This window comes from Talpa occidentalis, unplaced genomic scaffold (genome assembly GCF_014898055.3).
Source record: "Talpa occidentalis isolate TD23 unplaced genomic scaffold, MPIMG_talOcc4v2.1 talOcc4.17, whole genome shotgun sequence".
NCBI classification, from domain to species: Eukaryota; Metazoa; Chordata; class Mammalia; order Eulipotyphla; family Talpidae; genus Talpa; species Talpa occidentalis.
In genome coordinates this window covers 39,192,807-39,314,086 of record NW_023601754.1, presented here as the reverse complement: position 1 = coordinate 39,314,086, position 121,280 = coordinate 39,192,807, and the positions used below count along the sequence as shown (strand labels likewise).

At 46.2% G+C, this 121,280-nt stretch overlaps 7 protein-coding genes across 22 annotated transcripts in view; 3 read left to right on the top strand and 4 right to left on the bottom strand.

The window, feature by feature from the left end:
* Positions 1–6,948: 6,948 nt before the first annotated feature.
* Positions 6,949–47,476, bottom strand: ZNF461 (zinc finger protein 461). Of its 4 annotated transcripts, none has more exons than XM_054697114.1 (5): positions 47,390–47,476; positions 17,315–17,396; positions 14,489–14,615; positions 13,337–13,432; positions 6,949–9,895 (listed from the first exon to the last, which is right to left on the bottom strand). In XM_054697114.1, the coding sequence occupies exons 2-5, from the start codon at positions 17,321–17,323 to the stop codon at positions 8,508–8,510; spliced, it is 1,620 nt and encodes a 539-aa protein (XP_054553089.1). In that variant the 5' UTR covers positions 17,324–17,396; positions 47,390–47,476; the 3' UTR covers positions 6,949–8,507. The 4 variants fall into 4 exon arrangements, with proteins under 4 accessions (XP_054553089.1, XP_054553087.1, XP_037373825.1 ...); XM_054697112.1 differs by lacking the exon at positions 47,390–47,476 and adding an exon at positions 20,028–20,213 and having other exon boundaries at positions 17,315–17,399; XM_037517928.2 differs by lacking the exon at positions 47,390–47,476 and adding an exon at positions 20,028–20,213.
* ZNF567 (zinc finger protein 567) lies at positions 28,906–42,307 on the top strand. 6 transcript variants are annotated; one of them, XM_054697104.1, is made up of 6 exons: positions 29,718–29,922; positions 31,724–31,754; positions 31,843–31,915; positions 36,901–37,027; positions 37,533–37,619; positions 39,972–42,307. In XM_054697104.1, exons 3-6 carry the CDS (start codon positions 31,907–31,909, stop codon positions 41,672–41,674), a joined length of 1,926 nt encoding a protein of 641 aa, XP_054553079.1. In that variant the 5' UTR covers positions 29,718–29,922; positions 31,724–31,754; positions 31,843–31,906; the 3' UTR covers positions 41,675–42,307. The 6 variants fall into 6 exon arrangements, with proteins under 6 accessions (XP_054553081.1, XP_037373800.1, XP_054553079.1 ...); XM_054697106.1 differs by lacking the exons at positions 29,718–29,922; positions 31,724–31,754 and adding an exon at positions 28,906–28,924; XM_037517903.1 differs by lacking the exons at positions 29,718–29,922; positions 31,724–31,754 and adding an exon at positions 29,285–29,316.
* A 2,333-nt stretch (positions 47,477–49,809) lies between the features above and the next one.
* On the bottom strand, positions 49,810–71,637 carry ZNF146 (zinc finger protein 146). Of its 3 annotated transcripts, none has more exons than XM_037517983.2 (3): positions 71,347–71,637; positions 60,397–60,487; positions 49,810–52,225 (listed from the first exon to the last, which is right to left on the bottom strand). In XM_037517983.2, the coding sequence occupies exon 3, from the start codon at positions 52,096–52,098 to the stop codon at positions 51,220–51,222; it is 879 nt and encodes a 292-aa protein (XP_037373880.1). In that variant the 5' UTR covers positions 52,099–52,225; positions 60,397–60,487; positions 71,347–71,637; the 3' UTR covers positions 49,810–51,219. The 3 variants fall into 3 exon arrangements, with proteins under 3 accessions (XP_037373880.1, XP_037373879.1, XP_037373881.1); XM_037517982.2 differs by lacking the exon at positions 71,347–71,637 and adding an exon at positions 71,171–71,324; XM_037517984.2 differs by lacking the exon at positions 71,347–71,637 and adding an exon at positions 70,800–71,016.
* Positions 71,280–82,878, top strand: ZNF565 (zinc finger protein 565). Its single transcript, XM_037517942.2, has 5 exons — positions 71,280–71,739; positions 75,354–75,427; positions 78,106–78,232; positions 78,902–78,997; positions 81,573–82,878. The coding sequence occupies exons 2-5, from the start codon at positions 75,419–75,421 to the stop codon at positions 82,832–82,834; spliced, it is 1,494 nt and encodes a 497-aa protein (XP_037373839.1). The 5' UTR covers positions 71,280–71,739; positions 75,354–75,418; the 3' UTR covers positions 82,835–82,878.
* A 17,098-nt stretch (positions 82,879–99,976) lies between these two features.
* Positions 99,977–101,630, top strand: LOC119250253 (cytochrome c oxidase subunit 7A1, mitochondrial). Its single transcript, XM_037518031.2, has 4 exons — positions 99,977–100,046; positions 100,703–100,789; positions 100,913–100,997; positions 101,476–101,630. Exons 1-4 carry the CDS (start codon positions 100,032–100,034, stop codon positions 101,529–101,531), a joined length of 243 nt encoding a protein of 80 aa, XP_037373928.1. The 5' UTR covers positions 99,977–100,031; the 3' UTR covers positions 101,532–101,630.
* A 237-nt stretch (positions 101,631–101,867) lies between these two features.
* On the bottom strand, positions 101,868–109,040 carry CAPNS1 (calpain small subunit 1). 4 transcript variants are annotated; one of them, XM_037517985.2, is made up of 10 exons: positions 108,774–109,040; positions 107,828–107,861; positions 107,480–107,569; positions 107,259–107,316; positions 107,096–107,160; positions 105,255–105,323; positions 105,078–105,156; positions 104,852–104,968; positions 103,237–103,295; positions 101,868–103,072 (listed from the first exon to the last, which is right to left on the bottom strand). In XM_037517985.2, the coding sequence occupies exons 1-10, from the start codon at positions 109,025–109,027 to the stop codon at positions 103,046–103,048; spliced, it is 852 nt and encodes a 283-aa protein (XP_037373882.1). In that variant the 5' UTR covers positions 109,028–109,040; the 3' UTR covers positions 101,868–103,045. The 4 variants fall into 4 exon arrangements, with proteins under 4 accessions (XP_037373882.1, XP_037373883.1, XP_037373884.1 ...); XM_037517986.2 differs by lacking the exon at positions 108,774–109,040 and adding an exon at positions 108,573–108,622 and having other exon boundaries at positions 101,870–103,072; XM_037517987.2 differs by lacking the exon at positions 108,774–109,040 and adding an exon at positions 108,435–108,469 and having other exon boundaries at positions 101,871–103,072.
* Positions 109,041–119,809: 10,769 nt separating this feature from the next.
* The window catches only part of TBCB (tubulin folding cofactor B), a 7,386-nt gene continuing 5,915 nt past the window's right edge, over positions 119,810–121,280 (bottom strand). For all 3 annotated transcript variants that reach the window (XM_037518004.2, XM_037518003.2, XM_054697135.1), the window contains exons 5-6: positions 120,266–120,338; positions 119,810–120,108 (exon numbers count right to left, since the gene is read on the bottom strand). In XM_037518004.2, coding sequence (XP_037373901.1) covers positions 119,994–120,108; positions 120,266–120,338 — 188 coding nt within the window. In that variant the 3' untranslated portion in view covers positions 119,810–119,993. The remainder of the gene's footprint in view (positions 120,109–120,265; positions 120,339–121,280) is intronic.

The window sequence follows — 121,280 nt, the reverse complement described above, 5'->3', positions numbered from 1 at the left end:
TGAGGTTCCATGAAGTAAGATGCAGAGAGAAATGAAGACGTGAAATACAATGGCGTGGGTCTCCCTGGTGGCTCAGGAGGTTAAGACGCAACCTATGAGGCTGTCCATAGCTACTGCAGCATGAGTTCGATCCCTGGCCAGGGAGCTACCCACATGGCAGCAGACCTCTCCTGACTCACCCGCTGCTCCCCTCAGCAAAGTACTTTGGTCAATCTGCCTGTTCTGTTAACCTACTCTGTCTCTGGTGAAATCTCACACCCCCCCACCCCATACCTCTGGCCTGTACTACAGCTCTTGTATGCATAAATAAATAAATCTTTAAAAAAAAAAAAGAAATATAATGGTGCTAAGCACAGCTCTGTTCTACAAGGTACTTTTTTTTTTTTAATAGAGGCATGTTTATTTATTTATTTGTTTGTTTGGTTTGTTTATACATGCACTGGGTACAGTCAGAAGCGCGGGAGGGTGAGAGAATTCACCAGAGCCAGAGCAGGGAGCAGAGCAGGCAGAAGGACCAAAGCACACTGCTGAGGGGAGCAGCGGGTGGCAGGAGAGGTCTGCACGCCATGTGGGACCCTCCTCTGGTGGCCGGGGAGCAGCCGGGGATCGAACCGGTGCCACAGAGGCCGCGGGCAGCTTCGCAACCCAGCGTTCAACCGCTGTGCCACCGGGGAGGCCCTCTACAAAGTACTTTTGAGTGCATATCCATGTAAGCTTTCATTTGAATGCAAAGACTGTGGGGGCCTCCATGATGGTGCAGGTGTTAAAGTCTCATCCCTATCAAGCTATCACCACGCACTGCAGCATGAGTTTGATCCCTACCCAGGGAGCTACCCACATGGTGCAGCAGACCTTTCCTGTCTCACCTGCTGCTCCCCTCAGCAGTGTATTTCAGTAGATCCACCTGTTCTGTACCCCACTCTGTCTCACCCCCCTGCACCCCTGGCCTATACCCCAGTTCTTCTACGCAAAAAAAAGAAACGTACTTCAAATATGACCTAGCAATCCCACTTACAGATGTTTATCCTAGAGAAAGAAAACTTGCACTCACACAAAACACACACATATGCCTAGAGCAACATTAATTATAATCACTGAAAATTGGAAACAACCCAAAGATTCTTTAGAGTATAAATGGATATACTATGGTATATTCACACAATGGAATACTATACAACCATAAAAAATAAACTATTGATACATGCAACAATATGAACTTCAAATACATTATGCTAGGGGAAAAAAAATCCAGTCTCAAAAAGGTACATACTGGGCCTCCCTGATGGCACAGGTGGTTGAGTGTCACACTGTGAAGCTGTCCGCAGCCTCTGCAGACCTGGTTCGATCCTGTCTCGCCTGCTGCTCCCCTCAGCAATGTATTTCGTCAGTCTGCCTATTCTGTTCCCTGCTCTGTCTCTGGTGAATCCTCTCACCCTCCCACGCATCTGGCCTGTACCCCAGTTCTTGTATAAATAAATAAATCTTTAAAAACAAAAAGCTACATACTATATTACTTTATATGACATTCTGGAAAAGCTAAGACAGACTACATCAGTGGTTGGACAGACTATATTAGTGGTTGCTGAGGTCAGAGGTAGATGCAAAATGAAAAGGGGATGCATGAGGGAATTATTTGAGATTTTGAAATTATTTTGTACTCTATTTGTGGTCATAAATACAAAAATCTGGGCATGTGTAAAAATCAGAACCACATAAACAAAAACAGTGAATTGGAGTAGTGACATCAACAAGATGGTAGAGCAGGAGCTTCACTCTTGTTCTCTCATAAACATTAATTTGAACAACCATCCTCACGTGAAAATACCTTCGCCAGAGTTAATAAATCCAAGTAAGAGATTACAGAAATAAAAGATCTGTTGAAGATGGTAGCAACAACAATGAATTTCTCACTCTATGCCACCCCTTGCCCAAGTCCTTACAGTGAAGCAGAGATACCCCCTGCAATGGGGAAGCAGAACGAAGCAAGCATCCCGCTTTGCCACAAGCCCTCTATTATAAGGCTCCGCAGAATTAAGGCCAACCTACAGGCCCAGATGCCAGGCCCTCCCCAGTGCCAGGTCATTCCTGAGAACCCAGGTTCCAGATCCTTCGGTGTGAGTGAAGATCTAAGCCTACCTCTGGAGACCCAGACAACAGGCTCCAGGGCCACTCCAGCACCATGCCGGGCCCAGCAGACCAGGTACCAGGCTGGCGCCCATGTGCCTAACAAGGCACTGATGATTCTTCTCAAGATCTACCTCTTCTAACCCTCTCTGTTTTCAGACCTACAACTAAACTCAAGTTCCAGCAGGCCCAAAATGTCAGGTACAAGTGTGACACCGAAGGAGCTATGCTACACACCAAAAGAAGTGCAAGCTTTTTTGAATATAGGCAAAAATCTGTGAAATATGTTTGGAAATGAATCTTAAAGTGTGGGACTACGATGGCAGGAATGTAAAGTTGGATTGGACAGAGTTTATTGATATGTCAACTGTACATTTAATAAGGTAGTGAGTTTTACTACACTTGCTGCTCCTGATGTGGTTTCAATCTTGAACAAATCCGTATGTTAGTAAAGACCACCAGAAGTGTGTGCTTTCAGACCAGCCATGCACTTTACTGCCCTTCTTCAGAGGCTGGATTTTTGTTTGTTTGTTTTTTCTTGCGCAGAAGAACTGGGGTGTAGGCCAGAGGTGCAGGGGTGGGAGGTGAGAGGATTCACCAGAGACAAAGTGGGGAGCAGAACAGGCAGATTGACTGAAATATACTGCTGAGGGGAGCAGCGGGCGTGACAGGAGAGGTCTGCTGTGCCTAGTGGGTAGCTCCCCAGCCCGGGATTGAACTCAGACCACCACAGTGATAGCGCTGAGACTTAACTCCTAGGTCACCAGGGAGACCCCCATTAGAAGCTGTATGGGTTCTCCAAAGAAAGTAAACCACTAGGGTTTACAAACACACACACACATATGTATATGTGTACACACATGCATGTATATATTTACAGTGTATACAATTATTAAAATATGCTGTAATATGCACACATATAACTATATATACATATATAAACGCACTCACATGGGTGGACGGATGGAAAGGTAGATACAGAAACATATGTACATACATGCATAGAGACACACATAGAGATTGATTTACTTTTAGAAGCAAGTGCCCAGTCTGCCAGTAGCTGAGTAGAGTTCCCAACATGTCATCATTCCCTGGAGAGACATGACTATGTCTTCCCGGCATGCAATGCTTCCACCAAAACTACCTGTGGATCTCAGAATGCCTTATGCATCATCATGGTTGTCCAGGTCACATTTGCCTCTGGTCAGACTAATTTCATAGTAAATCAATTACAGCAATGAACCTCTTCTCATGCTAGTCACACAGTCTTGCTATGCTCTTTATCACCCTGGAACAGCTGTCTTGGTAGAATGTTAGGATGGTCTTTTGAAGCCTCAGTTGCAGTGCTGGTGAGGTTAGTGATAGCCGGTAGGGCTGTGGCAGCCTCTCCTAGGATGCTGTATATGCTCTAAAGGCAACAGCCAATATATGCCGCTGTTTCTCCCAGGGCGCAAGGATCAAGGGGAGTGTTTCCCCTCCTGATGAACCCCTAGCCAAAATTTTGATTAGGTTCTGCTGGACTGAAGACCTTACTTCCAGGGGCCTCCCTGGTGGTACAGGGGTTAAAGACAGCACTGTCAAGCTAGCTCCAGCCACTGCAGCATGAGTTCGATCCCTGGCCAGGGAGGTGACCCACGCTGTTCTGCTCCCCACCTCTGTCTCTGGTGAATCCTCTCACACCCCACACCTCTGGCCTATACCCCAGTTCTTGCATACATAAATAAATCTTTAAAAAAAAATCCAAGCGAGTTTCTTCTCTGATCTCTGAGCTTATTTTGAGAACTGCTTGGACCCCTGCCTTCCTCTCCCCAGAAAAATCTCATTATTTCAGTAATAAATCTTTCCACTCCTACTTGTGCATATGTGGTGACATCAGTCTTACCATCCAAACCATATTTTGGGGGTTTAAGGGTCTATTCCATATCTACAGGGAGGCTGCAAGAACTGGCGTACCAAGCAGATGTCTATGATGGCCACCAGCCCTAGGCATCTCCATCCTCATGCTTTGCCTGCTAAGTAGATCTTTGACCTTTGGCAAGTGTGTCCCAAGTTGCTGCCTGCTAGAAAGCTCGCTGCTTACACTGCGCTGCTCTTTGCTGTAGAGTCTATGCTTTGATTTTGTTGCTTTGTGCTACATTTTCTGAGTCCTACCAAATCTCTGTTAGAGCTTTAAGTGACCTCAGAGGTTTTGATCATCAGCAATTATACGAATATGAGATGGAGGCCCTTCTAAAAGCAGCCCTGGTCATGTGTCACAGCACAAACCTCCCTCTCTCAGATTGACTCATATCTCAGTTGCAGCCTAAGTCATTGCTGAGACTGATCTCAGGGGGAATGACTCGTACCTTGTGCATTTCAGCCAGGCCAGGCCCTGACTCCATTCTCAAGTGCGCTAAATACGCTGAGTAATATTTAGGCCTTTAGGTGATTCTGTGAAGAACAGTCACCATGTGGCATAAGGGCTCTACTCTTTTTTTTTTTTTTTAATGTTTTTTGTTTGTTTGTTTGTTTTTTAAGATTTATTTACACATGGACCAGGTACAGTCAGAAGTGCGGGAGGGTGAGAGAATTCACCAGAGCCAGAGCGGGGAGCAGAACAGGCAGACTGACGAAGTACACCGCTGAGGGGAGCAGCAGGCACAGCAGGAGAGGTCTGCACGCCATGTGGGACCCTCGCAGGTGGCTGGGGATCGACCTGGCGCTGCAGAGGCTGTGGGCAGCTTTGTAGCCCAGCGCTCAACTGCTATGCCACCGGGGAGGCCCAGGTCTCTACTCTTAAATCCCTGAGGCCCACTGAGACCCTCCACAATACCTTTGCTGGTGCTGCTGCCTACACCTCTGTGTGCCAAAAAGATTCTGATCCTCAGGGATATCAGGGAAAAAACACCCATAAAACCCTGCAGCACAGTCCCCTATGATAAGTGGTCCTGAGTATTTTATCCCCATGACTATTAAGACAATATCATCCTGGGCCTCCCCGGTGGCGCAGCGGTTGAGCACTGGGTTGCGAAGCTGCCCGAGGCCTCTGCGGCGCCGGTTCGATCCCGGGCTGCTCCCCGGCCACCGGAGGAGGGTCCCACATGGTGCGCAGACCTCTCCTGCGGCCCGCTGCTCCCCTCAGCAGTGTACTTCGGTCCTTCTGCCTGCTCTGCTCCCCGCTCTGGCTCTGGTGAATTCTCTCACCCTCCCGCGCTTCTGACTGTGCCCAGTGCATGTGTAGACAAAACAAACAAACAAACCAGCAAACAAATAAATAAAGCATGCCTCTATTAAAAAAAAAAAAAAAAAAAAAAGACAATATCATCCTATAAGAAAAGTGTAAAATAAAAAAGACTTACGTTTGACTGAGGGGCACGGTTTCCAACATCCATAAAGCAGGGTAGAGAAATCAGCATCCAGAGTTGCTAAAGTACATTACAATATGTTCCCTGAAGTGTTCACTTTTATTTATTTATTTTTTTTTTTAGAGGCATGTTTTATTTATTTATTTATTTATTTGTGTGTTTTGTTTATACATGCACTGGGTACAGTCAGAAGCACGGGAGGGTGAGAGGATTCACCAGAGCCGGAGTGGGGAGCAGAGCAGGCAGAAGGACCGAAGTACACTGCTGAGGGAAGCAGCGGGCGGCAGGAGAGGTCTGCGCGCCATGTGGGACCCTCCTCTGGTGGCCGGGGAGCAGCCGGGGATCGAACCGGCGCCGCAGAGGCCGCAGGCAGCTTCACAACCCAGCGCTCAACTGCTGCGCCACCGGGGAGGCCCTGAAGTGTTCACTTTTAATAAAAAATTATACATGAGAAAACAAAGAAACATTAAAGTATGAGCCATACACAAGGGGGAAAGCAGGCAACAGAAATTGCGAGAGGGCCCAAGTGTCACATTTCACAGACAAGGACAACAAAGCAGCAACTGAAATTACTTTTAACAAGCAAAGGAAATGCCAATTAAGGAAACAAACAAAAAAAAAAAAAAGATGATAATGTCTCATCAAAGAGCAAACAATTGAGACTGAAATCATAAAAATAATCAAATAGAAAATCTGGACTTAAAAGCAATAATCAAAATGAAAAACTGCCTTGTGGGACTCAACAGATTTGATCTGGCAGAAGAAAGAATCAGTAAATGTGAAGATTATAAAGTTTGTAGAATTCAAAGAGCGGAAAGAAAAAAAAAAAGAAAATTGAAGAGCCTTAGAGAAAAGCAAGACACCACTGGGAAAAGTAACAGACATATAGAGAGCAGCAAAAAAATACACTTGAAGAGGGCCTCCCTGGGGGTGCAAGGGATTGAGATGCAACCTGTGAAGCTGTCTGCAGCTGCTGCAGCATGAGTTCAATCTCTGGCCAGGGAGCTACCCACATGGTATGGCAGACCTCTTCTGTCTCACCTGCTGCTCCCTTCAGCAGTGTATTTCAGTAGATCCACCTGTTCTGTTCCCCACTCTATCTCTGGTGAATCCTCCACCCGCTCACACTCTGGCCTGTACCCCAGTTTTTTTTAAAGATTTTATTTATTTATGCAAGAACTGGGGTACAGGTCAGAGGCGCGCGAGTGTGAGAAAATTCACAGAGACAGAGTGGGGAGCAGAAAGACCAAAGACACTGCTGAAGGGAGCAGCGGGCGAGGTAGGAGAGGTCTGCCACGCCATGTGGGAATCTCTCTGGCCAGCCGGGAATCAAACCTGTGCTGCAGAGGCTGTGGACAGCTTCATAGCACTGTGCTCAACCCGCTGCGCCACCGGGGAAGTCCCTGTACCCGTTCTTGTATGCATAAAATAAATAAATCTTTTAAAAAAAACCAAACACTTGGAAGATATAATGGCTGAAAAGTTTCTAATTTGTTGAAACTTTAATATACACATCCAAGAAGCTCCACAACCAGAAACATCATAGTAAAATTGCTGAAATCTAAAGTCAAAAAAAGCTTGGAGGCAGAAACAGAAAACGAAAGCAAAACCAAAACAACCTTATTACTGAGAAGGTGCCCTCCTATTCCATGGGGTTAACAAGGAATCTTACCAGAACCAGTGAAGATCAGAAGACAATGGGATGACACATTCAAAGTGCTGGGAGGAAAATCTGTATACAAAGAATTCTGTATCCATGCAAAATTGTCTTTCGTAAGTGGTGAAATAAAGACATTTCTAGTTAAACAAAACTGGAATTCATTGCTAACAGACACCATACAAGATATAGTAAAGTTCTTCAGACTAAAAGTAAGTGAGGTGGTAATTCAAATCCACAAAAAGAAAAAGCAGAGTACTAGAATAAAGTTAATTATGTAATTACAAAAGAATATAAATGCATATATATTTTTTATCTCAACTGATATGTATCTGTGATCAATATTATACATTGCTACATATGTATTTATACACATACATGTACATATTGACCTGGGAAAATGCCCATGATTAATAAGTGAAAAGAGCCAACAGCCGAGAAATACACTGCATAGGGATAAAACCTCTTGCACTCAATTGTGATAAACCCTTCATACATGTAGGTATTCTTCCAGCATGCAGAAAGGAGCAACACAGGGCCTCCACGGTGGCACTGCAGGTTGAGCACAGCGCTGTGGAGCTGTCTGCAGCCTCTGCATCGCAGGTTCAATTCCCGGTCGGTCATGGAGACACCCACATGGCACGGCAGACCTCTCCTGTCACGCCCACTGCTCCCCTCAACAGTGTATTTCGTCAGTCTGCCTGTTCTGTTCCCCACTGTCTCTAGTGAATCCTCTTACCCTCCCACGAATCTGGCCTGTACCCCGGTTCTTGTATAAATAAAACTTTTTTTAAAAAAAAAGAAAGGAGTAACACACACTGTTATCGCAGGGATTTGTAAGAAGAAATTTTTCATTTTATTTCTGCCACACTTCACTGGTTATGGTGAAAACATACATATTTTTAAAATTTACTGTCCATCAAGGTTATTATAGCAGCTCAGAAACAGCACTGAAATCAGAGCAATTTTTACCTTTTAATAACTTCCATTTTCTGGGCCTCCCCAGTGGCGCAGCGGGTTGAATGCAGTGCTGTGAAGCTGTCCACAGCCTCTGCAGTGCGGGTTCGATCCTGGCCGGTTGGCAAGAATCCCACATGGCGCAGCAGACCTCTCCTATTGCGCCCACTGCTCCCCTCAGCAGTGTATTTCTGTCATCTGCCTGTTCTGCTACCTGCTCTGGCTCTGGTGAATCCTCTCACCCTCCCACGCTTCTGGCCTGTGCCCCAGCTCTTGTATAAAATAAATAAGTAAATCTTAAAAAAAAAAAAACCTTTCATTTTCTCACTGGGAAAAAATTGATATTCAAGGATTACTGAAATAAATCAGTACTAATGAAACTCAGTATTTTTCTTAAAAAAAAAAAGTATACGTCCCAAAATAATTTACGATACTAGATTAGGATGGGGAGGAAGGAAAGGAAACCTTACTGGCATCTCACCAGCAAGCGCGGTCTGATGTAGATTAAACTGTAAGCTATGATTAAAGTTCTTCCCACATTCGTAAGGTTTCTTCCCAGAATGAATTCTCTGATGGTGTGAGAAGCTTGAATGATAGCTAAAGGCCTTCCCACACTCCTTACATTCATAGGGCTTCTCACCAGTGTGAATTCTCTGATGTTGGATAAGGTGTGAATGAAGCCTAAAGGCCTTACCGCATATCCTACATTCGTGAGGTTTCTCGCCAGTATGAATTCGCTGATGTCTTTTGAGGTGTGAGCACTGTCGAAAAGTCTTCCCACACTCCTTACACTCATAGGGTTTCTCACCAGTGTGAATCCTGCGATGGAGGGCAAGTTGTAGGTCATCACAAAAGGCCTTTCCACATTCACTACATTCATAAGGTTTCTTGCCAGAATGAATTTTCTGGTGGTGAGAAAAGCTTGAGTGATAGCTAAAGGCCTTTCCACATTCTCTACATTCATAGGGCTTCTCACCAGTGTGAATTCTCTGGTGGATGGTAAGGTGTGAGCGATGCCTGAAAGTCTTCCCACACTCTTTACATTCATAGGGTTTCTCACCAGTATGGAGTCGTAGATGTTCAGTCAGTTGAAAGCCACGAATAAACGCCTTCCCGCATTGCTGACATTCATAAGGCTTTTCACCAGTGTGAAGTCTCTGATGTTGAGTAAGTTGTGATCGTTGTCGAAAGGCCTTTCCACACTCCTTACAGTCATAGGGTTTCTCACCAGTGTGAATTCTCTGATGTAGAATAAGTTCTGAACCATAATTAAAAGTCTTCCCACATTCTTTACACTCATAACGTTTTTCACCATTATGAATTTTCAGATGTTGTTTAAGTTGTGAGCAATGAATGAAGGCTTTCCAACAGTCCTTACAGTCATTACATTTGTTACTATTTTGAATTCTCTGTTGTTGAGTAAGGTATGATATATTAAACGTGTCTGCACATTTGTTACATTCAGAAAGTATTTCTTTACAATGACTTCTTTTTTGATGATGAAAAAACAAGTGGTAATTGAAGTTTTTTCTGTATTCTTTGCATTCAGGTATTTTTTCTGAATGACATAATTCCTGAGTGAGTAAAGTATGTTGGAGAAAAATAGGCATGTGTTCATGATTGATAATAAACTGCCTGAAATAGCCTTCCTGTTGACCCGCAAATTGATTTTTGCATTCCCAAATATCTTTGGAAATAGATTTTTCAGAATTACAGCTTTTAAATGGTTCCACAATAGCCCATTTGGATGATTCTATCTCATAAATGTCTCCTTCCGGAGATAACTTCTTGGGCTTACACCTGGATGCCAAGTCTGAAATATAAGAAACACATTTTAATGGCTGGTTTCGTGGTACAAGATAAAATCTCTCTGGTAGGAAAGCAAGATAACTGAAAGTAATGTATGTATGAAATGAAAGGCCTGGAGAGCTTTTAAATACTGTCATGCAGCTGAATGAAAAACAGATAAGGAGAACAGAGAAATGAGAACACCTGAGACAAGGTGGGAGAGTTAATTAACAAGTCAAGTCACTGGTTCTGAAATGTCAGAATCACCTTGGAAGTTTGTTGCAATGATGGCTATTTAGGAAACTTGATATAATAACTTGAAAACTGAATGGTAAAAAGACCAGCAATAAAAACAGAAAGTAGGCAAGACACATGAACAGACATTTTACTGTGAAGAGTGTCTACCAGACGGCCAAATTAACACATGAACAGATGTTCAACATAATTTTCCACTAAGAAAATTCAAATTATTGGGCCTCCCCATTGGTGCAGCGGGTTGAACACAGCGCTGTGAAGCTGTCTGAAGCCTCTGCAGAGCTGGTTCCATTCCCAGCTAGCCAGGGAGCTACCCACATGGTGCGGCAGACCTCTCCTGTCACACCTGTTGCTCCCCTCAGCCGTGTTTTCCATCCATCTGCCTGTTCTGCTCCCCAGTCTGACTCTGGTGAATTCTCTTACCCTCCCATGGTCTGGTCTGTATCCCAGTTCTTGTATAAATAAAATAAATCTTTTAAAAAAAAGAGAGAGAAAATTCAAACTAAAACCACAATGAGCTATCACTATCCACCTAAAAGAATGGCCAAAACAAAAACCAGATATAACACCAAATACTGCCTAGGGAGGATTCAGAGAAACTGGAACATGTGTACATGGCTGGAAGAAACGCAAGTTGATACAGCCATTGTGGACAACACACTGTCAGTTCCTTTCCAAACTATAAGTGGACTTCTCACATCACCCAGCAGCTTGAACTTTATTCCAAACTTATTTTCACACACAAATTTTCACGTGAACGTAAACATATATTCCTTACATTCCTGTCCTCTCCCCCACCCCATATTTCCACACATGAGATAAAAAATTAAAAAGTTATTAACCTCAAAGGACACAATCACAGGATTCAATCTGTGTAGTACCTGTGAAGCAATATAATTATATAGCTTTTATTGGGGTATAGTAGAGGGTTTGGGAACTGTCCCATGGGGTATGCCCCATGAGGGACATGCACATTCTAATCTTCCTGGGATCCTTTGGAACTTCTTTTTCGTGGAGCTGCTGCTCTTGCTGCCAGTAGCCTCTTCAGGCCCACTGCTGAGTAGCTCCTTCTTAGAAGGGAATTTCCTCTTTTTCTTAAAGACTATCGTTTTTCCGCTTCTTTCTGATCACTAACTGGTTCCAATTTGGGGAAAGATTTCTTGGTCTTGGAAAGACTTTCAATGTCAGCTTTTTCTTTTTTTTCCTTTTTTGTGGGACCCTCACCGGCGGCTGGGGAACGAACCGGCGCTGCAGAGGCTACGGGCAGCCTCACAGCCCAGTGCTTAACCGCTGCGCCACCAGGGGAGGCCCTCTCAGCTCTTTCTTTAAGATCACTATGAACTGGGCCTCCCCGGTGGCGCAGCGGTTGAGCGCTGGGTTGCGAAGCTGCCCACAGCCTCTGCGGCGCCGGTTCGATCCCCGGCTGCTCCCCGGCCACCAGAGGAGGGTCCCACATGGCGTGCAGACCTCTCCTGCCGCCCGCTGCTCCCCTCAGCAGTGTACTTCGGTCCTTCTGCCTGCTCTGCTCCCCGCTCTGGCTCTGGTGAATTCTCTCACCCTCCCGCGCTTCTGACTGTACCCAGTGCATGTATAAACAAAACAAACAAACAAACCAGCAAACAAATAAATAAAGCATGCCTTTAAGATCACTATGAACTAGCTCCACCTTGAAAAAAGTTTTCTTTCTCTTGGGCGGGAAGGAGGCAGATGGGTCTTCCATTCCATTCTCCCTCAAAATCGCCTTTTGTTTTTCCTCTTTGGGGGCTTTCATTTGTCTCCTCACACTCCTGCAGAGCACTGCTGCTAGTTTCTGAAGATGTGAGGACAATTGCAGTAGCCACTTCCTTTCCTTCTTCAAGCATCCCTTCTCCTGTTTTTCCATCCTCCTGGTAACCTCAGCAGCCGCTTCCTCTGCCTGAACCACTGTCCCCTTTACGATATCCAGAGTCCTCTGCGGAGTCTCTCAGTCTCATAGAAGGACTGTCCTCAACTTGTTTTCAAAATTTCTCCCCCAGTACACTCGTGGCTACCTCAGAAGAGTAATCAGCTAGTGAGGCAGTGCTGCACTTGTCTGACAGGCGTCAGGAGACGCAGCCTTTGTTCTTGGCAACTGCTGGGCCAGAGAAGGGAGAGTGGACATGAGCCTGTACTTTGGAATGTGACCTCTTGTCTTCGGGGCTCTGGAAACTGGGTCCCTTAGCCGAGCCCTGGGAATCACTCAGACACCAAACTGGCTGTCATTTTCTTTAACTGTCCCAATTTCTAATCAATCTTAGTTTTGCCAAAGTATTGTATTATAACTATTCATATGTTTTTGATCCATGATTAAATTGAAAATATACTGCCATCATCTTGCAGCGCAACTTGTTTCATTTTTTTAAAAATTAATAAACACTCATGTGTCCTTAGATGAACAGAAGTTTTTTTGGTTTTGTTTTTTTAACTAATTAATTTATTTATACAAGCACTGGGTACAGTCAGAAACACGGGAGGGTGAGAGAGAATTCACCAAAGCCAGAGCGGAGAGCAGAACAGACAGACTGACAAAACACACTGCTGAGGGGAGCAGTGGGCATGGCAGGAGAGGTCTGTGCGCCATGTGGGACCCTCGCCGGTGGCGAACCTGCGCTGCAGAGGCTGCGGGCCGCTTTGTAGCCCAGCACTAAACCGCTGTGCCACCGGGGAGGCCCTGAACAGAAGTTTTTAAGTCTGATGTACCCCATTTGTTTGTTTCCGCTTTAGTTTCCTGTGCCTTGGTATCACGTCCCAGAAACCACTGCCAAATCCAATGTCAAGAAGCATCTCTCCTGTTTCCTTCTAGGAGTTTTATAGTTTGGAGTTTTACATTTACTTCTAGGATACCCTTTAAGTTAATTTTTATATATGGTGTGAGGTAAGGATCCAATTTTATTCCTCTACATGTGAATATCCAGTTTTCCCAAGAGCACTTGCTAAGGATACCTCCTATCCCCAACTGAGCGGTCTTGGCATTATCGTCTAAAGTCATTTGGTCATGAACCTGAGGGTATTCTGGAATCTCTTTTGTTGTCCACTATTATCTGTCCTTGTACACTGATTATTATGGCATCATAATGAGTTTTGAAATGGAGTTCTTCCTGGTAATTGTAGTAATAATCTTACCCAACCGAGCATTCGAGCAGCCTCCGCCTTCTCACAATAGTTTCCTCTTTCTCGGTCACTGGCCACTCACCTGAGCACGGTCCTCCTGCCACTTCCCTCAGCACCACCCAGGGCTCCTTCCCTTGCTCCAGCGAGGAGATCACAGATGGCTTCGAAATAGAGAGTCCTGGTTAGAAGACGAGAAATGGCAATAAGATGGAAATGAAAGTACCCAAATACCGTGATTGAGAATTGATTTAAAAGAGAAATAAACTATAGATTAACATGGCACCTGATAAGGTCTACAAAATAAAGAAAGGAGGAAGGACAAAATGCTCCTATTCAGGTGAACTTAGAACCATAAGAAACAAACGAACAAATAGGTAATAAAATGTTATTTATATTTATGTAAGCTTTCTCATTTTGCTATGAAGAAAAAAACAAGCTTCCTGACATAATTATTTCCAGATATTTCTTTAATGTTAAAAGCAAAGTTTGTAGGGCCTCCCCAGTGGCACAGCAGTTGAGCGCTGGGTTGCGATGCTGACCGCGGCCTCTGCGGCGCCGGTTCGATCCCCGGCTGCTCCCTGGCCACCGGAGGATGGTCCCACATGGCGCACAGACCTCTCCTGCCGCCCACTGCTCCCCTCAGCAGTGTACTTCGGTCCTTCTGCCTGCTCTGCTCCCCGCTCTGGCTCTGGTGAATTCTCTCACCCTCCTGCGTTTCTGACTGTACCCAGTGCATGTATAAACAGAACAAACAAATAAATAAATAAAACATGCCTCTATTAAAAAAAAAAATTTTAAAAAAAATTAAAAAAAAAATTAAAAAAAAAAAAAAAAAAAAAAAAAAAAAAAAGCAAAGTTTGTAGGATAGAGCTAGAGCGTCACACCCCGGAGACATGTGTTTAGCTTTAGTCTGTGGTAATGCACCTGGGGTTCTGTGCAGTGCAAGGGGAACAAAAGACAAAGCCGAGTTTCTTTGACCATGTTATGCTTTCATAGTGCATTTTGCCGATTCTGCTCCTTCATCAGGGAAGTCAGTTATAAAAAAGGACTTCAGGTATGAGGATGAGGAAAATGAAGCTGTGCGCCATTTAGCTGTGCTCATTTCTACACAAGGAGAAAATGCATCTAATTATTTGAAAGCCAGCCCTAAAAGTCTTAGGAAAAGGCATAAGCAAGAGAAAAAGCAAAAATTGCAAGAAAAAGAGTCTCAATTATCAGAGGGAGCTAGCTTTACCCAGTGAGACCAGGTGGCTGTAGTTCTCCAGCATCACCTCTCTGTACAAGGCCCTCTGCGCCGAGTCCAGGCACTCCCACTCCTCCGGGGAGACGTCCACAGCCACATCTCTGAACACCACCAACCCCTACGATGACAAACCACAGTACTGTTTCTGAAATTACAAGAAAATTTTTAAAAAAGATTTATTTATTTATGCATACAAGAACTGGGTGCGGAGGTGCGGAGGGTGAGAGGATTCACCAGAGAGCGTGGGGAACAGACCAGGCAGATCTACCGAAATACACTGCTGAGGGGAGCAGCGGGGGACTCGGGACAGGTCTGCTGCGCCATGTGTGTTGCTCCCTGGCCGGGGATCAAACTCCTGTTGCGGTGGCTGCAGAGAGCTTATAGGTTGTGTCTTAACCCCTTGTGCCACCAGGGAGGCCTCTAGAGTGAATTCTTTCTGCATCACCAACGAGGCTCATAAAATCATCAAAACCAATGATACAGCCCTTTATCTGTGTACTCATTTGCTCATAAAGCCTCACCTGAATCCGAGATCAGTTTTGCAAGTATCTGAGGATCAGGCTGGTGGGCCACAGTCCATATCTTGGACATTTGGCCCTGGCCATGGGACACCATCGTGGAAGCTCACTAAGGCCATAGTCTGTTTTCTAACCCATTTTTATCTTTGGAAATTCCTGCCATGTTTCTTCTAGTTCCTTCTCACATACATTTTCATTTTATTTTGTTAGATGCATTTAAAGGAATGGTTTTTTCCCGTAGAGTCCTGCTTTAATTAAATCCCAAGTGTCCCAATATGCAGTGCTATTACTGATTACTAGACAGTCTTTCTTTTAGGTTATATTTATTTGACCCAGGAGATACTAAAGTAGATCTTATAAACTAACAGTAAGCACAGCTTTATTTTTGACTTTGTTCATCACACTGTTAATCGTTTCTAATTTGTGAACCTTACTGTGTGGCCTAATACTTAGTCATTTTTTTTCCTGAATACTCCATTGACACTTGAAAAGAATGTATGTTTACTATTATACAGCATTTTTAAAAAAGGATTTATTTATTTATGCATACAAGAACAGGGGCACAGGCCACAGGTGTGGGAGGTGAGAGGACCCACCAGAAACCGAATGGGGAAGAGAATAGGCAGATCTTAATGCTGAGGGGAGCGGTGGGCGAGAAATACACTGCTGAGGGGAGCAGCAGGCAAGACAGGATAGGTCTGCTGTGCCATATGGGCAGCTTCCCGGCCAGGGATTGAACCCGCGCTGTAGTGCTAGTGGACAGTTTCATAGGTTGCATCTTCCTTGCACCACCAGGGAGGCCCCTATCATACAGCATTTAATATACATCAGTAAGGTTGTGTGAGATAGCTAGCATGGGATTCAGTATTTCTAAATTCTCATTAAACTCTTTTCATTTGGCCTGACTTGGACAGACAGAGTGAAACAATATCGTCCTCAGTGGGGAAGTATCTGTTTCTCCTTCTACCTGCTCTTCTATTTGTGAGGCAAACTGCTACTCTAACACGTCATACAGGTATACTCACATATCTTCATTACGTGAAATTTACAACTTAGAATTATATAGTTTAATGCTGTAGTGTGGTCTGAATTTATTAGTAAGTTTTTGATTTTCATTTCCCTGGTATAATTTGTACATCCTTTCATTCATCCTTTTGAACTACTGAATCATTTAGGGGTCTGATGCAGAGTTAAATTTTTCTGTGACTCAACCTGAAAGCACTTTTCTTAAATATTTGTAAGTGTGTGTCTTTTTTTTTTTTTCTTTTCAAAGATTTATTTTTTATTTATACAATAGCTGGGGTACAAGCCAGAGGCGTGGGAGGGTGAGAGGATTCACCAGAAACAGAATGGGGAGTAGAGCAGGCAGACAGACTGAAAACACTCCTGAGGGGCGCAGTGGGCAAGACAGGAGAGGTCTGCTGTGTCATGTGGGAATCTCTCAGACTGGCTGGGAATCAAACCCATGCTGCAGAGGCTGCGGACAGCTTCACAGCACTGTGCTCAACCTGCTGCGCCACCAGGGAGGCCCTGTACATGTGTGTCTTAAGTCTTACACTATGTAAGGCATTTTTTTTTTAAGATTTATTTATTTATACAAGAACCAGGGTATAGGCCAGATTTGCAGGTGGGTGAGAGGATACACCAGAGACAGAGTGGAGAACAGAACAGGCAGACTGACGAAATACACTGCTGAGGGGAGGAGCGAGCGAGACAGGAGAGGTCTGTCGCGCCATGAGGGATTGTCGCCGGCCGGTGGGGATCGAACCCACGTTGCAGAGGCTGCAGACAGCTTCATAGCACGGTGCTCCACCGCCGGCACCATCAGGGAGGTCCTATGTAAGGCATTATTTTCTCTCTCACTACAAGTTAAGTTCCATAGGAGAAGATTTGTATGTGTGTATGATTTTTCCAGTGATTTATTCCCCAGTACTTAGAATTCTGAGTACCTGACACACAGTAGGTACTCAATAAATTTTATACTTGTCAAATGATCTCATAAAGTTCTAATAAGAAAAGACTAATATTTCCCTCAAAACAACATGATTTAAATTCTCTCTTTGTTCCTAGTAGAGACTAAGCATATGGGAGATGAGGAATAATTTACTGAACAAGTACATGAATAAATGATTAGAGAGGAGAGGAACAAAAATTGAAGGCCCTAAATTCTTGGCACTATCCATTATTCACTCGCTAGCATGCTAATATGGTTCTCAGTTAGATAATTATGTCTTCATATTTTTATATGCCCTTAGAAAAAAGAATTGCTTCAATTAGGAACAAAAAAACACCAACTTACATGGGCCATTGCTTTTTTTTAATCCAACGTATATATCTTTTCTTGGTCCACTTTAGAAGACATTCAGAGTCCAAAGAAGGTGCTTCTGGATAAAAGGGGTTAAAAAAAATAAAACCAGACATGTGATGATCGTGCCTCTGAGCTCTCAAAGTGCTTACTCAGGATGACATTTTTCTTTCCCTTTGTTCATTTTCTTATGTTTCCTTCTCCCAAATATACACATGCATAAAAATTACTGGGAAGTTAGAAAAATCCCAGCCAGACTCAAAAGCACAGGGGAGCCCAATTATTTTTTTTTTAAGATTTATTTATTTGTACAAACATTGGGTACAGTCAGAAGCGAGGGAGGGTGAGAGAATTCAGCAGAGCCAGAGTGGGGAATAGAACAGGCAGACTGACGAAGTACACTGCTGAGGGGAGCAGCGGGTGTGGCAGGAGAGGTCTGCGCGCCATGTGGGAGCCTCACCAGTGGCCAGGGATCGAACCAGTGCTGCAGAGGCTGTGGGCAGCCTCGCAGCCTAGCGCTCAACCGCTGTACCACCAGGGGAGGCCCGCCCAATTTTTTTTAAAGATTCATTTCTATTTACTTTTGCATGCAAGAACTGGGGTGTAGGCCAGAGGTGAAGGGGTGAGAGGACTCACCAAAGACAGAGTGGGGGGCAGAACGGGCAGATCTAGTGAAATACACTGCTGAGGGGAGCAGCGGGCGAGTCAGGAGAGTCTACTGCGCCATATGGGTCAGATCCATGGCTGGGGATCGAACTCGTGCCACAGAGGTTGCGGATAGCTTCATAGTACTAAAACTTAACCCCCTGTGCCACCAGGGAGGCCCAGGGAGCCCAATTATAGCAGGATTGACTCAAGCAAGTCTGGGGCAAGCTTTTAGCAGGAGGTATTTAGATAAGCAAACCTGAGTCCTGACACTATGATGAAATAGACCCAACTGAGCTGCTCAGACCTGCTCTGACCAGATTCTTCCTGAAAAGGAAGAGGAAAGGAAATGGACATTATGAAAAGATCAGGGAAACAAGAAATGATCCAAAAAACCTCATGTATGTGTAATAGTTGTTTCAAAAGTCAAAAGGGCCTCCCTGGTGGCACAAGAGGTTAAACAAAGCACTGTGAAGCTATCCACAGCCTCTGCAGCAGGAGTTCGATTCCCTGCCAACCAGTGTGCTACCCATATGACGTAGCAGATCTCTCCTGTCTTGTCCACTGCTCCCCTCAGCAGTGAATATCAGACAATCTGGCTGTTCTGCTCCCCAAATCTCAAAAAATAAAAAATAAAAGGACAGGCTTATTGGGAAAAGGAGATAGAAAAAGAGATGCACCTGCATAATCACAGGCGGGCAGGAGAGCCGCTGATTACTTTTAGTTTTTTTTTTTTTCTTTAATTTTTTTTTTTTTAATAGAGGCATGCTTTTTATTTATTTATTTATTTGTTTGTTTGTTTGTTTCGTTTATACATGCACTGGGTACAGTCAGAAGCGCGGGAGGGTGAGAGAATTCACCAGAGCCAGAGCAGGGAGCAGAGCAGGCAGAAGGACTGAAGTACACTGCTGAGGGGAGCAGCGGGCGGCAGGAGAGGTCTGCGCGCCATGTGGGACCCTCTGCGCGCCATGTGGGACCCTCCTCCGGTGGCCGGGGAGCAGCCGGGGATCGAACCTGCGCTGCAGAGGCTGCAGGCAGCTTCGCAACCCAGCGCTCAACCGCTGCGCCACTGGGGAGGCCCCTGATTACTTTTAGTTTAAATGGAGTGACATAACAAGAATTTTAGAAGTTAATATGAATGTTTCAGCCGAGAAGCAGCACCCATTCACTTTAAACAGTTACTGGAAAAGCAACAGCACTATTCCTTCCTCCTACTCCAGGTGTCTCTAAGCCAAGTGACAGGAGTAATAAAATAAAGAATTGGGCCTCCCTGGTAGCGCAGGCAGTTAAGCATAATACTGTGAAGCTGTCTGCAGCCTCTGCAGCCCGAGTTTGATCCCCACCTGGACAGGGAGCTACCCACATGGTGCAGCAGACCTCTCCAGACTCGCCCACTGCTCCCCTCAGCAGTGTATTTTCAGTCAATCTGCCTGTTCTGCTCCCCACTCTGTCTCTGGTGAATCCTCTCACCTCCCACACCTCTGATCTGTACCCCAGTTCCTGTATGCATAAATAAATAAACCTTTAAAAAAAGATTAAGGATTATGAGCTCCTTTTTTCGAGCTCACACTTCGTGTTACCACAAGTGTGATACTGAGTAGAATTTTTCTGTGGTGGCCAGGATGACATGTGTGAGCTCTTCAGATAACTGTTGGGGTTGAAGACTAAGTGGTAAAAGAGCAGGTTTTGTGTGTGTCTGTTTTATTACATTAATGCGCCTTTGTCTGAGGCTGTGTGATGACGATAAACCTCGGGTGGAGGATGTGATTTAGGCCTGTGACAACTGGAATGTCTTCCTAACCGCCTGGTGGCACGAGCATGGGTATAAATGTGCTTTATGTGAACAAATGGGGTTTACACCAATAGCCACCCACAACCGTGGTCACCCACAAAAGCACGATCCCGTCGCTGTCACAACAAAGCCACATGCACCGCCTGGAGACAACCCGAGTTACAGAGGCGCACTCAGGTTACAATGGCCTCTTCCTCGGCGGCCCCCGCCCCAGAGGCCTAGCAACTCGGGCCCCCGCCCCGCGCACCCTGGGGCTCCGGGGCTCCTCACCTCCAGCACCCTCGGGAAGCGCGCTGGTCCACGGGTTGACGTGCTGTCCCAGGAGGCACGCCGAACCCTGCCTCCCCGCTGGCCCCGGGGCCACCTCATCAGCCCGTGCCACTGGCCATCCTGCCGACGTCCCTACCGGAAGTCGCTGTGGGCAGCTTTGTCCTCTGAGAAACGCGGTCCGGCGTCCGAGGGGAAAGAGCCCGGGGGCGCGGAGCCCGCGACGCCTTCCGCCGGGCGTGGGGCTGCGCATGCGCAATTTGGCTCGGGCCGGCGTGCCCGCACAACCTCCGCTTCCAAGGCTCCAACACGGGTTTTCGGTCTGGATTCCGGATCTCAGAGTCCTGTGCTGAAGTTTCCTTCTATAACCACGGGCGCCCCTCCCCCTGCGAAGGCGACCCGCGCCCTTGATGTCTTAAGAGAACTGCTGTCCCGCGCGGGGGGATCCGCCCTTCTGAGGTTGTAGGGCGGGTGTGTATCCTGCGAGTCTCACCCCGGCTGGGAGGGTGTGAAATTTTGTGTGTGAAAAGGGTGTTAAGCCGGGTCGAGAGAGTAGCTGTGCCGCCTGCGAGCTCGGCTACACGTGGTGCCCGGGAGTGGGGTGCAAAGGGATGGGTAGCGCGGGGGAGAGGCCCGGCTTCCCGGAGAGATCGTTCTGCCAGAGGCTGTAGGTCCTGGGTCCACCTAGGACTGGCGGGTGTCTTTGGCTGTGGTGTGGGCGTGCTGCCGCGCCAGAGGGAGGAAGCCGGTCTTAGTTGGGAGCAGCAGAGACCCAGGTGGATGATCACAGATCCCAGGAACTGGGTGAGCGGCTTCTAGCCTGGGAGCTGTGCAAGTGGATTTGCAACAGGGTGGTCCCCAGGAAAGGGGGAGGTTCCCTGCCCCACCCAAGGGAGGGTGGAGCTGAGCAGGAAGAGGAGAAGCTGCAGAAGAGACTGAGGAAGGAAGCAGGATGGAGCCAGGAGACCTGGAGGAGGGAGGTGCACAGATTTGGCGTCCAACATGATTTAGGACAGAGCCATCCGTGGTTAGTCAGCCCCATGGGGAAATTGGGCTTCCCTATGGCACTAGCTACCATAAGCGCAAATGTGATTTTTGGTTTCTCTAGTGTGTTTGTTTCATATGTCGATTTGCTGTTGAAAAACTGGCTTGGGCTTTGTGAAGATTCTGTGTGTTTGTGTGTAATTTGTTTGTAGTGACTTGCTAAGAGATTTTAATTTGTGGAAATTTTTTCTGTGCCAGTTTTACTCAAAAGATTAGGCAGTACATTGGACCATGTGGCCAGATCAAAGATGGTGTCTGAGGCCACTTGGCATGCTCTTGTAAAATTCAGAGGTTCTTGTTGCTAGGACTTTGGAACTTTTTTTTCTTTCTTTTTGTAATCTCTGCTGTCTCATTAGCATTTCTAAAGGCAATAATGTTTCTTCAGTGGTATGTAGCTTTGTCTTTGGCTACTTCCTGCTCTTTGCCTGATGCATTTTGCCAGCCAATTGTGAAGCAGTGGTGTTTAAATTAGCAAATGTATGCCTGGGTGTTAAGGAAAGAGTAGCCTTAAGCAGTAACTGGTAATTGCTGGTATCCTTGATGGATTCTTGGAGATAACTTGAATTTTTGCAAAGTCTGGATCAGAAAAATTAACAAGACTTTGTCTGAGTCTGAAAGGATTTGCTGCTGTGAATTTTGTCTACACAATTTGTTTTGGGCATGTTTGCCATTTTGAATCCTGGATTTGTTCAATTGCTGGTGTAAGACAAGATTCTAAGTTTCTGCTTCCTACTGAGGAAGGTCTGTTATGGAAAGCACTCTTTAGGGTGCATCATGTAACTATACCAGGTTTTCATACCTGTGTTGTTGTTGTCCCTCCCTAGTGTGGGGGAGGTGTAATTTGTGCTTAGATGTTTAATCTGCTCTTTCAGCTTCTGTCCCAGAGTGGCTAACAGAAGGAGATGACTCCTTTTAATTGAAAGTTAATTACTGATATTTTGATTTTGCTTTTTCGGGTTCTATTCCAGGAAACCCAAGGAGTGCCTGCTTGGTGGCTAACAAGAGATGACTCCTTTTGCTTAAAAGTTAACTGTTACTTTTATTCTTTCAGTTGCTGTACAGAATACCCCAGGATTGACTTCTAATAAAAAGTCTTCAACACTGAAAACCCTAAGGTGATAAACAAGGTCATGGAACTCTTGTGATTAATAAAACTTTTCCTTCCTATTTCCAAAGTCTTAGGTTTGCAGGATGACAACTGGAAATTTTTCTGCCAGCAACACTCCACATTTTTTTTGGACTTTGATATTTTTTTTCTGAGCCTATGGAGTAAAACTGCAGTTACATAACATATTCTACGTGGCATAACTAAAAAAAAAAAACTGTCTTTGTCTATACGTTGTATGTCTGTATGTCCTTGTGTCTGTCTTGACCTCCAGTGATCAACAAATTGGTATACATGGTGCCCATAGACGTTGAAAAAAAAAAGTCTCCAGTTATGATAAAAATAAAAAAGTTATGGTTTGATTGTCAACATTGTGCTACTGAATTAAGCCGGTGCCTTCATAGAGATTGAATATTGTTGTTTCTGCTAATTTTCTGATATTTATAGCAAAGCTTCCCAGAAATCTAAATTCAAGTACAAATTTGGTAGCCTGTCATTTGACTGATGCAAGGAAATTTTGTGGAACCTCAGTAGAGCTCCTGAGACACTCCACAAAGTTTCTCCCTTTCCTCCTGGGAAGGCATTAGATGAATTTGTTCTATTTGGCTTTTACCTAATGAAGTAAAACTGGAAGGGAAGCATTGTCACTTGGGAAAATGGTAAAACTTTGGTATGTACAAAAATGTTAACAGTAGTTTTCTAAAATGTGTATACAAAAAACCTCTCAGTATCTGGTATGTATGTAGATTGTCACCTTGTAATATTGTATACTTCAATTGTTTAATATCTACAGGAATTGTTTCTGAAAATATAGGGAGAAAAGGTCTCAACAGATTCCTATTGATGGAACTTTTTAGAGTAAAAACTTTCCTACAAGGGACTGAATAGACCTGGAAATACACCTGACATTTACAAGTTTTCTTTGTAATTTTTTCATGCATTTTGTCCTGAATCCACAAAGTTTTTTTTGTTTTGTTTTGTTTTGAGTAACCAGAATCTGCAGCAAGGTTGCAATTTTTTTTCCAGCAAAGCTAACTCGTCACATTTTCTCTCCCCTTAATACCAACACAGCATACAAATAGAGGTAGTAATTTTTGCTACTTATCTTAGAGTCTGTTTTTGCATAACTTCCATAGGGATTTTATCTGTTTTAACAAAAAAATTGGACGCGAGTTTGATTGTGTGGCTTTGTGTGGAGTTCTTCCAGAAAGTTGAAAAAGAGCTGAACCAAGAAGAAGAGAACCTGTTTGCCTTGTTTGTAGGGTTCCAGAGACCTCCAAAGAAGGTGAGGAAGCTTGCCTCCATTGGCAGGACTGGACAACCCGGCCAACGAAAATGCCTTGGCACCCTCGAGAAGAGGAAAGCCCAGGTGGAGTCTGATAAGACCAACTTTGTACCTAAAGCCTACATCTACTGGATGCCAATGGTTCACTCTGATCCTATATGGAGTATTTCAACAAAGCCAGCTAAAAATTGCTGTTAGTTATTTCTGCCCTGTGATTTTATGCAAAAATAGGAAAAATGGTTTAAAAGTAGATTTAATTTGCAAACTTTTGCTATGCTGTTAAAGTTTGGGATCAAGGTTGAGAGAATTCGTTTTTGCGTAAGTTGAACCATTTTAACATTTTTTCCCTGTGATTTTGATATATTTTCTGTCTTGTTTTAGCTAACGCTCCAATTTTTTTTTCTTTTGGCTGGTATAATGGACTATTTTTCAGAATGGAAAACTGTCATACTGGACATTCATAGACAATGCTGCTGACTAATTGTTGCTTCTCTTACACACATTGTAACCCTAAAAAAAGACTGTCTCCTAAGACTACACCCTGAGATCTGTGCCACCATAGATATGGTGGAATAAAAATTAAAAGGGGGGATTGCAACAGGGTGGTCCCCAGGAAAGGGGGAGGTTCCCTGCCCCACCCAAGGGAGGGTGGAGCTGAGCAGGAAGAGGAGAAGCTGCAGAAGAGACTGAGGAAGGAAGCAGGATGGAGCCAGGAGACCTGGAGGAGGGAGGTGCATGGAGCCTAGAGACACGTGAAGAAACTGAGCTTGTCTTTTGGTCGTGGACTGGGTGACACAGATGTGGGTGAGACCCGTGGAGAGGTGACCATGGCAGCTTTTATCTTGATGTTGATTTTGCTCTTTTCCTTCCGGGCTTGTCCGGTTGTTTGTGACCCTTTTCTGTGGGTCCCCACTGGAAGATGCTTTAGACTTGTAGCAGGCTTTGGGGCCTTGTTCTGGGCCGATCCCATATGGATGGACTTTTACCCACGAGGGGACGGGTAACTTTGGGTGCTTCATTTAGAAACTAGACTCTTTGCCTTTCCTGTATTGTTTCCTAGTTTTATTAAAGATCCTTCCCATTACTCTCATGTGTTTTGTGTTGATGCGGCGGATGGCCGAACCCATTTAGAATAGGCAGGTTTGCGGGGTTTGGGCTGCCCCTCTCCCTGTCCTATAACAGATTAACATAAATTTAAGCTGGTTGCGATGTACCAGATGGGGTTTCATTGTTTAACCACATTAATCTATCTATCCCCTGGTACCTGATCTGCAACAACTGACCGGCAAATTTCCCCCCACCCCCATCCCTATTATTAAACATACTTTGCTTTCAGCTGACAAGACCATTTATATACCCCAGGGACATAGCAACTCCTCAACCAAAGTCATAATTTAGTTCATAGGGGTTTTGATTACTTTCCTGTCCACAAGATAGCACATCAGTCTGTTACATTGACAACATTATGGTGATGGGATTTAGTGATCAAGAAGTGGCTACTCTAGACTTACCAGGAAAACATTTGTGTGTCACACAGACTTCAGGGCCTTGTACCCAAGTGAAATTTCTCGGGATCCAGTCCTATGGGGTTTGTTGCCCTACCTCTTATAAAGGTAAAGGATAAGTTGTTGCATTTGGCCAGTCCCACAGCCAAAAAAGTGGCACAAGCCTACTGGGACTCTGGATTTTGAAGGCAACATTCTGGTGTGTTATCACAACACACTTAATGAGTGACCCAAAAAGCTGCTAGTTTTGAGTAGATTCCAGAACAAGAGACGGCTCTGCATGTCTACAACAGGTCCCTACTACCTTGCAAGCTGCTTTGCCACTTGGGGCATATAATCCAGAAAATCCAATGTGCTTGAAGTATCAGTGGCGTGCAGGGATGCTTCTGGAGTCTTTGGCATCCCCTATAGATGAATCACAGTGCAGGACCTTAGGAATTTAAAGCAAAGCCCTACCATGCTCTGCAGATAACTACTCTTCTTTTTTTAAAGATTTATTTTACTTATGCATACAAGAGCTGGGGTGGAGGCCAGAGGTGCAGGGGGTGAGAGGACTCACCAGAAACAGTGGGGAGCAGAACAGGCAGATTGACTGAAATACACTGCTGAAGGGAGCAGTGGGAGAGACAGGAGGGGGTCTGCTGTGCCATGTGGGTCAGCTCCCTGGCTGGGCTGGGGATGGAACTTGTGCTGCCAGTGGCTGGCAGTAGTTTGATAGCGCTGTATTCAACCCTTGCACCATCAGGGAGGCCCTAACTACTTGTCTTTTGAAGAGGGCTCTTCTTTTGGTCTGCTACTGGGCCTTCTTCGAGAATGAACACGTAACCATGGGCCACACAGTTACCATCTGACCTGAGCGGCTCATCATGAATTGGGTGCTGACTCGTCAAACCATCAAGTTGGATTGCACTGCAGCACTCCATCAAATAGAAGTGGCCTGAACAGGCCCCTGAGGTACCAGTAGTCCTACTGGGCAGAACTCTGAGTGGTGTACCTGGTTGTTACTTTTACTTGGAAGAAGTGACCAGATATGCATTAATATACCAATTCATGTGCTGAGGCTAATAGATTGACTGGACAGTCATGGACTTGAACCTCTGAATGAGCAAAAGGGAAGACAGTTGTGCCCCACGTGAATGCCCACCAGAGAATTTTAATAAAATGGGTAGGAGGACCTGTTCAGTGGACAGCTGCTTTCCTCAGTCACCTCTGTCATTGCTCACTGGGCCTATGAACAAAGTGGCTATATTGGCAGGGGCGGAGATGTCCTTTTTTTTTTTTTTTTTTTTTAAAGATTTATTTATTTATTTATACAAGCACTGGGTACAGTCAGAAGCGCGGGAGGGTGAGAGAATTCACCAGAGCCAGAGCGGGGAGCAGAGCAGGCAGAAGGACCGAAGCACACTGCTGAGGAGAGCAGCGGGCGGCAGGAGAGGTCTGCGCGCCATGTGGGACCCTCCTCCGGTGGCCGGGGAGCAGCCGGGGATCGAACCGGCGCTGCAGAGGCTGCGGGCAGCTTCGCAACCCAGCGCTCAACCGCTGCGCCACCGGGGAGGCCCGGAGATGTCCTTTTAAAACATTAAAAAAAAAAAAAAAGAACAATTTCTCTCATTGTTTGTAATCTGCAATATTTTCCTTCTATGAATCTCTAGGGAGACTTTGAAGAACTAATTTGTCACTTACATCTTCTTAATAGTGAGGCTTCATTTTCTTGACACCTAAGGTGACCTGATTTTCCTCTTCCTCTGCCCTGATTGACATCACCACAGCAGAGCTGAGTCCCATTTCTTTTCCTGTACACTAAACCTTGAACAGCATGGCTTGAGCTGCATAGATCCACCTACATGTGGATGTTTTCTGTTTTGTTTTGTTTTTTTTTAAGATTTATTTATGCATACAAGAACTGGGTACAAGCCAGAGGGGCAAGGCATGAGAGGATTCACTACAGACAGAGTGGGGAGCAGAACAGGCGATCTACTAAAATACACTGGTGAGGGGAGCAGCGGGTGAGACAGGAGAGGGCTGCTGCACCATGTGGTAGCTCCCTGGCCAGCAGGGGATTGAACTCATGCTGCAGAGGCTGTATATAGCTTCACAGTGCTGTGCATAACCCCTTGCGCCACCAGGGAGGGCAACACATGAATGTTTTCTATCCTAGGGTTCCACATTCCTAGGATCAACCGACCACAGATATTGTTTGTTGATTCTTGGGGTACAGAACTCTCAGACGGCTGAATATAAATTATACTTAGATTTTGACTGTGCAGAGGTGGGTGCCTCTAACCCCCTGCATTGTTCAAGGGGCAACTGTGTATAGGACATTTTATCTCTGAGCCAGATGTGATGTCCTCATGGTAGGAAGGAGACATCCTTAGATGGTGGAGACAGCAGTGAGTAGACAGATTCCAGGAAAGGGAAGCCATTACAAAAAGAAATGTAGCTGATGTGAGGAGTCAGAACTTAGGGATGTTGTTTGAGAATCTTTCTTCTCAGAGGCCAGTGGAGAGAACAGAGGTCCCTTCAGCCTGAGTTCCCAAATATCCATAACCATCATCCACATGTGTCGCTATGTCTATGGCTCCTCCTATAATTTCCTATTTCACAGATAGGGATCAGCTTTATGGAATTTGTGGTTATCAAGCTATTGCCAGCCATTACAGGATAAGTTTGATCCCAGGCCAGAGAACAACCCACCTGGTGCAAAAGACCTCTCCTGACTCTCCCTCTGTTCCCCTCAGCAGTGTATTTCAGTCAATCTGCCTGTTCTGTTCCCTACTCTGTCTCTGGTGAATCCTCTCACCCCTCATACCTCTGCCTTACACCCCAGATCTTGTATGCAAAAAATAAATACATCTTGGGCCTCCCCTGGTGGCGCAGTGGTTGAGCGCTGGGCTGCGAGGCTGCCCGCAGCCTCTGCAGCGCCGGTTCGTTCCCTGACCGCAGGCGAGGGTCCCACACAAACAAAACAAAACAAAACAAAACAAACAAATAAATAAATACATCTTTAGAAATAAATTTTAAAAGTACATACTAAGTGTCCGAAAAAGAGCAGCTTAGGACATGCTCCGTGATGTTTTCCTTTGCTCAGGGCTCCTCTCTCAGAGACTGCATTAAAAGTGGAGGAGGTGGTGAGGGGAGGCAGAGAATCTTGAGGCACCTGACCTCGGAGCACTGCCTGCCTAAATTGGAAGACAGCTTGTGCAATACACAAGCTCCCATCATCTACACACACTCAGATGGAAGCAGGACAGATGGGAATACTGCTAGCCCTTCTTAGTAGCCAAGGGAAAGACCAAGGTCACAGATCTCCAGGACTGAAGGGATCACAGCAAGTTTCCTGGAGAGAGGCTTTGGGAAGGATGTGGTGCTGAAACATGGAGCTTCACCTCATTCCAAGGGAGATCCCCTGGGGAAGGAGCCCTACTCCCAGACTCTCCTCTTTGTGTCTCCCTAAAAATGTCCCTAAGGGACACTTCCAACCCTAAATCCTTATTCCAAAAATCAGTTTGTGCATTTCTGCTTGCATGCAAACTTTTCTACCACTTAGTATCTTGATTCCCACTTTGGTGACCTCTTCTCCGCAGCCGGGGTCCATCGCTATAAAGAAGGGAAAAAGCCTCAGCATGGAGCCTCAGAGGTACAGTCCTAAGTAAGGACAGAACCTAAAATTGGCCCCTAGGCAGGCGACACCCACTCCCCTGGCTCCTGCTCAGTGTTCAGCACGAGGCCGAGATGGGGCGTGGAGGTGCCCTCACGAGTCAGCTCAGGCCACGCGCGGTGCAGGGCGACTCCGGTGAACAACGGGGTCCTCCAGGCACAGCTGAACCCGAACTCCCAGGCAGATCTTCCACGGGCCCCTCAGTGCCGCCGTGAGGCCCAGAACTGCCAAAATGAGGCTGTGCGCGGCGACACACCGACTCCGGCACAGCCCACAGAGTCAAAGCTGCTTCTCAGGCACCAGGTAACGGCACACAAGACAGGGGGTCTCGCACCCCGAGTGTCACACACCCAGCACGGCGTGGAGCTGGGGTGCTGAAGTACAGTCACGCACCTGTCCTGGCCACGAGCGCTCGCGCGCACGGGCCTGAGTTCTGGGCTCCACACGCCCAGCCCGAGCCCAGAACCGGGGTACCACTCGAGAGCGACGACTTCGAGGATTTCCGAGGGGAAATAAACGAAGCCGACGCCGGGATGGCTCCTCAGGGGCCGCGGGGCGATGGGAAATGTAGTTCAAGGCCGGGAAAGCCCGGATGTCAGGGGCGCGCGAGCCCCGGGGCCGCGGCCGCGAAGACCCTTGGGAAGTGCGCCCCGCGCGCCAGTGCGCAGGCGCAGACGGCTGGCCACTGGCCGGAGGTGAGACTGGCGGGTCCAGGGGCGCCGCGGAGGCGGGCGGCGGCGGGACCCGTGGCGGGAGAGCCGGGGAGGGAGCGGGAACCTGACATGGGGAAAGCGCGGGAGGACCGGGAGCCTGGGCGGGGAGGGCCGGGGAGAAGAGCGGGAGCCCGGATCGCGGAGACGGCGAGGGGGAGGCGAGAGCCCAGGAGAGGCGGGGACCCGGCGCCGGGGCCGCCACTGGCGGAGCGGAGATCGGCCGGGGAGCGCCGGGGGGCGCCGGGAGGGCTCGCGGGCCGGGGCCGCAGGCGCCGAGGAGGGAGCTGCACGCCCTGGGCGGGTATGAGCTCGGCCGAGGCGCGGGTTTGTGGGGTCCGCCCCCACCGCCCGCAGGAGCCCCAGCTCGGGGCGCGCGGCCTGGGACGCGGCGTGTTCAGCTCGTGTGTCTTTCTGTACCGGCCCTCGGGTGTGTCGCCGGCTGACGGGGGGAAACTGTTTCGGAAAGTGATAGGGTCTCCGCGTGCGCCTGAATTTTAAATTTCGTGCGAGTCGTTTCGTTTTGAGACTGTAGCCACTTTGCAGAGGCGGCACTGAGTGGTTATTGAGTCAGATTTTGCTACTTTGTGTGTAAGTATGTTTTGGGTCAGAGATCGTGGATAACGTGTGCCTGTGGGATGGTGATTGTGTGAGGGAAGATGCTGTAACTGCGTTTGTCTGTTCTTTCAAGTGGTTTGTGTGCATGAACCCTGGTGGCACAAAGGGGTTAAGTCTCAGCACTATTGAGCCATCAGCACTCAGTCTCTGGTGAATCCTCTCACTCCTTCCTCCCACACACACCCCTCTGGCCTGCACCCCAGTTCTTGTATGCATAAATAAATAAAAATAAAAAATCAGAACGTTCCTAAGGGACTCAAAAATTAAAGATGAATAAAGAGACAGACTGAACATGATAAAAGGGTCATAACTTCCTAACATTTCATGCAGTTCATTAAGCAACATTTTTGGACTTTGTAAAGTTCTCAGAAATAATGGGGAGGTGAGTAACCCTAGCTGACAATAAAATGTATTTTCAAAATTATAGTAACTACAGTCATCATGGCAATTAAATAGATCAGTGAACTAACAAAGTCCAAATCTACTGAAACATATAAAGGAAATAAAGTATAAGAATAAAAATGGCAGTTTTGGTGAGTAAAGGAAATACAGATTATTGAATACCTGAGGATACTAAATCTGAAGGCCCAGTAACTTATTTAGTATATTTTTGCATAGGGAAAACAGTCAAATGAGAAACTGAAATATTTTAGGTAAATATAGGCTTAATTTCCTTCCTTTAAAAAAGATCTAACGGGGCCTCCCTTGTGGCACAGTGGATTGAGCACAGCGCTGTGAAGCTGTCCACAGCCTCTGGCGCACGGGCCAGGGAGATACCCACATGGCGAGGCAGACCTCTCCCGTCTCATCCCCTGCACCCCTCAGCAGCGGGAGCCTATTCTGCTCCCTGCTTTGTGTCTGGTGAATCCTCTCACCCTCCCACGCCTCTGGGATGGGGCTTGTATGAATAAATAAAATCGTTAAATCAATAAATAAATCAATAAATAAATAAATAAAAGACCTAACATCAATCTAAAAAAGATAACGTAATAGAAAAACAAAAGTATAAGAAACCCTTCACACACAAACTAAAGATTATAAACTTATGAAAGCTTATCTTATCTCGTAATTAAAAATAAGTTATACCTGTAAGATAGGCAAGCACTAAAAGCTTTTTGTGGAGGGTTGAGAGGATTCACCAGAGACAGAGTGGGGAGCAGAACAGGCAGATTGACTGAAATACACTGCTGAGGGGAACAGCGGGCGAGACAGGATAAGTCTGCTGTGCCATGTGGGTCAGCTCCCTGGCCAGGGATGGAACTCATGCTGCAGTGTAGCTGTGATACCACTGAGACTTAACCCCTAGGCATCAGGGAGGCCCTGCAGGAACTTCTTAAGAGTAGGTTGCTTAGGGCCTCCCCTGGTGGCGCAGTGCTTGAGTGCTGGATTGCGAAGCTGCCTGTATCCTCAGTAGCACCAGTTTGATCCCTGGCCACCGGTGAAGGTCCCACATGGCGCGCAGACCTCTCCTGCCGCCCACTGCTCCCCTCAGCAGTGTATTTCGTTAGTCTGCCTGTTCTGTTCCCTGCTCTGTCTCTGGTGAATCCTCTCACCCTCCCATGCCTCTGGCCTGTACCCCATTGCTTGTATAAATAAATAAATAAATGTTTAAAAAAAAAAATAGAGTAGGTTGCTTAGGAGAGAAAAGATGGTGCTGGAGAAGAGAGGAGCCTGCCCAAAACCTCACCTGTTGCCTGAGGAGCCTGTATCTCTGGCTTTAGAGGGTGATTTAATAAGCATCATCTAGCTCATTCTTTTCTCTGAATTTATATAGGCTGTGCAGAGGGAACAAGGGACAAAGCTAGGTAAATGCACACATTTTAATTGTGTTAAGCCCCAAGAGACTGTAAAGCCTGTGCAATCCCGTTACTTCCTCTTAACTTTGCCTTCTAGGAACCACCCTTTTCTAAAGAGGAGCCAGAAGAAAGAGTAGTCATCTTTTGCAAATTTCAAAACCATGGCTCAGGTAAGGTAATGGTTCTGCTGTCCTTTGTGGGGGAAAATTTTTTTTTTCTTAATGGATAGTTGAGCATTTGCCTTTTTGCCTACTTCCTCTTCAGGAAAGCAGCCCCCATCCTGCCCCACAGTCTCCACTGACCCAATAATTTTACCTTCCACAAGTGCTCCTTTTAAATTTAATATCTTCACACATTGTTAGATCTTTCCACATCTTCTGTCTTCTCCCAGTGAAACAAAAATGCATTTCTTCAAATTAAATGAGAATATATAGTATTGTGTGAATGACACGTGTCTTGTATAGATAATAACAGATCAGAGCTTTTAACATGTCCACAGGCCTGATTCAACAGGAGCTAGAATTGAAGGATTGCTATTAGTAACTGGCAAGAAGTTCTGTCTCATGACTTTGAGGTATATTTGGCAGATTGTGCAAAAGAACTACGACTCCTTTATTTTTCCTGTCTGTGTTTTTCTTACAGCTGTTGACAAATTCTGGAACATTGGCCTGCCAGTAACACTCTCCCAGTATTACTAATAATGTTATAAATTTATTTCTGTTTTTATATTTTTTCTAATTTTGTATTCAGATGCAAGAGAAGTAAATGTATGTGCTTAGGCCGCCATACTGAACCAGCAGTAAAATTCTTGAAATATTTTGCTCACTCCTGGTTCTTTCAAATAATTCATCTTTATATCAAGGCCTCTTTTTTTTTTTTTTTTAGAGATCTTTTTCTTTTTTAAAGATTTATTTGTTTATTTATACAAGCACCAGGTACAGTCAGAAGCACGGGAGGGTGAGAGGATTCACCACAGCCAGAGCGGGGAAAAGAACAGGCAGACTGATGAAATACACTGCTGAGAGGAGCAGCAGGCATGGCAGGAGAGGTCTGCACGCCATGTAGGACCCTCGCCGGTGGCCGGGGATCGAACCAGCGCTGCAGAGGCTGCGGGCAGCTTTGCAGCCCAGTGCTCAGCTGCTGCGCCACCTGGGGAGGCCATCCAGGCTTCTTAAATACCGGCTTGCCCAGATACTGTATTGATTCTCTGGTCTTCGCTGTCTCCTGTTCCTGATCATAACCCCGTTATTCCAGCGATGCTCAAATAATTTAATCCTAAACCTTGGTCCTGAGTGTCAAAACTATATCCAGTCTCCAATTAGACAGCACCACTTGCATGTGCCACAGATACTTAAGGCATATTTCTCTCCTGTGCTTTCTGTTCTTTTAGTTTTTCTCCAGTTTCTTTTATCATTATCAGATGTCCCCTTTGTCTATGATAGTAATACTCCTCAGTTTGAAATATGTTTTAATTTTTACTAAAGTCACATTAGCTTTCTTGTGTTTGAGGTTTGCCTCTCTTTTTCCATCCTTTTATGTTTAGCATATTTGTGTCCATGGTATTTAAAATGAGTCCCTTATCGGGCCTCCCCTGGTGGTACAGTGGTTGAGCGCTGGACTGTGAAGCTGCCTGCAGCCTCTGCAGCGCCATTTTGAACCCTGACCGCTGGCAAGGGTCCCACATGGTGCACAGACCTCTCCTGCCGCCCACTGCTCCCCTCAGCAATGTACTTCGTCAGTCTGCCTGTTCTGTTCCCCGCTCTGGCTCTGGTGAATTCTCTCACCCTCCCGTGCTTCTGACTGTACCCAATGCTTGTATGTATGTATGTTTGTATATATGTATGTATGTATGTATAAATAAATAAATAAATGTTAAAAAAAATAAGTCCCTTATCGACAGAATATATTTGAGTCTTATATTTTTTTATGTTATAATAATCTCAACTTTTTTATTGGAGGGTATAGGTGTTTACATTTAATATAAGAAAGTCGTAATTTTGCTCTTTTCTGATTGCCTAACCTGTTTTGTTTTTTTATTCTGTCGAAGTATCTTTTTAAATCTACACTATAGTGTATGATCCTTGAAAATGTCGCCATAATCCTACACACACACCCATTCAAGTTGCTTTTGTTCAGTTTAAGAAAACAATTCAGGGCCTCCCTGGTGGAGCAGAGGGTTAAGCATCCCACTATGAAGCAATCCACAGCCTCTGCAGCACGAGTTCACTCCCCTGCTGGCCAGACAGAAACCCACATGGCACAACAGACCTCTCCTGTCTCATCCACTGTTCCCCTCAGCAGTGTATTTTGGACAGTCTGCCTGTTCTGTTCCACACTCTGTCTCTGGTGGAGCCTCTCACCCCCTACATCTCTGGCCTGTACCCCAGCTCTTGTATGCATAAATAAATGAATCTTTTAAAAAAAAATAAAGTCTTTTTAAAGGGCAGTTTTAGGTTTATAGCAAAATTGAGTAGAAAGCACAGAGTTCCCATCTACCCCCTACCCCACTGTCCAAAATCCTGCATCCAAGTTTTCCATTTGTTACTATCAGTGAACCTCACTGACACTTCCTTGTATCCCATCACTTCCATAATATACATTAAGGTTCACTCTTGGTGTTGCATGTTCTCTGGATGTTGACAAATGTATAATGACTATCCACCATCGTAGACTTATATAAAATAGTTTCACTGCCCTAAAAACTCACTGTGCTTCATCTGCTCACCTCATCCTCTTCCCTTCTCCCCTAATCTCTGGGAATCACTGATCTTGTTTTTTTTTTTTTCTTAAAGTATTTATTTATGGATACAAGAGCTGGGGTACAGGCCAGAGGTGCGGGGGGTGAGAGGATTCACAAGAGACAGAGTGGGGAACAGAACAGGCAGACTGACTGAAATACACTGCTGAAGGGTGCAGCGGGCGCGACAGGAGAGGTCTGCTGTGCCATGTGGGTAGCTCCCTGGCCAGGGATCAAACTCGTGCATCAGTCAAATATATTAGTTATATCTGTTTGCATTATTTTTTTGTTGGTTGCAATAGGGATTACAGAATACAGCTGTAATATATCATGATTTCCTTAGAAACAATAATTACTCAAGGTAAAGTGTATCAGTCTTGTAACATTAGATTTCCATTTATTTGTGCTTATGTTTGTCATTTATGTAATATCTATGATTGCAATAAATGGTATTAGAATGTTTACTTTATACCAAGTGGCTGCAGCTCACCAGCCAAATTCAACCTGACATGCTACCTATTTTTGTACAGACTGAGTTATAAATGGGTTTTTTAATTCATTTGAAAAATGTAATTTCTAACCCAAATTTTATGAAATTCAAGTTTCAGTATCCATAAATGAAGTTTTACTGAAACACAATTTTGCTTATTATTTACATTTTGTCTATGGTTTTTTTTGTGCCAATGCAACAAAATGTCTATTTTAAAGGAAGGGAAAAGAATTCATAGTCTTTTGCATACAGATCTTCTCTCATCCCCTTCATTCCTTCCTAAAGACCTAAGTTACCATCTGATAGCATAACCTCATTTAGTATTTTTTTATTTATTTTTTAAAGATTTATTTATGTATACAAGAACTGGGGTACAGGCCAGATGCGTGAGAGGATTCACCAGAGACAGAGCAGGGAACAGAACAGGCAGGCTGACAAAATACACTGCTGAGGGGAGCAGTGGGCGAGACAGGAGAGGTCTGCTGTGCCATGTGGGATTCTCGCTGGCTGGCCGGGATAGAAGCTGCGCTGCAGAGACTGTGGACAGCTTCACAGTGTGGCGCCCAACCACCTGTGCCATCAGAGAGGCCCTCATTTAATATTTTAGGTGGCACAGATTGCAGTGATAAATTTTCTCAGATTTTATCAGAAAATAACTCCTTTATTTTAATAGATTGTTTTTGCTGAATATAAAATCTTGGTTGATAGCTTTGGTTTTTGGCCATTTGATTAGGATTTTACAAGGTGTGGTGTTCTTAATTTTTTATCCTTTTAGGTTTCATTAAGACTTTTGAATTATTTAAGTTAAAGTTTTACTAAGTTTGCATGTATTGGGCCATTATTTCTTTAGTTTTCAGATTCTTTTTTTTTTTTTTTTTAATTTTATTTTTCTAGTCACATTGCTTAATTTATGTTGCCCTGTTTACAAGGTTACAGAATCTTCCTTTTTCTATTTCTGGTCTGCTGTTGAAACTATACGGTGAATATTTTCTTTGGGTTATCATAATTTTCAGCTATACTGGCTTTTTTTTTTTTTTTTTTTTTGATCCTTTATTTTTGAAATTCCTTGCCAGATCTTCCATTACTGGCATCCCAGTAAGCTAAAACAGTTTAGGGGTTCAAAGTGACATCACAGTTAAGATTTTAAGGATTAGCTATTAAATAAATACACTGTCAAGTACTTCTACTTTGACTTTTGTTTTCTTTATAAAAATGTCAATCATAAAACAAGAGGAATGATAGGGCTTCCTTCACAGGTTTTCATATGAATGTCACTAGATCGGAGCTCTTCCCTCAGTATCTAGTTAACTTGTTTGATTATATTCTTCTTTTTTTTTTTTTTTTTTTTAAAGATTTATTTATTTATTTATACAAGCACTGGGTACAGGCAGAAGCGCGGGAGGGTGAGAGAATTCATCAGAGCCAGAGCGGGGAGCAGAGCAGGCAGAAGGACCGAAGTACACTGCTGAGGGGAGCAGCGGGCAGCAGTAGAGGTCTGCGCGCCATGTGGGACCCTCCTCCAGTGGCCGGGGAGCAGCTGGGGATTGAACCAGCGCTACAGAGGCTGCTGGCAGCTTTGCAACCCAGTGCTCAACTGCTGCGCCACCGGGGAGGCCCTATATTCTTTTTAATTTATTTATGCATACAAGAGCTGGGGTATAGGCCAGAGGTGTGGGGGTGAGAGGACTCACCAGAGATAGAGTGGGGAACAGAACAGGCAGATTGACTGAAATACATTGTTGAGATTGACTGAAACACACTGCTGAGGGGAGCAGCAGGTGAGACAAGAGAGGTCTGCTGTGCCATGTGGGTTTCTCCCTCCGGCTGGGGATTGAACTCGTGCTGCAGAGCCTTGGATTGCTTCATAGTGCTTAACCCCTTGCACCACCAGGGAGGTCCTTGTTTGATTATATTTCGACCCATTACAGGGATCAGTGTCATTCAAAGATGTGACTGTGGATTTCACTCGGGAGGAGTGGCAGCACCTGGATCCAGCTCAGAAGACGCTATACATGGATGTGATGTTGGAAAACTATTACCACCTCATTTCTGTGGGTAAGAAAGACACTCTTTGAAACCTTCAGTAGTATGCCTTTCCTTTTAAAGTGCCTAAAGCATGTGTGATATTTAATTTAGGGCCAAGAGGCAATGACTTCTTTTTTGGGTACAGACATGATCATTGTATCTTGCATCTTGCATGGTATTAAGTTTACTGGTGTACAAAGGAATATCTTCATTTGCAATACTGAAAATGGACCTTACTAATTTTTTGAAGTATGCTGAAGGGACTTCCCTGGTTAAGGGACCTCCCTAGGGGTTAAGTCTCAATGCTGTTACTGCTTGGGATCAGTTAGATCCCAAGTCAGGGAGCTGACCCACATGGCGCAGCAGACCTCTCCTGTCTCCCCCGCTGCTCCCCTCAGTGTATTTCAGTAGACCCTCCTGTTCTGCTCCCCACGCTGTCTTTTGTGAATCCTACCCCAATTTTTCTATGCAAAAATAAATTAAAAAAAAAAATGTGTTGCGGCCCAAGCAACTTAATCCAAATCTTGCATGTCAGGATGTCACATGACCAAGCCTGATGTGATCCTGAAGCTGGAACGAGGAGAAGAGCCATGGACGTCATTCACAAGTCATACCTGCTTAGGTGAGTCTCTGACTCTTAGTTAGATGAAATATAATGGAAAATGAATTGTAAAGTGGCCACATGGTGGGTGGCACCTTGGAAATATATTGAGTGTGTCCTTTTAAAGTCTCTAAACCTGGGCCTCCCGGGCCCTGGGGGCGCAAGGGGTTAAGACTCAACCTAAAAAGCTATCCGCAGCCACTGCAGCATGAGTTCGATCCCCAGCCTGCCAGGGATCTACCCACATGGTGCAGCAGACCTCTCCTGATTCTCCCGATGCTCCCCTCAGCAGTGTATTTCAGTCATTCTGCCTGTCCTGTTTCCCACTCTGTCTCTGGTGAATCCTCTCATCCCCCACATCTCTAGCCTGTACCCTAGTACTATATATATACATAAATAAATCTTAAAATGAATAAAGTCTCCAAACCTTTGAAATAAGCCTGCAAAACTTTAACTTTCGCATACTACTACAAATGATATTCTTTCATAGTTTTGATGTTACCAAAGACAGTCACCACTCCTATCATCATCTAATCATAGTGGCCAATGAACCTTTCTTTAGGTGCTTTTCTTGATTAGTATCTTTTTCTGGCATTCTCCGTCCCTTAATACCTTGCCATTGTGATAGATTTCTTGCAAGTAGTCTTAAATCTTTTTTTTTTAAGATTTATTTATTTTTATACAAGAACTGGGGTACAGGTCAGAGGCACAGGAGGGTGAGAGGCTTCACCAGAGACAGAGCAGGGAGCAGAAGAGGCAGATGGACAGAAAGCACTGCTGAGGGGAGCAGCGGGCAAGACAGGAGAGGTCTGCCGGGCCATGTGGGAATCTGACAGGCGCTGCAGGAGCTGCGGAGAGCTTCACAGCGCTGTGCTCAACCCACTGCATCACTGGGGAGGCCCTGTATTCTTAAATCTTAAAAGAGGAATTTATTGGTTGATGTTTCTTCTCTTAATTGCTTTCCATTTTCTTCCTCTTCTATAAATACCACTGACCTTCTGTGCTATTGACTCAAATGCTCATGTTCACCACAATTCTAGCTCTTAATTTTAAAACTGAATTGCTTTGGACCAGATAATTTCACACTTACATTTGTGCCATTAAAATTTCATGGATCGGGCCTCGCCAGTGGCGCAGCGGTTGAGCGCTGGGTTGCGAAGCTGCCCGCAGCCTCTGCGGCGCTGGTTCAATCCCCGGCTGCTCCCCAGCCACCGGAGGAGGGTCCCACATGGCGCGCAGACCTCTCCTGCCGCCCACTGCTCCCCTCAGCAGTGTACTTCGGTCCTTCTGCCTGCTCTGCTCCCTGCTCTGGCTCTGGTGAATTCTCTCACCCTCCCGCGCTTCTGACTGTACCCAATGCTTGTATAAATAAATAAATAAATAAATAAATAAATAAATAAATAAATAAATAAATAAAATATTAAAAAAAAAATTAAAATTTCATGGATCATTTTATCTGGCCGATCATCATTCCTGAAATCAGTCCCCAATTTGGGTAAAACACTGACTCAATTTTACCCAGGTTACCTAAGTGAATGTTTCTAAAATATACTGTTCTTACCATCATATGAAAAACTGGGGTTAAGGAATATTACTATATTGGGCAAAGACTTTAATCAGTCTTTCCTTAAGCCTGAAAAAGAGGAATAGTTGTAATAGATGGTCATGAGAGTTTTGTTATTGAATAATTCTGAAAGAATTGATGGTAACAGTAGTCTGAAGACAACAGTGATTATAACCCTAGTCTGTTTCAAAGATTCTGTTGAAAGCTTGTTCCTAGCTCTCCCCTCACAAGAGAAATTGATTTCCAGCTATTTGGAAGATTAGAGCTCAAACGATAGTATTGGTTTTTTAAACAGTAGGAAACTAACTAATGCTTATCTTAATAAGCCAGCGATGGCTACATGAAGCGGGTAGTAGAGCAACTGGAAGTGTTTTACTTCACAGCCCTGAGATGAGTATATAAAAGTATAGGCTCTGATTTGTGTCCTCCAAAAAGTATTCCTTCCTGTAATATTTTCCCTGCACACCTTTTCTACTAATATTCTTCTCCATTCTACATAAAGCTTAATGCCCTTGAGAGATTCACTTCCTCTTTCACCATCATCCTTTGTCTTTTCACGGCTTTTTGTGTTCATTTCACTTTTCATTTGAAGTTCTGGTGTGAAGCACAGTGGTAGTAGTCATGTCCATTGCTGCTTTTTTCATCCTGTCCTACACTGAATGCCAGTTTTTCTTTAGGTTCTGTGCCTTTTTCCAGGTAAGCAATAATTTGTCCAAGGTCTTCCTGACCTCATATGTTAGACCCTTGGATAATTCCTTTCCACAGCAAATATGTGAAGAGTCACGAATTGCTGTTGTTTTCTTTTCTAGAAGACACTTGGAAAGCTGAAGACTTTCTAGTGAAATTCAAGGGACACCATGATAAGTATTCCAGACCAGTTGTATGCATCAACCACAAAAAACTGATTAAGGAGAACAATAATGTGTATGAAAAGGCATTTACTTTAGGGAAAAATCCTATCAACTCAAAAAATCTCCCTCCTGAATATGACACTCATGGAAAGATTTTTAAAAATGTTTCAGAATTGATCATCAACAATCTGAGTCCTGCAAGGAAGAGACTCGGTGAGTATAATGGATTTACTAAGCCAGAGACAGCGCACCCTGGACTCAAATCCCGTAATCAACACAGCAGGACTTTCAGTCAGAATGAGTTGCTTATACAGTATCACAAGATGGAGACTGCAACACAATCATTTGGCTATAATGACTGTGAGAAAGCCTTCCTTAAAAAAGGAGACTTAATTACACATACGAGAACTTACAGAAGGGAGAACCCACCTGAATATAACAGAAGGAGAAGAGCAGCCAATATTGAAAAGAAACATACATGCTTGGAATGTGGGAAATCCTTCTGCAGAAAGTCAGTGTTGATTCTGCATCAGGGAATTCACACAGAGGAAAAACCCTATCAGTGTCATCAATGTGGAAATGCATTTCGAAGGAAGTCATACCTCATTGATCATCAAAGAACTCACACAGGAGAGAAACCCTTTGTTTGTAATGAATGTGGGAAGTCCTTCCGCCTAAAAACAGCCCTCACGGATCATCAGAGAACACATACAGGGGAGAAATCCTACGAGTGTCCACAGTGTAGGAATGCCTTCAGACTGAAGTCACACCTTATTCGTCATCAAAGAACACACACAGGAGAGAAACCGTATGAGTGTAATGACTGTGGGAAGTCCTTCCGCCAAAAGACCACACTCTCTCTCCATCAGAGAATCCATACAGGAGAGAAACCCTATGTTTGTAAAGAATGTGGGAAGTCCTTTCACCAGAAGGCAAACCTTACTGTACATCAAAGAACTCATACGGGGGAAAAGCCCTATATTTGTAATGAATGTGGCAAGTCCTTCTCCCAGAAGACAACGCTGGCTCTACACGAGAAAACTCATAATGAGGAGAAACCCTATATTTGTAATGAATGTGGTAAGTCTTTCCGCCAGAAGACAACCCTTGTAGCACATCAAAGAACACATACTGGGGAAAAATCCTATGAATGTCCTCACTGTGGGAAGGCCTTTAGAATGAAGTCATACCTCATTGATCATCACAGAACTCACACAGGGGAGAAACCCTATGAATGTAACGAATGCGGCAAGTCCTTCAGTCAGAAGACAAACCTCAATTTGCATCAAAGAATTCATACAGGTGAGAAACCCTATATTTGTAATGAATGTGGGAAGTCCTTTCGCCAGAAGGCAACGCTCACTGTACATCAGAAAATACATACAGGGCAGAAATCCTACGAATGTCCTCAGTGTGGCAAAGCCTTTAGCAGGAAGTCATATCTCATTCACCATCAGAGGACCCACACAGGAGAGAAACCATATAAATGTAATGAATGTGGGAAGTGCTTTCGCCAGAAGACAAATCTCATTGTACATCAGAGAACTCACACAGGGGAGAAGCCCTACATTTGTAATGAATGTGGGAAGTCCTTTAGTTACAAGAGAAACCTCATTGTTCATCAGAGATCTCACAAGGGAGAAAATACGGAAATGCAATAAATGTAATTTCTTGAAGAAACTTCCCAAGTTATTGCAAACCCTTAGCTAAAAAAAAAGCATGCTTTAACATGTTGTTAATACAATACTTTAACCACAAATGTAACAACTATTAATTTAATGTACCATACCACATGACTGTACTTTTTACTAGCTTACAAAATGGGTATGATCATTGATATTGAACATTTTCCATCAGTGAAGCTAATTTTTTAAGTTTTCAAGTGCTTCTGCTAACTCAATTTGTTTTTAAAATTTTATAATACATGCATAGTCAAGATACAAAATGGCTATAAGTATCGGCCTCCATAAGTGAAAGAAACTATGAACTATATTTCTTACTGCACTCTGGAATAAAAAGTAGTTAGTTGTTATTTGCCCAAGGACTACCACTTCCCGGGCATATAACATCAAGAAGTAGGTTTTGCATGTTTTTAAGCTTAATATATATTTTCTCATGCATCATGAATTCTTTTATCTTTCACTCAGCATTTTAAGATTCATACATTATTGCATGTGGCAGTAGTGTATTCATTTTCTTTCTGTATACTATTCCATTTTAAGAATATACTGCTATTATCCTCTTGATGGATATTTGTATTTTTTATAGTTTTGTGTTAAAATAAAAATACTGCTATAAATATTTTTGTATATGTCTGTGTATGTGTATGTTTCTGTTGGTTCTGTGCTAAGACAAATTCAATCCAAGGGTATTTGTGGGTGTTTTTTTCCCAAATATCAGACACTGCTGAATTTCTCAGACCTTTTTCAACGAACTGAGATGATTCCCTTTGGTCAGTAACAGCTGTGTTTGTAATCGATGTTGAGGAAAGGTCTTCAATAGTGATTGAACTGGACAATGTGTCCTACAGGAAACCTTATTTTCTAATTTGGAGAAGGCTGTTAGTCATGGAAATATAATATATACAAAGAGCTTGAGCTTTAGCTATAGCTTAAATCTTACACAAAACTGGAGAGTTCATATTGGAGGGAATACTGTATTTGTCAGGATTATATGGGTACTTCTACCCAGAGCTTCCACCTTATTCAACATAAAAAAACTAGCAAACAGGACATTAAGAAGGAACAAAGGTGAGTAAAATTTGAGAGTTTAAGTCACAGTGGTCAGAAATATGAAAAAATACATAAGCTCTATTGCAAGACTATAAAATAGGACTTTTATACTTTGACTCATTATGGGAAATGTGGGTCTTTGAAAATCCCAGATAAAAAATCACTGGAGAGATTGTAGTGTTAGCTTTCTAACATGTCTATAAGTGTCTTTCTTTTCAAAATAAGCTCAGGGACCTTCCTGGTGGCCTAGGGGTTAAGTCTCAGCACTGTCACTGCTATGGCCTAAGTTGGCGTTCCAGCCAGAGAGCTGACCCACATGGCTCAGCAGACCTCTCCTGTGTCTCCTGCTGCTCCCCTTATTTCAGTAAGTCTGCCTGTTCTCTGGTGAATTCTCTCAACCACCATACCTCTTGCCTACACCCCAGTTCATCTATGCAAAAATAAATAAAAGTCTTCAAAATAAGCTGAAGGTCCTTGGGTAGGATTATTCATAACCACCATTTACTATATATATGAAGTCATTGTGTGCAATGTAATTCAATGGAAATTTTAATAAGCTGAGCTTTTTTTTTCCTATTAAGAACTGTAAACCACATATAAGTAAGCAGGAAAATGATTGGTAGTTTAAATACCCAGCATTAAAATGTTAAATGGCCTCCCTGGTGGCGCAAGGGGTTGGGATGCAGCTTATGGGGCTGTCTGCAGCCTCTGCGGCTGTCTGCAGCCTCTGCAGCATGAGTTCAATACCCCACCAGCCAGGGAGCTACCCACATGGCACAGCGGGCCTCTCCTGACTCGCCCGCTGCTCCCCTCAGCAGTGTACTTCGGTCAGTCTGCCTGTTCTGCTCCCCACTCTGTCTCTGGTGAGTCCTCTCACCCCGCCCCCCCCCCACACCTCTGGCCTGTACGCCAGTTCTTGTATGCATGAATAAAGTCTTAAAAAAAAAAAACAGACATGTGGGCCTTGGGGGCCCCTTGGTTTTCCCCCGGCTTTCAGAGTGCTTTTGGGGTCTCAGCTCAGCAGAACTGGTAGGACACATTCACCAATTTATCTCTCTCCCTTTCTCCCTGGGTTATTCCTTTCTTCAATCCCTTTTTTGTAAGTAAACCCTTTATTAATCTTTTTGTGTGTGCCTGCGGTTGATTAAGTCCCTTTTAAGGGTACGGGTGAGGACCCACAGTCAGGCCAACCCATTTCACATTGGGGTTGCCCTGTAATAGACTAACATCACTGGTTGCGTCACTATCTTTAGCCAAGTTTAGGACCTTGATGCATAAAATTTGTTGGTCAGGAGGAGTCAGAGATTTACATAGTTGATATTGAGGGAATGAGGTCTCTATGTTGGCATCAGACCGGGGATATACTAATCCCTAAGAGGTCTCATTGTCTAATACTGGCTGAAGTTTTCAACTGCTCTTTTCATAATGGTTTGACCTGTATTTAGTTACAGGGGCATGAAGTTTAGAGGCTTAAAGGTGGGGCATGCAGCAAATCTATGTGGTGTAATTTTAAACATTTAGGTGGCCAGCAAGATGGAAATGGAAATATGGTGCCATCTAGCGGTTGGCTACAGCAGTAGCGCTGAAGAGCTCAAATCATATGTGTGACAATGGAGCCAAAATAAAGTTCACTGGGTGTCACCTTGCCAGGTGGGGTCTGCAGGTACAGGCCCAGGTTAATATCCAAAGTAGGCACAAACAGAATATGAAAAACTAGAAGGTTGGGGGCCTCTCTGGTGGCACAAGGGGTTAACGTCTCAGCACTATCAAGCTATCGCCAGCATGAGTTCGATCCCTGACCATGGAGGTGACCCACATGGCACAGCAGACCTCTCCTGTGTCACCCACTGTTCCCCTCAGCAGTGTATTTCAGTGGATACACCTGTTCTGCTCCCCACTCTGTGTCTGATGAATCCTCTCACCCTCCCCCCATCCCGCATCTCTGGCCTGCACCCCAGCTCTTGTACACATAAATAAATTAAAAAAAAACCTCTAAACTCATCTTCCAATTTGCTATGTTAGCTACTATTGCTTTCCCCTAACACACACACACACACACACACTCAGGAACTACAAATTCCAGCCTTTTGCTTAGTTCTTGGGGACCCAAGAATAGCAGGATGGATTCAGGGTAGATGTGCTCTAGCGCAGAGAGGGGACCACAAACCCTGCAGGGGGAATTCATTCAGGGCATGCACCTGATCTCACAATGTTAATCTGGCCTCAGATGACTATCATAACAGGGTCCCGTAGTTTCTCCTTTGCAACTGCAGCCAAGAGTTTCCACAAACAGATGTAGCTGAGACTACAGCCTAAGTCTAAGATGGAGTCCTATTAGCACCTAAAAAGACTTCCAGGCTTCTAGTACACATCAAGATATAAAATCTCTTGGCTTCTCTGTGGCTCTATTTTAACCACCAATTCTACGAAGGAGCTGTCTATTCTAAAGACTAGGAGGCTTTGAATACCTGGCCACATGAACAAAATAGGAATCATGACGAGAGACAGACGCAGTTCATGATGGGTAAGTAGCATACATGAGAAATAAACTTTTGACATTAAGATACTAACATTTGGGAGCTGATAAACAGCATGGCTTAGCCTAAACCCACACGGACACAGTGATAAACAATATTAGGTTCCCTGTCTACTCTTCACCCTCCCTCCCACCCTTGAAATATCTTGGAGATATACTTTAGATTTTGCTGTAGATGGCGGACACACATAAATAAAATGGTATGCAAGTCAAAACCACAATGAGATATCACACCTGTATGAATATTATCAAAAAGGCAAGAAACAAAGTATGCTGGCGAGGACGCAGAGAAAAGGGATTCCGTATACACTGCTGGTGGGAACGTAAACCGCTGCGGACACAGAAAGCAGCATGGAGATTCCTCAAAAAATTAAAAGTTGAGCTGCCATGTGACCCAACAATTCCACTGCTGGGTATTTATCCAAAGCAAACATAAAACAATCACACACAGGAAAGACACAATCTATCTACCATACCCATCTCTCTATCACACACACACACACACACACACACACACGATCTCCACCTGTCAGTTCCCTTTTATGAAAAGACAGGACGCGACTCGCCACCCCAGGCTTTCCACAGTGGCTGCTCCCGCGTGCCCGGGACCCCGGGGCGCCCGAGCCGCCGTCGCGCGGGGCCCGCTGGGAGATGTAGTCCCGCTGAGACGACGGGCCCCGCGCCCTCCGCCGGGTGTGCGCTCACCCGCCGCTTCTTCGCGCCCAAACCAGCCGCGGAGGCCCCGCACCCAGCGGCGCTCAGAAGGAGCCGGTGGACCGGCTGACATCGCAGGGCATCCTTGTCCCCGCGGCAGACCAGGGGCTGTCCGGCCTGCGGCGGAAGCGGCGGGAGCGCGGCCTGCGGGAGACGCGGGCGGGGGAGGGAGGCGGCCGGGCCGCTCTGCTGCGCCCCGCGGGTTCTCAGCCCGGTCCTGAGTCTGGGCCTCCACCCGCTCCAGTGCCGTGGTGAGGCTGAAGTGGGACCTGGACCTGATCATGTCGTCCCGAACACGTTAGAGGAGGCAGGAATCACGATCTGGGGAGGGGCGTGGGGGGTGGGATGTGTGTGTGTGTGTGTGTGTGTGTCCCTCTCGGTGTGTGCATATTACGATGCTGGCGTGAGTGTATGTATTCATCGTACAAGGTACTCTGGACTTTATTTTTAAAAATCATGAACTGTATTTCTAGAAAATCACCTTATAGTGTCTGAAATTTTCCTCCAGCTTTCGTCAATTTTTTCTGCAAGTTATTTAGCTGGAGTTTGAAGTCCTGATTTTATGTGCCTTTCCTTTTTTTCCCTCTGTTTCTACCTGTATCGATTTCTTTAGATTTTTTATCTTTCACATTACTGGGCTTACATTTACACACTACTAGGTTTTTCCTAATTTGATTAATAGCTGTTCACCTTTTATTACCTCCCCGCTCCCACCCCACCCACGGTCAAATTCCTACTCATTCAATAACTAAATCGTGACACGGCCACTCAAACGGTGCTCACTCATCCTCAAAGATCCACAAAGATCCACCGTCACACTGACACGACACACCCTAGGGACACAAGAATGACGATCACCCTCCGCATCGCCAACATGGCCACAGGCGGCGACAATCCCTTCCACCCCGCCGTCCCATCACTGCCACCACCAGACCTCACAGAAGAAAGGACAAATCTTCCACATACGCAGCTGAGCGCGTGCACTCAGGCCCCGAAACCCCTTGTTACCCCTCGTAACACGTTGTTACACTCGGCCACACATACCATCCGGCGTGTCAGTGGGCACCGTGTAACCCCACCCGCGCCGTGCGCACACGCCCACTTCGGCGGTGCCCCCCCTCCCCCACAGCAACCTGCGATCCCCGCTCTCCAGCCTCCCTCTCCCTCCGCCAGCCACCAGCCACCAGCCACCAGCCGGGCAGTTTAACTCTGCCTGACCCTCCAAACCCAAACTGCGTGCGCAGAGGCCCCGCCGCCGAGCGCCCCGAGAGGGAGGCTCTGGGTCGAGTGCGCTGCCGCTGCGCCGTGCACCGCACCGAGGGTGCTCGGGGATCCAGGTTAGGCACTCGAGGCGCCCTGAAACTCTGGCTTCCGGAAATCCCGAGTTCACTCACCTGGGGCTGCAGAGATTTCGCTAAAGCACGAATTTGGGAAGGCGGGGGGAGGGTCCTGGAAAATGTAGCCCTAGGGATGCGGGGGCCGCCCTATGTACACGACCTCACAGTCCTGGCCCCTGCTCCTTCCTGAGGAGTTGCCACGTTGCAGTGACCGTGCCCCTCCGCCGAGCCAGCCACACCCGCTATGAGGGCACCTGGTCCAAGGCCCCGACCCAGGAACAGAGCCTGTTTCGTAGGCTGGGACCCACTCATGCCCTCTGAGAAGTATGGGCTTCCCAGGGAAGAGGGGGGCGGGGAAACGTGCAGCTCTGAGGCGAGACTGGTCGAGGAGTGTAGAGGGAGGCGGTAGCCAGAGGCTGCAGGGAATAAGGTAGCCTCTAGACAGACCCGCGTCTCTTTGTAATATCCACATAGTACTCCTCAGGGAACAGTGAGGGAGGCTCCATATCTGACACTGGGGTCGCAAATTGAAAGAAAAAAAAAAAAAAAAACACCCAAAAAGTCAAATGATAAAGAAAAAAAATTTAGTTTCAAGTCTTCTAGCTACTAAATACAAAATACCCGATAGGGATTGGAGAACAGAAAAAGAAAATGGTGAAAATTATCAAATAGAAAATCGCCCCAAACCGATAGCCTTAATACTCAAAAAACACTCCAAAAGTCCAGAGTACCAAACAGTGAATGTAAAGGAGACTTTCTGAGGTATACAAGCCACAACTAAGGAATACCTAAAATATTTGATAGAAGGATTTGGCTGACAATCACAGTATTTTAGCTATTTTATTAGACTTGAGGTGAGAATTAAGATTGTGGTCCCTCAACATGGTTTGGGGACGATGTAAGGACCAATAGGTATTCAGGCAGTGTGGGACTAAACAAGGTTTCTCATAAATCCTGACTGATGAGCTAGGTGTTTGGTGGTCAAGGCCTTCTCTACAGGATGGAATACAATAGAAGTACTTACCCACTCAGATCAGCTGCCTCCTGAAGCAGACTAAAATGATCATTCTAATGTTTATTCATCTTCTTTCTGGGCCACTTGCTGGACAGTAGGTGGCAGTCCTTGGCCACCAACAACGGACACATTGAGGAGATTCCCTGGACTTAACCTTGGGGTCAAGGCCGATTTACTGTTGACTCCAAAGCTGCGCACAGGAGCAGAATTAAAAAAAAACCAAGCATGAGCGTTTAAGGGGGAGAAGGTAGTTTAAGAGCTAAGACAAATATTTATATGGGATTTTTTTCCACTGTGAAAATGAGGACAATTTTTAAATGGTGTGTGTGCAAACATCTGGTGCAATTACCTAGGTCCATTATATAATTTCCCTTTTTAAAAGGGGGATGGGGCCTTCATCTTAGGAAACACTAAGATTCACACAGAGTTTAAGTATATAGTTCATCATTTGTTCAGAAGGCCAATAAGATACACAGTAATGTTGTAGCATTTAACTAAGGAGTTTAACAGCTTTTAAAGTGGTTGTGTGAAAATAATCTCAAATACTACACACTGCTGTTCACCATTCTTCAAAAAAACATTTACTAATGTAACTATCAAGTTACATCACAAAAGACTGTGATGAGGCCCAAGGAAAACGATGATTAAGGATTGCTTTACGTAACAGATTTCTATCTGAGCCACTTTTCTCATACCTAGTCAGTCCATCCTCTCTACCTTTGTAAAAGAAACAACTCAATGAGAATTACTTCACAATGTATGTGTATATCAAGCCATCACATTGTACACTCTAAATATGTAATTTTATTTCTCAATTATAGCCAATAAAGCTTATTGGGAAAAAAAGAGAACAAAGGTGTGTGTCGATGCAGTGTGTAGAATGAAAGAGTTTCCAGGCTAAAAAGTGAGATCCTAACTCTTAACTGTGGATGTTCTAAGAACTTGAATGTTTCCTTGTAAATGAATGATCAAAAACGTAATTTTTAATGCATACGCTGTTTCCATGGAAATTCACAGGACAGGAAAATGGGTATTTTAAAACCAGTTTATCTGAAAAAGATGTATTATATAAAACCCATGGATGGGGCAGTTGAGTGTAGCGCTGTGAAGCTGCGTGCAGCCTCAGCAGTGCCAGTTTGATCCTGGCAGGCCAGTGACGGTCCCACATGGTGAAGAAGCAGACCTCTCCTGTCTTGCCCACTGCTCCCCTCAGCAGTGTATTTCAGTCAGTCTGCCTGTTCTGTTCCCCGCTCTGTCTCTGGTGAATCCTCTCACCCTCCTGCGCATCTGGACCCGGTTCTTGTATAAATAAATAAATCAATCTTAAAAAAAAAAAAAATTCCATGGCTGCACTCTTACTTAACTAAAAGTTCCTAAAAATTTCTAAGTTCAAGTGATAGATGCGGTGCAAACTGTTAGCAGTGTAAAGACAAACGATCAAGTGTACACTATAATGTAAAAATAAATTACAACAGATTTGGGTTATGCTATTATTTTTAATTTTAATAAAATAGATAATTTCATATTACATAGAGAGCAAGTCCATCCACTCATTACTGATAAAATTTTAGAAATATTTTCTATAAAAAGTTTAGTATGTGATTGGGAATGAATCCATTAGAACACGATTTCTACAGGTAGTGTTCCCATCCTCACCCCCATCCTTAATAATTTTGAGAAAATTTAAAAATACAGAAAAGTACAAAAAATAAGACAAGATATCCATATACCACAATTCAGAATTATCTAGGTATTTTGATATATTTACTTGCAGTTTTTTAAAAGAGAAATGGATGTTTATATATAAAACTCAAGTCCCCTTTAACCAATCCCCACCCCCTCCCCACACGCATCCCCTTCCCTTCACCACTCTTCACAGGCAACCACTACCAAGAGTTTGGTCTGTATCCTTCCAATCCATTTCAAAAAACATTAAAAAAAAAAAAACAAAACATACATATATATCCATTATCAATATATAGTACTGAATCTTAAAGAGGGAAGTTTTAATTCAAATTTACAAAAATGTCATCGACGTCATTCCACATCTTCCTTTCTCACCCTCACCGTATCTGACATCTTCCTCTGCATTCCATGTAGATCTCCTGTGATGCATGTTACAGATATACAGTATCGTAAGTATTTTCCATTTTTGATCCAGACAGGCATTTAAGTTGTTTGTAACTTAACGGCTACTACAAATCATGCCACAGTCAACAGCCTGGTACGTATTTCCCAAGCATACACACTCAGTAGAACTGCTAGATATCTTTGAATTTATCACAAGGAATGTTTTCCTCTTCCCAAAGTCATAACCATTTTAGTATATAGTATTTTCCTATTTGTTTTAATTATCGTAGATCTCAGCTTTGCATGGAGTTTATGGTCTATTTATTTTCCTTGGAGAAAAAAGTACCTCCAGATCATTTGTTCCATAATCACCTTACCACCTGATGTCATTTCTATCATATTCTAAATTCTAATAAAAGCATATTTCTAGAATCTGTTCTGCTAAAATCGTTATCATAAAGGTCTCTTCCTTCCCAGTACTTGTAACTTAATTTTCTTATGACGTTGGTGAACATCTACACGTCTGTGCAGATGGCAGTGGTAACAAGCATAGTTTCCATTCCCAATTTTAGTGGAAATGTGCCTGGTTTCAGCATTAACTTTGCTAAAGGGTTTCTGTGAGCACAGGCTTTAAGTCATTATAATTGTCTTTCTCTGCAGGATGAATTTTCTGGTGTCCTGTAAGTTTTTAAGCTTTTGTTCCACTCATTTGTGATGTCTGCCTTCACAACAATTATTTCTGCTGTATGACGAGGTGCATAATGATGAATGCTTTCCAATTTTCAAGATATTCACCGGGTTTTTAATGTGTATGGATTTTCTGGTGTCGAATGTGATGTGACTTCTGGCTAAAAGCTTTCCCACACTCACTGCACTGATAAGGCTTCTTACCTGTGTGTATTCTCAAATGCAGAGCAAGCGTCGAAAACTGCGAGAAGGCTTTCCCACATTCGTTACAACCATAGGGCTTCTCACCTGTATGGCTTCTCACATGCACTGTAAGAGATGAACTTTGAGAGAAGGCCTTTCCACAAACATTGCATTCGTAAGGCTTATCACCTGAATGAATCCTCACATGTACAATAAGTGACGTTCGTTGAGAGAAGGCTTTTCCACATTCGTTACATTCATAGGGTTTCTCTCCAGTGTGAATGTTCTGATGTTTTATGAGGTACTTCTTCTGGCCAAAAGCGGTTCCACACTCACTGCATTTAAAGGGTTTCTCGCCAATATGAATTTTCTCATGCTCAGTAAGATTTGATTTGCCACTGAAGGTTTTTCCACATTCCTTACACACAAAGGGCTTCTCTCCGGTGTGAGTTCTCTGGTGTCTGATGAGGTTTGACTTTTGAATGAAAGCTTTCCCACAATCCTTACACTCAAAAGGTTTCTCTCCAGTGTGAATTTTCTGATGGGTAAGGAGATTTTCCTTCTGGCTGAAGGATTTTCCACACTCGTTACATTCAAAAAGCTTCTCTCCAGTATGGGTGTTCTGATGTTTAATGACATACTGCTTTTGGCTGAAGGCTTTTCCACATTCATTGCATTCAAAAGGTTTCTCTCTATTATGAAAATGCTCATGTTCAGTGAGATTTGACTTGTGACTGAAAATTTTCCCACATACCTTACAGGCAAAGGGGATGTCCCCTCTACTATTTCTCTGCTGACTGAGGTGTGACATCTGAATGGAAGTTCTCCCACATTCACAAGATCTCTCTCCAGGATGAATTTTTTGATGAATGAAGATTTACTTTTGGCTGGAGGTATTTCCACATTTCTTACATTTGTGGGACGTCTCTGTGTATGACCTTTTAAATGTAGAGATAAGGTTCAAAAGAAAACTGTCATACTCAGTACATTCAAAATTTTTCTCCAAGTATATATTTTCTAATACTTAGAAATTTGGTTATATTTACTGGTTTCTCTCCAGTATAAATTTTACTCCACTTATGAGATTTGTAATCTGGTTAGCACAACGTTTCTCTCCAATCTAATGTCTATGTTTAATGAGCTGTATGAGTTAAAATTTTCCTACATTCAGGAAATTATCATTGGGTTTCTCTCCAGTACTATAACGCTTGGGTATGTGCAGATTTTTCTAACTGAGGGCATTTCCACACTGATTTATACCTAAAGGGCATTATAGAATAAAAAGATGAACACAAAAGCAAGAAGGTCTACCTAGGATGCACAAGAAAGGGAAATGATTAACAACTGCTTCCACCCAAAACTCCATTAATAAAAGTTGAAAGTAACAAAAAAGAAAGTGACACAAACCTCAAGAAAACAAATATGATAGGGGACATCGATACACAGGTACTGATAGATTTTTCAGTAAAGACTAGGAAGATTTTCAATGGACAACAGAGCCAAGGAACTTCAAGTAACAAAGATATTTCATTAAAGGATACCAATGTAGGGGCCTCCCTGGTGGTGCAAGGGGTTAGGCACCGCACTATGAGGCAATCCACAGCCTCTGTAGCATGAGTTTGATCCCCAGCCGGCCAGGGAACAACCCACATATAGCACAGCAGACCCCTCCTGTCTCGCCTTCTGCTCCCCTCAGCAGGGTATTTCAGTCAGTCTGCCTGTTTTATTCCCCACTGTCTCTGGTGAATCCTCTCACCATCTGCATCTCTGGCCTGTACCCCAGCTCTTGTATGCATAAATAATTAAATCTTAAAAAAAATCTAAAAAATAAAGGATACCTACCAATGTCAAGCAAATCAATCTGTGCCACAAGCACTTAATGACTGTGTAAAGAAGGGTAGCTAATGACCCTGTCATTTGTACTCATTTTTCTGGCCATCACAAAGGACCTAGCCACACCTGAGCTGACAAAGATTAAGACAGCATAATCAGGGCCTCCCCAGTGGCGCAGCGGTTGAGCGCTGGGTTGCGAAGCTGCCCGAAGCCTCTGCAGCGCCAGTTCGATCCCCGGCTACGGGAGGAGGGTCCCACATGGCAGGCAGACCTCTCCTGCCGCCCGCTACTCTCCTCAGCAGTGTACTTCGGTCCTTCTGCCTGTTCTGCTCCCCGCTCTGGCTCTGGTGAATTCTCTCACCCTCCCGCACTTCTGACTGTACCCAGTGCTTGTATAAATAAATAAAAATAAATCTTTAAAAAAAAAAAAAAGACAGCATAATCATTCCGCAGAAAGGAAAGACTCGGTCCATGAGGCAGTTTGCTGTTGGTCCCTGGGAGCCTAGGAGGCGACCAGAAGCACCCAGGTATAAACACATATACAATTACCTTCTTTAAGCACTACACTTAAATGACTGTTTATCCCCACTAACATCAAAAACAGATGAACACCGAAATAATTAAAAAATGAGGAAAAAAAGGTAAAGTACAACAAAATCCTAAAACCAAGCACAGTCAGTTATAGGAAGATATTTTATCAGTGAAATAACAGGATTTTGCGAGCAAGAACAGAAAGCAAAGGCTCCTGTAGAATTAAGAGAGGGAGGGAGAGGGGGAAGGTGAGGTAGAGCATATTGCTATTCACCAGTAACTGGGTTACTGCTTCACCCAGTTATACTGCTTCACCCCAATAAACTCAGGCTCGGATAGGTGCCTCGTTAGAGAAATGAAACATGAGCACAAGTGCCAAGTATCATTTCCCGGTAAGAGCTTTAAAAAGACAAACTCGAGATTAAACAAGGCAATATAAAAATTGAGTAAATGAAGTTCCAGAAAGCTATTAGAGGAAACATTCAAATAAAAAAAAAAAACACCTTAATTTTCCTTTAAATCATAAATTTCTTGATATGAAGGACCCACTTGGCACCCTGCATAACGAATAATAAAAAACATGTAAGTGGACATTTCACTGAGGTATTTCAAAAGAGAAAACAGGGCCTTCGTGGTGGCACAAGGGGTTAAGCAGAGCACTGTGAAGTTATCCACAGCCTCTGCAGTATAAGTTTGACCCCTGGCCAGGGAGCTGACCCACACAGTGCAACAGACCTTTCCTGTTGCGCCTGCTGCTCTCCTCAGCAGTGTATTTCAGTCAACTGCCTGTTCTGTTCTGCACTCTGTCTCTAGCGAATCCTCGCACCCCTGCACCTCTGGCCTGTACCCCAGTTCTTGTATGCACAAATAATCTTTAAAATAAAAATAGAGGGCCCTCCCGGTGGCGCAGTGGTTGAGCGCTGGGCTGTGAAGCTGCCCGCAGCCTCTGCAGCACCGGTTGGATCCCCGGCCGCCAGCAAGGGTCCCACATGGCACATAGACTTCTCCTGCCGCTGGCTGCTCCCCTCAGCAGTGTGTTTCGTCAATCTGTCTGTTCTGCTCCCTGCTCTGGCTCTGGTGAAATCTCTTACCCTCCTGCGCTTCTGACTATACCCAGTGCTTGTATGTATGTATAAATAAATAAATAAATAAATAAATAAATCCGGAAGGGAGGGAGGGAGGAAAGGAAACAGGGGAGGGGGAGGGGAAGGGGAGGGGGAGGGAAGGGAAGGAAAATAAGACGACCTAATTGCATTCAGAAAAAGGAACATCATTCAGAGGGACAGGAATCAGAATGGCATCGAGGGCCTCCCTGGTGGCGCAAGGGGCTAAGCACAGCACTATGAAGAAATCCACAGGCTCTGCAGCACGAGTTCAATCCCCAGCCAGCCAGGGAGAAACCCACATGGTGAGGCAGACCTCTCCTGTCTCACCCGCTGCTCCCTTGGCAATGTATTCCAGTCAGGCTGCCTGTTCTGTTCCCCACCCTGTCTCTGGTGCACCCTCCTCCACTCCCCACATCACTGGCCTGTGATCCAACATAAATAAATAAATCTTTAAAAAAAAAAAAAAAAGAATAGCATCGAATTTCCAACTTAAAGATGTAAAGTTAGAAGACAAAATTCAAATCCTAGCCTATCAGCAGGCACCTTTCAGACCTATAAGTGCTCCTTTGTTTCCCAGAAGCTACTAGAAGATGTGCTCCACCAAAATTAGTAGACAGATAAGGCAATAGAGCACCCCCGCCCCCCAAATAGGGGACACACGGGAAGTGGAGCCAGGAATGAAGAAAATTCCTGTAATAATGAAAGCTACAAGGTAGAGCTGACCACCAAATCACAGATAAGAGCACATCCAGTCCAGAATGGAGCAGTCAAAAATGCTAGCAGTAATATCCCCATGGGGGAAAAAAGAGATTTTCCAGTGCATTTGTCAACGTGGGAAATAATAGGACTTTTGACGATTGTGAAGAAAGTCCAAGGAAGTCCATGCTACACACAAAAAAACAAACAAAAATTGAAAAATACCAATTCCATGCAAGCAAACACACACACACACACACACACACACACACACACACACACTCCCCTTTATACACCATAGGATGATAGCTGTCTCAAGAAAAGATATGGGCAAACATTTAAGTTCTGAGTTAAACTAGTCACATTATTTTTACTTTTATTCAAGGGGAACTTTTTACATTAAGTACATTTACTTTACTTTAAATACATTAACAAATGGCTGCTTTACAAACTATAGTCATTCAGATGTAGGTGTTATTTGACTGGTAGTTTCTGAAAGCAGAACAAAGACAACAAAGTCATTCATGGGTAAAATATACAAAGTTTAAGACAGACCGATGGCTATTAGATACGATGGCTATTAGATACGAAAACAAAAAAATGCACTAAAGTTTCAAATTCCATATTGCACCTAATACTGAAAATACTGTCACGTACTGGATGTAACAAAGATATCCACAATTATCTGAAAAGGATATTAAAATACTTCCTTATCTAAATACATGTGTCTGAAGCCATGATTTTTTTCATATACTGTAACTAAAACACGTTACTATAGCAGAAATGAGAATCCAGCTGTCTTAAGATTTAAGAATACGCAAAAATAGTATCTTTTTTCTCACTAAACTTTTTATTTTAGGAAATTCTTTATATGAAATGCAATTTTAAGAAAAGCAATTTAATTTCACATGTAGCAGGATTCTGTACTATTTTTAAGCAAATGTTTTTTCAAAAGCTTTCAATATTACTTTTTAAATAAGGAAAAGATGACTAAAGTCCATATAAACCAAAGCTCTTTGGGATCCTCAAGTTCTATGGATATAAAGATGACGGCTAATGTGTAACAGGTTTCCTTTTGCGGTGATGATATGTTCTGGAATTTGATAGTGGTGATGGTTGAATAACTCTGAATAAACTAAAAACCACTCAAGTGAATGATCTAAAAAGGTGGATTTTATGTTACGTGAATTATATCTCAATAAAGCTATTATTCAGTAAAAAAGAAAAATAGAAGGAGTTCCTGTGTCTTTCTTTGGCTTAGCCTGAGCATTTTTTTCTCTTTCAAGCATTTTAGAATCTACATATCCTCCTGGAAGCAGCTCCAGGAACATGTTCCTAAAATGACTTCTCCAATCTTGTCTCTTACTTAGAAACATCTTCCTGTGAACTTTTAATCACAATTCAGTGCTTCATATCAAATATTTTTAGACCCAGATTTTTATAGCTAAGTCTTAACATCCTAACTATAACCTGAGGTGTTGGATTGCATTAATAGCTCTACGCTTTTCTTTGAATGGCTAACAGTGGATATTTTTAAAACACCGGGGCTGTATCAGCATGGCAAAAAGGACTGGACAGTTTAGTTTATAAAGACTAAAAAGGTAACAAACAAAACACAATTTAAGCCTTGACAGGATCCCAGCATTTAAAAAAAAAAAAAAAAAAAAGCTATGGGGCCTCCCCGGTGGCGCAGCAGTTGAGTGCTGGGTTGCGAAGCTACCCACGGCCTCTGCGGCGCAGGTTCGATCCCCAGCTGCTCCCCGGCCACCAGAGGAGGGTCCCACATGGCGCGCAGACCTCTCCTGCCGCCCTCTGCTCCCCTCAGCACTGTACTTCGGTCCTTCTGCCTGCTCTGCTCCCCACTCTGGCTCTGGTGAATTCTCTCACCCTCCCGCGCTTCTGACTGTACCCAGTGCATGTATAAACCAAAACAAACAAACAAATAATAAAAAATAAATAAATAAGACATGCCTCTAGAAAATTAAAAAAAAATAAATAAATAAAATAAAAAAAAGCTATGAAAGGATATTTTCAAGGTAACTGAAGAAACTAAATATGGACATTACATGGTATTAAGGTATTACTGCCAATTGGCTAAGGTGGATAATGGTATTTTTGGTTATGGTGAAGAATACCATTATTTTTAGAAGACACATAATTTGTAAAGAGTGAAGTGTCATGATGTTCCAGCACACACAGGATATGGATACACACAGTGAAACATTCATCACAGAATCTACATGGTGGATATATAAGATCATTGCTAGCTTCTTTCCCTTTTTTTAATGTTTAAAAATATTCTTAAGATAAAAATTTGAGAAAGCAGAATAATAACCCCTCCACAACAAATTATTTAACAATTAGTACCTCCTACGTCATCAAAACTGCAGACAGAAACTGCGCCCCACATGGCACGCAGACCTCTCCTGCCGCCCGCTGCTCCCCTCAGCAGTGTACTTCATCAGCCTGCTTGATCTGCTTCCTGTTCTGGCTCTGGTGAATTCTCTCACCCTCCCGTGCTTCTGACTGTACCCAGTGCTTGTATAAATAAATAAATAAATCTTAAAAATAAAAAAAGATCAAGATTCAAAAACTTTAGAGGAGGAGATGCGATGAAAATGACATTAGACAACTGTCCCATAAACAGGCAAAATTCTGGGAAAGACAAAAAGACAGAGGTACCAAAGTAATAAGTGATTTAATTACTTCTAACCTCAAAATGGATGAGTTCTGGGAATTTACCCATAAAGGGAAGGAAGAAAGGCAAAATGCAGTGATCCCTAGCAGTCACCTCCCATAAGAGGTAGACAGTAAAAATATAAATAAATAGAAAAGCAAATGGTGAGCAGACACCTAGGCAGAGAAAGCAATAGGTTTGGTGATCAAAGCACCAACCAAATAGAAGCAGCAGAGAATCCCTAGAGAGGTGATTTAAGCAGAACCTTTTGTCTAAAATGGTGCAGTAAAACAGCTGTCCATTTTGCCTGTCTGTGAAGAGAAACCAAAAATAAACACCCTGCTTTGTTAATAAGAGTTCAAAGTGGCAGTAATTATAATTAATATTTTATAAGAAAAGGACGGGAGTGGGCAGTGGCCACTGCTGCTTTAGGGGAAGCTTTCATATGCAATGCTCTCTAAAGACAAAAGACACAGCCTCAACCAGGTCCTTCTTTGCAACAAAAGCAGTCAGGAATGCAGGCTAGAGTTGGTGGACCCAAAGGCATTCCTGAAAGGCCCGAAAAGGAGGACAGAGCAAGACAAGCCAAGGTACCATGACCGAATAAAGCAGTAAATAGCAAAGAAAGCAAACCTTTTATGTCTCTGAATTCCTGATTTGTATATTCAACTGCCTGCCTCCTACCTGAATATGCACTTAGATGACCTAAGGGGTATCCGCCAACTCACAAAAGTAAACTTAATCTAGCTCCTCAAATTCCTGGAGCCTCCTATCTCAGTAAACGTAACTCATGGTCTTACAGTTACTCAAACCAAAACCTTGGGGTCACACGAATGATCCATTCCCCTTAACTAACACAGAACTTACCGGCCAGTCCTGTGAGCTATTCTTTTAAAACAGTAGGAGAATTTGATTACATGTCACCAGCAAACCTACCACCACTTTCTTACCTGGACTCCTACAATAGTGTCAGATTAATCCTCTAGCCTTGACCACCCCCCCCCCCCAGTATCTTATTTTCTATACAGAGGCCACCCATTCCTTTCAAAATGCAAGTCTTTTCGTATCTTTCCTCTACTCAAAACTCTTCAGTGGCATCTGAGGAGGTGTGAATGTATTCCCCTAAATCATATAGCGTTGTATAGGCGTGTTACCACAATTAAATAAAAATTAATATGCCATTATCTATAAGCAGTTACGCCATATCGATTTCAAAAACACATGCTATTTTATCACTCAAAATAAAAAAACCTTTAAAATTGGTTTACTTCTTTTGAGAGCAGCGGACCTATTTCTCTCCAATGTATACATGAACCTAACTCTGACCTACCATTTCTACCTAAGAGTACTTTATTCTACAGTTGTGACTGTTTATCTCTACAAAACAATGTGAACAAACTTATGCATTTAAGTCTTCAACAGCATAAGCCTGGGAATAACCTAATCCATGAAGAGAAACAGATTAAATATATTATGTGTTGATAAAGACTCCAAGGGAAAAGACAAAAGACTATATATAAAATAGAGTAAATAACGCCATTTATATGAAACTGAGGGCTGCTATGTTATTTATAGTTCACATTCTGACTGAGGGTCAGGCTGGTAGAGGAAACTTCACCGTATAACTTTATGTTCCAAATTTGTATTCATATATTACATTAAAAAACAAATACAGTCCATAGGGTCATACACACAGGTACATGGAGCAGAAAGGCAGCACTGATTTCTAAGGTAACTACTTCTGAAAGAGATACGTGAGGGCAAAAGGAGGGAGTCTGCTGATGCATAATAGGGAAAGTGGGTAAGAAGAAAACAGGAAGTATGATTATACATGTACAATATAATTCTACCAGATGTATCCACTGAAAAAAATGGGAGAAAGCGGCAAATAATAAAAAGGAACCAAACCATCAGATGACAGGTAAAGACTTAAGACCTACATACGACGATGCATGAGTAAAGGATTCTGTACACAACGAGGATATGAAACTGACGGTATAAGTGAAAAAGACAGCAATGACGCTGAGACAAAACAAAGTATGTTGACATCTAGAATAGACATAAGAGGGGAACCTAGTTCTCTAGGATCTGATGAAAAAGGCAGAATATTGAAATAGAAAAAATGATGACAGGAATGTCATTCAGACACCTAAAGAATCCACACCAACTGATACTCAAGACTAGAGCCTGTAAGAAAATGTCCTTAAAAGCATCTAAGAGCTATCGGTGCTGACCCCCGTGACCGGCCTAGCCGTTCCTCACTCACCTGGACAGATCTCCTTTCCACTTCTTTCTCCACCATCCAGAGTTGTCTTCTCACTTCAAGAGGATCACACCGAGCTTCGTCAGTTCATTACCTGTGATAGGGGAAATGATACAATACTAGAAGGTTAATGCTGAGGACAAAGTACCCTCCTAGAACTCAGGCTGGGCCCGGGGGCCTCCTGAAGGGCGAAGAAGGTACAATTCCCAGGGGTGCACAAGGAAGCGGCCCTGTGAAAAAGAACAAAGTTATGACATTCTGCCATATAAATCAAAGCACATACAACAATATGGGCAAAGGAACTGAGACTATTTGAATCTTGAATTTCAAAGTCTTCACACATCAGAAATGGGAGTAAAAGAGAAAAACTTAATTTCAGATTTTTACTTGTACACAAGAAACTTGAAGCTATGAAGTGCCACTGCAGCATGAATCTGATCCCCGGCCAGGGAGCTACCCACATGGTGCAGCAGATGGGTCTCTCCTGTCTCGCCTGCTGCTCCCTTCATCAGTGTATTTCACTGGATCCACCTGTTCCGCTCTCCACTCTGTCTCTGGTGAGTCCTCTCACCCCATCCCCCTCACCGCTGGCCTACACCCAGATCCTGTATGCATAAATAAATCTTATAAAAAAGTTGTTCATAACATGACCAACTGCGGTTGTTCCCCAGCACCACATCCCTGCATAGATAGGGTTCCCAGTGGATTTTAACTGTAGTACTCATTCCTAGTTTAATTGAAAACTCATCTATAGTACAACAGCAACATATGCTTATTAAAATGAAGTCAACTGAGTATAACATAGGGGATGTTATTCTGAATACTTAAGATTTTAAGAACTCAGTTTCCCTGGAATTCTAATATTTACTTTATTTGCATTAGACTTTGAATATTATCATATTAGACATGTCTTATAAATATATTAGTACAACTGCCAAAAACTAAAAGCAGACTTTGGCCTAAATAACAGGATAGCACTGATGTTAAATGTTCTGCTTTACATTACTGTGCTGTGGAATGTCTTTGTTCTCAGAAAACTGATGCTGAAGTATTTATAAAGGAACATGTCAGCAACTTAGCCTCAAATGTTTCAGATAAAAAAATTACACATCTGGGCCTCCCTGGTGGCGCAAGGGGTTAAGTCCCAGCACTATGAAGTTATTCAACAGCCACTGCAGCATGAGTTTGATCCCCGGCCAAGGTCACCTGCTGCTCCCCATTCTGTCTCTGGTGAATCCTCTCACCCCCTACCCCGCACCTCTGGCCTGCACCCCAGCTCTTACATGCATAAATAATCCTAAAAAAATTTTTTTAATTATACATTTAGAGAAAGACAGAAGAAAAAAGAAAGCAAAAACAAAAGTCAAATGATTGATGATGAGATTTCAGTATTCTTCTACAATGTTGAAATTGTAGAAAAAATAAAATCCTAAAACACCTTGGTTACTACTTACACACACTATCTACTGTGTTTTAAAAAAAAGCATAGTCATCACTTTATTTTTATTTATTTTTTACATAGAAGGGGTGCAGACCACCAGGGAACGCGCCCCCCCCCAAAAAAAGGCTTAGGCACCACTTTGTACGGTCTCATGGCAGAGGCAGAGAGGGAAGGCTCACAGTCTGATTTAAGCAGTAACATGCACAGATCCATGCAAGGATTGTAACAGGGTGGTCCCCAGGAAAGGGGGAGGTTCCAGGTTCCCTGCCCCACCCAAATGGAGGGTGGAGCTGAGCAGGGAGAGAAGAAGCTGCAGAGGAGACTGAGGAAGGGAGAAAGCAGGATGGAGAGCAAGAAGGAGACCTAAAGGAGGAGCATGGAGCCTAGAGACACGTTAAGAAACTGTGCTTGTCGTGGACTGGGTGACACAGATGTGGGTGAGAGACCCGAGGGGAGGTGACAATTATCTTGGCGGCTTTTATCTTGATTTTGATTTTGCTCTTTTCCTTCCAGGCTTGTCTGGTTGTTTCTGACCCTTTTCTGTGGGTCCCCACTAGAAGATGCTTTGGACTTGTGGCAGGCTTTGGGGCTTTGCTCTGGGCTGATCCCATTTGGATGGAGTTTTACCCACGAGGGGACGGGTAACTTTGGGTGCTTCATTTAGAAACTGGATTCATTGCCTTTCCTGTATTGTTTCCTAATTGTATTAAAGTTCCTAACCATTAAAGTCTCATATGTTTTGTGTTGATGCAGCGGATGGCAGAACCCATTCAGAACAGGCAGGTAGGTTTGCAGGGTTTGGGCTGCCCCTCCTCCTGCCCTGTAACAGGATGAGCTGGTTACATACAACCTTCAGGGGAAGGAGATCATGTTTGATGTGCTAGACACTGACAAAAACTTCAAGTTTCTCAAGAACGTACAGGCAGATATATCCAGGAAGCAACTGAATATAAGAAAATAAGGATCTTAGAACAGGTCTAGAATGGAAATGAGGATGTCAGGTGTCAGCATGTCACTGCTGCTAAAAGCGCATGTTGAATGTCATTGTGACTGTTCATAGAGAATCTGAGCAGTCTCTGAAGAAGATGGTCAAGGATGGAATCTTTGGAACATCAATAGTAAAGAATACAAGGAGAGTTTCACAGAAGAATAGTGGCTGTTTAGCTCTGAATCTTCCAAGCACTTAGAAAATCAGACAAAAACATCAAAACAATGAAGGGTAGGGCATGTGTGCCCTCAAACACACCAGCCAACCCACACACCACACTTTAGAAAAACCAGTGCAGGTAATACATGCTGACTCTAAATGATAAAAATGTGACCTAAACACCTGAAATAGTGTGGTAGCTGCAGTATAAAGACCAGGTAACGGTGAGAAATCCTTCGGGTAACAGAGCTAGGAAATAACTAGAAAAGATTAATTCTCAGGATGACAGACTCGCCCTGAGTGAGAACTAGTGCAACTGACTCTTAATGAACAATACAATTAAGGACCAAAAAAAAAAAAACAAAAAAAAACAAAACCTCCCTAACATCCCGCTACCTCTGCTTAAGCTGACTCAAATACACAACCTACCAGGAAGCTGCAAAGAAGCCTCCCTCAGGAAGAACTGGGAATGCTAAGGGGTTTCTACAGCTAATTCCTTTCAGAATGGTAGGCCTCACCCTAAGAGGGCAATGATGAAAGCAAAACCCAGATTAAGCAGAAAAGGACAGCAGGGGTAAGAGAAAATAAAAGGGTAAAAAAGTACTTAGGAGTGGGGCATTACCAGATTTCTAAAAGTGACCGCTTGATCCTGGAAGCCACGAGCTATGGGAAACAGAAAGGGGATACAAACAGGCCTCAACTTGATTAGGGTCATCGACCCCAAAGGAGTGGAAATCCTTTGCTTTAACAATAAAAAAGGCATGTGAGCTTTGAAGCATAAAATACCACTGTGCTTCCTCTTCCCTGGTATTTTTAACTAGGAAAATCTATCTCATTCAAACACAAGTAATACAAAATAACCTGTCTCCGTACTATAAGACAAACAGTGAACTTGAACACTTTTCTAACAAATAATCTCATCTGAAAAATACAAGGCAGATAAAAATGAAACAATAACAAAATAACTTTTCAGACTAAAACAAAGCAAAGCTATAAAAAGAACACAAAAGAGAAACAGAGGAACTGAGTAAAGAAACAGCCACCAAAGGAGGAAATGGAAAGAAAGTAAAATAGAATGGAAATCTTACGTGGCATTTTATTCGCTCCCTTTGATTTTTTTAAGAATTCAGTATGGAGCAGTGTACTTCGGTCCTTCTGCCTGCTCTGCTCCCCGCTCTGGCTCTGGTGAATTCTCTCACCCTCCCGTGCTTCTGACTGTACCCAGTGCATGTATAAACAAAACAAACAAACAAACAAACAAACAAACAAACAAAAAAATGCCTCTATTAAAAAAAAAAAAAAAAAGAATTCAGTATGGGGCCTCCCCCGTGGCGCAGCAGTTGAGTGCTGGGTTACGAAGCTGCCTGCAGCCTCTGTAGAGCCAGTTCGATTCCCGGCTGCTCCCCGGCCACCGGAGGAGAGTCCCACTTGGTGCACAGACCTTTCCTGCCACCCGCTGCTCCCCTCAGCAGTGTACTTCCGTCCTTCTGCCTGCTCTGCTCCCCGCTCTGGCTCTGGCGAATTCTCTCACCCTCCCGCGCTTCTGCCTGTACCCAGTGCTTGTATAAATAAATAAAAATAAATCTTAAAAAAAAAAAAAAAAAAGATTTCAGTATGGGGGCCTCCCTCATGCCCTGAGGTTAAAGACAATGCTGTTGGGCTGCCACCAGCCACTGTAGTATGTTCAATTTCCCTCCCAGCCAGGGAGCTACCCACATGGCGCAGCAGACCTCTCCTGTCTTGCCCTCTGCTCCCCTCAGCAGTGTATTTCAGTAGATCTGCCTGTTCTGCTCCCCACTCTGTCTCCAGTGAATCCTCTCACCCCCTCCCCGCACCTCTGGCCTACACCCCAGCTCTTGCATGCATGCATAAATAAATTTCTTTAAAAATTTCAGTATCAGAGTTTGGAGGGATTTTTGATTCCTTGATTAATTGTGACCTTTCCTGGTTGTTCCGGCTGGGGTACAGCAGCAGTCTTTACCTTAAACTTTTGTTTCTAACTCACACTCCCAGAGAGCAGAGCAGTAAGAGTAATTCATATATATGTAAAAAATCATTATCTACATATGAACACAAAGCCAGTAATACTCATCTAACACAAAACACCAGAGGCATTTCTATTAAATTGCAAGTAAAGAAAGGTCCCTCACTGCCTGGATTATTTAGTATAATGTAACAGTAACTCATTAAGTAAATCAAGGAATAAGTTTATAGAAAGAGGCTTCATATAGACCAACAACCACCATTCCATTCATAATAACAATATGAAAGATAAAGTGCTTAGAAATAAATAAGTTTAAACCTGTGTGATGAAAAATTTACATCCTCCAGAGGACCAAAAGGAAATCAGGACATATAAAATACATATGGCTGGGAGTATTTAATACCACGATGATCAAGTATATTAAAAAAAAAAGGAACGTTCTTTCTCCTAAGTTATTTTGCAATTCCAAATAAGTGTTTTTTCTAGAACAAGAACTGATTCTAAAGTTTACATAGAAAAACAAGCAATAGTCAGGAACTGAAAAGCACAAGCAATAAAAGGAGACTAGCTATGTAACAGGGTGGTCAGGCAGGTTTGTGGTGTTTTGGGCTGCCCCTCTCCCTGTCCTATAACAGCTATATCAGATATTAGAACAAAATTATAATACAGACTGGAAGCTGAATGAGAATATGAAGTCCATAATAGGCCAAACACTTATGAAAATTTAGTATGTGATCAAAATGGCATCTTAAAATAGTAAAGCCCTTTTTAATAAATGGCGTTGAAAGAAACAGGCAGCCAAGTGGAAAAAGATTAACCTGGATGCATATCTAGCAGCATACAGGATAAATTCTAAATGGATCAAAAACATGAGTATGTAAATGAAACGCCTGTGTAAGGGTTTGCAGTACAGGTGAAACTTGGAGTGGGAATGGTTTTCTGAAGATGACCATAAATGAAAAAACTGATAAATCTGCCACATAAAAAACAAGATTCTGCATGTTAAAAAAGGGAGACCACCGTGAACAATGCCAAACACAAATTTAAAACTTGAAAAAAAAAATGACAACTCATTTCACCGAGGGCTAACTTTTCTGAAGTAATGTACCAGTTCCTAGAAAAAGCACCCCACAGAAAAATAAGGAAAAGGGCATGAACGGCCAGCTCCCAGATAATACACATGGCCCTTAAACAGATGCTCAGCCTCACTCATAACAAGGGGTGTCAATCAAACCTACATGTTTGTTCACTTACGGCCTCTGGCAAAAAATAAAACATTCAACCACCACAGTCCCGGAGCAGGAGTGGGAGTACTTAGCTATGTGGGCAATCTCCCGCTTCCGCATGAGGTGGCACAGATAAAAATTATTCATACTGTTAGTAACAGCAAAACCACCCAAATGTCCAAAAGAACGTCCAACAACTGACTCCACCATGGTACATGCACACATGGCGTCTTAATTTATAAAGCAGTTAAAAAGCAAAAGGGAAAAGGCAATCTCCAGGACAAAGTAAGAAAAGGAATAGAGATATTTAGAATATGCTACCCTTTATGAAAGGAGGGGGATAGGCATAAAGGATAAACATACACTAGAGGCCCAGCAAACAAAAAAAGCCCAACTAAAGGATACACTAGAAGCAAACAAACAAACACAAAAAACAAAACCCCCCAAGAAATGCTACTTAACCCGGACAAAGAATGTGATGGGGGAGGGGAGCAAACGGACCTGTCTCTGTTAGGTAGACTTTTTGTTGACCATAGAATTTAATTACTTTTTTTTAATTCATCAGATTAATCTGTTAAAAACCAGACCCTGCACTTGAAAACAAACCGAAACAAATGAGCTGTACATTACCTTGGTAACATAATTCCTTGAATAAAGAATTTCAAATGACTTTAGAACAGAGAGCTTCCACTGTGTATGTTTAGTAGGACATGTTCTAAGGACAAAAATAGCTAAAGAAAATTTCCACTCGATGTAATATATTTATAGTTATTCCTAACTTGAACACTGTTTTAAAATATATCTTTAATCTGCAGGATAAAGCAAAGAAAATAAGTGCACGTTAACTTGCTTCAAATTTTTTACTATAAAATACACTTAGGAGTAAATTACTAGGTAAAAATGCTATACCATCTAAACTAAACTAGAATACTAATGAAGTCACGATTTTTAAAAATAGATTTTGTCATCGAGACGGCCTTGAATCAGTGTTATTCGAGCAGCAACAAGAGCACTGAGAACCCAGATCTTTTAAACCGTTCTCCTATAAAAGAAACCGAAGCTCCTAGGAGAAATGCCTAACCCAAGCCTGGGAGCAGAGTACTACTGAGAAAGCTTTCAAAGTTAAAAGGTGCTCAGGTGTGATCCTAGACCCCTAAAACATACAAATGGAGCTGCAGCAACATGGATGGAGCTGGAAGGGATCATGCTCAGCAAAATAAGTCAAAAAGAAAAAGAAAAATACTGGATGGTCTCACTCATAGCAGGAATTCAGAAAACCTAAATAAGGGACCAGGAAAAAGACTAATCAATACAAAGTAAAAATCAAAATCAACAAGCAACTATAAACCAGAGATTGGGGGGGGGGCGGGAGGACTAGAGTCAAAATAAAGGGTGTCTGCAATTGTATGGGGAATATAACCATAATGAAAATGCATACATTGTGCAAAGATGAAAAATGATGTAAGATTTATATAAAATATTAAAAAAAATAATAAAACATACAAATGCTATGAATCAAGGCTATCTCAATTACTGTAATTTTTTTTTACAAAAGGTTAAATCATTTTATGAAAGGATATCAAGTTAAAATGAGACCAGTCAGCTTGAGAGTGACCACAGGCTGAAGCAGTGATGAGTACCAGAAAGAAAACTAGCTGCCGTTCATTAGAAGACAACTTTAAAATGATACTTAAAGGAAAAAAACCGTGAAGACCATTCTGACACAATGAGTCATATTTTACATTACAACTTTGTGTATTTTACATTAATTACAATATAAAAGGAATTTTAAAAAGGAGAAAAGCACCACCTTGTAAACCCTTAAGAGATTACTGATTCAGTCAAGGATTATTTACTGGTGTTAAAACTATCCATGACTGTTGAGGAATGGACATTTTTACGTTAACTATGTAAATAAAGCTCAATAAGATTACATTTTGGTCACACAGTTTGAAAAACACAGTCACTAGTGGTGGAACAACTGTACAGTCTCTCCTCAGGTGATGCAATTTGTAGATCACCTTGCATGTATTCTGGATAAAAATAAGTCATAATTGGAATTTTTTTTCTAATCAGAGGTTCTGAATTAGCATCATGAGAACGTAACCATTACAGAAATCAAAGAACAAATGCTATGAAGGATGTAGTGATGAGTTTCTACAGGTGAATGTAACTTGAACATAGAAACTTATCCTCATTCCAGTTCAAAAAGAAATGTCAAAATATGAGAAAATGTTTAAATATGGGAAAAAAATAACTATAGATCTGAGTCTTTCAGCAATGTCTGCCATGAACAGTACTGACTGCACTGATTACCCAGTACTTGACACATATTAGCCATTATCAGAACTCCCTGTCCCCTATAACCAGTCTGTAGCAATCAGAAACTGTTATTTTCTCTATATTATCTGATAAGAAATGAGAAGCACAAACCTTCCTGCCTAAGATCGCCAAGGTCTGAAAAGAAAAGAAGTTAACATAGGCAGTCTGGCTCCATAAGCTATGTAATCCTTAAAATAAAAGACCGCAAGCGTAGCATGGCTCCATCCCCCATCCTTGGCGAGGGATCTACCCATATAGGGCAGCAGACCTCTCCTGACTCACCCGCTGCTCCCCTCAGCAGTTTGTTTCAGTTATTCTGCCTGTTTTGTTCCCCACTCTGTCTCTGGTGAATCCTCTCACCCTCCACACCTCTGGCTCGCACCCCAGTTCTTGTATGCATAAATAAATAAATCTTTTTAAAATAGACAACTTTAACTTTTGAATCTATACTAAATTCATACAGCTAGAAAATAAACAAGTATTTGCTTTTGCCCCATCTATCCCACTACCATAACCCAGAGAGAAACATTTTGGTTTCTTGTGTATCTTGACTTTTAATGCAAAGAAATAGAAATATACACTTTTTTTGTCCTTTACTCTAATGAAACACAATATATTCCGATTTGTTTTTCACTTCATCACGCATTTTGGGAGCTAATTTAGAGTCGGCATATAGAGACCACTTTCCTCATTCTTTTAACTGTGTATTATATTGTCCTATGCATGGACCATAATTTCAACAAACCAATCTGCTGATGGCACAAGCTCTCATCTTTCCCCACTGCCAACACTGCTGCAACCAGCAACCCTTCCACCCCTATCATTTCATGCAAAAGCGGGTGTTCTAGTAGTATTCATTTTCATATGTGCAATAGCTGGGTCAAAAAGAAAATAATTTGGGCCTCCCTGGTAGCATAAGGGGTTAAGTCACAGCACTGTGCAGCTATCCTCAGCCACTTCAGCATGAGTTTGATTCCGGCCAGGGAGATTGTCCCTGCCAGGGAGGTGACTCACAAGGAAGGCTCAGTGGAACTCTCCTGACTTGCCCCTCAGCAGTGTATTTCAGTCGATCTGCCTGTTCTGTTCCCCACTCTGTCTCTGGCGAACCTTCTCACCCCCCACACCTCTGTCCTGTACTCCAGCTCTTGTATGCATAAATAAATAAATCTTTAAAAAAAATAATAATTTGTAGCCATAATATTGTCAAATTACCCTTTAGCGGTCTGCTTCGTGCTAATAATACACTATTTTAATGACTGATGATTATTCTATATTAAAATACACTGCCAATGACTTCCGGACTCCCTCACACCCCACTCCTTTTCTTTGTCAGGGTTTTTACTTGCTATTCTAGCTTGTCTATTTTTCCACATGAAGTGCAGAATCAGCAGATCTAGTTCTAAAAGAAAACTATAGATACTTTTAGGAGGGTCACATTATATTAGTAAATTTATTTAAATCTGTACACTCTTCTTTCTGTCTCCCTGTTGAAAAGCATTCATCTACTTGTTAGGGGGAAAAGGATGTCCCATTTTCCTTATTTCCTTTTCCCTTGTAAATAAACCTTTTATTAACCTTTTGTGTGTGTCTGTAGTGGAGTATTAATAAGTCCCTTTTAAGCGCGCGGGTGAGGACCCACAGCCAGGAACCCGTTCAAAATCGGGGCTGCTCTATAACATACTCACATCTTACGCAAAGCCCCTCGGTAGTATTTTAAAAAATATTTTCTAATAGCTTTGCATATTTCTTAAGTTTATTTATTTTTTTTTAATTGCTATTGTAAATTGAGGTTTTTCTCCTCTAACTGGCTGTTGTTTGCTTGAGGATTATTAATCTGATGCCAAAGCACTTTATATAACTCTCATTATTTAAAATTATGTACAGGGTAATTTTGAGTGGATTCCTTAGAAAAATCATCTTTGTGGACAGAAGTAATTTTCTTCGTTACTGCACAAAAGCCATACATTTAGGATTCATTCGATTAGGCCTTAAAATTTAGTCCTGATTCAGGGATAATAAGAGTGAGGATAACAGTACCTAGAAATGCAAATCCTTGACTCCCTAATCCTAGGTTTTCTGCATTACATGGCACTGCTTCTCAAAGTGCGCAACGATATTTAGTCTAGTACCTAATAGCAGTCCTACCAAAGTACCCCAAAGATCAGAGGATTTGAGATCGCTTTAAAGAGCTCCAACAAAAACTTCCCTTGACATATTTTTAAATCATTCCATCCCCCTCAGAAAGAAATGCGTTTTTACATAAAAATTCACTTTAAAATAATTTACCATTTAGGTTTATCTCCCTTCAAATCTTCAGATGCGCCAGAAAAATGGCCCCATTATTAGCACTTTCGACAAGGGAAGTGCGCCTCAGAAGTTATTATCTCCATGCAGGTCCCCTACATCTCCCTCTTACAGGCAGCCACACACAACCCTGCACCCACAGTTTGCTACTCAATATTCCCAAACATCCGGTCAAACTTGCAGTCCAACTCCGGGTCACACACGCTCCAATGCTGCGGAGGCCCCAACCCCCACCCCACATGTAGGCCAGAAGCACTTAAACCCACTCCCCACCCCCGCGCCGCGCCCCAAAAATTCAGAATCCTCCCCTTCAACCTTCCCGACCCGACCAGCCCGAGACGCCCACGTCCCACCTCCTACTTTCGCGCCACGTGGACCCAGGGGCCGGACTGACCCGCGGACAAAGACCAAAATGTCCACTCGTCGCGCTGCGCCTGCGCACTCCGAGGGTGAGCGAGTACTCCCAGAAGTCTCCGCGACGGGCCCGCACGGTCACCGCGGCCAGGCCCAAGCGGGTAAATTCGATTACCTTCTACCGCTGTTTCTCCGACGTTGGACTACATTTCCCCTAAGGCTTTGCTGGTCGACTCGCTCCCTCGGCCTCTACCTCGCGAACTTGGCTGCCTTTCCCCGTAATGATGGGGCCCTTAGAGTAAGCAGTCCTGCCTTGGAAGAAGATCAGCTCAAGCCCGATATAGGAGGTCCGGAGCGGGGACCCGCTCTTTGAGACCCGCCCCGGGCGCAGGCTCCAACAGGCCAAGCCCAAGCGCCGAGTTACGAAGACACCATCTTATCCGTGGCTGGTCTGGCTCCGGACTACATTTCCCACAGCCCTCCGCGGCCCGACTTTACGTCCCTCTTGACGTCGTGGCGAGCTCGTTAGCTCCGCAGGGACCCGGACGCGACCAAGGGGAGGCAAAAGGTGAGGGGTCTGGGAGTCCGGGGCGGGGACGGGGCGTGTCCAGAGCCTCGGGTGTGTGCGCGCAGGCGGGAGCGGCTGGGACGCGCGATGCTGAATGTCTGATCGTGGCCGTGGGTGTGGGTGCCTGTGATGTGCGCTTGTCACCGTCTCCAGGGTGTGTGTCTGGTTGTTTATGGAACCATGTGTGATACTGTGTGTGGGGCGTGTGCCCGCGACTGTCGGGGCTGGTGCTGCTTGTGTTCCCGTTGTGTCTGTGCGCCTTGTTTTGGGAGGTGTAAGTAGCTGTGACTGTGTACCTGTCAGTGAGGTTGCGATTGCAGGTGTCTAAGGTGGGTATATGGTTTGGGTGGCGGGGCATGGAGGCCGTGTAGTGATACTGTGTGTATATCCCTATTACATTCCTGGGGGGGTGTGTATGTGTTTGTGTGCGTGTGTGTTAAACGGTGGCTTGTGTGTGCTGCTGTGTGTGCAGGTGTGGGATGTCTTTGCCTGGGTAAGTGTGACTGTATGTGTCTCCAGAGTGAACATTCAGTTGTGACTCGACGCTCTGTGGGCTCACATAACAATTGTGTGTGTCCCCCAAGTGGGTTTGTGGTTGGGACGATATGAGAGTGACTCTGTGTCACTGGGATGAGTAGGTAATAGTAGGTAATGTGACTTGATTTTCAGTAGGTATGATTCGTGTCTGTATGAAGATGTGGAGTTGTCTGTGACCGTGCAGTTGTGTCCTTGGGTGTCTCAAGATCGGATGTGTGGTTGTGTTTGTCTGACAGTGACCATTTGTGCTGCCCCAAGTGCTTGAGTGTGAGTTGCCTGTGACTCCAGTGCTCGAATCCCTGCAGAACTTGTGAAATTGGAACAGATTGTGACCCTGGGCAGTGGTAACCTCACCCTTTCCCTGTGACGGACTTTCCTCCTCTGTGCCTGGGTTGGGGGGTGGGGGGATATGACAGTCTAGGCGACCTGCTCATGATTCTTTTTTCTTAACTCTTCAAAAGAGATGTTGAAAGGAAAAAAAAAGAATTGCTAATGAATGGTCAAAAACCAAGTTCAAGGTGTATTACTGTTTTTCATGATGTACTTTTCTTCTGAAACTTCTGCCTAGTGGCGACCCCACCACCAGCACCCAAAGCGACCTGGTCTCCAGTAACTGCCATTAAAATAAGTTTGGGGTGACCTGGAGGTGAACTCTGGAGGTGAACTGAAAGGTGCATATTGTCCATGCTCCCAGCACACTGATGTTCATTAAAAGCTTCTTTTTTAACTTTTCATTTTGTATCGGTTTTAGACTTAATACTGTTGCAAACTAGAATTGCCATGTGCTCTTAACCCAACACTGTATAAGTTATCTTACAGTAACATATCAAAACCAGATTAACACTAATACATTGTATGTGTCCATTTCCTCACATCACCATACTGTGGAATATCCTTTCAAATCTTTTCCAAACCGATAACTATAGAATAGTATTTCCTTATTACTTTAAATTGCATTCTTTTCATTATTAGTGACGCTTTAAGACTTTTGATTTTAGATTGATGAGTCACTGTATTCTAGCACTGAGACTTAACCCCTATGCCACTAGGAAGGCCCCAAAATAATACTACTTATCAAATTTTCTGTAGTATACCATAACCACACAGATTAGGGGTTAAGTCTCAGTGCTATCACCACTAAGGCCTGAGTTCAATCCCTGGCCATGGATGGCCATGGAGCTACCCACATATGGCACAGCAGACCTCTCCTGTCTTGCCTGCTGCTCTCCTCAGCAGTGTATTTCAGCAAATCCACCTGTTCTGCTCCCCACTCTGTGTCTGGTGAATCCTCTCACCTGCTTCCCTGCACCTCTGTTCTACACCCCAGTTCTTCTACACAAAAAAAAATTTTTTTTAAGATTTGTTTATTTATTTATACAAGCACTAGGTACAGTCAGAAGTGCAGTAGGGTGAGAGGATTCACCAGAGCCAGAGCAGGGAGCAGAGCAGGCAGAAGGACCGAAGTACACTGCTGAGGGGAGCAGCGGGCGGCAGGAGAGGTCTGCGCGCCATGTGGGACCCTCCTCCGGTGGCCAGGGAGCAGCCTGGGATCAAACCGGAACTGCAGAGGCTGCGGGCAGCTTCGCAACCCAACGCTCAACCACTGCGCCACCAGGGAGGCCCTACACAAAATTTTTTTTTTAATTCTTTTAAAAATAAATAAATAAAAATAAATAAATAAATAATAAAAAGCACTAGTTAAGAATTTTTGTTATCTAATAACAATTAATCTTTCACATTTTATCATTTGTCAAAATTTATATTTTTCTGCCATGTGTTCACAAAATACACATATTTGTCTAAAATATTTTTACAGTTATATAATTTTTATATTAAAAATTTATCTAGTTAAAATTTCTTTTTGGCTTATGCATGACCACATAATACATTATTAGGTCGAGAAATTTGTTAAATTCTTGAAGTTTTCATTGTGGTGGTGTACATTCATTGCAGTGTTCATGTGTCTCCCATACATATTTTATGACCAGATGACTTAATAATGAACAAAACCAAGATTGTTGCTTTTTAAGTTTAATGAGAAGATTCAAATAATTGCAAATATATAGTACAAGGTTTAATAGCCTTGAGAGCTATAAAGAAAAATAAAGCACAGAAGGCTAGAAAGAATGGTCAGGGGCAATATTTTAGATTGGTCACAAGGGTGAAAGTTTAAGATTTAAGCAGAAACCTTCATGAAGGGAGAGAAAACTGAAAAGAGGATTATCTCATCTAGAGCTGGTGTGTGTGTGTGTGTGTGTGTGTGTGTGTGTGTGCACGCGCACGCGCGCTGACCATGTATTGATAGTCCAGTATCACTTTGGAAATCATATCCCAGACCCCCCCCATGGTTCCACTGATCAGTCTCTGGGATGTGAGTTCATACATCAATCAACGGCCCCCTGGGCATTCCCAGTTAAACCTCATGATGCATACCCTTTGTCCCAGGTGATCAAGCTTTCTGTTTCTGATTGATTTGAAAGGCACTGTAGGGTCTGGTATACTACATTCTTTTAGGTCAGATAAATAATTGACCCGGCAGTTCTTACCTTGTATTGGAGAGCAGAATTGCACGTTACTAAGATGATGGCCAACCAGGCCGTTTAATTCTAGCAGACCCACAGGTGGTATCTCATTGTTAACTCTGTAGTTTTTTTTTTAAGATTTATTTATTTATGCATACAAAAACTGGGGTATAGGCCAGAGATGTGGGGGGGTAAGAGGATTCACCAGAGACAGAGTGGGGAATAGAACAGGCAGATTGTGTGAAATAAACTGCTGAGGAGAGCAGCGGGCAAGACAGGGGAGGTCTGCTGCTCCATGTGGGTAGCTCCCTGGCCAGGGATGTAACTCGTGCTGCAGTGGCTGCAGATAGCTTCATAGGTTGCGTCTTAACCACCAGGGAGGCCCTAACCCCGTAGTTCTTAATATTAGTGTTGTGTCGTGGGGCAAGGGGAGGGCACCAGAAGCAGAGCAAGGACACTGGATGGACAGTTGTTTTAAGCTTCTCTGTTTAGGGGTATTGGGGCAATACAGGTATATGAGACATGCGCCCCTCTCCCCCTACTCTGCTTTTTCAGGACTCTGCACTTGTCCAAGAGAAGAATCTAGAGCAATCAGAACAGCTCAGGTAGTTCTAAAAGCCATGGCCCAGGTAAGTTGAAAATTCCTCTGTCCTTAAAATAATCTGTCTTCCTTCCCGATCACAAGAACATTGGTAGTCTTGATCCTGAAACTTCCCTGTCTTGTTGAGCCCCATTTGGTAACCTGTGCCCAGTTCATCCATTCCAGGGAATGGTGCCCCATCCCACATCCCCAGGATATTCACACATGGATGCAATGCTTTCACCAGAGCTCCCAAGAAACAAAAATATGTGCTCTTGACAGAAGTGTGAGAGCCTCTCCCATCAAAGCCAGGATTGAAATTGGGCCGAAGTAACCAGGATCTTTTTCAATAACTTGGTGGCCCCCTTTTTTCTTCTGTTGCATATCACCTGTCTCTTAAAATATCACAAGCCATTTTATAATATCAAAAAATGTATGCAAAAAACCCAATAACATATATGAAATAAAGAAGAATAAAATAAGGGGCCTCCCTGGTGACCTAGGGATTAAGTCTTTGTGCTGTGACTGCCAAGGCCTAATTTTGATTCCTGGCTAGGGAGCTGACCCACATGGCACAGCAGACCTCTCCTGTCCTGCCCACTGTTCCCCTCAGCAGTGTATTTCAGTCAATCCACCTGCTCTGCTCCCCACTCTGTCTCTGGTGAATCCTCTCACGCCTTGCACTTCTAGCTTACGTAAACCCCTGGTTCTTCTACACATAAATAAATGAATCTTTTAAAAAAGAAGAAGAAAATAAGTATCAGTGTGTTTGTTCATCACCCAGATTAATCTACCATCTAAGCAACCTAGATCACATCACTCCCCATACTCCCATATCATTTCCACCAATCATAATGATGACTTTTAGTTTTGTGATTCAGTCTTTTGATTTTTATAAGTTTACCTTACATGAATGAATATAAAGCAGTATACTGCTGAGTTTTCTGTTTTTAAATCTGACGTAAAGTGTTATTATATCCTATATTTTTGACAAGGTCTCCAGATCTAACTACATTTTATAGAACATATGGAAGTAAAACAGAATGTTAAACTACACCATATTAGTACAATTGGCCCAATTCAGACTGTGGAAAGTTCTAATGGGCCAAATGTTTCTTTAAAAAATAGTGGGGCCTCCCCAGTGGCGCAGCAGGTTGCGTGCCACACTGTGAAGCTATCCACAGCCTCTGCAGCGCGGGTTCAATCCCCAGCTGGCCAGGGAGATTCCCACATGGCGTGGCAGACTTCTCCTGTCTTGCCAGCTACTCCCCTCAGCAGTGTCTTCGGTCCGCCTGCCTGTTCTGCTCCCTGCTCTGTCTCTGGTGAATTCTCTCACCCTTCCACACCTCTGACCTGTAACCCAGTGCTTGTATAAATAAATCTTTAAAAATAATAATAAAAATAGCAATAAAACTTTTTTTTTTTAAAGATTTATTTATCTGCATACAAGAACCAGGGTACAGGCCAGAGGTATGGGGGCGGGGGTGAGAGGATTCACCAGAGCCAGAGCAGGGAACAGAAGAGGCAGACTGACGAAGTACACTGCTGAGGGGAGCAGCGGGCGGCAGGAGAGGTCTGCACGCCATATGGGACCCTCGCCCAGAGGCCGGGGATCGAACCTGCGCTGCAGAGGCTGCGGGCAGCTTCCCAACCCAGAGCTCAACAGCTGTGCCACCAAGGAGGTCTAGCAATAAAACTCTTAAAGGGTCTGTGGGACCTGTTCGAGATTTGAGAGACTCTAGGAAACCTATCCACTGACTATATTTAAACAAACCAACTATGAAAGGATAACTTTTGAGAAATTTGGGGCAATTTGATTTGGTTATTAGAAAATCATTAATTTTGTTATGTATAGTAATGATATTCTAGTTAATATGGTTTTTTTGTTGTCTAATCTGATATACACTGAAGTATGTGTGGTTAAAATGCTTGCTATGTAGGATTTGCCTCAAAATGTACCAGGGGTTAAAAAATGAAAAGGAGAGGGCCTCCCCGGTGGCGCAGCGGTTGAGCGCTGGGTTGCGAAGCTGCCTGCAGCCTCTGCAGGGCCTGTTCGATCCCCAGCTGCTCCCCGGCCACCGGAGGAGGGTCCCACATGGCGCGCAGACCTCTCCTGCCGCCCGCTGCTCCCCTCAGCAGTGTACTTCGGTCCTTCTGCCTGCTCTGCTCCCCGCTCTGGCTCTGATGAATTCTCTTACCCTCCCGCGCTTCTGACTGTACCCAGTGCTTGTATAAACAAACAAATAAATAAATAAAATAAATCTATAAAAAATTAAAAAAAAAAAATGAAAAGGAGGTGGTGAAACAAGATTTGTAAATTTGAAGACAAGAGGTGGATTAATGGGGGACATTATACTGTTCTCTAGAGTTTTTATATTTTGAAAATCTTTTTTTTAAAAAGATTCATTTATTTATACAAGAACTGGGGTATAGTCAAAGGTGTGGGAGGGTGAGAGAATTCACCAGAGACAGAGTGGGGAGCAGAACAGGCAGAAGGACCAAAGTACACTGCTGAGGGGAGCAGCGGGCGAGACAGGAGAATTATGCTGTGCCATGTGGGTTTCTCCCTGGCTGGCCAGGAATCGAACCACACTGCAGAGGCTGTGGACAGCTTCACAGCATGGCACTCAACCTGCTGCGCCACCAGGGAGGCCCTATTTTGAAAATCTTTATAATAAAAAAAAAAGTCCTTTAACTTCCTAATAGCACATGGGTGCACTGTTTCAGGGATTGCTCACCTTCAGGGATGTGGCCATAGAATTTTCTCAGGAAGAATGGAAGTGCCTGGAACCCGCCCAGAAGGACCTGTATAAGGATGTGACTTTGGAGAACTTCAGTAACCTGGTGTCCCTAGGTAAGGGCATCGTACAATACAAGCCCAACAGGAAACAAGGCTGTACCACCTCAGGCCAGGAGGGGCTGGGGGGAGACACTGTCACCTGATGACTGTGCCCAGGCCAGAGTCACGGAGAGGGGCCCAGCTGGCAGACATTGTGGCTACCTCTGGAACTCCCGGGACAAAAGAGAGCAGGAGAATGGAGGAAATACCCTGAACTCTCTCTCTCATTCTATCCACTGATCTGCTGATGGTTTCCGTAGGCCAAACTCAAAGAGAAATGACAGGGCCGCCATGTATATCCAGGTAAGGCATGTGGGACACAGAGCTGGGCACAGAGCAGGACCAGATATGGACTGGTAGAGAAGAGGGCAATGCAGAATAACCATGGTAGTTACCTACTCCAGATAGTTAAGAACTAGTCATCTAGAATTTCTAGTTTTTTTCATGGTGAATTTCTAGGGAGGATTTCCACTCTCTGAGTAAATTTCTGCTCATGGTTCCCAAGGGCATTGTTGATGCTTTGTGGACATGGGATGGGTAATCTTAGTAGGGCCTCCATCTCCTCATAGTGTGGACAACCTTCACACCTTCCTCCTTCTAATTGCCTCTCCTCCCTGGTGACCATAGGACTGGGTTTGAGTTTGGGAACAGCATGGTCATGGCCCGTTTCTTACCCATAAACAGGACTTTCCATCTCTAAGCCTGATGTCATCTCCTTATTGGAGCAAGGGAAAGAACCCTGGATGATTGCAAATGATGGGACAGGACCAGGGTGCCCAGGTGAGCAAGGGCTGATACAGTGGGGGAGATCACTGGAAATCAGCCCACGGGTGAGTCAGCTGTCAGCAGTGCCTCGAATCACTCAAAGCCTTCCTGAAAAGTGCGGAATGAGGGCCAGAGACATGAAGACACGAAGAGCAGAGCCCTCGGCAGCATCCACTCCCAAGCGAACCTTTGCTCTTACCCCCACCAATTTCTCTCTGTTCTTTCTTCTTTCCCATTTCAAAAACAGATGTGCCATCTCCTTCCTGCCATGGCTGCCTTCTCGCCTGTCCTGTGGGTCATTTTTCCTGCAAGTTTCTTGATCCCTTAAAGGATACTTATTTTCTTTCCTTTTCCTTTTTTTTTTTTTAAGATTTATTTGTCTATTTATACAAGCACTGGGTACAGTCAGAAGCGCAGGAGGGTAAGAGAATTCACCAGAGCCAGAGCGGGGAGCAGAACAGGCAGACTGAAGAAGTACACTGCTGAGGGAAGCAGCGGGCGTGGCAAGGGAGGTCTGCGTGCCATGTGGGACCCTCGCTGGTGGGCTGGTGGCCGGGGATTGAACTGGCGCTGCAGAGGCTGCGGGCAGCCTTGCAGCCCAGCGCTCAACCACTGCGCTACCAGGAAGGTCCTAAAGATATTTATTTTCTTAAAGCAACTGCTCATTTTACCCAATTCAACAGTAATGCTTTGAGAGGTAAGGTTGAGTAGTAACTGAGAGCAGACTTTAGAATTTTTTGTCTGCCAACTACTAGCGTAGTGAATTTAGGTAAATGACTTAAATTCTCTGTGCTTCTGTAATTGGGATAGAAATAATGTCTTCTTCATTTAGCCATTAACAATACCAAGCAGGGCCTCCCCTGGTGGTGCAGGTGGATGAGCGCAGTGCTGTGAAGCTGTCTGTAGCCTCTGCAGCGTGGGTTTGATCCCAGCCAATGTGAATCCCACATGGCGCTGCAGACCTTTCCTGTCTCGCCCGCTGCTCCCCTCAGCAGTGTATTTCAGTCAGTCTGCCAGTTCTGTTCCCCGCTCTGTCTCTGGTGAATCCTCTCACCCTCCTAGGCATCTGGCCTGTACCCCAGCTCTTATATGCATGATTAAATAAATCTTAAAAAAAAAAAGTTATTAAAAAAAAATACCAAGCAGTAGTGACCACTATATAAATGTCAGTGGCATTACTCGCCACTTTCTGGACAATATTGGAAACTCTGAATACGTAATTATCAATTGCACTCCCCCAACTGCTCCTTTTTTGTCATTATTGTTATTTCTCCTCATTTCACCCACTGTTTTTTTTTTTTTAAGATTTATTTTATTGGAGGCCTCCCCGGTGGCGCAGCGGTTGAGCGCTGGGTTGCGAAGTTGCCCGCAGCCTCTGCAGCACCCGTTCGCTCCCCGGCTGCTCCCCGGCCACCGGAGGAGGGTCCCACATGGCGCGCAGACCTCTCCTGCCGCCCGCTGCTCCCCTCAGCAGTGTCCTTCGGTCCTTCTGCCTGCTCTGTTCCCCGCTCTGGCTCTGGTGAATTCTCTCACCCTCCCGCGCTTCTGACTGTACCCAGTGCTTGTACAAATAAATAAATAAATCTTTAAAAAAAAAAAAAAAAGATTTATTTTATTTATACAAGAGCTGGGGTACAGGAAAGAAGGGCAGGAACAGGCAGATGGGCCGAAAGCACTGCTGAGGGGAGCAGGGGGCAGCGGGAGAGGTCTGCGCGCCATGTAGGACCCTCCTCCGGTAGCCAGGGAGCAGCAGGGGATCGAACCAGCGCTGCAGAGGCTGCGGGGAACTTCGCAACCCAGCGCTCAACCGCTGCGCCACCGGGGAGGCCCTGGTATTTTTTTTTTTAATGTGTAAGTTTTCTGTGTTTTTTTGTTTTGCCTTTACATAGTATGATTTATGCATTTTCTTTTATTGCTTTTGAATTTTGAGTAATTGTTTCATTGTTAGAAAGATTTCCTCATACTTAGGTTATAAGGTAATCTATCATGTTTCCTTCCAATATTTCTATGGTTTCTATTTTCTTTTAACATTAAAACTGTATTTAGAGTTTATTCTGTACAGACTGATTTAATATACGGATCTAGGGCCTCCCCTGGTGGCGCAGCGGTTGAGCGCTGTCCGCAACCTCTGCAGCAAAGGCTCGTCCCTGGCCACTGACGAGGGTCCCACATGGCGCGCAGACCTCTCCTGCCGCGCCTGCTGCTCCCCTCACCAGTGTGTTTCATCAGTCTGCCTGTTCTGTTCCCCGCTCTGGCTCGAATGAATTCTCTCACCCTCCCGTGCTTCTGACTGTACCCAGTACTTGTGTAAATAAATAAATAAATCTTTAAATAAAATAAAATAAAATATGGATCTACTTTTATCTTTTTTCCCAAATGGCCTCTGCTGTCTGGCCCACTGCTCCCCTCAGCAGTGTATTTCAGTAGATCCTCCTGTTCTGTCCCCACTCTGTCTCTGGTGAATCCTCTCACCCCCGCACCTCTGGCCTACACCCCAGCTCTTGTATGCATAAATAAATAAAAATAAATCTTGAAGAAAAAAAAAGAAGAGGAAAGCAGCTAGTACTCGTTTCTCTTTTCTTTTTTTCAGATTTGGGGTCTAGGTGTGAGAAATTTCCACAGAAAGATATGTTTGAAGTAGACTCATTCAACTGGGAGATCATGGGCAACCTTAAAAGCTGTGATTTTGAGGGCTCCAGTTTTAGAGGTGCCTGGGACAAGTGCCTGTTTGAAAGACATGTCAATCAGGAGTGCTGTTTCAAGCAAGAAAAGGTCAGCTATGGAACCATGCCCACCTTTGAGCACCACCCACCCCTCGCTCATCAGAGGAGTGAGACTGGTGAGAAATTGATGGGATGTAACGAATGTGGCAAAGCATTTAGTCGCGGCTCACACCTTGTCCAACATGAGAAAACTCACACTGGTGAAAAGCCCTTTGAATGTAAGGACTGTGGAAAATCCTTCAGTCGTGCCTCACACCTTGTTCAGCATCAAAGAATCCATACAGGGGAGAAACCTTACAACTGTAAGGACTGTGGAAAGGCCTTTGGGCGGACGTCAGAACTTATCCTTCACCAGAGACTCCATACTGGTGTCAAGCCCTATGAATGTAAAGAATGTGGAAAGTCCTTCAGGCAGCACTCTCAGCTTATTCTGCATCAAAGAACTCACACGGGCGAGAAACCCTATGTGTGTAAAGACTGTGGGAAGGCTTTCATTCGTGGCTCACAACTTACTGTTCATCGCAGAATTCATACAGGTGCTAGGCCCTATCAGTGTAAAGACTGTGGGAAAGCCTTTAGACAGCACTCCCAGCTCACTGTCCACCAGAGAATCCACACTGGTGAGAAACCCTATGAATGCAAAGAGTGTGGAAAGGGCTTTATTCATAGCTCGGAGGTCACTCGCCATCAAAGAATTCATTCTGGGGAGAAGCCCTACGAGTGTAAGGAATGCGGGAAAGCCTTTAGACAACATGCACAGCTAACCCGACATCAGAGGGTTCACACTGGCGACAGGCCCTATGAGTGCAAGGACTGTGGGAAAGCCTTCAGTCGGAGCTCATACCTCATTCAGCATCAGAGGATTCATACAGGTGACAAACCCTACGAATGTAAGGAGTGTGGGAAAGCTTTCATCCGTGTTTCACAGCTTACTCATCATCAGCGAATTCATACTTGTGAGAAACCCTATCAGTGTAGGGAGTGTGGAATGGCCTTTATTCGGAGTTCACAGCTCACTGAACATCAGCGAATTCATCCCGGTATCAAGCCTTATGAATGTAGAGAGTGTGGGCAGGCCTTTATTCTTGGCTCACAGCTCATCGAACACTACAGAATCCATACTAGTTAGAAAGCCCTGAATGTCTGAGATGTAGGAGAGCCTTTATGTGGAATTCACACCCGACCCATTAGATCCTGCATAATGTCATTAACTAATGTCAGAAAACCTTCACTTGTTGCTTCCATATGGAACATCAGAAAACTCACGCTAGAAGAAGATTCAATAAATATGGGAATTTTTTTTTTTTTTTGCCTCATATTCAGTGTTTGTTAGTATCAGAGAACTTATGCTGGAAAAAATATTAATATGAATGTAAAAAAGTCTTGTTACCATTCAAAAATGTATTAAGCTTCTGACAATTCCTAATGGGATATGACCTTATTAAAATATTCTGTGAATGTGCCTTTCACCTGGTATACATCTTCTAGAACTTTCTCTCAGTTCCACCAGTTATTGACTATATATCATTGGGAAATTATGCACTCTCTCTGTTCCTCAGTTTATTTTTCAGCAGTGATAATTATACCTATCTAATAGTTTTTTTATGAGGACTATTGGATGTTTTATATAAAGCCAATGCTTAACAAATATTATTGTTATTAGTACGGTATTACCGTCGAGTGCATGTGAGGGGTGGACTTTATCAATGTGTCAAATATGAAAATGCCTTCATTGCCACTTGTGATAGTTCATTCTCAAAAACAATAGTAAATTGTAATTATCCTGAGAATGCCTTCAAGAGGTTAGAAGTTCAGGAGATAGGACCTTCAGCCACCTGCTCATAGGTGCCGGATCAGTAGAGGATTGTACACCCTGTCTTTTAACTGGAAAATCAGAAATTTATAGTAGAGCAGCCAAAAGAAATCTGCCTATTTTCAAACCTAAAACCATCTCCAAGCATAACTTCATTAAAAGAGAATTCAAAACTAAAATTACAGGGCCTCCCTGGTGGTGCAAGGGGTTAAGTCCCAGCACTATGAAGCTATCATCAGCCACTACAGCACTAGTTCGATTACCCACATGGTGCAGCAGACCTCTCCTGTCTCGCCCGCTGCTCCCCTCAGCAGTGTATTTCAGTCAGTCTGCCTGTTCTGCTCCCCAATCTGCCTCTGGTGGCTCCTCTCACCCCCCACACCTCTGGCCTGTACCCCAGCTCTTGTATGCATAAATAAATATTTAAAAGGGCCTCCCCGGTGGCGCAGCGGTTGAGCACTGGGTTGCGAAGCTGCCCGCAGCCTCTGCAGCGCCGGTTCAATCCCCGGCTGCTCCCCGGCCACCGGAGGAGGGTCCCACATGGTGCGCAGACCTCTCCAGCTGCCCACTACTCCCCTCAGCAGTGTACTTTGGTCCTTCTGCCTGCTCTGCTCCCTGCTCTGGTTCTGGTGAATTCTCTCACCCTCCCGCGCTTCTGACTGTACCCAGCGCATGTATAAACAAACAAATAAATAAACAAATAAATAAAAATACATGCCTCTTTAAAAATAAATAAATAAATAAATAGATAGATATTAAAAAAAAAAACCCTAAAATTACACTAGAAATAAATGAGTGAATTCTGTGCATCAAAAACTAGGTCAGGGCCTCCCCGGTGGCGCAGCGGTTGAACGCTGGGTTGTGAAGCTGCCCGCGGCTTCTGCGGCGCCGGTTCGATCCCCGGCTGCTCCCCGGCCACCGGAGGAGGGTCCCACATGGCGAGCAGACCTCTCCTGCCGCCCGCTGCTCCCCTCAGCAGTGTGCTTCGGTTCTTCTGCCTGCTCTGCTCCCCGCTCTGGCTCTGGTGAATTCTCTCACCCTCCCGCGCTTCTGACTGTACCCAGTGCATGTATAAAACAAAACAAACAAACAAACAAACCAGCAAACAAATAAATAAAGCATGCCTCTATTAAAAAAAAAAAAAAAAAAAAAAAAAAAAACTAGGTCAGTGTAGGTAAAGCTGTACTCGTGTCAGAACCCAAGGACTGAAGGGGAGGGGGAGAACGAATCTACATTTATCCTTCAAATGAAGCTCTCCAGGCCCTCCTCATTGCCAGTCACCCATTAAAGCATGTTGAATGAATGGTCAGCTCTAAAACTTAGGAGAAATGACCACACAAACCCAAGTTAATAGAATGCTAGGGCCTCCCTGTGGCGCAGCGGTTGAGCGCTGGGTTGCGAAGCTGCCCGCAGCCTCTGCAGAGCCAGTTCAATCCCCGGCTGCTCCCCTGCCACAGGAGGAGGGTCCCGCATGGCGCACAGACCTCTCCTGCCGCCCGCTGCTCCCCTCAGCAGTGTACTTCGGTCCTTCTGCCTGCTCTGCTCCCCACTCTGGCTCTGGCGAATTCTCTCACCCTCCCGCACTTTTTTTTTTTTTTTTTTTAATCAACAGATTCTTCCTTTTTTTTTTTTTTTTTAAATTTACCTATTTATTTATACAAGCACTGGGTACAGTCAGAAGCGCGGGAGGGTGAGAGAATTCACCAGAGCCAGAGCGGGGAGCAGAGCAGGCAGAAGGACCGAAGGACACTGCTGAGGGGAGCAGTGGGCGGCAGGAGAGGTCTGCGCGCCATGTGGGACCCTCCTCCGGTGGCCGGGGAGCAGCCGGGATCGAACGGGCGCTGCAGAGGCTGCGGGCAGCTTCGCAACCCAGCGCTCAACCGCTGCGCCACCGGGGAGGCCCCCTCCCGCACTTCTGACTGTACCCCGTGCTTGTATAAATAAATAAATAAATCTTTAAAAAAAAGTAGTTAGAATGCTGCTTAAAAATAAAGTAAAGAGCAGCAGAATTTCATCTGAAGGTTGTTTAATAATGTAATTAGAAGAATGGCAGGCCTGATCTAGAATAAACACAGCATTATGAATGAAGAAGGGGTGGGTATTTTTTTTTTTTAATCTTTTTTTTTTTTTTTATAGAGGCATGTTTATTTCTTTATTTATTTGTTTTGTTTGTTTGTTCTGTTTACACATGCACTGGGTACAGTCAGAAGCGCGGGAGGGTGAGAGAATTCACCAGAGCCAGAGAGGGAAGCAGAGCAGGCAGAAGGACCGAAGTACACTGCTGAGGGGAGCAGTGGGCGGCAGGAGAGGTCTGCGCGCCATGTGGGACCCTCCTCAGGTGGCCGGGGAGCAGCCGGGGATCGAACCGGCGCCGAAGAGGCCGCGGGCAGCTTCGCAACCCAGCGCTCAACCGCTGCGCCACCGGGGAGGCCCAGGGGTGGGTATTTTTAAATCACTACTGTAAGTGTCTTTATTCTAATGTATTTGAAAACTTAGAGAGAATGAGTTTTTACAAAAAATAGCAAGGTGGTTCAAGAGGATGTGGAATACCTAAAGAAACCGATGATAGGACATAAGTCATCAAATCTCCATCCCTTGAAAAATACAGTTAACCTTCAAAAACTTCAAGGGACAGCTCATCCCCAGGAAACTTCTCAGTGATTGTCAAGGCTAAGTAAAATTATTTAAAAATTGAACAAGCATGATTCCATAAAATCAAATTGTAGATGGTTGTTATTGATGGAGATAAAAGACTAATTAATCCAATCTATTAAAATCAAGGAGCTAATTTTAAATGAAATTTCTGAAATTTCACCTGTTCTGGATTATGGTTTTAGAACTTTAATTTTTTTTTTAAATATTTATTTATTTACGCATATAAGAACTGGGGTACAGGCCAGAGGTGTGTGTGGGGGGGAGAGGATCACCAGAGACAGAGTGGGGAATAGAACAGGCAGATCTACTGAAATACACTGCTGAAGGGAGCAGTGGGCAAGTCAGGAGAGGTCTGCTGTGCCATGTGGTTAGCTCCCTGGCCGGGGATTGAACTCGTGCTGCAGGAGCTGTGGATTGCTTAATGGTGCTGACGCTTAACCCCTTGTGCCATCAGGGAGGTCCCTAGAATTTTAATATTATAACTGCAGGAGCCTCCCTGGTAGTGCAAGGGGTTAAGCATCAGCACTATGAAGCTATCCACAGCTACCACAGCACCAGTTTGATCCCTGGCCAAGGAGCTACACACATGTCACAGCAGACCTCTAGTGTCTCACTCGCTGCTCCCCTCAGCAGTGTATTTTAGGACATCTTCCTGTTCTGCACCCCACTCTGCCTCTGGTGAATCTTCTCATCCCCCAATCCCCAAAATTTATGCATATTTTGTATACATAAATAAATCTTTAAAAAAATATATCGTAACTCCAGAAGATGACAATGTGGGGAAAGTGCCTTGATCCAAACCTAAACATCTCAATTAGGGCTTGGGGATGAGGCTGAGGAATCTCAAGATACAGATCCCCTCGGCCCCATAGCCAGGCAGTGCTGGGCAGGGGACCTGTGCTCAATAAAAGCACCTGCATTTTCCACATGTGCCACTGGCAAAGGAAGACTGTAAAAAGAAGTACTTTTCTCTACGGGGTTAATTATTAGGATGTGCCACTGAAGGGACCCAAAGCTATGATGTCAAAAACTGTCACTTTGAATAGCTGAAGCCTGTACAGGACAAAAAAAAATGTGAAGGTACAATTCGGTATACAAACATCAGTCACATCTCTCTGCCCCTCCCACCACATTAGCAGTTATGCAGCAGTCACTGATATCAGGTTCTCCATATACTTACTGATTTTTATATTTGCTTAAGCATAGGCATACACATAACATACTCCATAAAAAAAAACAACACCTATACAAATGGTAGCCAGTTTCTTTACATTGCTGTCTTTTCTTATCCATGTATCATAAAACTTGGACCATATCAATCCATATGCAGTTGCCTTATTTTTTAAAGGCTGCATAGTGCTCCAGCAGATGTTTGTTTAATAATTTATTTAACCGTATCGATTTAGTGTTTTTTTATTTTTTGCTCTTTAAAGCAATCCTATAATAAATATCCTTGCACATAAGTTATTTTGCATGTATATGATGTATCTTTAAGATAAATTCCTAGAGGGCCTCCCTGGTGGCCTAGGGGTTAAGTCTCAGTGATATTTTTTTTTTTTTAATAGAGGCATGTTTTTTTATTTATTTGTTTGTTTGTTTTTGTTTATACACGCACTGGGTACAGTCAGAAGCGCGGGAGGGTGAGAGAACTCACCAGAGCCAGAGCGGGGAGCAGAGCAGGCAGAAGGACCGAAGTACACTGCTGAGGGGAGCAGCGGGCGGCAGGAGAGGTCTGCGTGCCATGCGGGACCCTCCTCCGGTAGCCAGGGAGCAGCCGGGGATCGAACCGGCGCCGCAGAGGCCGCGGGCAGCTTCGCAACCCAGCGCTCAACCGCTGCACCACCGGGGAGGCCCAAGTCTCAGTGATATTACTGTTGCAGCCTGAGTCTCATCCCCAGCCGGGAGCTACCCACATGGCACAGTAGACCCCTCCTGTCTGATCTGCTGCTTCTTGCAGCAGTATATTTCAGTAGATCTGCCTGTTCTGTTCCCCACTCTCCCTCCCCCCACCATCCCAGACCTCTGGCCTACACCCCAGTTCTTGTATGCATAAATAAAAAATAAATCTTTAGAAAAAAATAAATTCCTAGAAGTAGAAATGCTAGATTAAAAAGGCTTACATTTTTTTGTAAACTTTCTATTTGAAAATTTGAACATGGCCAAAATGCAGTTTTTTATAATGTAACTCATTACCAGCCTCAATAATAATCAGCTTGTGGCCATTTTTGTTTCATCTGTAATTCCCAGCCACTCCCCACACCTCCATGTTATTTTTTGAAGCTAATCCCAGATATATCCATAAATATTTCAGTATGTGTCTCTAAAATACATCACGACTGTAGAAAGGATTTTCACTTATTAAAAAGTTGACAATACTTTCAGTAGGTTCTGCTCCCCACTCTCTCTGGTGAATCCTCTCACCCCCCACACCTCTGGTCTGTACCCCAGTTCTTATATGCATAAATAAATAAATCTTTAAAAAAAAAAGTTGACTTGGGCCTCCCCGGTGGTGCAGTGGTTGAGTGCTGGGCTGTGAAGCTGCCTGCAGCCTCTGCAGCTCCAGTTCGATCCCTGGCGGCTGGGCGAGGGTCCCACATGGTGCGCAGACCTCTCCTGTCACCCGCTGCTCCCCTCAGCAGTGTACTTCGTCACTCTGCCTGCTCTGCTCCCCACTCTGACTCTGGTGAATTCTCTCACCCTCCCAACCCGCGCTTCTGACTGTACCCAGTGCTTGTATAAATAAAATAAATAAATCTTTAAAAAAAAAAAAGTTGACAATATTACCGTAATGCCATTATATATGTTCCAGTTTCTAATTGTTTCATCAATGTTAATTTTCAAAAAAAAGTATCAAGATCTGGGCCTCCAAAATAAAAAAAAAAAAAAAAAAAAAAAAACCTTACTCAAAAGGGCTACTGAAATAAAACAAATTTAATCTTTAAAAAAAGAGTATCGGCCGGGCGTGGTGGCGCGCGCCTGTAGTCCCAGCTACTTGGGAGGCAGAGGCAGGAGGATCGCTTGAGCCCAGGAGTTCTGGGCTGCAGTGCGCTATGCCGATCGGCATCAATATGGTGACCTCCCGGGAGCGGGGGACCACCAGGTTGCCTAAGGAGGGGTGAACCGGCCCAGGTCGGAAACGGAGCAGGTCAAAACTCCCGTGCTGATCAGGAGTGGGATCGCGCCTGTGAATAGCCACTGCACTCCAGCCTGGGCAACATAGCGAGACCCTGACTCGAAAAAAAATAAATAAATAAAAAATAAAAAATAAAAAAAGAGTATCAGAGCTCCCCTGGTGGTGCAGGCGGTTGAGCGCTGCGCTGTGAAGCTGTCCGCAGCCTCTGCAGCACTGGTTCCATCTGGGGCGGCCGGCAAGGGTCCCACATGGCGCAGCAGACCTCTCCTGTCCCGCCTGCTGCCCCTCCTCAGCAGTGTATTTCAGGAGATCTACCTGTTCTGTTCCCCTAATGCCTTACCTCTGGCCTACACCCCAGTTCTACGCCAAAGAAAAAAAGTAATACTGGCAAATGGTTAGTAGTAAGAGATGCTCTCTCAGTGTCCTTTTCATGATGGTAGCATCCATTGATTTTTATTGAAAGATTTATGTATTTATGCATACAAGAACTGGGGTATAAGCCAGAGGTTTGGGTGGTGAGAGGATTCACCAGAGAGAGTGGGGTGCAGAACAGGCAGATGCACTGAAATACACTGCTGAGGAGAGCAATGGGCGAGACAGGAGAGGCCTGCAGTGCCATGTGGGTAGCTTCCAGGCCAGCCAGGGATCGAACTCGCACTGCAATGACTGGCGGTAGCTTGACAGTACTGTCTTTAACCCTTGAGCCACTAGGGAGGCCCCATTTTTTTTTAAAAAGATTTATTTATTTATGCATACAAGAAATGGGGTGCAGGCCAGAGATACAAGGGGTGGGGGGGGCGGGCGAGAAGATTCACCAGAGACAGAATGGAGAGCAGAAAAGGAGGATCTACTGAAATACACTGCTGAGGGGAGCAGCGGGCGAGACAGGAGAGGTCTGCTGTGCCATGTGGGTAGCTCCCTGGCCAGGGATCGAACTCATGCTGCAGAGGCTGCGGATAGCTTCACAGGTTGTGTCTTAACCCCTTGTGCCACCAGGGAGGCCCCTAGCTATAATATTTTTATGAAGAAAAACCTCCAACTACTAATTGGGTTCCCATGTTACAGTAAGGAAGGATAAGATAAAGTTTTCTTTCTCTTTATTGATTTTCAAAATAATGAATTGGTTCCCAAGAATTCTGCCATTGTAAACCAAGAAGAGAGAGAGGTATTTAATATGTTTAAATGATTTAAATTTGATCCTCAGTAATGGTTAGATTGTTCTATGTTTGTGATGTGAGACCCTCTCCCACTCAGCCCCCTTGTCCTGGCGTGCCCCAAGAGTGTCTGGTCACTTGTTTGCTATCTGCCCCAATAGGATGTTCCAGGCTCCTCCGTTAATTTCTCCTACCTCCATGTCAAAGCAGCTATTTTCCAAGGAGTCCTGTTTCCCTTAAGTATTTTGGTACTTTCCAAATGGTATCTAGAAACCGCAGTTGGGTAACTAGAAGTGCTTCATTCTCCTAGCTGGAGATTTTATATATGTCACATTTTAAGCCATTTTATTTTTTATTTATTTATTTTTTAAGATTTATTTTATTTATGCATACAAGAACTGGGGTTCAGGACAGAGGTATGGGGCTGTGTGAGAGGATTCACCAGAGAGAGTGGGGAGCAGAACAGGCAGATCTACTGAAATACACTGCTGAGGGGAGCAGCAGGGCCAGACAGGAGAGGTCTGCTGCGCCATGTGGGTCACCTCCCTGGCCAGCTGGGGGTTGAACTCATGCTGCAGTGGCTGCCAATTGCTTGATAGCACTGTCTTTAGCCCCTGCGCCACCAGGGAGGCCCATTTTAAGCCATTTTATACACATTGCTCAAGTGCCTTCAGAAAGATTATGCATCCACAGCAGAAGAGACCCTGAAGGACCACTTCCTTCCAACCCTGGGGAAAATCATTTGTTTGGAACTTATAACACTTAATGGTGGCGAGGGGACATGCAAAAGTCACTTACTTTTGTTTTCCCGTGCATTCCTTCGATCAGGATGAATATAGATGACCGTTCATTCACATAGTTGTCTACTGTTGGTATCGCTTTTGGTATATTGCCTGAAACGGAGTAGGTGCTCAATTAAATAGTCAAATACCGTACACATTCATATTCTTTGTTCATTTAATATTGGGATAGCTTTTTTTTTCCTTACTAAAAGGAGATTTTTAAAAAAGATTTTATTTATTTATTTATTTATTTATTTATGCATACAGGAGCTGGGGTACAGGCCAGACGTATGGGGGAGGGGGAGAAGATTTACCAGAGACAGAGTGGGGAGCAGAACAGGCACATCTATTGAAATACACTGCTGAGGGGAGCAGCAGGTGAGACAGGAGAGGTCTACTGTGCTATGTGGGTCACCTCCCTGACTGGGGATCAAATTTGTGCTGCAGTGGCTGGAAATAGCTTGATAATGCTGAGACTTAACCTCTGCGCCACCAGGGAGGTCTTCTAAAAGGAATTTTTATTTTATTTATTTTTTTTTTTTTAGAGGCATGTTTTATTTATTTATTTATTTGTTTTTGTTTGTTTGTTTGTTTTGTTTATACATGCACTGGGTACAGTCAGAAGCACGGGAGGGTGAGAGAATTCACCAGAGCCAGAGCGGGGAGCAGAGCAGGCAGAAGGACCGAAGTACACTGCTGAGGGGAGCAGCGGGCGGCAGGAGAGGTCTGCGCGCCATGTGGGACCCTCCTCCGGTGGCCGGGGAGCAGCCGGGGATCAAACCGGCGCCGCAGAGGCCGCGGGCAGCTTCGCAACCCAGCGCTCAACCGCTGCGCCACCGGGGAGACCCAAAAAAAAGAATTTTTAAAATACAGTAAGGACTTATACTCCTGAATCATTAGTAGGGAAGACAACAAAATTCCTACCAAATCTGGTTTAAGCTAATGTTTGATTTTCATTGTCAGAAGGCCATTTCAATAATCCCTTAAATAATAAAATATTGAGTCAAGGTTCACATTTCCCCATTGGGTTTTATATATATATATATATATATATATATATATATATATATATATTTTACAGTTTTGTTTTTTTTTTAAAGATTTATTTATTTATTTATTCAAGCACTGGGTACAGTCAGAAGTGCGGGAGGGTGAGAGAATTCACCAGAGCCAGAGTGGGGAACAGAACAGGCAGACTGACCAAGTACACTGCTGAGGGGAGCAGCGGGCAGCAGGAGAGGTCTGCACGCCATGTGGGACCCTCACCAGCGGCCGGGGATCGAACCCGAACTGCAGAGTCTGCAGGCAGCTTTGCAGCCCAGCGCTCAACTGCTGCGCCACCAGGGGAGGCCCGGGTCATATATATTTTTATGATTGGGGAAGATTAAAGATATTGAGGGGTTTTCTGATTGTTGTTTTTTTTTTGGGGGGTGGGGGAGGTTGTTTCTGGTTTTTTGTATATACATAAAATTTCCCACAAAGGAAACACAAGGAACAACATGGAATGAATGGTTCCCCTGGAGAGAAACTCAGAGAGCTCTCAGGAGATGCCTTTTCTCTTTGCTCACCCTTAGAAAATTCAAACCACGTGAATTTACGTTTTATTTAGCAACTAGGTGAATAAAGGTTAAAAGCTTAAAAAGCAAGTCCTAAAATTTCATCAAACAGGATTAGATGGTAGGAAGGGGTGGGTGGGAGGGGCCATGGTTGCCAGCCTGCCAGAAGGTGGCAGCAGAGTGCCATCAAAGGTTGGTTCTGATCTTGGAAGACTTGGGGGGGTTGGGGAGGATGTCCCTCTCCCTCCCCACCCACCACTGGGAAATCCTGCTGGGTTCCTGCCCACCCTGCCCCCAGCTGTGTGACTGTGGTTGGCTAAACCACCCCCAGATTCCTAACCCATAGAAACTGTAAGATAATTAATGTTTTTTTGTTGTTTTAAGCTACAACTTTTGGGGATAGCTTGTTATGTAGCAGTAGATAACTGATACACCATAACACATCATACCATTCCACTAAAAAATATTTAAAAATGTATTTCTAAATGATAGGGACGATTTTTGAAAAACATGACCACAATAGCAATATCACATATAAAAATTTCAAATCCTTTATATAATGAAATATCCAGGTATGCTAACGTATTTGAGGGAAGAATAGCAATATCTGCAATTTCCTTTGAAAGGTATCCCAAACATGATATCAGAGAAGCAGAGATGAGGAGTCGTATGATAAAGCAAATGCAGCAAAAAATGCTTATTGTGGAATCTAGGTGGTAGGTGTATTAGTGTTCACTTTAAGATTCCTTCTTTTTTGTGTCTTTGAAATTTTTGAAATAAACTTTGAGGGGCCAGTCAGTCATTGTTCATATTTTCAACTGTCTCCAAAATGTAGCAATATGTTTTCCCTGTTCACATAAAAATCTAAATAAGGGCTACATATTGAGATTGGTTGGTATGCAGTTCTGTGTTCTCCAAGTTTCAGGTTTTTTTGTTGGTGTAGAAGAACTGGGGTGTAGGCCAGAGTTGGGGGGATGAGAGAATTCACCAGAGACAGAGTGGGGCGCAGAACAGTTGGATCTACTGAAATACACTGCTGAGGGGAGCAGCAGGTGAGACAGGAGAGGTCTGCTGCGCCATGTGGGTAGCTCCCTGGCCGGGGATTAAACTCAGGCCATAGCGTTAACAGAGCTGAGACTTAGCCCCTAGGACACCAGGGAGGTCCCAAATCTCAATATTTTGGAACCTTGTTGGATTAAAAAAGCATGAAGTCCTCATAATAACGCAGGGCTGCACAGCTTATACCCCCAGTGGGCTCCTGATTCTGAGTTTGAACCCTTTTGCCCTGCAAGCTGACAGAATCATTTCTAATTGCTCTGCATATGCCATCTTGAAATTCATAATGTTACCTTAGAATCTATGTTTGTCTGATGGGACAATAGAGCATGCATCAGGGACCTGGAGCCTGGCTCATGGGTGTTTTCTCCTCCCATACCACTCCCCACCACCCTGGGATTGCCCAGAAAAATCTAGAAGCTCTGTGAAGCACTGAGGCCTGACTTCAGGAAGGGGATGGAATGACCGAGTCAGAGAACATTTGTATTATATTGTATTTCCTTCGACAAATATTTACCAAGTCCACCCACATACCAGCTCCTGCAGATGTCTATCTAAAGTCAACAGACGGATAAATAGAGGCGCTACAGTGTTTTCCAGGATAAAGAACTGAGTGTGGAGGCGGGAATATGATAAAAAGCAAAGAGAGTTGCTATGCAGCAGAACCATTTTGAATGCATGTTTAATTTAGACAGTACCAACGGTATGAAATCACAACAAACCAAGAAAGATCAAATAAAAAATATTTGTTTCAACACAGAAAATTAAGGAGCAGGCAATGAATAAGAGTGAGTGAGACAGTATAAAATATTACGGGCTGGGCTTCCCCAGTGGGGCAGTGGGTTGAGCTCCGCTCTATGAAGCTGTCTACAGCCTCAGCGGTTTTGATCCCGGCCGGCTAGAATCCCACATGGCGCAGCAGACCTCTCCTGAAACACATCTGCTGCTCCCCTCAGCAGTGTTGTCTGTCTGTCTGCCTGTTCTGCTCCCTGCTCTGTCTCTGGCGTATTCTCTCACCCTCCTGCGCTGCTAACTGTACCCCAGTTCTTGTATAAATAAATAAAATCTTAAAAAAAAAAATATCATGGGCTGGTGGAGACTTAGGTGAAGTAGAAATGCATGTTCCTGTGTTGATCAGCTTTTGCTATATAACAAGCTTGTCCAAACTCAGTGGCTTCAAATAATAAGCATCTCCCAGAAAAGAAAAGGCTGTGGAGTAAACCCAGGCTGTAGCATAGTCTGCTTCACCATGGGGTCAGGCTTCTTCAAAACTATCACCTCCTCTCCCCAAGGAGGGGAGTGAGAGGGGGGGCAGGGGGCATCTGTAATGCTTCGGCTATCATACCCAGTGGGCCAAGAGAATGCAATCATGTGGCATCCAAGGCCTCCCCAGTGGCGCAGCAGGTTGAGCCCAGTGCTATGAAGCTGTCCGCAGCCTCTGCAGTGCGGGTTCAATTATTCCTGGCTGGCGAGGGAGATACCCACATGGCGTGGCAGACCTCTCCTGTCTTGCCTGCGGCTCCCCTTAGCAGTGTATTTCAGCCAGTCTGCCTGTTCTGTTCCCCACTCTGTATCTGGTGGATCCTCTCACCCCCTGCATCTCTGGCCTGTACCCCAGCTCTTGTATGCAGAAATAAATAAATCTTAAAAAAAAAAAAAAAAAACAAAAACAACCCTTTGGCAAGGAAGCTCTGAGTCAACTCCACCAAGATAAAACCTAGGTCAGGCAGGGCTATGGCAGAGAACAGGGAATGTGATCAGGCTCACAACAAAGGAAACTTCAGATATCAACTCCCACCTCTCATCAATTACAGAAGGGAAGATTTGTGACAGGCACCTATTTATTTGTATATGCAAACCATTCTCTTCTTTCTCCTTCCTTCCCTCCCCACCCCTTTACACAGGAATTTTTCTTGGAGGTTAACTTTGCCAGCTGGTCGCAAGGTAACAGAATGCTCGGTGAGACCATGCTGAACATGGGGAGTATTCATCAATACACTCTGTGTGACTGCTGAGACTCTGGGTTCTGGAGAAAAGCCAGCTTTTTCAATTGTTAGGATAGTGTAAAAAATGGAGTTGTTTTTGTTATTAGAAGTGACCTCTGGGGCTTCCCTGGTGGTGCAAGGGGTTAAGACGCAGCACTATGAAGCTATCACAGCAGCATGAAGCACTATGAAGCCACAGCAGCATGAGTTCGATCCCCGGCAAGCGAGCTACCCGCATGGCGCAGCAGACCTCTCCTGCCTTGCCCACTGCTCCCCTCAGCAGTGAATTTCAGTAGCTCTGCCTGTTCTGCTCCCCACTGTCTCTGTCCTGCCCCTGCATCTCTGGCCTGCACCCCAGCTCTTTTATGCATAAATAAATAAATAAATCTTTAAACAGAAGCGACCTCTAAGGTGTAGAGGGTACATATGGAAGCTGAGTAGCTGAAAGGTGGACAGTCCACCTTTCTCTTTGCCTGGCCTTCAATATCTGCTCTGCGGGAAACAATGGAATTCCTTTAAGCATTTTTCCTTTAAAGACAGCACACTTTTCAGTTTTCCCAGTAGAGGGCGCTGGATGACACTGCAGGAGGAAGAGACTGCAGATTCCAGGGCAGGAAGGGGTGTGTGGTGTGTGGTGTGTGGGTGTGAGATCCTGCCCCAACCTCAGCCTGACAGTGATCTTTCTGCATACGCTCACCCAGACACCATGGACAGGACCCCATAACCTGCACACAGCCTCCTGCCTCTTCCTGCCTTCCAGCGACTCTCTTACCTGAGTTAATAGGTCTGCATGTTAAACTTCCCTATTTAGCCTACTGGGTGGTCCCCACCTCCTGATTGGACCCAGACTGACAGTGACTACTGCACTTTGCATTTTCAACAGTTACAATCTTGCCCATTCTCAGTCTCGCTGTTTGACTCTGCAGTCATATCTCATTGTGGTTGGGATCTATATTTTCCCGGTGACAATTGACTGAGCATCCCTCAACGTGACTAAACACACCTGACCTTGGGAAATCTTTGAATTAGGTAGAGAGATATTAAGAAACTGAGTAAAGAGGGCCTCCCCGGTGGCGCAGCGGTTGAATGCTGGGTTGCGAAGCTGCCCGCAGCCTCTGCAACGCCGGTTCGATCCCCGGCCGCGGGACGAGGGTCCCACATGGTACGCAGACCTCTCCTGCCGCCCGCTGCTCCCCTCAGTCACTCTGCCTGTTCTACTCTCCGCTCTGGTTCTGGTGAATTCTATCACCCTCCCGTACCTCTAACTGTACCCAGTGCTTGTATAAATAAATAAATCTTAAAAAAAAAAATTATTTAAAAAAAGAAATTGATTAAAGAAATATTGAAGAAAGTCAAAATTGTAGTATTAAGGGCCTCCCTGTGGTGAAAGGTGTTAAGCACAGCACTATGAAGCTATTCCCAGCTATTGCAGCACGAGTTCGATCCCCAGCCAGGGAGCTACCAACATGGCACAGCAGACCTCTCCTGTCTCACCCACTGCTCCCCTCAGCAGTGTATTTCACTCAATTGGCTTATTCTGCTCCCCATTCTATCTCTGGTGAATCCTCTCACGCCCTCCCCCCGCCACCTATACCCCAGTTCTTAAACGCATAAATAGATAAATAAATCTTTTTTTAAAATTGTAGTATTAACTTTCTTGGTGGGGGAATTTGTGAATATTTTATATTTTAAGTATTGGTAATACTTAAGATAAATTGGCTTAGTTAAATAATAGTTCAACATCGTAATTCCAATTTAAAATGTGAAATCCGGGCCTCCCCGGTGGCGCAGCGGTTGAGCGCTGGGTTGCGAAGCTGCCCGCGGCCTCTGCGGCGCCGGTTCAATCCCCGGCTGCTCCCCGGCCACCAGAGGAGGATCCCACATGGTGCGCAGACCCCTCCTGCCACCCGCTGCTCCCCTCAGCAGTGTACTTCAGTCCTTCTGCCTGCTCTGCTCCCCACTCTGGCTCTGGTGAATTCTCTCACCCTCCCGCGCTTCTGACTGTACCCAGTGCATGTATAAACAAAACAAACAAACAAATATAATAAATAAATAAATAAACATGCCTCTATTTAAAAAAAAAAAAAATAAAAATAAAATGTGAAATCCACAGAAAGGGTCAGATTGGATTGAATAAAAAATATAAAATAGGGCCTCCCTGGTGGCGCAAGGGGTTAAGACTGTGAAGCTAACCACAGCCACTGCAGCACAAGTTCGATCCCTGGCCAGGAAGCAGCCCACATGGCGCAGCAGACCTCTCCTGACTTGCCTGCTGCACCCCTCAGGAGTAGGCTTCAGTCAATTTGCCTGTTCTGTTCCCCACTCTGTCTCTGGTGAATCCTCTCACCCCTCACACCTCTGGCCTGTAACGCCGTTCTTATATGTATAAATAAATAAATCTTTAAATATAAATATATAATAAAATGTGAAATCCAGGTAGTGACTATGATTTACTTTTTTTTGACATCTTACTGTTTATGTTCATTATTAGAACAACTGATAGACTATAAGAACACATTTATAAGTTTAAAATTTTAGATACCTCAAATTTATTGTTATTGTTAGTTTTGAGCAAAGATTCAGTTATTAGTCTATAGTGGTTCTTAAACGAAGCACTCTAACATATTAAATTTACAAGCATAGTTTGAAAATGTTAAGGGAATTTATTAAGTTATAAAAGCCTCTTAAAAGAGGTTGTTAAAACTTTTTAGACTAGGTCAGAATCATTACTGGTTGCTAGTTCCATCCCTGGCCAGGGAGCTGACCTACATGGCACAGCAGACCTCTCCTGTCTTGCCCACTGCTCCCTTCAGCAGTGTGTTTCAGTAGATCCACTTGTTCTGTTCCCCACTCTCTCTGGTGAATCCTCTCACCACCCCGCACTTCTGGCCTGCACCCCAGCTCTTGTATGAAAAAGTAAAAAAAACTTTGGAAAAAAATTGTGGGGGCCTCCCTGGTGGTGCAAAGGATTGAGCACAGTGCTGTGAAGCTGTCCACAGCCTCTGCAGCGTGGGTTCAATTCCTGGCTGGCCAGGGAGCTACCCACATGGCACGGCAGACCTCTCCTGTCCCACCTGCTGCTCCCCTCAGCAGTGTTTTCGGTTAGTCTGCCTGTTCTGCTCCCCACTCTGTCTCTGGTGAATTCTCTCACCCTCCCATGCTCTGGCCTGTACCCTGGCTCTTGTATAAATAAATAAATCTTAAAAAAACACCTTAAAGGGCCTTCCCGGTGGCGCAGCAGTTGAGCGCTGGGATGCGAAGCTGCCCGCGGCCTCTGCGGGGCCGGTTCGATCCCAGGCTGCTCCCCGGCCACCAGAGGAAGGTCCCACATGGCCTCAGCAGTGTGCTTCGGTCCTTCTGCCTGTTCTGCTCCCTGCTCTGGCTCTGGTGAATTCTCTCACCCTCCCGGGCTTCTGACTGTACCCAGTGCTTGTATAAACAAAACAAACAAACAAACAAATAAATAAAACATGCCTCTATTTAAAAATAAATAAATAAAAAAATAAATGTGTTGGGATTCGCTTTAAAATAACCATTTTTTTTAAAGTTGAAAAGATAGCTGAAAAACACAATAATGGTGATAACTGTTGAAGCACGTAATGGGTCCAAAATACCTTTCTGCTGCTCTTTATGCTTGAAATTTACCAGAATAAAACAAAACATAAATATAAAAACATCTGCTACACGAACCTTCCCGCTAGAAAACAGTAAAAAAATAAAAAATAAACCGCATTAACTGTTAGTTCATTTATGCTCTCATATTAGTTGATACAATGTTCTCAACCAACCTCTGAGGAAGATCCTGACTCAGTCTCCCCGTTACAGATACGGAAACTGGGGCTCGGCCGCGCGCCCACTCAGCCCGTGCAGCGCGCGCGGACCTGCAACCCCAGTTTTCCCGGCCGTGACGCGCTCTTCAATACTCACCTCGGTAGGTACCGCCTTCCTCCCACTCGGACCAATAGAATTTCCTAGATGAGTAACAGATGGCTGCTCCAGCCACTTACCTGTTGGCACCCGGTCCCACGCGCGAGGGTTGGACGGCTCCGCATCTGGGGGCGGGACTCGCCGGTTCTCTCACCCAATCCGGGGCCCGCGCGCCCGGGGCGGGGCCAGGGCCTCCCGGGGAGGGCAGGTCACTGCGCGTCCTTGGCGGAGAGGGCAGGTGACCGGCCGAAGAGGAGGACGCAGAATGAGGGTCCAGCGGGTGAGGGCCCCCCACGGGCCGGACCGGGGTTGCCATCCCGGAAGTCCTCGCCCCAATACGAGATTCTCTCTCCCTAAACGATCCGGGATCTGGGGCGCGGAACGTGATCCTCCGGGGGTGCAGGGCTCCCCCTGAGCAGCCGGGGGTGCCGGACACGGCCCGGAGCCCCGGGTTTGAGCCGCTTCGCTTTCTGCATCTCCCTTCGCGCTCAGACCTGGGCGCTGGGGCCGAATACCCCGTCTCTTCCCCGGAAGCCCCTAGGATTTCCCGATGCACCCCGACATTCCCGGGACCTGAGCTCGTCCCATGAACCCAGAAAACCTCCCTTCAAAATCTTCGGACTGGGACGGGCCGCGCGGGCGCCTCGCCTCCGGGCGCGCCTCTGCTGCTGACAGCCTGGCGCCTGCAGCCAGCCCCGCCGGGCCCGTCCCCTTCGGGGTCTCCTGTGATAGGACCCCCTCCCCGACTCGTGCTGGCAATTCCGACATGGCCTTAGAGACGCTGGGGGGGGGGGCGGGTAAGCCCACCCTACGGCAGAGCCTCGGCGAGCCCGACCCCCTCTGCACGCGCGCGCACAGCACCCCCCACCTCCGCCGAACCCACTCCGGGACGCCCCTCCAGGGGCCCCCCAATGCCCATCCTCCCTCTCTCCCCAGGTCTCCCAGGCACTGTTTCGTGCCTTCAGCTCGACCGCCCGCACTCACATGGCGAACAGAGTGGCGGAGAAACAGAAACTCTTCCAGGTAGGCGGGGCGCGGGCGGGGCAGGGAGGAGCCCAGGGCGCCGGCGGAGTCCGGGGAGGCGGGGAGTCCCCTGCGCCGAGCCCCGGGGACATCCGTTTCTCATCTGAGGTTCCCCACACCTAGGCGGACAATGACCTTCCAGTGCACTTGAAAGGCGGGGGAGCCGACAACATCCTGTACCGACTGACTATGCTGCTGGTGACGGGGGGTGAGTGTCGGGCCGGCTCCGCCTGAGCGGCAGGAGGCTGGGCTCCAGCACGAGGGAAAGGGGTTGGTCCAGGCTAGGAGTTTAGGGAGACCAGGGCAGTAGAGAACTAAGTGGAACCTGGGGTCTGGGAGGAGCTGGCTTCTGGGCTGGCCAGGTTTGGGGAACGTGCTGGAGTCCTGGCTACCATACAGCTGCAGAGCACCTTAGGGCGTGGTCTCCCGTCCCAGGATGGGGGCTGGGCCAGGATGGGCCTGGGACCCAGCAGGCAGGAGTTGAAGAGAAAGCTCCCAACCTGGCCGGGATCTAGAAGCAGGGGAGTCCCCACCTGAAGTGCATTCTGGGAAGGGAGCTGGAACCTGCACTGGGGTGGGATCCAAGCTGGTGGCTGCAGGAGTCTGTAGAAGGGCATAAAAGCTGCAGATGGGGTTCAGGAAGAAGGTTAGGGTCTCATTCTGTATCCCCCACACTCCCTCCATAGGCACCGCCTACAGCCTGTACTGCCTTGGCTGGGCCTCCTTCCCCCACAAGAAATAAGCCCAAGAAACCTGCAGGACCTGAGGGACATGAACAACAAGCGTCAATAAATGTGCTGGCTTCTTAGGGAGCCCAACCTACCTCTGCTCTGTGTGTGTGTGCCCCCCCAGCTCACCCTCCCACCAGCTAGGGGGTCTCTGCCCTGTGGGCTGCCTATCACCCAGCCGAGTCTCTCATGCTAGGCCAGGGCTATTCCTAGGATGTTGCTGCTTCTTGGCTCTCTCAGAAGGGCTGGGGACCTCAAGTGGCACCCAGGGCTGCCCCTCAAGGCCTGGGGGCTTGGGGGAATGTCCCCAAGTGGAAAGGGAGCTCTGTATTTTTTTTTTAAAGATTTATTTATTTATTTATACAAGCACTGGGTATACTCAGAAGCGCGGGAGGGTGAGAGAATTCACCAGAGCCAGAGTGGGGAACAGAACAGGCAGACTGATGAAATACACTGCTGAGGGGAGCAGTGGGAAGCAGGAGAGGTCTGCACACCATGTGGGACCCTCTCCGGCAGCCGGGGATCGAACCGGCGCTGCAGAGGCTGCGGGCAGCTTCACAACCCAGCGCTTAACCGCTGCGCCACCGGGGTGGCCCGGGAGCTCTGTATTTTAGATGGTAGCCCCTTCTCACTGCAGGGCCAGAGGATGGGAAGGAAAATGCTGGCCACAGCTAGAGGCACAACAAAGAGAGACTCAGGCCCTGAGGACAGACTCATTCAAGAACAAGCAGAGAGGCAAAGGTGGCTCTGGGGGACAGAGCTAGGAGTGGTACTGAGACCTCCCACCAACCCGGCTCTAGCAACAAAAGCAGAGATCGCCCAGGCTTCTGGGTCCCAGCCTCAGGACCTGCAAGGGGTCTCAGCAAGAATGAGGCTGTAATTCAGCTGCGACCCGGCATGAGGAAAAGGACACAAGAAAGGACCAGGACATACACACAGATCTAGCTCTGGGGACAGACACGGAGACAAAGTCCTCTCACCCCCACTGCCAGGGCCCCTCAACTCAGAACATGAGGCAGATGTCAGAGAGAGCAGCGACCGGGTATATTTATTCCTGCCTGGATCTGGCAGGCTAGGATCAGAATACAAAGGCACTGGGGCGTGCAGGCCTGTTATGGCCTGGAGTGGGGCTGCCTGGGTGGTAACATGGGTGTGCCAGGGTGTGTAGGGACGGGAGTGAACCTCCCAGGACTGAAAAGAAGGGCCCTTGAGGCATGGGGCTTGGCACAGGTGCACAGGAGAGGTTACGGAGAGAGCGTGAGATGGGTGTGCTGGGAACGGAGTGACCCCTGGGTCAGGCCACATCTGAGAGTCAGAGCTGGGGTAACGTGGGCCGGGGCATGTTGGGGCATGTTCGGCCCTGGCTGTTGACTGAGAAGCCAGTGCCAAGGGCTGGGAGAACGTAAAGGCCTGTGGGTTGGCAGAACCCATGAAGACATGACTGCAGATGGGATCAGCCCTGGGAGACCGAAGGGTCCAAGGTGACTCCTCTAGCGAGGCGGTGAAGGGGCAGGACTGGAACTCCCATTCAGGAATACATCGTCAGCTGTAGCCACTGGGGAGAGGAGGGCGCAGAGTCAGGAGCAGGGAACCTATGGTTACCAGCCCCCTCCTCCCTGCCCTCACCCAGGGGCTTCTGGGAAAATCTGAGGGAAGAAGCCCAAGCACAGAGCGAGCACATGTGGCCAAGGTGAAGGGGCCCCTGCAGGGCGTTCTTACCTCCTGGATGTTCACCTTGATTTGTCCAGTGCCATCTTTGTCAAGAGATTTGAAGGCACCTGGAAGAGAAAGGAAGGGCTGAGGGGAGTGGCTATTAGGATGAAAATGTTATACTGATAGATGGGATGACAGTAATCCCAGGGAGCGCTTTAGGAAGTGGTTTGATTGTGTTAATGCAATTAGCCCAATTCTGAGAGACAAGTGTCATTGTGAAACAAAGCACAGAGAAGTGACACGCCCCAACTCACACAGCAGGAAAGTAAAGGAACTGTGATTGCGAGCCAGGCTGTTACCCACCCTTGTCTATTCTGTACCCCACCCATCCCCCTCTAACACACCACAGTCCAGTCCCTGCCTTCCTAGGGGAAGGAGGCTTTGGAGGCTCCACTTCCCGCCCCTGCAATTCAGCAGTCCCGCTCCTGTCCTGAAACTCAGCTCCATGGCCCCTGACAACATCTAAGCCCAGGCAAACAGATGCCCACACTGTCCTTGCTTGCTCTCTCACCACTCAGTCGCTACCCTTAGGTGTCCACACCTATGTCCCAGACACTGCACCCACTGCAGTTACTACTGGCTCTCTTGCCCCTGAATGCCCCTATGGCCATTTCTTGTGCCTTCTCATAGATGACTCTGGTCTCGCCTACCCTGCTTTTGTCCACTCCCACTGCACGTCCCTGCCATCTCCAATGCCTGCCCCTCTTCAGCCCACCTCCTCGCTGCATTATCCTCCCTGGGTTCTGCAAAGAGCGGGCCACCTGGCCCTGGCCTTGCCCTGCCTAGAACCTGCAGTGGTTCTCAGGCTCAGGTCGAGTCCCCCTAAACTTGGCATTCAGAGTCCTACATGGCTTGACAGTACCCACTGCTCCTGCCACGTTGCATTCAATTCTTATTAAAGATCTGAGTTCAAGTTCTGACTTTGCGACTTCCTGAGAGGCTGTGAGCAAGCAGCTTTGCCTCCTTGAATCTTACATCCCTCTCCTTAAAATGAAGACATTAATTCTCACTTCTTAAGGGCGTCTTAAGAATTTAGTATATTAATAGTCATAGGAGCCATCATAATCCAGCTCTACTCACCCCACCCAACCTTACGTCTCCCCATCCCACCCCCTCATCCGTACCCTGAACTGAGTCCAACAGAAAACACCGAACACTCTGTCTTCTCTTCCCTTCTAGGCCTCTGCACAGGCTGCTCCCCTTGCACACTTGCCCCCACCCTCTCACGGGGTGTCACATTTCCTCATCCTTCTGGCTTCAGCTCTTGTGTCCTACCCCACAAAGCCCTCCGTGACCCCTTAGCTGCATCAGGAGCCTCATAGGTTCAAATAACCCTGTGCACTGCCCACCCACCAACCTAAGCCCACTCTGCCCAGAGCTCCCCCTCAGGGCGATGCTGTCACCTGGCCTAGGCTCCCCACCCTGACAGCCATCATTCTGAACCATCGGCTTCGTCATCTGCCTTCTTCACTGGACTGTGGGTATCATCAAGGCAGAAACTAGAATTGTTTTGCTCACTGCTGCGCCCCCTACCATCACCCACTTTAGGGTCAGTTTTAGGGGAGAACCTGGCCAATGGAAGATGAACAAATCCCCACCCAGGATTTGCAGTGTCACTCACGGAACATGGCGTCCAGCCTGACCAGGCAGCTGATGAAGTTGTCAAAATTCATGTTCCCTGCTTCATCTGAGTAGCGGCGGATGATCATGTTGTAGAGATGCTCATTCAGATGGAAGCCTAGGAATGGTTCAGTCCCTCAGGTGTGGGGGCCACACTGCCCAACCCACTCCCAGCCCTGGGAATCGATTCACACAGCTCAGCCCCGCCATGTCCCAGTCAACCGCACCTGCTGCCTCAAAGGCCCCTGGGAGTTCACTGCCACTGATGGTCCCTGAATGGTCCACATCAAACTGTTTGTATATGGCCTGTGGGGACAGGGAGGTCAGGGTTCATGGAACATTGTTAACACAGCAAACCCATGGCTTGGGGGACTTCATGCTGGGAGTTTCAGGTGTTAACCTACCTGCCATTTTTTGATGTTGTTCCACAAGTACTTGAACTCCTCAAAGCCCAGCTTGCCTGTGGTGTCGCTCTGGTAGGAGGGTGTTAAGAATAGGGTGATGGCTGAACCCAGAGGCCACACTATGTAGACGACAATGACAACAGCCCAGCAGGGGGACCTGGGCTAAACCCCACTCCTGTCCTATCCTAGTGGATCAACTTTTCCTTATTCCACTGTTTATTTTTCTAAGGACTCCCTCTAAACCATCTGGGGTTATACTGAACTTCCCCAAACTACAAATTCCTCACCTGAACATAGCTGCTAATTCCTCAAGACACCAGTCCTGTGGTAGTATTCCCCATCACAGAAAATGAAACAGATTCAAAGCTGAAAAAAGATCTAAGATCATATTAAAGCTAATGCAGCCAGACCACTTACTATGTACTGGGCTAACCTGTGCCTGTAGCTCCAACTTGGTATCATCATCAAAATACACCCCTTTTTAAAAAAATTTTCTTTTTATTTATTTATGCATACAAGAACTGAGGTCTAAGCCAGTGATGTGGGGGAGGTGGCGGGGAGAGGATTCACCAGAGACAGAGGAAGGAGCAGAACAAGCCGATCTGAAATAAACTGCTGAGGGGAGCAGCAGGCGGGAGAGAGGTCTGCTGCGCCATGTGGGTCACCTCCCTGGGCGGGGATCGAACTCATGCCGCAGTGGCTGGTGATAGTTTGATAGAGCTGAGACTTTAACTCCCTGTATCACCAGAGAGGCCCAAAATTCACCCCATTTTAGATAGGCCAATGGAGGCATAGGAAAGCCCACCAATCTTGTTGAGGGGCAGAGCCAGGATTATTTAATCCTATAGAACGCATGTATGTGATCCTGTGACGTGTATGTATCCACATTGTGTTGAGGGTATATGTAGCCAAGATCAGCGAATGACTGGCCCATGTGCATATACACGTGTTCCTATGCATGCCTTCACATAGCATCATGCACATAGGTGTGGCCTTATATGTGTATGGCTGTTAGAAGTTTGGGTTCTCAAGCCCCAGAGACCAAGTCCAAATTCCTACCATTTATTGGTAACTTAGATTGTCTCTCTCTGAGTCTTGTTTTTGTTACCTACAAAGCAGAATGTAATATAATGAAATATTACTCAGAAATCAAAAAAGACAAACCATTTGCATCAACATGGATGAAGCTGGAAGAGATCATCCTAAGCAGAAACAAGCCGGAAGGAGAAAGACAAATATTGGATGGTTTCACTTATATGCGGAATATAGAGAAACTAAACAAAAGGTCAAGAAAAAGACAAAACTAGCAAACTGACCATAGATCTGAGGCACACAGCAGGGGAGGGAGAGGGACCAAAACAGGGGCAGGAAGAACACAAGGGAATATGGAGATGGTCCATGCATGATGTGGTGGCGGGAGATCTATGGGGACTACACCTAAGTGGGGTATACTGATAACTGTACAAAAATGAACAATGATGTAAGAAAATAAGTAAAATAAAATGGAGTGGAGGGGCCTCCCTGGCGGCACAGGGGTTAAAGATATATCACTATGAAGCTATCTGCAGCCTCTACAGCGAGTTCAATCCCCGGCCAGGGAGCTACCCACATGGCGCAGCAGACCTCTCCTGTCTCGCCCGCTGCTCCCCTCAGCAGTGTGTTTCAGTCAGCCTGCCTGTTTTGTTCCCCACTCTGTCTCTGGTGAATCCTCTCACCCCCCGCACCTATGGCCTGTACCCCAGTTCTTGTATGCATAAATAAATCTTTAAAAATAAATAAAGAAAAAAGAAAGACAAATCCCCTCTTCATCCAAGGTCTCCCTTAGACTGCCCCAAGGATACATCCATCACGGCCACCATGCTGCGGCACGTGTCAATGCCAAAACCATCCGTCTTCAGATCAGGATCTGTGGGGGAAGAAGTTGAAGTTCAGAGGTCAAAGGTCACTGGCACCCCAGCCCCCATGCCTCTCAACCCGCCCAGTGTGTTAATGCCAGTCACTCACGTCGAGTCACAACCTTGTTGAGAATGTTCATGAGTTCTGTGGCACTGACTTCCATGTCCTGAGGGGAGAAGGTGGGGGTGGGTCAGGGTGACTTGAAGGGATCGGGGCATGTCATGAAGGAGGACAGGAACTTCTGGACTGCCACGGTGGAGTGCGTGTGTGAGCAGCCCAAGGGAGGCATGGGAGGATCAGCACAGGTCTGGGGGTCCGGGGTTACTTACATCTCCAGCCAGCTGGGCAAAGAGTCGCCGGAACTGACGGACCTCCTCGCTCTCATTGGCCTCAATGTTGGCATAATGGGTGCGTGGGGGCTGCGGAGGGAGGAGATCTCAGAGCAGGGAGGGGAAGGGAGTACCCTGGACAGGACAGTCCTAGTGGGGAAGCCTGAGTGAGCTGGGCCATCAAAGAAATGACAGGTCAGAGGACAGGTAAGGGGCATAACCAAGACCCAGGGTAAATGTGAGGACACGGTAAGGGACAGGCTGAACGAGAGGAACTTCTTAAGAGGGAGAGGGAGTGGGATTTCTTCAAAGGGAGAAGAGACATCTCTGGCGAGGAACTCAGCTTACCGGGGGCTCTGGGTTGTACTGCGCAGCCGCCTCGCTGAAGGGAAACAAGGGGGAGTTAGGCCCAGGGGGCGGGGCCTCCAACGGGCAACGCCACCCCCCACGCTCCAACCCCCCAAGCCCCAGACTGCCACCCTCCTTACCTGCTCCCTCTGCCCACCTCGTCTGTCCTTATCCTCACCTGTCCCTATCCTTGCTGCCCTGGTTGCATAGATCGGGAAAGCTGGACGCCCACCCTACAGCAGGCTCCGCTGCTGCCGGGCACACCCACCTAATGGCAGATTCCTCAATATGCCCAGCCCCTTCGAGGGCTGGCTTCAAGGAAGCTCTGCCCAGCCTCCCAGGGCCCCGCCTTCCTCAGGTCTCATCAGTCTAGGAACTGTCACCACCACCCCCACCCGGGCTCCATTAGACCCTGCCCCTTCGAGGGGTCACTGCCCGGTGACCGAAGGTAACGCTACGTTCCTAGACACAACCTACCTCCACCAGGATAGTTTTCTATTGTAATACGGCCAGTCCCTACTATTTTAATTTGCCCCAGCCCTCGGGCCTTGACCTCTTCTGGGCCCATCTCAGTGACCCACCTAGGACAGCAGTTCCCTCCCATTACCAGGCTTTGCCCCACAAGAAGTGACACCCGGCCTCAGCCAGCTAGGTCCCCCAGACGGCTCCCCGCCAACAGTCAGACCACGCCCAAGTCAGGCCCCGCCCCAGACTTATAAAGGATCCAGGTCAGTCTCCAAGTTACCCCATTCTATTCGTGCAGGACAAGCCTCCTCCTCGGGCCCCGCCCTCCCGGGGCCCCGCCCCCGGGGCCCCGCCCCCCGGGGCCCGCCCCGGGGCCCGCCCCCGGGGCCCCGCCCCGGGTCACGCCCTCCCGGGCCCCGCCCCCAGGGCCCGCCTCCCAGCCCCGCCCTCCCCGGCCCCGCCCTCCCCGGCCCCGCCTCACCTGATGGCGCTGATGACCCCGCCCAGGAAGCGCATGGCGGTTCCGCCGCCGCCGCCGCCGCCCCCTCCGGCTGCAGCACCGCCGCCCCCTCCGCCGCCGCCGATCAGGCCCCCGATCACGTTGCCCAGGCCGCCGCCTCCCCCGCCGCCGCCGCCGCCGGCCCCGCTGATCAGGCCGCCGAGCACGTTCCCAAGGCCGCCTCCGCCGCCCCCGCCGCCGCCGCCGCCCTTGAGGAAGGAGTTGACGAGGAACATGGCGCCGCTCGGCCTGCGGGGACGGCGGGGTCAGGCGGCCGCCCCCCCGCAGGCCCGCGCCCCCCGCAGGCCCGCGCCCCCCCAGCAGGCCCGCGCCCCCCGCAGGCCCGCGCCCCCCAGCAGGCCCGCGCCCCCCCGCAGGCCCGCGCCCCCCGCAGGCCCGCGCCCCCCAGCAGGCCCGCGCCCCCCCGCAGGCCCGCGCCCCCCAGCAGGCCCGCCCCCCCGCAGGTCCGCGCCCCCCCGCAGGCCCGCGCCCCCCCAGCAAGCGCGCGCGGCGGCGGGGCCGGGAGCCCTGGGGCGCCGCGGGGGCGCTGGCCCAGGCGGCGCTGGGGGCCGGGCGGGGGTCGGCGGCCGCGCGGGGCCGGGGTGCAGCCCTGGCTGCGCGCCCCGGGCCGGGATAACGGGGCCCCCGGGGTCGGGAGCGCGGGCCAGGCTGCGGCCAGAGCCCCTCCGGGGGGTGCGGGGGCGCCCCCGACCCAGGCCCATCTCCACGGCGGAGGGCGGCGTCTCCGCGGCGGGATAACGGGGCGCCCGGGGCTGGGGTCCAGGATCCCGAGTCGGGGGGGGCGCGGCCCGGGCTTCGGGGTCTCCCGGGCCTGGGGCCGCGGGGCGGGACTGCGGGGTGTCGGGGTACAGACCCGGGCTGCGCCTCCCTGCCGTCCGCGTCCGCTGCTCCCGGCTCCGGCGCGTCCGGCTCCGCAGGGCGGGGTCGGGCTCAGGGCGGGGCCGCCGGCGCCCGCGCGGTCCTAGCGCCGCGCCCTCCTCGGGGTGCGAGTCCTGCACCCCGCATTCCCGCCGCGCTCGGGGCGGCCAGGCCTGAGGCCTCCCCGCCTTCTGCGCGGGCGAGGGCAGCTGGGGGTGGGGTCGCCGCGCCCGGGGGTGCCCCTGAGGGTGACATTTCTCCTCGAGGCCGGGCCAGGGAGGCGGCCTCGGTGCCCCCGAAGAGGCTCAGCCCTCGGCCCCCACCCTGGCCCTGCCCGGCGTGGGGAAAGCCCGGGTGTCGCCGGGCCCGCAGTGCGGAGGCGAGCGCCGGGATCTGCGCTCCAGGGCACAGCTGGACTCGCTTTCTGGACTCGCTTTCTGGCCCTGCCGCGGGCCCACACTGGAGGGGAGAACTTTTCTCGGGTCAGCTTCACCAGGATGGTTCTCCTGGACGGGCCAGAGTGTCTGCTTTTCTTCCAATCTCTAAACGGGGGCCGAACACAGAAGAGTCCAGGCCGCGCTCAGAATCTGGGTTTCCAAGATCAGATGGTGGGCGGGGTGGGGGCCCAAGAAACTGAAGGGGAAAGACGATTGAAGTCCCCTTTGGAGGATTTTTCCTTGCTCTCTGGGTCCAGCCTCTAACCTATGCGGACCCAGTAATTTTCCAGGGCTCCTCGGAGGGGGCTGAATCAGGTCCCAGACAGTGGCGAGTTGGTCCTCAGCCTCGCTCCCCTGGAGGGCGGCTAAGCCTGTGTTTGAGTCCTGGCGCTGCCCCAGCTGTGCGGCTCCAAAAGAGACCTGGAATCTCCAAGCAACGATTTTCTAATCTGTGCAATGGAAACAAGGGCTCCCTACTCCCGCCTTCCCCCAGCCTCACCCATTACAAGGCACCTAGCAAGAATTTAAGTGATAAATGTAAATAGCTCGCAAAAGATAAACCCGCAGTCACAGTCATGCTTTCTGAGCACCGGCTGGGCCAGGCCAAGGCAACTGGGACACCAGCCTGGTCTATGAGGCAGGAACTAACAGGAGAGAAAATGGAGGCCCTGAAGGTAGGATCACTTGGCTGAGGTCACAGAGGGTGGCAGGACTAGGTTTGAACCTGGGCATGGCTGATGCCGAAACCTTTGACAATGACTAACCTGGATTCCTATCTCACCACACCCTTTCCTGCTAGGCTGAGCAGCTTCTGTTGGCTGCCCTTTTTTTGGGGTTCATTTCTACCTGCAACACTTCTTTTTTTTTTTTTTTTTCTTCCTGGTTTTGTAACAGTGAGGCCTTGGGTGTCAGCTCAGGACTCACCTCCTCTAGGAAGCCCTCTCATCTACACCCCAACTGAGACTAGGTGAGGCTTGCAGTTAATTTGTAACTAACTTCTTTCACTCCCAGTTACAATTATGTTGTCAACTATTGTCACATTTTCTCCCTGACCTCTTAACTCTGGCCAGCTCCAAGTCTTAGGCCTTGGTCTCCTCTATGTCACCCAGGCCATAGGGGAACTTCCCATTGCCAGAGTCAAGATCTGGCTTAAAATGCTATCATTAGGTTAATAACACCTCCCTGGTGGTGCAAGGGGTTAAGATGCAACCTATGAAGCTGTCTGTAGCCACTGCAGCACGAGTTGAATCCCCAGCCCTCCAAGGAGCTACCCACATGGCAAAGCAGACCTCTCCTGTCTCACCCACTGCTCCCCTCAGCAGTGTATTTCAGTCAATCTGTTCTGTTCCCCTCTCTGTTGCTGGTGAATCCCCTCACCTCCCCCCCACCTCTGTCCTGTACCCCAGTTCTTCTATGCATAAATAAATAAATAAATAAAATGCGCATGCTGGGAGCATCATTGCCAGTAGTAGCATTTAAAAACCCGTGCTGCTGGGCCTCCCCGGTGGCGCAGCGGTTGAGCGCTGGGTTGCGAAGCCGCCCGCAGCCTCTGCAGCGCCGGTTCGATCCCCGGCTGCTCCCGGGCCTCCGGAGGAGGGTCCCACATGGTGCGCAGACCTCTCCTGCCGCCCGCTGCTCCCCTCAGCAGTGTACTTCGGTCCTTCTGCCTGCTCTGCCCCCTGCTCTGGCTCTGGTGAATTCTCTCACCCTCCCGCGCTTCTGACTGTACCCAGTGCTTGTATAAATGAATGAATAAATAAATAAATAAAATACAAAAAAAAAAAAAAAAAAGATAGCTTCCCTTTAAAAAAAAAAAAAATAAATAAATAAATAAATAAAAACCCGTGCTGGATGCTACATGCTCACATCCTCTCCCTTAGCAACGGGGGAGGGGGATTGGAGGGGTGCCACATGAAGACAGTCACTGGATCATGGCATGGAGACCATCTGCCTGTTTCTGTGAATATGAAATAACTTGAGGTGTTAGTCCACTAAGATCTATGGTTCCTTTGTTACCACAATATAATCTAACCATTTCTGAAGGCTTCCTCTAGCGGTTATTATTTTAAGGTTTATTTTTATACAAGAACTGGGGTATAGGCCAGAGGCGCAGTAGGTTGAGAGGATTCACCAGAGACAGAGCAGGATGCAGAACAGGCAGACAGACCGAAGACACTGCTGAGGGGAACAGGCGTGACAGGAGAGGTCTGCCGCGCCATGTGGGTTTCTCCCTGCCCGGCTGGGAATAGAACCTGCGCTGCAGAGGCTGTGCACAGCCCCACAGCACTGTGCTCAGCCTGCCACGCCACTGGGGCTGCCCCTAGCAGTTATGTCCAAGAGGAAACCAGCTGGTCTGACTACACACAGCTAGTAAGTGCCTGAATGAAGATCTGAATCCAGGATGGCTGGTTTTATAGCTCACACTTAATCCTTGCAATTTGCTGCCTTGGCGATGTTAATACTATAATGCCACCATTTAATAAACTCACCAAATGGGACCAAATTAAGGTAACTGCTTTGCTAGCATGCTCTAAAAGGGCTCTTACAGCCTGAGAAAGGGACTCACAGGACAGGCAGGGGAGATTCAGACAGGAGGAGTCACTTGCCTGGGAGCATGCCAAAGACCAATAGTTGACATAGAATAGTTCTGTGAGGACTGATCCATATTACTGTCCCTCCGCTGCTCTCCCTTCAATGTTGCATTAAGGTTTTCCAGAGAAAAAGAACCAACAGGATATATATAGAGAAAGAGACTTATTATGAGAAATTGGCTCATGTGAATATGAAGACCCACAGTCTGGTAGCTGCAAGCTGGGGTCCAGGAAAAGCAAAGTCCTGGCTCAAACGTGAGGGCATAAGAACCAAGGGATGGGGTGGGGCATCCCTGGTGACGCAAGGGGTTAAGACCACCTTATGAAGTTATCCACAGCCACTGTAGCACGAGTTTGATCCCTGGCCAGGGGGCTACCCACATGGCGCAGCAGACCTCTCCTGTCTCACCCGCTGCTCCCCTCAGCAGTGTATTTCAGTCAGTCTGCATGTTCTGTTCCCCACTTTGACTCTGGTGAATCCTCTCACCCTCTGTACCTCTGGCCTGTACCCCAGTTCTTGTATGCATAAATACATAAATCTTTTTTTTAAAGATTTATTTATTTATTTGTTTATTTGTTTATTTATTTATTTATACAAGCACTGGGTAGTCAGAAGCACAGGAGGGTGAGAGAATTCACCAGAGGCAGAGTGGGGAGCAGAACAGGCAGACAGATGAAACACATTGCTGAGGGGAACAGAGGGCGTGGCAGGAGGTCTGTACACTATGTGGGACCCTCGCCAGCAGCCAGGAATGGAACCAGTGCTGCAGAGGCTGCGGGCAGCTTCGCAACCCAGCGCTCAACCGCTGCACCACCCGGGAGGCCCTAAATACATAAATTTTAAAAAAAAAAAAAAAGAACCAGGGGAGCCCATGGAGTAAGTCACCGACTGGAGAAAACCAGTGTTCCAGCTGGGCGGCCAGGCAACGTAGAAATTACTTTTTGTTCTATTTGATCACTCAGAGGATTGGAGGATGCCTCCCACATTAAGGAAGACAATGTGTTTTATTCAGTCAAATACTGATTTCCTCCAGAAACACCCTCACAGACATACCCAGAAATAATGCTTAGCCAAAAATTTTGCACAGGCCATGCTGACTCATCAATGAAATGTTTCTTGATCTCCCCTTTGACAAACAAAAGCAGGTTGCCCTATTACAGTCTCCCAGGACTCCCAAAACTTCCCCCAGGAAACTGGTAACAAATGAGTCATTAGTATTTGGTGATGTTTACCTCATGAACTGGATTGGAGACCTTATGGATGGGGGTCATGGTACTTTTTGGGACCACCATGTCCCCAGCATCACCTAGCCCATGGTTGCGTGGGACAGGGATAATGGTTAATTACTCTTAGCTATTATCTTCATGGTCATCATCCTTTGGGGGATCATTTATACAATTTAGATTTCCTCATCAGAACAAAAACTCAGTCAGTAGGGTATGAGCTTTGGTGGTTGCACAAGTGTGTGGAGATTTTCTTTCTTTTTTTTTAAAATTTATTTATTTATGTGTACAAGAACTGGGGTACAGGCCAGAGTTGTTGGGGGGTGAGAGGATTCACCAGAGACAGAGTGGGGAGCAGAACAGGCTGATTGACTGAAATATACTGCTGAGGGGAGCAGCAGGCTAGCCAGGAGAGGTCTGCTGTGCCATGTGGGCAGCTCCTTGGCCGGGGATAGAACTCGTGCTGCAGTGGCTGCGGGCAGCCTCATAGGCTGCATCTTAACTCCTTATGCCACCAGGGAGGCCCCCAGATTTTCTAGTTAGTGTTCCCTGAGCTCCCAGCCAACAGTCAGTGTCACTTCAGCCATGTTGCTGAGTCACTATGGACAACTCTCCACTTACGGCTTGAGATGACTCAAGTCCTAGCCAACTTCTGACTCAGACATATGAAAGAATCCAAGTCACTCCTTCCCAAATTCCTGATCTACAACCATGCAGGAAATAAAATGGCTATTTTAACTTGCTGACATTTAGATAATATTGAGACAACTACAGAATACAGGTGCACTAAGTATCCACCGCTGCTAACAAAACCAACATCTAACAACTTCAAACAATATTATCTTACATTTTAAAACAACTCTTGCAATTTTTCTAGGTGTGATGGAAACAACTTATCTTTTAAAAATGCATATAGGGCTTCTCTGGTGGCTCAGGGAACTGGGCACAGCACTGTGAAGCTGTCAGCAGCCTCGATCCCCGGCCAGTCGGAGAGAAATGCACACGGTGCAGCAGACCTCTCCTGTCGCGCCCGCTGCTCCCCTCCTCAGTGTACTTCAGTCAGTCTGCCTGTTCTGTTCCCCACTCTGTCTCTGGTGAATCCTCTCATCCCCCGCATCTCTGGCCTGTACCCCAGTTCTTGTATGCATGAATAAATAAATCTTTTAAAAAACGCATATAGAAGCAGTTCTGGATTCAATGTCGTGTAGCCTGAGATTTGCTTTTAAAAAAATGGGGGCGGGGCTGACTAAAGGAAACCCCATTTGGCATCTGTTGACAGTTACTGAAACCGGGTGATCCGTACTTGGGAGATTCTTATACTATTCTAATTATAGATTCTCCTAATACATTAAGGGAAGGGGAAAGGTTTGACCGTTAAGGAGAGAAGAGATAAAGAGGGGGGAAATGTTACTTTTTCCTTTCAAATGCGAGCGCCAGACTAGCCAGTGGCTGGGTGGGGTGATCCCTTGTCACGGAGGAAAGGAGAGCAGCAAAGCAGGGCCCCCAGCTCTGGGCTACAAAGCGGGGTCGCCTGGAGTCTGCCGCGCGGCCTGAGAGGCAGCTGCCGCGCGCCAGCCGGGAGCTCAGATCCGCTCCCCGGGGTACAACTTCGGCCCGTTTTTTTTTTTTGTTTTTTTTTAAAACAGGCCGCTCGCGCCTGCGCAGCATCGCCCTCGGGGTGGGGCCCTGCAAATTCCCTTACTCCGCGATTTCCGGTGGCGTGTCGCGTGGCTTTCTGGGAGATGCAGTTCGCCTGCCAGGCTGAGGCCACCGCCTAACGCGCCAGCGAGACTACGCGCCCCACAATGCGCCGCGCGCCGGGTAGTGCGCGGAGCGCTGCTGCCCCCACGTGGCGGATGAGAGGTTAGTGCCCGCATTTGAGAAGGTTGGAAGGTTAGTGTGGCCCTGGAACCCCTGGGAAGTGTTTCTGGAGGGTGACCCCAGTCGTGGGCCAGGAAAGGTGCGGTGGGGGGAGAAAAAAACGAAGAAATCGGGGACAGGACCCGCTGTGAGGATTAAATGAAGCGGGTATAGTAGTGTTGGCGGCATATAGTCATTATACTTACAGCTAATCCTAAATATTTAGCTGTGTGCCTGGCGCGGACTTAAGCGCTTTACACGTGTTAGTTCATTTAATACACGAAACGATCATTTGGAGCCCGTACTATTGTTGGCCCCTAAGGAAGTTAATCCCAGAGGGAGGGAATTCTTGCTCAGTCACCCCACTGGGGACTGCCAGAGCTGGAGTTTTAATTTAGGCGGTCTGGTTTCAGTGTGGGTTTTTTTTTTTTTTTTTTAAGATTGATTTATACAAGCACTGGAGTACAGGGGGGTGAAGAGAATTCACCAGAGACAGAGCAGGGAGCAGAACAGGCAGAAGTGTTATAGGACAGGGAGAGGGGTAGCCCAAGCCCCGCAAACCTGCCTATTCTAAATGGGTTCTGCCATCCGCCGCATCAACACAAAACATATGAGACTTTACTGGGAAGGAACTTTAATAAAACTAGGAAACAATACAGGTAAGGCCAAGAGTCTAGTTTCTAAATGAAGCACCCAAAGTTACCCGTCCCCTCGTGGGTAAAAGTCCATCCATATGGGATTGGCCCAGAACAAGGCCCCAAAGCCTGCCACAAGTCTAAAGCATCTTCCTGTGGGGACCCACAGAAAAGGGTCAGAAACAACCAGACAAGCCCGGAAGGAAAAGAGCAAAATCAGCATCAAGATAAAAGCTGCCATGGTCACCTCCCCATGGGTCTCACCCACATCTGTGTCACCCAGTCTACGACCAAAAGACAAGTGCAGTTTCTTCACGTCTCTAGGCTCCATGCGCCTCCTCCAGGTCTCCTGGCTCCATCCTGCTTCCTTCCTCCCTCAGTCTCTTCTGCAGCTTCTCCTCTTCCTGCTCAGCTCCACCCTCCCTTGGGTGGGGCAGGGAACCTCCCCCTTTCCTGGGACCACCCTGTTACAGAAGGACCGAAATACACTGCTGAGGGGAGCAGAGGGTGAGACAGGAGAGGTCTGCCACACCATGTGGGACTCTCCCTGGCAGGCCGGGAATCGAACCTGCGCTGCAGAGGCTGTGGGCACAGCGCTGCGCCCAACCTGCTGCGCCATCCGGGAGGCCAGGCCCTCAGTGTGTTCCTCTTTACTAAGATTATACCACCTCTCTGCACCTATTGAATTATCCCACGATTGGTACAAGAATCAACTTTAGTGATTTGGCTTGCTCCAGGACAAATGTATTTAGTTTGTGTCTAGCACAGGGCTCAAGTTTCAAGTCAGCAAGAATCACCAAAGGCCTACAAAGTCCGCTGCTTTTGTTTAGGCAACTCCTATTCAAATGTCCCCACCACCACCCTTTCCCTCCCCACCTGGCACATCTAGTGATTTTGTTCACCCTCCCTCAGTGCCAGCAACCTTATTCATAAAGAAATACTCATCTTAAAAGGAGAGCAATGTTTGGTAATTATCTGTCTTCAACTCCCAAGCAAGGGCTGTCCCGCAACATCAGGTGTGACATATAGTAGAGGGAAGGGATTCCCAAAAATGTGGGGAATGCTGCACATTCCCTGTCCCATCTGCAGTGACATAAGGATTTATGAAGTCAAGCAAGGTTTGCTCACTTTGGTCTCAGGAGTTAAATTCATGGCATCACATTCAGGTTGCTGCCAATCAACCACAACCCCAACTCTGGACTGTGTGTGTGTGCGTGTGCATGTGTGTGTTGGGGGAGGACTTGTTATAGCAGCTGTTATTATTAACAGTGACCCATGACTGTCCCCCTCCTTTCTGGGTCTCCTTATAGCATTAAGGCGTAAACGCCAGGTCTTCCATGAAGTGTCTAATCCCTGTTTGTGGCTGACTTTCACGGGGGCAGGTATAGGCCCCCTGTTTAGAAATTCCTTACCAGCATGGTTTCTTCCATTGTCATAAGAAGTTTCAGTGTTTCCCCATGTTCTCATAGGGACTGCTGCTTCTGCATTGATGGCTGGAATGCATTAAAGCACACCTTGAAGGGCCTCCCTGGTGGCGTAAGGGATTAAGCATCAGCACTATGAAGCAATCTGCAGCCACCGCAGCATAAGTTCGATCCCCAGCCAGGGAGGTGAGCCACATGGCACAGCAGACCTCTCCTGACTTGCCCGCTGCTCCCCTCAGCAGTGTATTTCAGTCAGTCTGCCTGTTCTATTTCCCACTCTGTCTCTGGTGGGTCCTCTCACCCCCCCAACCTCTGGCCTGTACCCCAGTTCTCGTGTGCATGAATAAATAAATCTTTAAAAAATAACTTTGTGGACTCTCAAAATCATTTAAAAACAACAACAAAAAATAAAACACCTCTTGAGTTTAGATCTCCCACTGCAGTTTGCCAGATCCTCAAGCAGTGACTGTGACCTTGGCTTGGAGCTCAGAGGTTGTGGTTTGGGGTGAACAGCATGTCCAGGGGACCAGATGATCGTCTTCCAGCCCCCAGCCTTTGGCCTCAGCACATCAAGGTGCCGATCTTCAAGTCTTCGGTGCTGATCTATCAGCTGAGCTAATGTTGCTGGCCTCTGGCTGAACTTAGGCTGGCACATCCTGGTTGTTGGGAAGTTGGGGATACCCCCTCTAATGGTCCTCACTCTGACAACCCCAGACGTGGAAGGAGCCTGAGACTTGGAGCCCTTTGCAGAAGTAACCAGATTTTTATTCTCTGTAACTTTTTATAGATTGACATTGATTTGCGTGTATCTCTGGTAGTGCTGGCAGTGCTTGATGTTCATTTTTGAGGGTGTCCCGTGTGTATGGTGGCTGCCCTGTGGGAATCTGCATTTCTTTCTTTCTTTTTTTTTTTGTGGGACCCTCGCCGGCGGCCAGGGAACGAACCGGTGCTGCAGAGGCTGCGGGCAGCCTCGCAGCCCAGCGCTCAACCGCTGCACCACCAGGGGAGGCCTGGGAATCTGCGTTTCTGCACACGGCCTCTCGTGTCAGAGTGTGTGCTGGTGTGTGAGTCCAGGTGTGTGCTGTGTGTGCCAGTACTGTGGGCACTGAAGCACGCTGTCAGGCTGTGTGCAGAGGTGAGCAGTGCCCTCATGGGACCCCTCAGCTCTTAGGTACTCCAACCTTGTCTGCCTGCTGAGGTAGCTCCCAGCGCTGCCAACTTTCTCCAGGAGTTGTAATTAAGTAATTGCAACAATTAAGCAGCATCCCCCAAATTGTCACTTCCTGGGAATTCTCCAAGTAGCTAACAAGTACGGCATGCCGTTTTACTGCCTGTAGAGACACAAGCAGAGTGAGCTTGTCTACCCAGCAGGCACGGGCATCATGCCACATCTCCAGACTAGTAACGTATTAATGGGGGCATGGGGGGTGGCTCATCCACAAGGACTGAGGTAGAATGACTTGCTGAACCTCAATATGCCTTTTCCTCAGCTTCTGTAGGTAGTACAGGCACTTCTGATATTTGGCTAGGAAGATGACTACCCAGAATAAAAATTACATTTCCCAGCTTCCTTTGCAGGGGCAAAATTCTGGTCAAGGATACAGGAACACATTTAAGGGGTATCCCATCCCCTTCCCTTCTTCCTAGTGCCTGGAGCAGTTGAGGGAGGAAGCATGAGGCGGCAGGAGAGCAGCAGATACACGGACTGCAGACTGGCCTCAGACATGGCGGAGTCACCACCTTAGCTCTTGTGATAACAGGAGACTTTACCTACGAGACAACTGAACTTCCGTCTTGTTTAAATCACCTCTATTGTGAGCTTCCCTGTTAGAGCTGCAGAACCTACAAACTAATAAAGTTTAAAGAAGAGTGGACCCGGCCTCCAGCTTCCAGCTGCGGGGTAAAGCCTCAGCCTGACCCCTCGACTTTGCCTAGCCCTCTCTCTCACCCTCCCCTGCCCAGTCACTCCCTCCTCCTCCTGTAATCACCAAGTCTTCCAAGCATTTTCCAATAAATTTAATGTGCGAGTCTTAAATGTCAAGGGAAAGGTGAATAAAATAAAAACAGGGCAAAAGGGCCATGGCACATCGGGCGGGGCGATAAGTGGGCGAGTCGGGAGCTGGAGCCGGGGATACCCTTCCCTGGGTGGGTGTCACATCTCATCCAGCCCATAGTCCTCCTCCGGGAAGTCCCCCACCGTCACAACTGATGGCTTGACGAAGGCACCGTACTTGGCCTGGCACTCGAAGTAGCGTTTCCCATTCACACTGTAGGACATGACAGGGGCGGCGGTGACCAGGGGGCCCCCCCCACAGCTCCACCCCTGGGGCAGCTGTGGGCAGGCTCGGTCATGCACTTATATGCAGATGCACACACTGCACGCACAGACACACGCACAGACACCCACGCTGGAATACTTGCTACCTGCCGTCGTTTTTCCCTAGCGGTTCATCGTAGCGCACACCAATCCAGTAGCCAGGCTTGAAATCTGTGAGTCCTGTCCAGGGGAGAAATCCCAATGAAACCTCAAGAAGCTGCTCGCCCCAGGTGTGTGCCTGCCCATCGAGTGTAAAGCTGGTGTCACCACCCAGGACCAGTGCCACCAGTTGCCCAGACTAACACAGCAGCCCCCTTCACTGATCTCCATGCTCCTACCCCCAACCCCTGTTCACTCAGCAGTCTCAGCTGGGGGGGTTCTTGGTTAAAATGTAAGGGAAATAGCACGCTGCCTTGCCCCAAATTCTTCAAAGGCTGCTCATCCCACGTAGCATAAAAGCCACAGTTTCTGGTCAAAGGTTTTTTTTTTTTTTTTTTAACATTTGTTTATTTATTTATGCAAGCACTGGGTACAGTCAGAAGCACGGGAGGGTGAGAGAATTCACCAGAGCCAGAGCGGGGAGCAGAGCAGGCAGAAGGACCGAAGTACACTGCTGAGGGGAGCAGCGGGCGGCAGGAGAGGTCTGTGGGACCCTCGCCGGTGGCCGGGGATCAAACCGGCGCTGCAGAGGCTGCGGGCAGCTTCGCAGTCCAGGGCTCAACCACTGCGCCACCAGGAGAGGCCCGGGTCAAAGGATTTTTTGACAAGAGTAACAAGGGACAATTTGATATGAAAAGAATAGTCTGGGGTCTCCCCGGTGGCACAGCGGGTTGAGTGCAATGCTGTGGAGCTGTCCGCAGCCTCTGCAGTGCAGGTGCGATTCCTGGCCGGCCAGGGAGATTCCCACATGGCACGGCAGACCTCTCCTGTCTCACCTGCTGCTCCCCTCAGTGCTTTTGGTCCCTCTGTCTGTTATGCTCCCCGCTCTGTCTCTGGTGAATCCTCTCACCCTACTGGCCTCTGGCCTGTACCTCTGCTCTTGTATGCAAAAATAAATCTGTAAAAAAAAATAGAGCATGGTACTGTGTATCTGTACAAAGCGATGTCTTTTTGGCAAGAAAA

What these genes read in the sequence shown, in the direction of transcription:
- ZNF461 (XM_054697114.1), bottom strand. An exon ending in CAGCCACCTGGTCTCACTGG is followed by an intron (nt 13,433 to 14,488) that starts GTAAAGCTAGCT and finishes TCTTCTAACCAG; the next exon opens with GACTCTCTATTTCGAAGCCA. An exon ending in GGCAGGAGGACCGTGCTCAG is followed by an intron (nt 9,896 to 13,336) that starts GTGAGTGGCCAG and finishes CTTATATTTCAG; the next exon opens with ACTTGGCATCCAGGTGTAAG.
- LOC119250253 (XM_037518031.2), top strand. An exon ending in AGAAACAGAAACTCTTCCAG is followed by an intron (nt 100,790 to 100,912) that starts GTAGGCGGGGCG and finishes CCCCACACCTAG; the next exon opens with GCGGACAATGACCTTCCAGT. An exon ending in TATGCTGCTGGTGACGGGGG is followed by an intron (nt 100,998 to 101,475) that starts GTGAGTGTCGGG and finishes CTCCCTCCATAG; the next exon opens with GCACCGCCTACAGCCTGTAC.
- ZNF146 (XM_037517983.2), bottom strand. Translation starts at nt 52,098, where the DNA reads ATGTCACACCTCAGTCAGCAGAGAAATAGTAGAGGGGACATCCCCTTT.
- ZNF567 (XM_054697106.1), top strand. An exon ending in TTACCACCTCATTTCTGTGG is followed by an intron (nt 37,028 to 37,532) that starts GTAAGAAAGACA and finishes CTTGCATGTCAG; the next exon opens with GATGTCACATGACCAAGCCT. An exon ending in CACAAGTCATACCTGCTTAG is followed by an intron (nt 37,620 to 39,971) that starts GTGAGTCTCTGA and finishes TTTCTTTTCTAG; the next exon opens with AAGACACTTGGAAAGCTGAA.
- ZNF565 (XM_037517942.2), top strand. An exon ending in CAGTAACCTGGTGTCCCTAG is followed by an intron (nt 78,233 to 78,901) that starts GTAAGGGCATCG and finishes ACCCATAAACAG; the next exon opens with GACTTTCCATCTCTAAGCCT. An exon ending in GACAGGACCAGGGTGCCCAG is followed by an intron (nt 78,998 to 81,572) that starts GTGAGCAAGGGC and finishes TCTTTTTTTCAG; the next exon opens with ATTTGGGGTCTAGGTGTGAG.
- CAPNS1 (XM_037517985.2), bottom strand. Translation starts at nt 109,027, where the DNA reads ATGTTCCTCGTCAACTCCTTCCTCAAGGGCGGCGGCGGCGGCGGGGGC. An exon ending in TTGCCCAGCTGGCTGGAGAT is followed by an intron (nt 107,317 to 107,479) that starts GTAAGTAACCCC and finishes TTCTCCCCTCAG; the next exon opens with GACATGGAAGTCAGTGCCAC. An exon ending in ACAACATCAAAAAATGGCAG is followed by an intron (nt 105,157 to 105,254) that starts GTAGGTTAACAC and finishes CTGTCCCCACAG; the next exon opens with GCCATATACAAACAGTTTGA.